The sequence below is a fragment of the Taudactylus pleione genome, unplaced genomic scaffold (genome assembly GCF_031769625.1).
Source record: "Taudactylus pleione unplaced genomic scaffold, aTauple2 ptg000422l, whole genome shotgun sequence".
In the NCBI taxonomy this organism is placed as follows: Eukaryota; Metazoa; Chordata; class Amphibia; order Anura; family Myobatrachidae; genus Taudactylus; species Taudactylus pleione.
The window spans coordinates 401,119-545,297 of NW_028284824.1; the positions used below are offsets into that span (position 1 = coordinate 401,119).

At 45.7% G+C, this 144,179-nt stretch overlaps 2 protein-coding genes across 4 annotated transcripts; one reads left to right on the top strand and one right to left on the bottom strand.

Moving 5' to 3' along the window:
* Window positions 1-6,636: 6,636 nt before the first annotated feature.
* Window positions 6,637-64,210, bottom strand: G3BP1 (G3BP stress granule assembly factor 1). 3 transcript variants are annotated; one of them, XM_088447176.1, is made up of 12 exons: window positions 64,072-64,210; window positions 19,921-20,034; window positions 18,291-18,372; window positions 18,047-18,220; window positions 17,711-17,801; window positions 17,192-17,285; window positions 16,781-16,994; window positions 16,583-16,684; window positions 8,963-9,095; window positions 8,348-8,473; window positions 8,102-8,211; window positions 6,637-7,782 (listed from the first exon to the last, which is right to left on the bottom strand). In XM_088447176.1, the coding sequence occupies exons 1-12, from the start codon at window positions 64,149-64,151 to the stop codon at window positions 7,573-7,575; spliced, it is 1,530 nt and encodes a 509-aa protein (XP_088303302.1). In that variant the 5' UTR covers window positions 64,152-64,210; the 3' UTR covers window positions 6,637-7,572. The 3 variants fall into 3 exon arrangements, with proteins under 3 accessions (XP_088303302.1, XP_088303304.1, XP_088303305.1); XM_088447178.1 differs by having other exon boundaries at window positions 6,642-7,782; window positions 8,978-9,095; window positions 64,072-64,208; XM_088447179.1 differs by lacking the exon at window positions 64,072-64,210 and adding an exon at window positions 27,100-27,205 and having other exon boundaries at window positions 6,642-7,782.
* Window positions 64,211-64,246: 36 nt separating this feature from the next.
* On the top strand, window positions 64,247-97,691 carry ATOX1 (antioxidant 1 copper chaperone). The gene is made up of 4 exons (XM_088447180.1): window positions 64,247-64,376; window positions 85,680-85,755; window positions 93,610-93,765; window positions 97,403-97,691. The coding sequence occupies exons 1-3, from the start codon at window positions 64,371-64,373 to the stop codon at window positions 93,735-93,737; spliced, it is 210 nt and encodes a 69-aa protein (XP_088303306.1). The 5' UTR covers window positions 64,247-64,370; the 3' UTR covers window positions 93,738-93,765; window positions 97,403-97,691.
* Window positions 97,692-144,179: the final 46,488 nt, after the last annotated feature.

The window sequence follows — 144,179 nt, forward strand, 5'->3', positions numbered from 1 at the left end:
AAACAAGGAATCAGACTTCCTAACCGAAGCCGTCCGGTCTACATAAATTCTAAGCGCCCGGACCACATCTAAGGAAGTCTCACCAGCTGAAAGATCAGGGGACTGAAAAGCTGGCACAACAAGTTCCTGATTAATATGGAACTTCGAGACCACTTTGGGCAAAAACTCAGGACGAGTGCGGAGCACCACTCTGTCCTGGTGAAAAATCAGGAAAGAAGGGCGACAGGAAAGCGCCCCCAATTCAGACATCCTCCTGGCCGAAGCAATTGCCAGGAGAAAAACCGTCTTAAATGTCAGCCACTTAAGCTCCACCGCCTCAAGAGGCTCAAACGGAGGACCCTGCAGGACCCGTAGCACCACCGCCAAGTCCCAAGGAGCCACAGGAGGCACAAAGGGAGGCTGGATCCTGAGAACACCCTGGAAAAAGGTGTGAACGTCTGGTAGTATTGCAATCCACCGTTGAAACCACACGGACAAGGCGGACACATGAACCTTCAGAGATGCAAGGCGTAAGCCGAGATCCAATCCTGACTGAAGAAATTCCAAGATCCTAGAAACTCGGAACACCTGAGGATCATAATGTCTGGACTCACACCACTGAAAGTAAGTGTGCCACACTCTGTGATAAATCCGTGCTGAAGCAGGCTTGCGTGCCCGGAGCATGGTACCAATAACCGAACTGGAGAAGCCCCGAGACCTCAAGACGGCTGTCTCAAGAGCCACGCCGTCAAAGACAGCCGACCCAGATCCGGGTAAAGGCAGGGCCCCTGAGACAACAGGTCCCGACGCTGAGGAAGAAGGTACGGAGCGTCGATGGAGAGGCTCCTGAGATCGGAGTACCAAGGACGTCTGGGCCACGCCGGAGCTACCAGCACGAGCATGCCGCCGTCCTGCTTGAATTTCCGCAGAACCCGAGGAAGCAGGGATATCGGAGGAAACAGATACGCCAGGTGAAACGTCCATTTCACCGACAGCGCGTCCACCAGACTTGAACCTGCGTCTCTTGTCCTTGACCCGTAAACGGGCAACTTGTGATTGTGACGGGAGGCCATCAAGTCCAGCTCCGGCAGTCCCCACCTGTCCACGAGTAGCTGAAACACCTCTGGGTGAAGCGACCATTCCCCGGGATGCACGTCGTGACGGCTGAGGAAGTCCGCCTCCCAATTGAGGACTCCGGGGATGCAGACCGCCGAGATCGCTGCCTGACAGCCCAAGTCAGGATACGAGACACCTCCGACATCGCTGCCTGACAGCGAGTTCCACCTTGGTGATTGATATACGCCGCCGTGGTGGCGTTGTCGGACTGCACCTGTACCGCCCTTCCGTGAAGAGCGGGGCCGGACGACTGCAGGGCCCTGTATACTGCCCGCAGTTCCAGGATGTTGATGGGGAGAAGTGCTTCTTCCGCTGACCAACGACCCTGAAGCGACAAAGAGCCGGTCACTGCCCCCCAACCCCGGAGACTGGCATCCGTCGTGAGCAGGACCCAGTCCGGGATCCAAAATTGGCGCCCCTCGACCAGATGAGCTGTCTGAAGCCACCAAGCCAAAGATAGCCGAACGTCCGGAGACAACACCAGCACCTGAGAGCGGATCCGGTGAGGTAACCCGTTCCATTCTGATAGAATCAGCCCCTGCAGGGGCCGGGAATGGAACTGGGCAAATTCCACCATGTCGAATGTCGACACCATGGACCCCAGAACTCTCATAGCCGAATGGACCGACAGGCGGCAACGGCTCAGGCAACTGCGTATCCGCAGCTGTAGGGAGGCGACCTTCTCCAGAGTCAGGAAGATCCTTTGCTGACGCGAATCCAGCAGGGCTCCCAAATGAACCATCCGCTGTGATGGAATCAGGGAGGACTTTTTCCAATTTATCAACCACCCGTGTGCTTGCAGGCAAGCGATCGTCAGGTGGAGATGTTGAAGCAGTACCTCCGGAGAGCTGTACATTCTGGTTCCGAAGATGTGCGGCCATGACCGCCATAATCTTCGTGAACACCCTCGGTGCCGTGGAGAGACCAAAGGGTAGCGCCCGGAACTGATAGTGGTGTTGAAGGATAGCGAACCTCAGATACCGCTGGTGTGAAGATGCTATCGGAACATGGAGGTAGGCGTCCTGGATGTCCAGGGACACCATGTAATCCCCCGGTTCCATCGCCAGAATAATGGAACGTAACGTTTCCATCCTGAACTTGGGAACCCTGAGGAATTTGTTCAGAGACTTCAAGTTGAGGATAGGGCGATGAGAACCATTGGGTTTCTGCACCAGAAACAGACGAATAATACCCCGTCCCTCGTTGTGATAGAGGAACGGGAACAATGACCCCTGCTTTCAGCAAGGACTCTATAGCCTCCTGAACCTGTAACGCCTTGGTCTTGTCCTGAGTAGGACTTGTGCAGAAAAACTGGTGGGGTGGTCTGTGCCGAAAAGACAGGGCGTACCCCTGGGAGACCACTTCTCGAACCCAGGCATCCGTGGTGGTATTGTGCCAGCACTGGGCAAATAGAAGTCGGCCTCCCACTCTGAGGTCCCCCAGAGGGAGGCCCGTCCCATCAGGCCGCAGGTTTATCTTCCTGCTTGGAAGAAGGGCGCCGAGCACTCCAGGCTTGCTTCTTGGGTTTAGAGGCCGTCTTACTCGCAGACTGTCTCGGGAAGGACTGACCTTTCGCCTTACCCTGAACCCGAAAGGAACGAAAAGCCGAACTCCGAACCTTAGCAGGCAGTGCCGCCGAAGGGAGGAAGGCCGACTTGGATTTAGCCAGGATGTCCACTATTTTGTCCAAGTCCGGACCAAATAGTAATTCCCCATTGAAAGGTAAGGCCTCCAGACCTTTCTTTGAATCAGAGTCCGCTCTCCAGGACCGCAACCATAAGGATCGGCGGGCAGACACCGCTGCAGCAGATACCCCCGAGGTCAGCAGACTAGCATCTAAAGAAGCTTCTCCAATGTAAGAAGCAGCGTCCCTCATTTGTCCCAACAACGCCCGCTGGACATCCGGAGCGTCGTCCGGGAAGGTATCTTCCAATGCATTGGCCCACCCCTCAATGGCCTTGGCCACCCAGGAGATGGCCATGGACGGTCGGGCCACCGCCCCGGAGAGGGAGTAAATAGACTTTAAGCAAGTCTCAACTTTCCTGTCCGTGGGATCCTTCAGCGAGGATATCGACGGTAATGGTAAGGTGGCGCCCCGAGTTAAACGGGTGACATGGGAATCCACCGCCGGTGGAGTTTCCCATTTTTTACAATGTGCCTCAGGGAAGGGGTAATTAGAAGCCAACCGCTTCTGAGGAAGGAATCTCTTACTGGGCGCCTGCCAAGCTACCGCCATATGATCCGTCAACTGATCCGACATGGGAAACACCGCAGAAGCCACCTTAGTTTTTTTGAAACTAGGAAACTTCGACTTAGGAACCGGTGCCTCATCCTCTATAAGAAGAATAGCTCGCACCGCCCTAACTAGTGCTCGCACATTAATGGACGACTTGGTATCCATTTCCTGGACCGAGGCGTCCGAGTCAGTGTCATCAGGGACCTCCCCATCATCTGAGGAACCCTCTGAGTCCGATACCTGAGCAGCCCGTGTCATGAGTGGGCATTTTGAAATCCTAGAAGGCATGTCAGTCTGCAACATTGACTGAAAAGCCGAGGAAGCGGCCGCCAAATTTTGCACGGAGTTGGAGAGCACATCCACCCAGGGTGGAGGAGTCACCATAGGGGCCTGAAAAGGTACCACAGGCTGCTGCGGCACAGGGGAAGCCTGTATATACATAGGCAACCCCGCATAGGGACCCACCGACTGAGACCCAGGAGGACTCCGCAATAACTGCGGGACACCCGGGGAATGGGGGATGGTCGGCTGGGACAACGACCTAGTAGGGAGAGCAGTCGGGACCGACAGACGGTCCGCAATAGACACCAGCACTTGAGAAAACATCGCCCACGGTGGTTCCTGCGCCAGAGAAGGTCTGGATGGGCCAGGAGCCACCTGGCATCGACTACACAGGCCATCCTGTGACAAATCCTCCCTATCTACTCCTGCAGAACAGCGTCCGCAGGAGGCCAAGGCCAACACCGGAGCCACTGAGCGCTCAACCTCCTCGTCTGACATGACAGAATATATTATATATCTGGCACCAGGGTAGAAGTAAAACGCACTCACCGGTGTGCTGAACAACAGCCCACAATATAGCACTGTGTAGCACACAACTGTATGTGACGGACCTCACAAATACGTGATCTATATAAGTGAGGTCAGTAGAAACGCCCCTCCCCCACACACCTGTAGGGCTTGTAGGAGAAGTAAAGGGATAGGTATAAGCTGACAGTAAGTAGAAAATAAGCACAGACAGGCAGCACTAGCAAAAGTCACATACCATGCAGGAAGATATACTCACTGCACCTTTACACTACAATCAACCTGCCCAGATTCAGTGTCTGGGAGGGCTATAGTGCTGTGTACGCTGTCCTTAATCAGGGGAGAGGTACACAGGGGGACCGGTCCGCGTGCTCCCTGAATATCTGCGCTGCCACTGTGAGAAAATGGCTGCTGGAGACCTCAGAGGAGGAGTGGCCGTGTAACTGCAGCTCAGCGACGCCAGACTCCGTGCTGAAAGGCGCGCTGAGCTGAGGGGAGGAGCCGCTGACAGGGAAGGCTTCCTCCCCTGGCTAGCATATTAACCCCAGGGCTTGCCGGCATCCCGCTTGCCATATATCCCTGGTGGTCTAGTGGTCCCACGGGTTATTCCTCCTCAGAGGGGGAGCCCGCCGCCACCGCTAGCTAGGACAGGGGGCAAAGGACTGCATCTGCAGGCAAAACCCGCGAGCCGCCGCTAATCGGGGACTCGCGGCATTACCTTGTCCCCGGCGACTCCGGCAGCAGTCCAGGGAGGGACCCAGAGTCCGGCTAGTACGGACTCTGGCCTCCCGCCGCGATCCCCAGTGCAGTGCTGGCGTCGCGGCGCCAGCGGGGAAGGAGAGCGGCAGCGTGGGCGTCTGCATAGACAGCCCGTCGCTGCCACACTAGAGCCTCTGTTTTAAAATAAAAATCTAACAGGCTCTTTTTTTTTTTTTTTTTAAATAAAAATAGAAATCTTTTGGGGCCCTGCGCAGGTGACCCGACTCCAGCCGGGCACCAACTCAAACTGAGGTGCTGTGGCCGGGGTATAGAGGAGGACAGACCCAAGTGCATCCTGGGAGCAGCTAAAGCTTTAACTGCGTGGTGCCCATGGATCCAGATCCAGCTATACCCCAAGGTCAACCCTGTGGACCCCCTATGGACCCTGAAGTAGAAATGAGTCTTAATTCAGAAACTTAGGACTGCCACAGCAATCCCATTACAAAGATGCGTCTTGATCTTGCCGCACCAAACGAACAACTGTAGTCCAATGGCTAGGGTATATATGGAGGAGGATCCCAAAGCATCCTGGGAGCTGAAGCGTTAACAGTTTGGTGACTGGTTTCCAACCATAATATCCCCATGGTATCCTTGTGGATACCTATGGACCCTGAAGAAGAAACGTGTACATATATAAAAAAAAAAAAAAAAAAAACATTAAACATATGCTATCGTGAGCTGTTGAACAATGTGTCAAGTAGTCATTATGGAAAATGCAACCCTTTCAGGAGGTTTTGCACTTTAATGGTATTAAACAGAAAATAAAACAAATAAGTATGCTTTCTGCAGACAAGCACACATTCTTTAAAGCTAAACAGGTTTAACATGTATATTTAGCATCAGCGACATCATTCCTTCTGTGCAGCACATCACATGGGACAACGCCGCACGATTGAGAGTACACACTGAGCGATACGGACAATATATCGTTCTGATCTGCGCCAGAAGTCATATCATCCAATATCGCCTGATGTGTTCCCGGCACTAGTCTTTTTGGGAAACTTGTAACATGAGTTTACCTCGTGCCCCGTCTGAGGTATGTTAAACTATATCAAGATATGGCCAAACTACCACCTGAAGAGGGCACACTGGTCGTTAAATGCTCCCATCAATTTAACTGCAAACACATATCCTTAGTGTTAAATGCTGGCGCTTACAGGTCTGCTCATCTGCATTGACATTGCTTTTGAGGTAATTTTGGACGGGCTCCCCCATATAAGCATATACTCCCAATTCCTTATGAGACAGCCAGGGTAGCTTTCAAGGATCTAATACAGCAAAAGTGGTTGTACAATCATATGTTCACTAAAATACATAAAAAAAAAAAAAAAAAGAAAAAAGTCAGACCAAGTTTCAACACCTTAGGATTAGGTTCCGCTTGCAGTTATTGAAGTACTTTAGCCATTCGAATGTTAAATCTCTTACCTTTTATCAGAACCATGGTTACCTGATATCCAAGAGCCTTACCCAGAAGTTTGGTAGGCTTCTTATGTACAGAGATCACTGACCAACCAGTCAGAGAGCCAGACCACTTGTACTTTGAGTGGAGTACAATATTAAAACATGGATTTGTATGGACCCCTCTATAAATCGCTATCAAGTTAACCAATACCGGGAAGTGTTTTAAAAAGATGTTTGAAACCATACACTTCTTAAATATACCTTCAGTTCAGCATATCTAGTACTCACTCGCATAACAGGTCTATGCAAAACAAAGCAGCAAGAAAGTTAGGATTCTGAAGACAGACCTCAAATTTTTATGAGTTTTATTTTTAATAACTTGCCGAAATTGGAATGAGAGATAAATAGAAGGCACAACAATTTTGCTCTCTTTCTTTTTTTTTTTTTTTTAAGTTGTTTTTGTTTTTTACAAATACAAACTAAAAACCACAAGGAAAAAAATCCCTATCAAAATAAAAAAAAAAAAAAAAAAAAAAAAAGTCACAAATGTTTTAAAGTCAAGTAGCTAGACATTTAAAACCTATCCCAAAATCCAAAATTTGAGTGGTAAAACAGTTTTCATAATTTTTTCAATTCCGTGATGGAGCTGTATAAAAAGTGTTAGTATAGAAATTCCAATGAACAACTTTCATTATTCTGCAGTAAAACAGCACGGATGGAGATTGTAAGCAGCTGCACTAAGCCACTTCCTTCTTCATCACTACTCACAGCGTCAATGGATATATACTATCAAGACGCGAATACTGTGCCAATGACTAGCCTTTCTTACACAGAGGGCTTTGCGTAAAGTGTCGGAATAATAGTCTGTCAGTCAATAACCAATAGCCTACACCAGCATTCCCAAGCACACTGGTGGACTTCCTTAGATTCAGGAAATGTTCCATTGCTTCCGACTCCTGAAAGCAGGGTTTGTTTTTAATATTTAAATCACCCCCACTAAAAGATCTTGTCCAACAAATGCTGGATTCTGGGAAGAGGATTGAGAGGAGAAAAAAAAAAAAAGAAAAAAAAAAAATGCCCGGGTAAAATTGCAACACAAAAGGTTGGGATGGGACAGGTGAAGTGTAGCAGTCTGTCGCATTGGGACAATATGAAAAACATCCAAGACCCAAGTTTCAGAAGGCTGCAGGACAAATGGGGCTACACCCCATGTGATGTTAGAAGCCACTCCAAAAAAAAAAAACAAAAACCATAAAACCAAGAAGGAAGACAAATCACTGGCGTGGACCTTGAACACCCCTTCCAGCCCCAAAACCAGGCTTCTGTGACATTGCGCCGCGTGGTGGTCCTCTCAGACCTCCTCCAAGACCTCCACGTGGACCTCCGGGGCCACGGGTTCTGTCACCTCGACGGTCACCCTCTCTGGCAGCACGTGTTTTCTTTTCTTCCACATTTAGACGTACCTCTCCACGGAACATGATAGGCTGCAAAAAGAAATAGCTCTTTAGCAGATAGAAAAAAAAAAAAACACCCCAAACCGCCCCAAGTGGAGAACATCAACCAAAATCAGGTTTAGGCTGTATATGCTGCCTCATTTGTATCTTTTATCCTTCAAATACTCAAATATAGTATATCTGGTAAATTAATGTGAATGGATAAGGGAAACAAAAAATAAATCCATATATCCACCTTGAGACTGAATAAAAGTCTCAATTTCAAATAAGGTTAGTAGCCTTCATGTACAGCTGAAAAAAATGGTTAGGATAACATTCAGAGTGGATATTCTCCACAATGTAGACTTACCCGACTACCCAAGATTTTTTGAACTGGCTCAGCATCATCAAATACCACAAAGCCAAAGTTGGGAAGCTTTCCACCGCTGTTTATACGAAGCTCAACGACAGTGCCATAAGCTGGAATATGACAAGCCAAAGTTGTGAATCTCTTATCCATAGAAATATATTAAAAGGACAACTTAACCGCATGCTAGGAGCATGCACTATTTCTACTAAATATCATAATTTATAATGTACTCAAGGGCACACTTACCCTGGAAGAATTCCTTGAGCTCACTCTTGTCAACATCATGTGGCAGATTGCCCACAAAAAGTTGGTGGCTATCCGGATACCTGTTGATCCGTCGTGTTTCCAACTCTCCTGGTTCACCCTCTCGCACTAACAAGACAAAAGTTATTATAAGTGAGTATTTAGTCCACAATGTTCTTTACCAAGAATATTTAGCGATTTGTATTTAGTTTCTTTCCAGGGAGCATACAATCTATATTTCACTCCACACTGGATAATTTTGTCAGAAGTAAATTAAGCTACCGGTATCTGAAGAGTGGGCGATTACTGGATCACATGCAAACTCCAGGGCTACAGCTAAATCAATCCTAGCACTATAAGTTAGTAATGCTAATTACGGTGCCATTGAGCACAAAGAAGTACTGTGCATGGTTTCGAACACAAGTTGTTGTATTGGGCAGAAGAATAACTGCAGGAGATGCAACCAGCCATAAGCACATATGAACTAAGGGATAATATGGTTAGAATACTGTACAATAGCCTTGGACCTTGTAGGTTGAGCAATTAGTGGGTACTACAGATATGGCTATTACAATGGGTGCAAAAGGACTATCACACAGCAATGCATGCAGCTCATACATTTTATATCCTCACCAGGTCTGGGCCCTCCTCGTGGTGGAGCTGCTGTAGGCCTCTGTTCTCGGATTCGTTGATCTCTCTGTGGCGGTCTCTGTGCTGATGTTAGGTTTTCAGATTTAGTGTCTGGTCGAGGCTAAAATAAAAAGCGTTCACAGCTTGTTAATAAGTCATTGTGATCATTTTATATGAAAAGGTGCATCTTGCAGTAATAGGCTGCATATGTAACAGCTTTTATCACAGGCAAACTAATGCCAATGGCTGTACTGGTTCACTGTAAAAAAAGGCCAGCACAGTACAAGTCAATTTCAAGACATCTTTCAGTAGTAAAAGCAGACAGCAGTTTCTAGGCACAACGCAGATAGTTACAGGAGGAAAACTACACTCGTTTTTACTTACACATCTATGGGGTGTCTGCAAAAAACCAAAAGATTAGTTATCTGCCCAGAAAAAATATGAGATATGGTAAGAACTTACCTTTGTTATCTCTATTTCTACGAAGTCCATAGGGTTCCACAGGATACCTTGGGGGTATAGGTGTGACGTCAGTCATCGGGCACCATAGAGTTAAGCTTTCAGCCTCCCAGGATGCACTAGGGTCCCCCTCCTATACCCCGCCCCAAGGCATCTCAGTTTTGTACCAAGCCATAGGCAGGAGGAGAAGGAAGAGAGAAAAAAGATCTGGATACACACAAGAATCACATTCTCACCAGAGGGAGACGGAAAAACCGGGTGACCAGAGCAAAGCCCATCTGCAGCACAGGTGCGACAGGGCGGGAGTCCTGTGGAACCCTATGGACTTCGTAGAAATAGAGAGAACAAAGGTAAGTTCTTACCATATCTCATATTTTCTACTTCAGGGTCCATAGGGTATCCACAGGATACCTTGGGGATGTCCCAAAGCAGTATCCTTTAAGGGTGGGGACGCTCCTGTGCTGAAAGGAGAATCCACCGCCCGAAGGAAGCATCCTGAGAGGCGAAGGTGTCAAACCTGTAATACCTCACGAAGGTATGGACAGAGGACCATGTAGCAGCCTTGCAGATCTGGACTGCAGAGGCACCACGTCGAGCTGCCCACGAAGGACCCACAGACCTAGTGGAATGAGCCTTCACAGAAGGAGGAACCGGCAGGCCTTCATGAAGATAAGCTTCAGAAATAGCTATACGGATCCAGGCTGCCAAAGTTTGCTTTGAAGCAGGCCAACCCTTTTTACGGAAGCCATAAAGGACAAACAAGGCGTCCGACTTCCTAAACGAAGAAGTGCGGTCAACAAAAGTCCTCAAGGCCCGCACAACATCCAAAGTGGCCTCACCCACTGAAAGGCCAGGTGAGTTAAAAGCCGGAACAACTATTTCCTCGTTAACATGAAACTGGGAAACAACTTTGGGAAGAAATTCAGGACAAGTGCGTAACACTGCCCTGTTCCCATGAAAAATCAAGAAAGGGGGTCTACAAGAAAGAGTCCCAAATCAGAAACACGTCTGGCCGAAGCTATGGCCAGAAGGAAAACCGGCTTAGCTGTTAGCCATTTAAGATCCACTGAGCCCAGTGGTTCAAACGGCGGTCCTTGGAGAGCCCTCAGGACCACAGTCAAGTCCCAAGGTGAAACAGGTGGAACAAAAGGCGGCTGAATTCGCAGAACGCCCTGCATAAAGGTGGGCACATCAGGGATTGTAGCAATCCTACGGTGAAACCAGACAGACAGACAAGGCCGAAACCTGTACCTTCAAAGAAGCAAGGCGAAGCCCATGGTCTAGTCCCGCTTGTAGGAAGGCAAGTATCCTATACAGACGAAACTCCCGCGGTGCATAACCTCTCGGTCGACACCACTGGAAGAACGTATGCCACGCGCGAAGGTATATCCTCGCGGAAGACTGTTTCCAAGCTCTTAACATGGTACGCACTACAGAGCTGGAAAACCCCCTGGACCTTAACATGGCTGTCTCAACAGCCACGCCGTCAAAGACAGCAGAGTCAGGTCCGGGTGAAGACAAGGACCCTGCGACAGAAGGTCCGGTCGTAGCGGCAACGGCAGAGGACTGTCCATGGACAGACCCTGAAGGTCTGAGAACCAGTGCCGTCTGGGCCACGCGGGAGCTATCAACAGGAGCGTCCCTCCTTCCGGTTTGAATTTCCGGATTACCCGTGGAAGAAGGGAAACCGGAGGAAACAGGTAAGCGAACCGGAACGTCCACCGGACGGACAGAGCATCCACCAGAGACGCCTTTTCGTCTCTTGTGCGAGACCCGTACACCGGCAACTTGTTGTTGTGCTGGGACGCCATGATGTTGATCTCTGGAAGACCCCACTTGTCCACCAGAAGTTGAAAAACGTCCGGGTGCAGGGACCATTCCCCCGGATGAACGTCCTGGCGACTGAGAAAGTCCGCCTCCCAATTTAGCACTCCCGAGATGAAGACAGCTGATATAGCCGGAAGATTGCGCTCCGCCCATACCAGGATCCGAGACACCTCTACGAGAGCCGCCCGACTTCATGTTCCTCCTTGCCGGTTTATGTAGGCCACGGTGGTAGCGCTGTCCGACTGGACCTGCACTGGGTGACCTTGGAGAACTCGACGTGCCTGCTGGAGAGCGTTGAACACCGCTCGGAGTTCCAAGATGTTTATGGGAAGCTCTGCTTCTGTCGGAGTCCACCTGCCCTGGAACAAGTGTGGACCCGAAACTGCTGCCCAGCCCCGAAGACTGGCGTCCGTTGTGAACAGGACCCAATTCGGTACCCAGAACGGACGTCCCCCTGTTGAGATGGGTCGTCTGCAACCACCAGGTAAGGGACAGGCGAACCTCCGGGGTGAGCGCTATCGTCTTGGATTTTAGAGACTGAGGCAGCCCGTTCCACTTGGACAGGATCAGGCGCTGCAGAGGTCTGGAGTGAAACTGGGCATATTCCACCATGTCGAACACCGACACCATGGAGCCCAGTAACCTCATCGCGGAGTGTAGAGACACCAGGCGGCTGTGCAGACAACTGCGCACCCCCGACTGTAAAGCAGACATCTTTTCCCCCGTCACAAAGATCCTTTGCTGTCCCGAGTCCAATAAGGCTCCGAGGTGCAGAATCCGCTGAGACGGGATTAGAGTGGACTTCTACAAGTTTATTAACCAGCCGTGCCGTTGCAGTAGCGCAATGGTCAGGTCCAAGTGGCGCAGAAGGAGCTCCGGAGATCCTGCCACTAAGAGAAGGTCGTCCAAGTACGGCAACATGCGGACTCCCTGCAGCCGCAGGGAAGCCGCCATGACCGCCATCACCTTGGTGAAAACACGTGGTGCTGTCGCCAGGCCAAAAGGTAACGCCCGAAACTGAAAGTGGTCGCTGCGGATTGCAAACCTGAGGAACTGCTGATGGCGCAAAAGAATAGGGCGCAAAAGAATAGGGACATGCAGGTAGTCCCCAGGTTCCAGCGCCAGAATGATGGACCGTAGGGTCTCCATCTGAAACTTCGGCACCCGCAAATTCTTGTTGAGAGCCCTGAGGTTGAGAATCGGACGATACGACGCATTGGGTTTCTGCACCAAAAAAAGATTTGAATAGAAACCCTGGCCCCTCTGGGAGAATGGAACAGGCACTATAACTCCAGCCTGGAGCATAGTGTGCAAGACCTTCCGCAGCTCCGTGGCCTTGTTCCGGTCTGATGGTAGACCCGTGGTGAAAAATTGAGCCGGGGGTCTGTGCCGGAAGGAGAGGGCATACCCGTGGGAGACCACCTCGAGAACCCAAGTGTCTGTCGTGGTGACCGACCAACACCGGGCGAACTGCAGCAGGCGGCCTCTCACTTTGGGATCCCCCAAAGGGAGGCCCGGACCGCCAGGCCGCAGGCTTGTCATCAGGCTTAGGGGCCGGATGTCTGGTACTCCAGGTCTGTTTCCGGGGCTTGGCCGATTTCTTGGGGCCAGCCTGTCGGGGAAAAGACTGTGGTTTGGGCCTGCCCTGGGCCCTATAAGACCGAAAGGACGATGGTCCTGAACCAGAAGGGACAGCGGCCGACGGGAGACATGCCGATTTGGCTGCCGCCAGTGTGGCTACAATCTTGTCCAGATCTGGACAGAAGAGAACTTCTCCGTTAAAGGGCAACGCCTCCAACCCCTTTTTGGAATCAGCGTCCGCCTTCCAAGATTGCAACCACAAGGTGCGACGAGCAGCCACCGCTGAAGAAATTCGAGACGCCAGGGTACTAATGTCTAAGGCCGCCTCGTTGATATAAGTGGCCGAATCACGGACATTACCAATCAACCACGCCTGCTCAGCCGGAATCGAAGGACGCCTCCAACGAATCCGCCCAGTGCTCCATAGCTCTGGCAACCCAGCAAATGGCCATAGCCGGCCGCGCTGCCCCCCCCGCGCAAGGGAATAAGCGGACTTAAGGCAGATCTCCACCTTGCGGTCCGTAGCATCCTTAAGGGAGGACATGGATGGCATTGGTAATGTGGCACTACGGACAAGACGTGTCACATGAGAATCCACCTGTGGAGGGGATTCCCACTTAACAAAATAATTATCCGCGAACGGATAAGCCACTGCCAGGCGCCTCTGCGGCTGGTATCGCTTGCCAGGCTGTTTCCACGCCTCCTCTAAATGGTCCACCAACTGACCCGAAAGAGGAAAGACTGTGGAGTCACCCTTCACATCCTTAAAAAATGCATACTTGGATTTAGCCGCTGGGGGAACTTCATCCTCAATCACCAAGGCTGTGCGGACTGCCCGAATAAGTCCAGGAATATACACTTGGACTTAGCGTCCGTTTCCTTAGTACGGAGAGGTTCCTGATCGTAAGGATCCAGAATCTCCCCATCATCAGACGTCCCTTTGTCATCCTCATAAGGAGCCGACAGAGACGCCACCGGCCGTTTATGTGGCCGCATCACAGACTCCCCTTGCAACACATCCGACAAGTGCTGTACAGAACTAGTCAGGGAGTTAACCCACGCCGGCTCCTGAGAAACCGGGAGAGGGGAAATAGGGAGACTGCGGGGTACCACCAATTGTCTTGGGAAACCCTGCATGGGTGACGACACCACTGATTGACAAACCCATCTGCGTAAACGCGGGCTGCGGAGCCAACTGGCCCACTAAGGTTGTAAGCGCCTGAGCGAAACAAGCCCAGAGCGGCTCCTGTACCGGTGCTGTAACCGTAATAGGCCGCGCCAACAACAAACACTGCCGGCAGAGGCCCTCCGCGCTACCCTCCCCCTCCGCTAAAGGTACTTTACACGTAGTACACTGCAGCCGGAGAGGAAAGTCACTTTCAGACATGATGGTAGAAAGTATGTGACCCCTCTCACCAATTTTTTTAAAAAGGCGAGAGACCACCCTCTGCAGCACCGCACGGGTTTTAGCAGAAAGGGACAGTAATAAGGCTGACAGTCAGAAATGGAAAGTACAGGCAGCAGCGCTAGCACAGTCACATACAATGCAAAGAAACTCAATTCCTGCACTAATCAGCGCTGATAAATCAACTACACAGACACAGAGTCTGGTAGGACACAGCGCTGCATACACAGACCTGACCACAGCGGAGGAGAGGTATGCGGGGGGACCCAGACCACGATGCCTCCATCCAGACTTCCAGCAGCGTTCACCATGCGTTCTTGAAGATGGCCACCGAGGAGCAGAGAGGAGGCTGGCCTGGGGGAGGAGCGCTGCCACAGGGCCAGTCGGCGTGTTGCAGAGAGGACTGTGTGCAGCGGGGGAGGCGCCGGCTGAGAGACAGGGAAGGCGCGCTCCCCTGGCATGCATTTAACCCCCGGGACGTCGCAGCGCTACCGCTCTGCTGCGGTCCGCTGTCCCAAGGGGGTAGTGGAAGCGCAGGTTATATAACTGGCTCCACGCTGCAGCCAGTCCCCAGGGAGCCCCCTGCCTGGGGACTCTGGACCATGTAACAGCGGGGACCCACCGCGGGACCCCGCTGCTTACCTTGCTGTCCCCCTTGATTCCGGCCATGGACCTGAACATCTGGGGTCACCGCTAGCTGTGACCCCAGATGCTCACCAGCATCCCCGGATCGGTACAGGCGTTCTGGTACCGGCGGGGGTGTAGGGAAGACAGCATGGACGTCAGGACTGGCTGTCCATGCTGTACTTCCAGATGTGCAGCCACAGCTGCATGAAGAAAACTTATGGGGCTCTTCTTGGCCCCCACTCCAACAGGTGCACCGGACTCCGGCCGGGCACCAAACTAAACTGAGATGCCTTGGCTCGGGGGTGGGGTATAGGAGGGGGACCCTAGTGCATCCTGGGAGGCTGAAAGCTTAACTCTATGGTGCCCGATGACTGACGTCACACCTATACCCCCAAGGTATCCTGTGGATACCCTATGGACCCTGAAGTAGAAAAAACTGGCATTATAGTGGCATGCAAGGTTTCCGATGGAATCTCATGGCCAATTGGATCTATCCCATATTTTAGAAACAGAGATAATTTGGATACAACAACTCACGAAACAAACATGACCCTGGTTAAAGTGGTGAACTCCAAGAACACATTTATTGCTAGACTGCTCCGGTTCCTTATATCTGCAAGAGAAGTTGTCACTGACTAAAAGGGGCAATTTTTTGAGCATACTTGGCAAGTGCTTCAGAGACCAACACAGCTTAGCTTGGTAGTGCATCAAAAGGGAAAGTAGTCTAAAAGATAAGTCAGCAAGAAATATTGGGTAGAGGGAGGGCGACAAAAAAAAAAAAAAAAAAAAAACACACACACATATATAGGGGGGCTACAATGTGTGCAGACAGTACATTCCACCCTAGTATTCTACTGATGAAACTACACTATTATCCCAAACCTCACTCTTAGCCACACTTCCTCCTTTAGTCTAAGCAAGTCTGAAGCAGGGCCTTCTCTAGTTTATGTTTTCATGTCTGCATGTATATGGTCTATTTTGCATATCCCTGAGGAGCGCTGCATCCCTGCACAAAATACTCAGCACACCTAACCATGAATGTTTGAAAGTGCAGCAGTGCAAAGGGCAGACACAGGTTCACTCCGCTGTGGAAGGAAGGCATTATGGAACATATAGATGTGTGCATGTGTGGTACCAAAATAATGAACGTTACAGCCCAGAGCTCCTGTTTCCAACAGTGAAAAATTCTGTTGGTCTTGTAATGCAAAAATGCGTTTTTTTTTTTGTTTGTTTTTTGTCATTTGTATACCATGTTACAGAATTATTTTCCCAACAGAAAGGAAGGATGCCATCCAGGCGCTTGATAATCCTGCCATCTACAGATTATGATTGTTTATATGGAAGGCTCAATAGTGCTCCACAGACCCAAGTAGTGGAGTATAGATTCACTTTATAAACCATGGGATCTCGTTCCCAAAGAACATTTATGAGATATCCGGAACTTTGCTGGAGACCACATTAGCCAGCCTCTACTTTCCAAGTCCCTCCTGCACAAAACCAAACATTGGACCCAATGTTACAGCAAATACAAGCCTGGTTATGAGAGTTTATATTGGCATTGCAATCTGTTACATACTTTTCAAACATCATAACTGATTACCATTACAAAATATCTCCACTTTTAAATTATGAAAGCCTAAACATGTCATTTTACAATGTAGTTACCCCGTAAAAATAGAAAAAAAAATAGAAAAAAAGAAGATTCTTACTTGTGACGGCTGAACTTTGACAACATGAGGTGGGATTCCGGACACAGGTACAGCTCCACTGGGTGGAAGGTTTTTGCTCGTTACAGATGCCCATGAGAACGTCTAAGAAGAGCAGAAATAGAAGGATTTTAAATCTAGACTTCCTACAACTCATGTCACAGCAGCACCACCTTCTGTGGTGAATCACCAAACATTTACCCTAGAATCCTCCTGTACTACTGGTGCTGGGTCTGCAGGAAGGGGAGATGGGCTCTTTTCCACCACCTCTTCCTCTTCAGGGGCCAGTTCCTCAGACACTGGTTCACACTTTTCTTCAACCACCTCCGGCTCTGGATCCTGCTCTGGTTCAGGCTCCGGCTCGGGTTCAGGTTCTGTAATCTGCTCCTCCAGTACTTCATCCAAGTCATTATTACTGAAAATCAAAAATCAAGTTTTGAGATCATCCCATCCAAGACAGAAGGACAATCTCACATCTAATTAAAAGGTGAGCAACAGGGACATTATACATTATAGCGTCAGGGAAACTCACAACTGGAAGCCTGGAATTTTCTAAAGAAGAAATATTGAGAAATAGATTCCTGATACAAAGAAATTAAAAATATTAAATACCTGCCAGATTGATCATAGTAGGTGCCGTCATCTGTGGCAACTACTTCTGGAGTTTGCTGTCTCTCCTCTGGCTCATCTACTTCCTCATCAGATTCTAAAACAGAAATCATACGACAAATACAATTTAGCTCAATGCACCTTACCACTCAAACCTAAGATTTTTTTTTTTCCCCATCTTTCAATGGGAGTAAAATAGATATATACTGTAAATATACAGTAATGTGAACACTTTAGATTTATTATATGACCAAAAAATAAAGTAATATGATGACACCATTTGCACCACTGAATTGCGTTGTGCTCCTGCCCCATGCTTTACAATGCTGTGAACTGTGATAACAGTCCCACCCCAAGCCTTTCCAAGACACCCCATTCACTTGGGAAGCCTACTCTCTCAGTAGTCTGGGAGAACTCCATGAAACTTGGTAGAGTAGTTCAAGTTAATTCAAGTAAAATTACCCTTCCAGGTGGATATTTTTGAAAATTGTTAAAGGTGCAACTAGAAAATGGCTTACAAACCTTCGGGAGGCTCTGTGTCAGAGTCACCAAAAACCTCATCTTGGTAACGGAATATGTCGTTATGGACATAAAACTTGTTCGCCACAGACCCCTTAAAAAAAAAAAAAAGAAGAGGAACAGAAAGGTAAAAAAGACATTGCACACATCAAAATGTAAATTGTAATTTAGGTCTATAATGTAATCATTTCACCAGACAGGCAATGGGAACATTATTTCAATAATATTGTAGATGGTCTAGACTTTCCCACAATAAACAGCTCTGTAAGCAAACACAATTGCACAGAAGTTATGGTGTGTAGTTATATTGCTTTTGACTCGCGTAGGAAACAGACTTACCTCTGGTGCCAACACAAAGGTCTGCATAAAGCGCCGCATTGGCTGCCTGTTGTTAGATAGCTCCCCCATAACTTGTACCACAACCCCATCATTTAGAGTGGCATGGGCATCAACATGGCGGATCTTTGTACGGCAATCCTTGAAATTCAAGGACATTACTTTCTTATGGATGTCCTGTAGAAACACATTAGCTTTCAGTACAGGAAACAGAATAGCTCCAAAATACTAATAGTATAGAACTTACAGTTTGCCCGTATACAGCATCCGCAGGTTTCCCATTAGTGTCCAAACCACCATGAACATAGGATGAACTTTTGCCATAGAACCTAGAAGAAAGTTTGTAAGGTCAGTTGTTTATACTTGCAAAGACCACTAGACAATTCTATTCACATATGTAAGCAAAGTTTCAGCAGCTTTAAACTCAAGATTCTAAGGAAGGATTGCAAGTATACAGAATACTTTCCTACAGACAGAAGCTTAATTGAGAGACACCCTGCAAGTCTGACAAAGATAGTTTTCTATATAAAATATCCATTTGTAAAAGTATGCTGGAATGTTGGATGTCAATTTAGATATAGGAGGACTTGAAGTAGTGGGGGGGGGGGGGAATTACATTTTTGCCCGCTACTGATTGAGCCGGGCGCCCAACAATTCAATTGTTGCTCTGTTCGGGAGCGTACAGCCACAAGAGCACACATTTCTGCTCACAGCCCACTTGACAGGACTTTAGACGGGTTTAGCATTTATACGTGTCTAAACCCCATCTATTTGGTCGCGACATGCATAGGCGTAGAAAAACAATTGAATATAAAAACATGGCTCCACCACTTCCTCTTCCAACCTTCCCTCCCTCATATTGGGCAACTTCAATATTCCTATTGACCCGTCTACCTCACATCTTTTAGTCTCTCAAAGGACCTGCTTGCCACTTCGCCCACTGTTGCGGCCATTCCATTAATTTGATATTTATTTACCATTGCATACACTCCAGCATGACCCATTGCAGGAAGGGACCAAGGGCTGTAATTCAGAGGCGGCCGTACGGTCTACGACCGCCTCGATGTTTGTCAAGTGCGCATGCGCACGAGGGAGCCGGCTCCTTCGTGCGCATGCGTGAGACCCGCTACGACAGACAGCGCTGGTCGTAGCGGGTCTCTTTCCAAAGGGGGCGAGCTGTCGATGTTGATTGACAGCTCGCCCAGTTTGGAAGGCGGGCCGGGGGGGTGGCAGCCCAAACGGAGGCGTTCCCATGGGAACGCCTGCCGTTTGGGGGAGGCACCACTGACATCGCTAGTGATGTCAGTGGAGAGCTTCCGGCTCTGACAGAGCCAGAAGCTCTCTGGGGCTTACAACAAGTAAGACCCTACCCTAGGGTCTCGTCGTAAGCCCCGATGGTCTCTGACCATCGCGACCATCACCCGAGCGGTCGTTAGAGCTGTGGGTGTTAACCCACAGCCTAACGACCGCAACAGAGGCGGGCGGGAGGGTGCAAGCAGCCGCCCAGTTTCTGAGCGACCACTTGCATCCTCCGACCGCCTCTGAATGAGGCCCCAAGTGCTCTGTTCTTGAACTTCCCTCCCTTGAAATAGTAATTGATCAGAAAAGTGTTTCAACACAGGCAATGGCAATCAAACTAAGAGGGAAGTTCAAGAACAGAGCATTAAGTCAGCAGACTCTTATAAAGAGACAGGAAAGATGTGACTATTCGCATCTGTACTTTAACTGAAGTGGCAACAAGTTCCTGGGCTTCCCACAGACATGTTACTAACAAATAACTAACTTACTACTTTTTTTGTTTGGTATTTTCATGTAGGTTTATGGATCGCCAAGTCAAACTGGCACTGAAGCTTCACCCACCACACAAGAACTCATACCTATGCAGAAAATCTGGCGCCTGGTTAAGGAGTGTATAATACTGCCTCACGAACTCCCGCCCGACAAGCAGGGGACTTGGCTTCTCCATCACCATTTCTTTGGTCAACTGAAATCTAAAAAACAAAAAGTAAATAAAGCATTTATCTACAAAGACTGAAGAGTAGGCAAATTAAAGGAAGTACAGGAAATGCATGTCATGTTCAACAACGCCCAAAACACTCAATTGCGCCACAAAAAACCATTAAGGGCCATATTCAATTTGAGGTGAAAAGCAGTTATCAGTGATAATTTATCGCTGATGACATCATTTTCGCCTATTGTCTTTTTCCCCATATTCAATTACACTGACTTTGGAAGCACATCCTAAAGTACAGAAATAGATTCCAGAGGGGTTCGGAAGTATGCGACAGGTGTTTTCTTCACTGCAGGTAGTAGCAGCAGGTGCATTTTTGAAGAATTTAAAAAAATCCTTTAGGGACTTAAAAATATGCTTGCACCCATTTTCATGTACCCCAAATGTGATTGCTAAAAAAAATTGCTAAATGCACTTCTGCATCACCTTCTTCAAAGCCACATTTATGCACCTGCGGCGGCTATTTAAAAACTCGACCTCCCTTCTGCATGCATGGGTACGCACATGTCTGGACATTTTTAGGGGGGTCCCAAGACTATTTCCCCAAAATTCCCTTTTTTTCACCGATCCAAGTTTCGCCAGGTCCCGTTTTCGTGTCCTTTTAAATTGAATACAGGGAATATCGGGCACGCGCATGAAACTTTTCCGCCTGGAAAACAGGCGAAGGAGGTGAAAAGTCCAGCAGGCTACAGTCTGGACTTTTTGCCTCAAATTGAATATGGGCCTGTCTTACCAATGACTTGTTGGCATGTTCAGGACTACAGCTAGACACCTTTAAATGCACGATCAATAGTCCACGATTAACCCAAACTTATTGCTGTATAAACCTTCCACAGCCTTCTGGTGGTTGCATCCAATGTACACAAAATAACTTTAATTGTAAGAGCTATTTTAAAGGCCTTAAGCTGCATACACACGTAAAGATTTTCTGTCCAACCATCCAACTAGTTGATTGGTTGGAATGAAAATCTGATAAGGTATGAAAGCAAATGACAATCAGCAATTTGCTCCCCAACGCCAGAAAATGGACAAAAACTGTTTGAACAAATTGTTTAGATCAAACATTTAACAAACTTGTCCAACGACCATTTTCATCTGTTTTCTGGCATTCAGGAGCAAATTGCTGATCATCATTTACTCCCATACGTTACCAGATTTTCATTCCAACCAATCAACTAGTTGGATGGTTGGACAGAAAGTCTTTACATGTGTATGCAGCTTTACGATGCATCCAATTCTTATGGTGCATACACACGGTCAGATTTTTCCTTCAGATATGAACGATAACGATTTAAAAATCGTTCAGTCGTTCATATCTGAAGGAAAATCGTTCATATCTGACATGCCTGAACGATGGACGATCAACGATGCGCGTTCCCGATGGTCAGATAACGATTTCTGACATCTGATGTGTTTGCAGTCAGACTTGGACGATTCCATTCATTTTAATGCAGGCAAAAATCGTTCAATCGTTCAAATCGTTTAATCGTTCATCTGACAAATCTGACAAGTCTGACAAATCTGACCGTGTGTATGCTCCATTAAGCAAACAACCACTCTGTTGGTGCTCAGAAACTTCTGGCACTTTCCCTCTTCTTGAGGCCTTCTAGCAATTAACATCACACTGCCAGCAGACATCATGGAACCCAACGGATTTTGAGGGATGCTGGACCCTATGGGGCGATTCAATTCAGTGCAATGCTGAATAGCCCCGGCAAGCAGTTCCCGCATCTATTCAATTCACCACATTGTTAGCCAGACTAAAGGCGGGTGCGAGAAGAAATCTCACTAAACCGAAGGTCGCAATGCTTTTTTTCAGCTTAACACAGCACTATCATAGTTGGCACTTTGGGCGGAATTCAATTGTTTTCGCGGCCCGCATCTCCCGTCTAAAGTGACAGGAGATCACGGGCCGCTATGCAATTGTTCTAGATTTTCGTGCTGATCTCGCCCAAAGTGGACGGGTTTAGCCGCGTAAAGCAGCTAAACCCGACCAAAGTGCTGTGCACGATCGCGAAAAGTGATGTTTGGGCGCCCAAACATGTCACTTTTCGCACATTTCAGCTCTCATCTCCCAGGGGCTGCGAGCTGAAATGTAGCGCTGGCAGCTGATCGTGCCCGACAGGAGCAAGAATTGAATAGCTCCGTCGAGCGCGATAGGGGCTGGAATCAATTGAATTCCGCCCTTTATGTCGAAAAATGCAGGTTAGCGCACCTAAACACTCGGCTTAAGGTGCGGTAACCGGCATCGCCCGATTAAGTGCCGGGAGCGGGGGAATATATGAATAGCTCCGGAAAACTCCTTCCCGGCACTATTCAGGTTACGTTCAATTCAATTGCCACCTTTGTATTAAATACTGGGCGGAATTCAATTGTTTTCGCGGCCCGCATTTCCTGTCTAAAGTGACAGGAGATCACGGGCAGCTATGCAATTGTTCTAGATTTTCGTGCTGATCGCTCCCAAAGTGGTCAGGTTTAGCCGTGTGAAGCAGCTAAACCCTACCAAAGTGCTGGGCGCGATCGCGAAAAGTGATGTTTGGGCTCCCAAATATGTCACTTTTCGCACATTTCAGCTCTCATCCCCCAGTGGCTGTAAGCGGAAATGTAGCACTGGCAGCTAATCATGCCCAACAGGAGCACGAATTGGATAGCTCTGTCGGGCGCGATGGGGGCAGAAATCAATTGAATTCCGCCCAATATGTGATAATGTATAACATGTATTTGAATCTGACTAGCAATAATTCCATAAAGACAAACTGGTGGAGGCCTTAAGAGCCCAAAGGGCTGGTAACTGGAGCCTTTACTCAGTTTATCGGAGACACACAAACACCTTCGTACCTTTGTAAACATCACAACAGGCCTATTCGTTTTGGATCAATTGGTAATTAATTAGCCCAAGCGCAAACTTTATGTAAATGAATAGATTGAACACTGAGCATTCGATTTGGCATGAAGGACACGATATGCAGTTTCAGAACACATTGCATTCATCGGCACTACCATAAATGGCCATGTGTGCAGATGGGTATCGCCGCAATGCCAGTCGGGACATCAGAGTTCAGTTACCCCCCAAAGACTGTTACTGCTGACCATCTTCAGTGGAAAAGGATAGCAAGGTACACCGGGCAAAGACTTCATCTCTTGTATTAAACACATCTTCAATCTCACTAAGCAGTACTGCACTTTTAGAAATGATACACAATGCTATGAAGTATTGCTATATTATCATTCATGCCAGTTAGAATCAATTCTACATTTATACGAAGCTGGTTATCATGTAGCTCAACTTACTTTTATTTTAAACTTAAGCCTAAACTGGTTCAGTAGCAGCCTGCAGACAGAACTGGATGATGGCTTTGCTACAGAAAATGGTCTTACTGATCTGTAGATAACCATCCCTTGATCACTGTTACATAGAAGAATCCAATAAATCGTACATCCTCCAGTAGCCAACCGTGAACATAATATTCTCGTGAAGCAGTTTCAGCAGTGATTTACTCAAGATTATCCAGCCAAAAAATGTCACTTGAAAGCTGCTATCAACTTGGGCATTCACATCTACAACTGATGAAACCAGCCATACCCCTCCCTACATATCATAAATCGCTTAGCCAAAGTATACCTTGCACTGCAGTACTAAATCTCTAGATTTTGGAAGGCAGGACATACAATACAATCTGTTACAAGGATGCACCTGCTGCTACTCTAGCATTTGCCATATGTTCCAATATGGAGAGCTGGCACATCTCTATCGGAAAGAGAGTCTACAGTAAAAAAAAAAAAAATTGTTTTGCGTTACCAATTGCAAACCTGTCATTTGGCAAATATTGAGTCTACAATGAAAAAAAGTTGCTTGAGGATACAGCTCTTATACACTCACAGTTGCCACAAACAGTGTTACTAAGCAACAGTTAACATTTTCAGAACCAGTGATTGAGACAATTGAAATTCCGATGCTAGAAACAAAACATTATTGCAAGGTTTAGAAAATGTAAATGGCCAATTCAAATTGATCAAGTGTTTTCAACGGATGAGATAGATAGATATATAGCCATTCAATCACTGAAGTATATTTTACATGTTACAAGTTTTGCAATCAGGACAAATTGCCACACTTGCAAGGTTACCCAGACTAAGAAGACGGTATATGTGCAATTTGTATAGATTTTTATTTCTAGCAAGACACAAATAGCATATACTAGACAAATATACAATATTATTTGTAAAGAATTTTATATTTGGGGTGTAAAAAATTTCAAAATCCTCAACAAAAAAAACCTTGATTTAGATTAGATTACCATCATGTTTAAGTTTGTCAGACCTTTACCAGCTTTCTATTAACCCAATAGGGTATACAACCCTTACCTGCTATGAGGCTACTGCAAACTTGGTGTAGCAAGCCATAGCGAGATCCCAATCTACAGCTGCACCATATCTATATGCATAATTTTATACAGCCCTGAAGACACCTCATTTGCAACACAGTGGAGGCCATTGTCCCTATAATACATTTTATTTATATATAGCGCTTTTCTCCTAAAGGACTCAAAGTACTTTACATTTACCGTACAAAATATGCTTTAACAAGGGACATTAGTGAAATGCTTGGGTGAATAGGTGAGTCTTGAGTTTATTTTTTAAGGATTCTAGAGTGGAGGCCTCTCGAACTGTGCGGGGATGCGAGTTCCAAAAGGTTGGAGCCACAAAACTGAAAGCTCGACCCCCCCCCCAGACGAATTCCGTGAGATTCTAGGTACTGTTAATAGTCCTTAGTCAACGGATCGCAGAACAGATGTCCAACTATGGCCAGGCCCCAGAAATCCTAAGGAGCCTCAAGTTAGGATAGGGCAACTCAATTGTTTTGGGCCCGTGTAGCTACTGCTATTCAACTGTTTGCAAGACCAGACCCTCGCTGTCGCAACAGCCAAATTCTCACGCCCAAAATGCAGGGGATTAACCGCGTAAAGTGGCTACTCGTGTTATAAGTGCCAGTTAAGGAGCCAATAGCTCTACTTTGGGCAAATTTCTGCTCGACTCGCAATAGGGCAAGAGTAGAAGTCCACGATAGTTGATGGTTTCCAAAAACTACTGATTAGCTCACGGCACTTTTAGACAGGAACGAGAAACTATTGAATATGCCCTAGTGTGTATAAAAGTAAACTGCTAAAACCAAGGTTTATAACTGTAAAATAAGCCATTGCATAATTTTACAAATAAACCCCCTAATTCCTTTATAACAGCAACATGAACCTCATCCTATTCTATTCCTTTAAAAGTGACTGGCATTCAGTGTGAAGCACGCTACATCTGAAAGGATATCCACAGCAGGATCTGCTATTTATGGCAACATGAAATAACTTGTACTCACATTTCTTAAAGCTGCTATGTTACTCACAGCAAGCCACGAGAAACAAGCTGCAAAGGTAAAGCTAAGAAAGCCAAAAGCACTTCAATTGACAGTTTAGTTAGACACACTGGGTGCGAGGATTAAACAAACTTCTTGGGTGAGAAACATATTATTTATGCAGTCACATTATGCAGGTCAAACATATCCATCCTGCTAACTCAATCTTCAAGCTCCTATCACGGAGAGCATGTATTTACTACATGCAATGTCTCTAAATAAACACAAAAAAAAAATAATATGGTTTGAGTTAATATCCTAGGACAATGCAGAAGCATCTGACAATATATTTCAGTTGTCACATGAAAGCATTATATCCAGCCGCTGAGCTGTGGTAACCATACCCAGAACACAGGTCAGAGACATGGGCTGTTGAAGAACCACAAGACTCGGTCCAGACAATCTGATTCTTTTGAATGCATTGCTTCCATTAATTTACTGAGAAACTTTACCTCTCCCCCGACACACACAGAGCAGATCTCACTAGTTCTTGTTGCACTGCTGAGCACCTAGAGACGCACATTTGTTACACTGGACTGCCAGTGGACCAAATTGTTGAAATACAGACCTATAGGGAGTCTGAGGCTGGTCATTAGAGTTGGGTGCCACAAAGGAGTCAAGGCCACATCCTGCCCCTTGATGAGCAGCCCTGTCCAGGTAAGGCTCCTGGTACACAGTGTTCTAGCTACAGCAGTGGCAATGCCAGGGACCAGTCACCCTATCCCCTATACAGAATCCCATACCCTATATAACCCCAGAGGCTGCTCATCCTGCCCTGCCTATAAGAGCCCATACCCTTCATAACCCAAGGAACAGGTCACCCTGTCCTCTCTATATAAGCCCATATGCTATATAATTCTAGAAAAAAGTCACCCAATCCTCTCAATATGAGCCCATAACCTATATCAGTAATTCTTACACTCTGTCCTCACGGTACCTTAACAGCCTAGATTTACAAAATATCCATACTTAAGCAGAGATGTTTTCATTAGTACCTTAGTCAGGTTGATTATACCATATGTGCACTAACTTGGCTATCTTTAAAGCCTGGCCTGTTGAGAACCACTGCCCTATATAATTGCAGGGATAGGCCACCCACTCCTCTCTGTAGAGGTATACACACACTATATAACACTGGGTACTGGTCACCCTGTCCTGTATAGGAGCCCATGCCCAAAATAACGCTGGGGACCGGTCACCCTGTCCTCAGTATAAGCCCATACCTTCTATAATTATGGGGTCCAGTCACCCTGTTCTATCTATAGGAGCCCATACCCAATATAAAGCCGGGGATCGCTCACCCTGTCTACTCTATAGTATAGAAACTCTATATTACCCCAGGGACTGGTCACTCTGTCCACTCTATAACATAATGTACCATAGCCTATACAACAATGGGGGGCTGGTAAGACTGTCCTCTCTATAGGGGCACATAACCTATATAGCGCCGCCGGCAGTGATCATTAACCCCCAGCACTACGCGATTCCAGCTAGCCGTGTGCTAAAGAGGTCCGTGTAGGCCGCAGGGCGCACCAAGGTGATGGTGGCCCGCGCCACAGCGCCGCGACTATAGGACTCACGTCCCCACGAAATAACGCTTCCGAGTACCGGTTTCCTGCGGTAGTCGAGGCCTCTCCTTACCTGCTGGGGGTCCGGCTTGGGGCGGGCACTACGCTCTGGAGCAGCCTTGGTTTACCTCACACAAGCAACGGCGTGCTCAGCTGCCGGGTACATATAGTAAGAGCGCAGCCTAACCCACTGGGTCACTTTAGCCAATGGCAAAGCTCGGCTCATGATCCTCGGAAACCGATTGGCTTTAGAGCGTCAGATGGGCGAGTCCCATCAAGTGATCGATGACTTAAAGGGCCAATAAGGATTGTTGAGGTTCTCTTTGGGCAAACGTCTACGAGACGGAGAGCCTATAGAGATTCAGTACACTTCTCGGTGGGCGGGATTAGCAACGAGCGCTGCGACTCCGGAGAGCGCTCGGCTGTGGTTGGCGGGGCGTTCTCCACACCAAGCTAGTGTGGTTGTGGGGAAATGCAGGCCCCTGTTAAATTGTGCGGGAAACCCTGGGCCGCCATAAAGAAGGGCGGAAAACGGGCGCCCTGGCCAATCGGAGAGCAGAAACAGGGATGACTGACAGTAGCAATGTTTGTTTCTTAAAGATAAACTGTCCCATTCAGTCAGCTCATACAGCACAGATTTACCCCCTCAGTATTATTATTAACAGTCACCTACTGCTGCGAAGTATGGGAGGATAATATGCACATTTTACTATAGCCACCTACGGCAGTAATATATTCGGGTCATGAACTGAGCCCTGCTCATCCTGGCATAATACTTCATTAATAATGACTGATACCGGCAGGGAAAACCATGCAACAAAGAAAAGGCCATCTCTGGCCACCTGACATGTTTTACAAATGCTGCTGATATGTGCTGGAATCATGCAGCTGTAAAACCATTGCTTATTTTATTCAACAATATCCTCTTTACAAATGGAAATGTATTGGGATAAGAACTATTTTATTATCATTGTCTGCATTGGAAGGAGACATGGCAACACCATAGATCACTATGGGACCGCCAATTTGCCATCCCTACTCCAGCCATGTAAGTGCATTGGCCAGGGAATAACTAACCAAGGAGATGGCTTTCCTGTCCATCCTATCCTCCATGGCATTGGTTTACTGCTCAAGTGGCATATTTATTAGGACATTTGTGCATCCGAGCATGCGCAGTAGCTCTGCCAGGTAAGAACCCAGCAGGTTATTCCTTATTGCCGTGACAGGCATCGATAAGAAATTATGATTATTGGGGCAGAATTGCGGATTTTAAAAAAATATATATATGCCCCCAAGAGTTTACCTGCTTACACAGACCTCACATAACCCACTGACCCAGGGATGACCTGGAGCTGTAATTCAGCCACTTCCCACAGGGACAGGTCACGTGGACTGGCCTCACATCACACTCCCATCTCTCTGCATGCTGGCCGACCAGAGCTGCTCAGCCAGATATTCAGGTGGTCAGACCGGCCCAACAGGCTATCTGCCCTTTTGGCATTTGCCGGAGTGCCTGATGGCCATTACGGTCCTGCACTGACCCTAGGCCAACATTACTTTGTGACCGAATCATATAGCTCACAGGTTCTCAAACTCATTCCTCCGGACCCCAAACAGCAGGGCCGTCACTATTGTGGTGCCATGGTACAGGGCACCGCAGGGCAGGGGGCGCTGTAATGGCCTGTCAATTTTCTGTTTATTATCATTCCCACTTGCAGCTTCCTCTTTTATCCACAGCACCCCCTGGCCTCCCCTATCTCTTCCCTGGCCCTTCTTCAGGGTCCACAGGGTTGACCTTGTTGTATAGCTGGATCTGGATCCACGGGCACCACGCAGTTAAAAGCTTTAGCTCCCAGGATGTACTGGGTCCATCCTCTATACCCTGCCCCCGAGCTATAGGCACCTCAGTTTAAGGTGGTGCCCGGCCGGAGTAGGGTCACCGTTGCGCAGGGAGGGCTGATTAGCAGCCCCTAAGCTACTTAAAAAAACTAAAACTCATAACATTTTAATTTACTTTAAGCTCTTCAGAGCCGCAGCGTCAGACTGTCCATTGGACGTCTAAACTGTCGCTCCGTCACCCCGCCGGCGCCGCCAGTACAGATCTGGGGATCACGACAGGACCCTAGAGTCTGTGCTAACCGGACTCTGCGGGCTCCGAGGACTGCTTGATGGATCGAGACGGGGACAGGTAAGGTCGCTGGTCACCGCTTGCGGTGATCCGCATATGTATGCAGTCTGTTGCCTCCGGTCTCTGGGGACAGACCGGAGGTGCTGGCAGTGGCGGCTCCAGCTCCTGGCCCTCAGACTGTTACTTCCTATAGGGGTTACAGCTCTATATGCAGTCTCCTCCAGTGTCTCAACAGTCTGTTATTCCCTTCCAGGGACTTCCACAAGCTGGTCAGCCACCTTGGGTGGATGTGTTCTCTAGTTCAGTCCAGAGTTTAGCGGCCTCATCTTCGGCCTTTCAGACCACGCTACAGAGTGAAGAGCCTCAGAAGACGTCTAAACGCCAGGTTAGGTCATCCCAGTCTACGCAACTGTCAGATACAGACACATCATCAGATGATGGGGTAATGCCTGAGGGATCTGATTCGGATTCCCGTCCGAGAGGTGGAACCTAAATCTTCTATTAATGTGCCAGCATTGGTAAGGGTGGTTCGATCCATTATTGACATAAGGACCGGGACATCATCCTCTAAGTCCAAATACCAGAATTTCAAACAGGCAAAAGTGACTTCAGCAGTTTTTCCTATCTCTGACCAGCTGACAGCACATGTCGGAGGCCTGGCAATCACCTAGTAAGAGGTTTCAGCCGCAAAAACGTTTAGCTTCTAGTTATCAGTTTCCTGCAAGTCATTGCAAAAAGTGTGGAATCTCCGCCTGCAGTAGATTCTCACGTTACTCGCTTAATCAAGAATGCTACACTGCCTATGCCTTCCATTTCATCCCTAAAAGATTCCACGGACAGGAAGGTGGAGACTTGCTTGAAATCAATCTATTCTCTCTCAGGGGATGTGGCCCGCCCATCTCCTGGGTGGCTAGGGCCATTGAGAGCAGGGCTGGAGGATACTTTCCCTGAGGAGGCTCAAAGAGCTTTAGTGGGACAGAGGAGAGATGTTGCCGCCTATATTGGTGAAGCGGCTTTGAATGCCAGTCTACTGATCTCCAGAGTCTCGGCCGCAGCGGTGTCTGCTCGCCGCTCTTTGTGGTTACGCTCCTGGAGGGCAGATGCTGATTACAAAAAGGGCCTGGAGGCCTTGCCCTACAACGGGGAGATATTGTTTGCCCAGACCTGGACAAAATTGTAAACACCCTGTCAAAGTCAGCTTTTCTGCCATCCTCAGCTGCACCTTCAACGGCACTGCCCTTTGGCCTCTCCACGGCTCCAAGGATATTCACCAAAATTATGGCCTTCATGGCTGCCCATCTGAGGAGCCAAGGTATACAGCTTCTGCCGTATCTCGATGACCTCCTATTGCTGGCGGGCTCTCCAGAAGTACTTCAACATCTACACCTGACGATTGCTTGTCTGCAAGCGCACGGGTGGCTGATAAATTGGAAAAAGTCCTCCCTAATTCCCTCACAGAGGATGGTTCATTTGGGAGTCCTTCTGGATTCTCATCAGCAGAGGATCTTTCTAACCCCAGAAAAGATCTCCTCCCTACAACTGCGGGTGCGTAGTTGCCTGAACAATTGCCGGGTCACTCGGCAATGTGGGTTCCAGGGTCCATGGTGGCCTCATTAGACATGGTGGAATATGCCCAGTTCCATTCCAGGCCCCTGCAGGGGCTGATTCTTTTTAAATAGAATGGGTTACAACACCGGATCAGGACTCAGATTCTGGTGTTAAGTCTCCGGAAGTGCACCTGTTTCTGTCTTGGTTGCTTCAGACATCTCATCTCACCAGGGGTCGACCCTTTTGGATCCCCGACTGGGTTCTTCTGACAATAGATGCCAGTCTACGGGGTTGGGGTGCAGTGACAGGTCCACTTTCACTTAAGGGCCGTTGGACAGCAGAAGAAGCAATTCTCCAGATCAACATTCTGGAACTTCAGGCTGTGTAAAGGGCCTTTCAGTTGTCAAGTCACGTTCTCCAAGGAAAAGCCGTGCAGGTTCAGTCTGGCAATGCCACCACCGTGGCGTACATTAACCATCAAGGGGGCACTCACAGTCGAGCAGCGATCACAGAAGTGTCACGCATCCGGTCTTGAGCAGAGTGCCACCTTCCAGCCATCTTGGCAGTGTTCATTCGAGGAGTCCTCAATTGGGAGACGGACTTCCTCAGCCATCACAACATGCATCCTGGGGAATGGTCTCTTCACCAAGAGGTGTTTCAACTCCATGTGGACAAATGGGGCCTGCCGGAGGTGGACCTCATGGCCTCCCGTCACAATCACAAGTTGCCAGTGTACGTGTCCAGAACAAGAGATGAGGAAGCAAGCTTGGTGGATGCTCTGTCGGTGAGGTGGACATTCCAGTTTGCGTATCTAATCCCTCCGATATTCCTGCTTAGAGTTCTTTGGAAATTCAAGCAGAACACTATTGGCACTATTCTGCTGGTGGCTCCAACTTGGCCCAGACGTCTTTGGTACTCAGATCTCCGGAGTCTCTCCATCGACACTCCGTTCCTGCTGCGTCTACGTCCGGACCTGTTGTCTCAGGGTCCCTGCCTTTACCTGGGTCGTCTGTCTTTGACGGCGTGGCTCTTGAGACATCCATCTTAAGGTCCAAGGGCTTCTCTAGCTCGGTCATCAGTACGATGCTGCAGGCACGCAAGCATGCTTCAGCCACAATCTACCACAGAGTGTGGCATACCTATTTTCAGTGGTGTGGCACGAGAAATTACGACCCTCAAGTGTTTCGGGTTTCTAGGATTTTGGTGTTCCTTCAGTCTGGTTTGTACCTCGGCCTACGCCTGGCCTCCTTAAAAGTCCATGTTTCTACACTGTGCGTGGTTCCAGCGAAGGATAGCTCCGCTACCGGATATCCACAACTTTTTCCAATGTGCTCTCAGGATTCAGCCTCCCTTTGTTCCCCCAGTGGCTCCTTGGGATTTGGCAGTGGTTTTTCGGGTCCTCCATTTGAACCACTAGAGTCGGTGGAACTCAAGGTTGACTACTAAGACTCTTTTTCTCCTGACGATTGCTTCGGCCAGGAGGGCATCAGAATTGGGGACGCTCCTGTCCTCCCTTTCTGATATTTCACCAGGACAGGGCAGTGCTTCGCACTCGTCCAGGTTTTCTACCTTAAGTGGTTTCTAGTTTCCACATTAATCAAAAGATTGTTGAACCGGCCTTTCGGTCACCAGACCTCTCGGCTGGTGAGGCCTCCTTGGACGTGGTCCGTGCTCTCAAAATTTATGTGGACTGGACCAGTTCCCTTCGGAAATCAGATCCTTATTCGTACTCTATGGATTTCACAAGAGTGGCCGGTTACTAAACAAACTTTAGCTAGATGGCTTCGTTTGGGTATTTCTGAGGCTCATACACCGGCGGGCCTGCCTGTTCTAGCCTCTGTTAAGGCTCATTCTACTCGGTCTGTGGGCAGCTCGCCGTGGCGCCTCGGCTGTTCAGCTGTGTTAGGCGGCCACGTGGTCTTCCATCCAGACCTTTCTGAGGTTCTATGCTTTTGATACCTTCGCCTCTCAGGATGCTTCCTTTGGGCACTGGAGTCTCCTCTCAGTGCAGGAACATCCCGCCCTTAATTGGACTGCTTTGGGACATCCCCAAGGTGAACCCTGTGGACCCTCTATGGACCCTGAAGAAGAAAATTAGATATGGTAAGAACTTACCCTTGTTATCTCTCTTTCTTTGAAGTCCATAGGGTCCACAGGGCACCCACCCTGACGCACCTGGCTTCATAGTGGCTGTGTTACTGGTCATTGGCTTTCTGTCTCCTTTTCTGTGAGTATGGTTCTGGTGTCTTCCCTCTCTCTGTTGTTCCTCCTCCGGCCTTTGCTACTTACCAACTGAGGTGCCTGTGGCTCGTGGGCGGGGTATAGAGGAGGATGGACCCAGTGCATCCTTGGAGCTAAAGCTTTTAACTGCGTGGTGCCTGTGGATCCAGATCCAGCTATACCCCCAAGGTCAATCCGGTGGACCCTATGAACTTCGAAGAAAGAGAGATAAGGGTAAGTTCTTACCATCTCTCTAATTTTTCGGGTGCGCATATTTCCCTATTTCAAAAATGCTGTGACACTGGGCACCAAAAAGTCTAGTTACGGCTCTGCCAAACAGTGCATGCATTCCAGGTCTCCTCACAGATTCACAAGGGATATATTTATCTCCACCTGTAGATCTTTTAAAATGAGTCAGTGAGTAATGAATACACCTGTGCTCCTGCTAGGTGACGTGAAAAATGTGACCTGTGACAGAGTTTGAGAACCACCGATATAGCTTAACAAGAACTGTTCAGATCTGGTTGGACTGATTTGTAATATGCAGCCCTTAGCCTCATGCAAATGCCTCTTTCCTTATAGATTGTAAGCTTACAAGCAGGTCTCCTTTGCGTCTCTGTCTGTTATTACCCAGGGGGAGATTTATCAAAGGTTGTAGAGAGATAAAGTACTAACCCAATCAGCTTCTGTCGCTTTACAGGCTGAGCTGATTGGTTGGTACTTTTTTCTCTCCACTTTATCTTTCCAAGCTTTGATAAATCTCCCCCCAGTCTTGTTTTATTACTGTTTTGTTTATTACTGTTTTGTTCAATGGAATATTCTGGTGCTATATAAATAAAGGTTAATTAATAATAATAATAATAAACAAGAGAGTCTACCAAATAATCTAACCAGTATGCCATGATTAAAAAAAACAAAGTCCAGCAAAGACTATTAACCTAATGACCATTTCACCATCACTAATTCTATGCATAGTCCGGACTATCCCATCCCCTATCCATACCTTCCAACAGTCTACACTTTAGAATTGGGATCACTGCGTGCCGAAGGTACACGCATCCAAAAAGGGCAGTGGTCTTGTGGCACGCCACCCATTACCTTCATCACTCTAGGGACGAGCCCAACACTCCAGGAGAGGCTGGGCTGCCTCCAGGCTCTCTCCACACAGCATCAATTCAACGGGTGAGAGTGATCTCCCCCTCTCCTCCTCCCCCCCCACTGCGGTCCACGGGTGTGACAGTAGGACAGTCACTGAATAGCAGGACTGATTTGGGAGGCATAGTATGTTCATTATGGTATAGGGAGAAAGAGAACTAATTTGGTGTAATTTTGAAAAGTTCCATTGGCTGAACCGGATGCTGTGCTTACACCACTGCACTTGTGGCATCAGCACAGTGGAAAAGTACATACACCAGGATTGTGGGACCTATGTATAAACCAACCAAAAGAATAATAATAACAACAACGATAATAAGATGCACCCCAAAATATTATCCACAGGGAAATAATAAGATCACATCCCTGGCATTTTGAGTGAATCTTCCTAATATTAGTATCCCAAGGCAAGGAAATAATGTGCAGCAGTCTCCATTTGTGTCTAGTGAAGGGGTCAGCATTAATTAACCAAAGCTTCGGCTATTATTGTCACCCTTCCCATTCTGTATGATATTTGAGGTCTTGCATTAGTAAACTGATCAAGAAGACAGATTGAACTCCTGCCGTAGAACATGTTTTTTTTGTTTTCTTTTAAATGTTCTGCAGACTATTAAACTAATTAGCTTTTCACTAACACAAATTCTGTACACACACAATCAATGTTCTCATTGCTCATCATGTGCACTTGCAAAAATGTTGCGTCTGTCCAACATTTTTCAAAAATGTATCGCTATAGTGAGCTGCACCTCACTTGTCAGAATCCAAAAAGTGGTGTTTGGAGCAAAAATATATGTGACGTGTCCCAATCATGTTTCAAACTGATAACAATTTAGCCCATGTTTCAAACTGATAACAGTTTAGCCCTGCATGGATGTTTAGAATAGAACCCAATTAAAACATGTGCAACACTGCTCTGTACAAAATATAAGTTGCACATACTTTCATTTTATATGCTTGAAAGAAGACCCACATTGTTGACATTTTTTTTTCTTTTACCAATATTACCAATAATAAATCCAAAAGGATGTTATGTAAAACTCACGGTAACTGTAGCTCGGGATGGTGAAATGATAGAGGACAGCAAAGCGGTAATGACTGATGACGCCATGGGACACTATTCATTATTTATGAGATACGGTCTGTTCTAACAAGTTTGAGATCAGTAACATGAATATTATTATCCAAACCCAGTGACGTCAGGCAGAAGATGAAGCTGCAGGACCAGGTTTAAACAAGGCCTGCATTAGATCACTGCCTCATAATGAAATGGGTAACGCAGAAAGAAACCAGAGGCATTAGATACAGTCCCTAGCAGAATGTATCAAACCAATGACAAGCGATAATATGGAACTAAAGGTAACAAACTTTCCTTTGGGCCTGTTAAGTCCACATAAAGGCAAAAAAAATCAAAAACAAAAACAAAAATTCTCAGACAATATACAACAGTCTGCATTATATAAAAAAAAAAATAGTGCGCTATAAAAGAATTCCCATGTAAGATAAAAGGAGGCTCTGCACATAAATGATACAGAATTACATTGGCTAGAAGTCTGTGTAAAAGTAATTTCTCGTTTATCTTTGCAGTCATTGTGCTTTGTAGTGTTGTGTGCCCATGCTGGGTTTGGGTGACCTCATGCATTGATCACAAACCTTTAAATTCACAACCCTGAAATAGGAGCCGTACTTCAGAGATTAACCCAAGACATCTAAAAGTATATAATTACATCCGACACGGTAGACAACAGGGTTACATGTTACATTAGTGCTCTAAACTACTGAAAGGCTTTGACTACATATCCTAGTGGATATACCCATTTTGGACACCCTTTTCTATGGTCATCCAGCAGAATGTATCTACAGCAATAAAAGAGTTTTACAATGTATCGCATAACATGGATATTCAGATCTTCCTACCCTGTCTTCACTGCAAGAAACATTTACACCTGTCAGATAGAACCATTGTCAGACCTGTAGGAGGTCATTTATATCTGTGGTTGGTATGGGACACTAACATTGTACAACTACCAAATTATTTAATTTAAAGCCTTAGAGCAGGGGTATTCAACATGCGGCCCTCCTGCTGTTGTGGAACTACACATCCCAGCATGTCCTGCCACAGTTTTGCTAATAGGGCATGCTAAAACTGTGGCAGGGCATTCTGGGATTTGTAGTTCCACAACAGTTGGAGGACCGCATGTTGAATACCCCTATTTTAGAGCCACTGTTACAATGAGTTTGAAAACTGGAAAATGCAGTAAATGGTGAATGTTCTAGAATACTAAATACCAAGTAAAATTAATGTTTAAAATCCATATAAAGCGTGGACAAAATGTTAAATTTTTTTAACAAAGCATCCAAATAGTTTGCTCATTGTCTTCCCTACAACGGAGTCCAGTGTACTGAAAGAGCACTCCCATATAGCTCCATTGTATTTTACCAACCGTTAACACTTCTGAGCACTGCAGGTAAAGAGAACATTGACATTAAGCCAATTGAATGCTGCCCAAATTGTATCTGCATGTATACCTTACCACTGACTTATATTTGTTGTTGGAATAACAACAGAGCATGCTTATTAGACTTAGGGCCTGATTTAGAAATGTACGCAAACCAAACCAGATAGTTTGCATACATCTCTGATGGTTACTGATCTGCATTTGTGTAGGAACTGTACTGCACATGAGCAAATCTTAAACTGCGAGATCGCTTACAATGCCCCCTAAGCCACAGCATGATTCACATACTGTGACTGTTTGGGTGTGGCAACGGGAACCATTTTTCCAAAATGAGGCCCCCCGGCCCGAAGACTGCGCCTGGTCCTGGAGGCCCATCTGGCCCGAAAACTGCGCCCCGTCCCGGCATGAACAACCCGCGCCCCCCCCCCGGGTTGAAGGTACTTGTAAAGATGGGTAGCGCGGCTGGTGGGGGATGGTGCTGTAGCGGGTGGGGGTTGGTGCGGCCGCGGGAAATACTCCCGGACACAGACTGCATCAGTTCATGCTCATAGCAAGTCCCTGGAACAGTAGTAGCGGAGGTGCTGTCACGCCGCCGCATGCCACTGAGCACCATGGTCTTGCTCGGCGGTGTAACAGCACCTCCGCTCCTACTGTTCCATGGACCTGCTAGGAGCATGAACATCATGCTCCGACGGCTGGTATGTAGGGGAGAGCCTGGGGTGCTGGGGCCGTGCGCACTTCTCATACCTGGATTCACCGCTCCTGCCGCCTCCTCTGAAAAAAGAGCGACGGGGGGTAGTTGTTATTGAAGCAGGGTGTAGTGGAGCGGGGGGGGTAATAATTGATACAGGGTGTAGTGGAGGGGGAGGTAATAATTGATGTAGGGAGTAGTGGAGGGGGGTGGTTATTGATGCAGGGAGTAGTGGAGGGGGGTGGTTAGTGATGCTGGGAGTTGTGGAGGGGGGTGGTTAGTGATGCAGGGAGTAGTGGAGGGGGGTGGTTAGTGATGCTGGGAGTAGTGGAGGGGGGTGGTTAGTGATGCTGGGAGTAGTGGAGGGGGGTGGTTATTGATGCTGGGAGTAGTGGAGGGGGGTGGTTATTGATGCTGGGAGTAGTGGAGGGGGGTGGTTATTGATGCTGGGAGTAGTGGAGGGGGGTGGTTATTGATGCTGGGAGTAGTGGAGGGGGGTGGTTATTGATGCTGGGAGTAGTGGAGGGGGGTGGTTATTGATGCTGGGAGTAGTGGAGAGGGGTGGTTAGTGATGCTGGGAGTAGTGGAGAGGGGTGGTTAGTGATGCTGGGAGTAGTTTAGGGGGGTGGTTAGTGATGCTGGGAGTAGTGGAGGGGGGTGGTTATTGATGCTGGGAGTAGTGGAGGGGGGTGGTTAGTGATGCTGGGAGTAGTTGAGAAGGGGGAGGTGTTACTGGTGCTTGCAGTAGTTGGGGAAGTCCCAGGAGTTGTCCCCATTGATGTGCAGCCTCTGCTTCCCATAGCTGGGCTCTTTATATATCGGGCCTACATTATAAGCCTGCTGATGGTGAAATTATTATTACTAATGGCGCTAACTGCAGGGGCCAATATCTGGAATGCATCGCATTCCGGATATTGGTAAATCTGGCAGCATCGCAATCCCCATAGAAACCTATGGGGGATGCGGCTGCCATCGGGAATGGAGGGCCTGCTTCAGTCCCTCCTTAATACATCCGGGGGAAACTTAATATTTGAGGTAAACCTCCAAAAACTGGTGTTTTCGGGGATTTTACCTCAAATATTCAATGATAAATAGCCAACTAAAGTTTTAGCGGCCCAACACTGGCAGCTCTAATGTTGATTACCAGCACCTGAGTCTATTATGGAAAAATGTCTCATTGTGCACTAAAGATTAACAAAATGTTGTACTTACTATTCTATAGCTAAATAATGCTTTACATAACGGTTTAGCATTCATTATTTTTTTTTCTGTTTGTTATTGGATTTTTACAAAACTTTCATTCCGATGGGACCCAGAAACGGTCAGGTAGGACCCCAATTTAGTAAAGTGAGGGGTCTCAGGGACCCACAATTTTTTTGGCTCACCATGATCACTGAATAGTATTCTATACACGGTACATTGACGATCTCTTATGCGTGCCATACACGGTGCGATAAAGCAGCCGATCCAACAGATTGGTACGATTTGGCTGCTATATCACACCGTGTATGGGCCTGATGTCGGACCCAGTGCACACCCCTGGGGTCGTACATCGCACCCCCTGATCTTACTGCAGGATCAGGGGATGAGATCTGCGATCCCATGCAGCGCTAGGCGGGTAGGGGAGGTGGGACTCAGCCACCAGATCGCACCGTGTGTGGGGACTGCCCGATCTGTCGGACGTCTGATCCCCCGTCGCGTCGCACGGTGCCACTCTGTCTGCCACGCTTTACGGTTTTGGAAGGGCCCAAGTGATGATCTTGTTGCTATTATCGATAAACACAATGGTAGTGGGAGTCCAGTTAAATTGACGTACACCTTTAGTGACAAACATGTACATTATCTGGATGTCAATATTTGCATGAACTATTCTAAAGAGACTGATAGAAATAAATTACATCATCAAAGTTGTCATCCCAAACTTCTGATCGCAGGCCTTCCATATTCACAATTGCTTAGAATTAAGCATATTACATCCGGTCCTGTAAAAGCAGTAATCCAAATGAATGAAATGATCTGTAAATTTATGGATCATAAATCTCTGTATGCCACTAAAATGAAAGTTATGGGATTAGAATAGATGAATGGTTACATCCCAAACCAATCAAATCAATGTCTAAATTCATACCCTGGGTCAATAAGTATACTGAAGTCAGTAGCCATATTAATAATGTCTATAAAAAACATTGGCCTATTATCCAGACAGATGTGGATTTGAAGTTGTCTGATACAAAGATTATGTCTTGCTATACTACAGGCCGCAACCTTAGAGACATACTTGTTAAATCTGATATAATGAAAAATGGTCATAAGGCTGCTGATAAAAAACCTGGGTTGTATAAGGTGTACTTGCATGACATGCAGATATAGGCTTCCTGTTAATAGTTTCCATCATCCGCTCTCCAGAAAAAAAAAAAAAAGCTTATTAGACCTACATTAACCTGCAATACTAATTTTGTGATATAGCAAATGATATGCCCTTGCAGAAAACGTGTTTTGTATTGAATAGTAATGCGTTTTTAAATTTCCTGCTTAAACACACTGATAAGCCTCTCAAATCTCATCATAGTGAATGAGCATACTATGTCTCCATGTAAACTCAGCGTCACTACACTTTAGGTTCTACAAGAACTTTTAATTGAAAGAATAAGGTTGATGAACAATTTCCATTATATAGTGTATAGGTGCCTGCACACTAGGCAATATTTTACACGATTTGCCCAATTTCAGCGCATCGGAACGACAAATTGTGTAAAATATGTCCAAATCGTGAATGTCCACTCACGATCACAATGCCGATGCGCGTACCCATTGGTCGTACATCGCATCTTCAGATCTTACCTGCTGCAAGCAAGATCTGCCAATCTTGGACATGATGAACAATAGATGGTTTGTCACATTGGACACTTTTTAACACCAAATCGTGTCCAGGGCTCCCGGGGAGCTGCTGGGGAGAGTTCAAGGGAAATCGGACACGACATCGCATCGTGAGCACATCGCATATGTGTAGGCACTTTTAGACTTACTGAATTAATATAAATAACTCTACTGATAAAACACAAATTGCAGTCAAAGCTATTGGTTCCACAGACACAACCAACCACACTCTGCTTGGGGCCTTGAACCACATCACTCATGTACAGTACAGTGGTATTCATTCCTCTACACATTATTAGGGAAGTGCAGACTGAACACAACTACTACCGAACGCCTTGCTAGGATGGCCTGGCACTTTATGCCTCTATTTATCATGGGAATTAGGACAACAGTCTCCAAAGAGGTATGTCAGCCTTGTATTACAATCTCTCAGCGGTGATGTTTGTCAATGACTGTACTTCATCTACTTTCCAATTCAGCGACGGTACTACAGTACAGTAGGTGGTGCTTCTTATTGGCTTCAGAGATACACCTCAGATCTTAAATATGATCTTGGCCTCTAGAGAGGAAAAAAGCCTGGAAACCTCAGGGCCGATGACATACTAGTAACCATCTCACAATCTCACATTCATTATACTACCCCATCTACTTCAGGAGATTCAGTCATGTCATGAAATATCTGTTGTGTTGTTTGGTTCACAGTATTGAGCTGTGGGCCTGATTCAGCTTGGTTTGCAAGGCTGGGATCGCACGCACCCGCTTGCTGCGAAAATATGCTAATGAATGCAATCGCACGGCAACTGCAGCACTATACCAAGACGCCCATCACTGTATAAAGCCGCCCACTTCCCATGACATGTACATTACAAGTCAGCAAAAACATCGGTAACATCGAACCCATAAGCACAGTTGTGGATGACCATGATCTGCCGCACAAACTGCTAAACTTTCTGTCACCAACTAAATCTCTGGCTACGTATACAATCTTAATTATGCACACCCCTGTAACGGCGTTCAAACGCACAGGCACGCCTGCGTTTGCCCGACCGCCCCCCCCCAAACAGTCACTTCCTATCAATTACTGTGTCATGAGACTGCGTGCTTACTGCAATTGATTCCCGATCACAGCGATCAGTTTGCGCAATGAGATGCATGCATAGAATGCAAACATCGTTCGGCTGCGTGCACTCCCAGCCTTTTGAACCAACCTGAATCAGGCCCTGTGTCCACAATCAGCACAGCGCAATGATCTATTAATATGGGGAAATATTGAGTTTCAGAACAAATACTTAAATAAATCTGAAATTCTAAACCTTAATATTCTGCTACAGGCTCAATAAAAAAAAAAAAAAAAAAAAAATCCTATTTGAAATTTTTTACTATGAAATGTATTTCCACCAAAACCTCCACCCACCAATACTCTGTTATTAATACAGACACGGTGAGAACATGCAAATTCCTCTCTAGTAGGGCCACGTACATTACAATACCAAGGAGGATTTCTCCTTACCAGCATGTTTTGAAAATTGGCGGCTTTGACCGATGGCTTTAAAGCGGCAATAGAGTTTAAAGAATAAATTTCTATTGCCGTCTTAAATACATCTGTCAAAGACGACGATGAGCATTAGCTTTGGAAACACTGGTTCTACTCCCGAACCTGTGATGAAAGAACACTTAAGGTGGGTACACACACCTGACACATATCTGCAGATGATTATCGTTCATACACACTTAACGGCCATCATCTGCTTGTGCCCTCGGGTGCCGGTGGGCGGTTCGGGGGCGTGTCCCGCCCCCTTCTCCCGGCTGCCGCTGTGTGTGTACGGGTAGACACACCTGCCCATGGACAGATATGTCTGCAGACATATCTGTCCATCGGCTGTGCAGCACAGCCAATGCAATATGTCAGTGAACGCCGACGTTCACCGACATATCGCAGGTACACACTGGCCGATGGGCAGCAGATACATTGGCCGATCAATTGATCGGCCAATGTATCTGTCAGTGTGTACCCAGCTTTAGAAAGCATTGTACACTGGAATCAGTGAAGCTCTTTGCTATCAGATCTAATAATTAACTAATCATTTACTGAACTAGTATAGCCATTTCAAGAACTACAGTACAGTAAGATAGTAATGTAGGCCTTGTACTGCAATACGTCAAACATCTTTATCTTTTGTTACAGTTCAATTATTAAATGCTCATTTAGCTATAAGAAACAGCAGCATATAATTATATAGCATTCTGTTACTGCTTACATGTGTTTTTAGTTTTCTAGCAAATGTGTATCTTTCAGTGTCCTCTACCCTACTATGCCTGGGTTGACAAAACTCCTACTGTTTCCACTTCCCCTTCTCAAAGCTTCATCTCTCCAACAGATTCCCATTGATTCACTCATCCAGGTAAGCTACAAAGCTTTGTATTAATAGACATTCTTATTCTGCTATTTATAGGAGGGCTTCAGCCAAGCTGCCAAGCTGTAAATCAGTATGAAATGGTCCAGGGGAAGTGTAGGAGGTGACAGAAAAAATTCCCTTTCCCTAAATTAAAAATAGTCACTATGGAAGTATTTAAGCACTTGCCAAGATGATATTATTATTAACCCAACGGCCACTCCATTCAGTCTGCCTGCTTCAATAAATAGCTGATCACTGCCAAAAGGTCTGTGGACTTCTGCTTACAAAAATCATGGAGAGCAAAGGGATTATTGACTGATGAGAGGAGAAGACTGTTTACCTGAAAACAACAGTTCTAAATGTCACTCACCAGACATACACCTAAACATTATTGGCTAGATTTATTAAATGTAATTTTTGACTGAAATAACAACAGGCAGACCGGCCCTGACCAAGTTGACGCCCTAGGCATGACTCTGGCTGGTCCCCCCCCTCAGTTTGGGATTTTTTGCACGTATTGCATATAACACACACTGACCCAGAGTCTGGAAGTATGGGGGAGGTTTTTTTAGGATTGCAGGTGCTTGCTGAAGGTGCGTTTTTGACACTTTTTAATGCTTGACTTTAGCAACTTTAAAATATGCTTGCACCCATTTTGATGTACCCCAAATTTCCCCCCAAAAAATTTGCTAAATGCTATTCTTCACCACTGTCCCAAAGACGCTAAATAGCGCCTATTGAGGCCTTTCAAAGACGCCATATACCTTCAGCAGGGCTAATGGAGGGTAAATATAGTGAACCCCCATGTCAGAGCATCTTTTGGGGGTGTTAGGCTGATTTCCCCAAAAACGACAGGACTTTTCGCAAAATTAGATTTCACCGCGCGATAAGTTTCCGCCGGCAAAACCTCCGATAACAGTGAAAAGTCCGACAGCGGACTTTCCGGCTCTAATTGTCTATTACCTAGTTTTGTTCTATTAATGTTTCCAATTCTGAAGCGCAGCAAAATATGTTGCGCTATTTAAGAAACTGTTCGTAAAATAAACTCTCCGCACAGCACCCCTCTCCCTCAACACAGCACAGAACCCTAAGCTCTCCACTAACAGCACACTGCTAGAACTAAATACAAAAAAGAGACAGGTTATAGGGTACATTCTCTGTTCACAGCACAGTGCCCCTCACCCCTCTCCCAACAGTATAGCACCCCTCATCCAGAACAGTACAGCACCCCTCATCCAGAACAGTACAGCACCCCTCACACAGCACAAATCACAGCACCCCTCACCCAGCACAGTCAGCACCCCTCACCCATCAGTCACAGTACAGCTGACTTAGTTAAGACTCGTCACAGGGCTAGTCAGTACAGGCAGCTGTGGCTGCCCCTGCTTTTCCTGGCTCCTTGGTGTGTGGAGTGAAGCCTGATGGAGGTAGAACAGTGACGTGTTTCTCATGAGCTCTGCAAATATCCATGGGAGGAGCTGCTGCGGCTGGGCATGGGATGCGGTCAATATCCTGACCGCGGAGAGTCCGGTGGTCAGAATCCCAGCGCCGGCATGCGAAACACCGGAATTCCGAAGGTAAGTAGTGGGGTTAGGTTAGCGTTCGCGTTAGTCACTGGGGGGGGGGGGATTTAGGGTGCGGGGAGGGGGTGGTCAGGGTCAGACACTGGCTGGGGGGGGGGGGGGGGGAGGGGGGAGTTCGAGTTCAGGTACCGGGGAGGGAGGTTTAGGGTAGAGAGAGGGGGAGGGTTAGGCTACCGACTGGCATGCAGAGCCGCAACTATACATTTTGGTACCCTGCGCGAGAAAGGGCATCGGTGCCCCCGCACACACACACACACACACACACTCCCATGACACACGCTCTCCCAGATGCAGCACTCAACCAGTCAATAAATGTAAATTATCCTTACTGTGCCAAGGATAAGGTACTAATGTAACAGGAGACTAAATAAACAATAATATCTTCTCGTTTGCCATCATCTTATTAAAATGAAGACACAAGATGATCCTGTGTCTTCATTTAAATAAAATGATGGCAAACAAGGATATATTATTGTTAGGTGGTCACCTGCTTATACCTGGATCAGTAATGATCATTTTATTATTATTAACATATAACATTGTAATCTGCCCCCCACTCCTCCTATATGCAGTGACTGCCTGTCGCTCATGTATGGTCGTCTCATAGCTCCTCACTGCTCTTTCCACTGTGGCACCAAGCACCGAGTGCAGGAGACATAGGGGAGGCAGAGCTGTAATTGATAGAGATAGGCAGGGACCAGGTTGGCACCGCTGCAGTGAAGGTGCCGGGCCGGACGCACCACTACTGATATACACAGCAGCAGGCGCCAGGCAAAATAGAGCTTGCAGTGGGCAGCCAGTTCCGCCCCAGGGCATCCTGCGCTCTGTGCGGTGGCATCGGCCGCACCACCCTAGTTACAGCCCTGCTGACAGGTGTCGGTATCCTAACCCTGTCAGCATCCCGTAGGCATGCGTAGCAGCGCTCCCGCGGCCATTTTACTTGTAGAACAGAAAGAGCTTCTGCGCATGTGCAGAAGCGGATTCTGACAACTGCCCAGTCGGAGCTGAGCTCTGATCGCGGTAGCAGCCGCTGAGTCCTGCTGCCCAAATTCGCCGCTGGCCCTAGGCATTCCCGATGCCCCTAGGCATTTGCCTATAATACCTAAGGCTAGGGCTGGCTCTGGCCTCAGGAATCAATGCTAAATCAAGCTTGTTTAACATGGATTCGTGTTGCCATTTTAAAACTATCAGCCTTGTAAAGCCAACATTTATAGTGTTCATTCTAGCACCATGCATATAATTCAGTGAGGAGGGCATATTTTAAATTTGAAGGGCAACATTTTAGACGTGATGTATCACTACAGCTACTGTAGCGATAAGTCACGTTTAAAATGTTGCCCTTAAAAATTAAAATACGCCTTCTTCACAGATTACGTGCAGGGTGCTAGAATGAACACTAATTTAGTAAATCTACTATGACTTTTAGGAACCATCATCAATTTGATTAAACTCTATACAGACAACGGCTAAACTTACAAGTTATGACCTGACCCCATGATCATAATACAGTGCTACTACACTGCAACACTACACCTACCAGTGGCGTTTTAAGAGTGAAGAGGCCCCGTGTGCAGGGTCTCAGCTGGCCCCTCCTCTCTAGCAGAGCGGTAGATGTTGTCTTATTGCCAAAATCCTCTGCGCATGCGCAGGTCTCCGGAAATTTGAAGCCTGTACCACGTTCTCGGAAACATCTCTATTGCGCATATGCTAAACAACCGGAAACTGTCCGTCGCGCCATTTTCACAGTGATTTCTGTTGTTCTGCAGTGCCAGCTGCCGTGGAACTCCAGAGAGGCAAGTATAATTATGGGGATGTAGTCAAGATCTTGACAGTCAGAATGGCAATGGTCACATCATCAACAGTGGCACCCTGATGGTCACAATCGCTACAGATTCAGTTTGGTAACAAAGAGAATCATCTAATTAAGAAAGTGTTGATAGTAGGGAGCACACAGTGATGATCCAATAAAATACAATAGAAAAACACAAAAGTAACAATGAATTGTATTCCCAAAATAAAAAAATCTCTTAATCTCTCAATAAATCTGCATACTGTAAATCATCAATTCTGCAGAATATAAACACACCAAGGACGTTTGCACACTGTCAATATATATCAAATCGATATTCCAAAAGAATTGGAAAAACTACAGATCAACCTGTGACCATAATATCCCACTTATGCACATCAAACCTGATTAAATCACCATCAAAAAATCCTTGACTAGGGAAAAAAAAAAAAATCAGTCCTTTAAACACAATCCAGTATAAATCTGATAAGAAAAGATATCCCAGGTGGGATGAATTCTCACTTAACCGAAGAATTCTTTTTCCAAAAACAGCTCCAAAATTGTCGGTTTCTTTTATGATTCAATTATGTAAAGAACATAAGTTTAAAATTATCCATCACTATTTTATTTGAAAAAAATATAGATTTTTTTAAAACCCAGTATTCCATAAAAATAGCAATTTTTATGTTATACTGTAGTGATGGCCATTGACAGCTGTACCATTGATGGTTCAACCATCGTTAGAAGCCATCAATTGTTTAGCGATTGATCAAGATCTGTGTAGACCACAACTGCCGATGTTTCCTAAACATCGATTGAGGCTTGCCATCAATGGTGCAACATTGATGGCCACCAGCAATGGCAAACCACTTGTTTTCAATCAATTGATGTTTGCAAACCATCGATGGTCGGTTGCCATCCCTAATCAGATTGATACTGGGCTGCAGGCTTAAATGCTTTGATCAAATCATGACACAATCCCCTTTGTTTTATTTGCTGCACACACATAAATTTGTAGAATATTATTGTTAGCGCCGATAGCAAAAGTTTTTCTGTTTTGTATACATTTATGGCATTAATATTGCCATGCTGCTGGTACCATGTATGATATGGGTAAAACCGAGCGCGGGCATATTTCTTTTCTATTTTGTTTCAAAATTTAGCCTTGTGCTATCATGGCAGTTTTCAATTAAGGCTATAAAATGCCTAGTTTGGTGTGGCTAATAGCCAGCCCCTGTATAGATGTGTCCCTCTGTATCTAGGAGGTGAGTACATTTAACTGCAATGTTATGATGTGCTGGGCATATACAGTCAGGTGCATAAATATTGGGACATTGACAGAATTTTCATATTTTGGCCTCTATTCACCACCACAATGGCTTTGAAATGAAACAAACAAGATGTGCTTTAACTGCAGACTTTCAGATTTAATTTGAGGGTAATTACATCCAAATCAGGTGAACGGTGTAGGAATTACAACGGTTTCTATATGTGCCTCCCACTTTTTAAGGGGCCAAAAGTAATGGGACTATCAACTCAAAAGCTATTTCATGGACAGGTGTGGGCTATTCCCTCGTTATTTCATTATCAATTAAGCAGGTAAAAGGTCTGGAGTTGATTCTAGTTGTGACATTTGCATTTGGAATCAGTTGCTGTCGGCTCTCAATATGAGATCCAAAGAACTGTCACTATCAGTGAAGCAAGCCATCATTAGGCTGAAAAATCAAAACAAACCCATCAGAGAGATAGCAAAAACATTAGGTGTGGCCAAATCAACTGCTTGGAACATTCTTAAAAAGAAAGAATGCACCGGAGAGCTCAGCAACACCAAAAGACCCGGAAGACCACGGAAAACAACTGTGGTGGATGACAGAAGAATTATTTCCCTGGTGAAGAAAAACCCCTTCACAACAGTTGGCCAAATCAAGAACACTCTCCAGGAGGTAGGTGTATATGTGTCAAAGTCAACAATCAATAGAAGACTTCACAAGAGATAATACAGAGGGTTCACCACAAGATGTAACCATTGGTGAGCCACAAAAACAGGAAGACCAGATTAGAGTTTGCCAAACAACATCTAAAAAAGCCATTACAGTTCTGGAACAACATCCTATGGACAGATGAAACAAAGATCAACTACTACCAGAGTGATGGGAAGAGAAGAGAAGGAAAGGAACTGCTCATGATCCAAAACATACCACCTCATCAGTGAAGCATGGTGGTGGTAGTGTCATGGCATGGGCATGTATGGCTGCCAATGGAACTGGTTCGCTTGTATTTATTGATGATGTGACTGCTGACAAAAGCAGCAGAATGAATTCTGAGGTGTTTCGGGCAATATTATATGCTCATATTCAGCCAAATGCTTCAGAATTCATTGGACAGTGCTTCACAGTGCAGATGGACAATGACCCGAAGCATACTGCAAAAGCAATCAAAGAGTTTTTTTAAGGCTAAAAAGTGGAATGTTATGCAATGGCCAAGTCAATCCACTGACCTGAATCCGATTGAGCATGCATTTCACTTGATGAAGACAAAACTGAAGGGAAAATGCCCCAAGAACAAGCAGGAACTGAAGACATTTGCAGTAGAGGCCTGGCAGAGCATCACCAGGGATGAAACCCAGCGTCTGGTGATGTCTATGCGTTCCAGACTTCAGGCTGTAATTGCGGCTGCAAAGGATTTGCAACAAAGTATTAAAAAGTGAAAGTTAGATTTAGGATTGTTTAGTTTGTCCCATTACGTTTGGCCCCTTAAAAAGTGGATGGCACATATAGAAACCGTTGTAATTCCTACACCGTTCACCTGATTTCGATGTAATTACCCTCAAATTAAATGTGAAAGTCTGCAGTTAAAGCACATCTTGTTTGTTTCATTTCAAAGCCATTGTGGTGGTGAATAGAGGCCAAAATATGAAAATTCTGTCAATGTCCCAATATTTATGCATCTGACTGTATGCTAGTGTTAGGGACCTGCAGAAAAATGGGGTCCCTTGATGCTGGGCTGCAGGCTTAAATGCTTTGATCAAATCATGACAAAATCCCCTTTGTTTTATTTGCTGCACACATAAATATGTAGTATATTATTGTTAGCACTGATAGCAAAAGTTTTTCTGTTACATATATGAATATATATTAGTATATCGAACACACACACTAATTATATATATATATACACACATATATCTGCTCCTGCTTACACATACATGTGTGTGTAATATATATATATATTACACACACACGAGTGTGTAAGCAGGAGAAGAGATAAAAATATATATATATATATATATATATATATATATATATATATATATATATATATATATATATATATATATATATATATATATTAGGGATGTGCAGGCTCGGATAGGTTCGAGTTTGCACGTGGAGTTCGGATTTTTCCCTCCAAAAAAACGGAACTCAGAACGAGGCAAAACGTCATCTTACATGGACGAACATCATCATTCCTGGACAAAAGACCAGGAATGATGATGTTCGTCCATGTAAGATGACGTTTTGCCTCGTTCTGAGTTCCGTTTTTTTGGAGGGAAAAATCCGAACTCCACGTGCAAACTCGAACCTATCCGAGCCTGCACATCCCTAATATATATATATATACATACATACACATACATACACACATACACACCCTCTTTACACACATCGCAGCCGGAGAAACAGGACACAATTTTGGGGTTCTCGTACAAGCTGGTCGGAGCCAGTCTTTATTGTGCCAGGTACATTAATAAAACAAAACAAACAAAATCCTAACCCATCTGGGTTCTAACTAGCCAGTAAGTTCCCTCACTATCAGAACACTAAACAAAATCCCCGTCCACAGTACCTTCTGGTTTACAGCAGAAAGAGTGTCTCAGAGCAAGGTAACCTGCGGCCTGCTCTCCCAGGTATGAGACACACAGCTACAACTGAACACAGCTTAAAATCAGCCAGTTCCAGGTGTAACCCCTAATGAGCCTGCTACCAGGCTGAAAGGCCCAAAACCTGGAGTGGTCTGTGGATGGAGCCCTCCCTCTCCTCACATCCACACCCCCAGGACCCAAACCGGTTTTTCCAAAAGCCGATACTCTGGTCTGTTTACAAAACAGACTTCTCCTGGGGTTTTTTAGAACACATTGGCCAAAAACCTAGGACAAACGTACCTGCCATTGACCACTTTACCAGTGCTTCTATCACAAAATATTATTATATATATATATACACACACACACACACACACACACACACACACATATATATATATATATTACTTTATACAGTATATTTTGCCCGATCACTGTGGCCAGCAGTGATCGGGGACTTGGGGAGGCAGAGCTGAGGCCGGGAAGGAGTGGGAGGGGCTGCCGAGGTACATAGCAGCAGCTGCGGCTACCAGAGCCGCTGCTGCTGACTACACAGTGATCTTACTGATCACTGTGTTCCAGAGCCGCTGCGGGAGGATGTCCTGCTAGTGGCATGGATACATAGCAGCGGCGGTGGCTACAAGAGCCACTGCTGCTCGTACACAGTGATCTCACTGATCACTGTTATCCGGAGCTGCAGCGGGAGGGTGTCCCGCTAGTGGCTCGCTTACATAGCAGCAGCGGCGGCTACCAGAGCTGCTAGTGGCCCGCTTACATAGCAGCAGCGGCGGCTCCTCGACCACTGCTGGCCACAGTAGCAGCGGCTACATGAGCCGTGGCTGCTGTTTCTAGAGGGGTGCCGCCAGATTTTATTGTATTTATTTAACAATGGATATAACCATATATTATATACACACACACACACATACATATACAGTCAGGTGCATAAATATTGGGACATTGACAGAATTTTCATATTTTGGCCTCTATTCACCACCACAATGGCTTTGAAATGAAACAAACAAGATGTGCTTTAACTGCAGACTTTCAGATTTAATTTAAGGGTAATTACATCCAAATCAGGTGAACGGTGTAGGAATTACAACGGTTTCTATATGCCAAAAGTAATGGGACAAACTAAACAATCCTAAATCTAACTTTCACTTTTTAATACTTTGTTGCAAATCCTTTGCAGGCAATTACAGCCTGAAGTCTGGAACGCATAGACATCACCAGACGCTGGGTTTCATCGCTGGAGATGCTCTGCAAGGCCTCTACTGCAAATGTCTTCAGTTCCTGCTTGTTCTTGGGGCATTTTCCCTTCAGTTTTGTCTTCATCAAGTGAAATGCATGCTCAATCGGATTCAGGTCAGTGGATTGACTTGGCCATTGCATAACATTCCACTTTTTAGCCTTAAAAAAACTCTTTGATTGCTTTTGCAGTATGCTTCGGGTCATTGTCCATCTGCACTGTGAAGCGCCGTCCAATGAGTTCTGAAGCATTTGACTGAATATGAGCATATAATATTGCCCGAAACACTTCAGAATTTATTCTGCTGCTTTTGTCAGCAGTCACATCATCAATAAATACAAGGGAACCAGTTCCATTGGCAGCCGTACATGCCCAAGCCATGACACTACCACCACCATGCTTCACTGATGAGGTAGTATGTTTTGGATCATGAGCAGCTCCTTTCCTTCTCCATACTCTTCTCTTCCCATCACTCTGGTACAAGTTGATCTTTGTCTCATCTGTCCATAGGATGTTGTTCCAGAACTGTAATGGCTTTTTTAGATGTTGTTTGGCAAACTCTAATCTGGTTTTCCTGTTTTTGTGGCTCACCAATGGTTTACATCTTGTGGTGAACCCTCTATATTCACTCTTGTGAAGTCTTCTCTTGATTGTTGGCTTTGACACATATACACCTACGTCCTGGAGAGTGTTCTTGATTTGACCAACTGTTGTGAAGGGGTTTTTCTTCACCAGGGAAATAATTCTTCTGTCATCCACAACAGTTGTTTTCCGTGGTCTTCCGAGTCTTTTGGTGCTGCTGAGCTCTTCGATGCGTTCTTTCTTTTTAAGAATGTTCCAAACAGTTGATTTGGCCACACCTAATGTTTTTGCTATCTCTCTGATGGGTTTGTTTTGATTTTTCAGCCTAATGATGGCTTGCTTCACTGATGGTGACAGCTCTTTGGATCTCATATTGAGAGTCGACAGCAACTAATTCCAAATGCAAATGTCACGCCTAGAATCAACTCCAGACCTTTTACCTGCTTAACTGATAATGAAATAACGAGGGAATAGCCCACACCTGTCCATGAAATAGCTTTTGAGTTGATAGTCCCATTACTTTTGGCCCCTTAAAAAGTGGGAGGCACATATAGAAACCGTTGTAATTCCTACACCGTTCACCTGATTTGGATGTAATTACCCTCAAATTAAATCTGAAAGTCTACAGTTAAAGCACATCTTGTTTGTTTCATTTCAAAGCCATTGTGGTGGTGAATAGAGGCCAAAATATGAAAATTCTGTCAATGTCCCAATATTTATGCACCTGACTGTATATACATACATACATACACTGGTGTGTTTTTTCTATTATGATATGGAGACCAGTCTTTTCGTACTAATCACCATACTAATATCCTTGATCTGAAGTAATTTATTCCGAGATTTTGCAACTTATCTCCTACTAACACTCTGACCCTAACATCAGATTTATCCTGGATTGTGTTTAAAAGGACTGTTTTTTCTAGTCTTTTTTTATAGATAGAGCCCTAAATCACCATAAAAAAATCCTCTATTTATAATCATTATTTTTACTAAAATAAAGTGAAAAAGGGTGGTTTTCACACCCTTTTCACATTATTTTAGTTTCACCTAAAGTCACTAAAGGGCAATTGTAGTAGAATTTGTAAAATTCTACTCCAACCCCTATTTATCACTTATTTTTAGTAAGCAGATCGCATTTCCCATAATTGTAATGGGAAATGTGATCTGGCCAAAATTACTAAAAATTGTGAAAAAAAAACACGGGGGGAAGCCCTGTGATAATAACGCCACATGGAAGTGGCGTTATTCTGAGTCTCCCCCAGTTACCGGACTCCTGCTCCGCTCCAACAGGCAGAGCCCGGAGCCGGTCCTAGTGATCAGCTGTGTGGTCTAAACAGACCACATGCTGATACACTGCAAAAAATAAATAGGTAAATTATTACATTTTTTTTTTACTATTTATTTGAGTCCAGGGACCGGAGATCGGGGCTCGGGTGATCTCCTCCCTCTGTTCAGCTGATCTCCCATCCTGCACTGGGACCCGGTCATCAGGTGACCGGGTCCCAGTGCATGATGGTATGTCAGCTGACTGGAGCCATGGAGGACATCACCGGAGCCCTATCACCGGAGGTAAGTGCAATTAAGTGAGAGGGTGGGGGGGGGGGTCACGCAGGGGGTGGGTTGTTAGTGGCAGGGGCGGGTCTTAGCGGTGGCCGGTCTGCGCATGCGGGGGCACTAGTCATGTCATTTTTTTGTGGAAATCCCGTGATAGGTGTGCGGAGGGGATTCGCAGGGACAGAGCTTTATCGCAAGCTCTGTCCCTGCAAGGGATTTTTAGTAAATCCCTGTGATATTGGCTGAATTCGCAATGCGAATTCAGTCGGTAATATCACACTACAATCTGCATTCTAAATGCGGATTGTAGTAAATAGTGCCCTTAATCAGGTTGATGTGCATAAGTGGGATATTATGGTGACAGGTTGATATGTATTGACATTGTGCAAAAGTCCTTGGTGTGTTTTATTCTGCATAATTGATTATTTACAGTATGCAGATTTATTGAGCGATTATGAGATTTTCTTAACTCACGCAGCAGCATGTGCTAGACTGCTGCGAGATAAGAGGGAGCGGCACCAGACCCAGGCCCCTCTAGCAAGCCCGGGTAATTAGTACCCGCTCCCCTCTCTCAGCTCCCCTGTCTGTGTCATTATGTGTAAGGGCCACTACTACTGTGGGCAATGTATAAGTGGCACTACTTCTGTGGGCAATGTGTAAGTGGCACTACTCCTGTGGGCAATGTGTATAAGGGCCACTACTGTATGTCGTAATATAAGGGACACTACTATGTGGTGTAATGTGAATCAGGGGCACTATGGACCCGATTCACTATGGAAAGCAACTGCGAATGCAATAGTGATTATGCACGCAGTTCAACTGCGATAGTATGCTAATTCATTGCAATCGCAATGCCACTACTGCACTACATAAGGACGCCCACTTTACCTTACACACATCTAATGTTTAGCAAGACTGCAAAACCATTGGTACCATCGCAGCCTCACGTACACTTGCACAAGCCCTGACCATTGCTAACTTCCACGCACGCTATCAGGCCTCAGGCTGCGTAGGGTATCGCAGTGGCTAATTTATGCATGCTCCTACAATGGCGTTCAAATGCACTGGCACGCCAGCGTTCGGCCGACCACCCCCCCCGTCACCACCCATAAATGGCACTTCCTGTCAATCACTCTGCGATGGGTCTGCGTAGCCGCTGCAATCACAATCCCCATCGCAGTGGCCGCTTTGCACAATTGGCCCTATGTGCAGAGTAATGTGAATAAGATTGTGCTAGTGTGTGGAGTCATTTGAATTGAGAGTACTATTGTGTGGCCATGCCCCTTCCTTGTGAGACCACACCCATTTTTTGTGGCACCCACTGTCCCTTCATAAAAGCTGGGAGGGCGCAAATTTATAGTTTGCAGGGGGTCGCCGAACACCCTAGCACCGGCCCTGATAATGTTCTATCTGAAATGCATTGGATCCTTATGCAGGAACCACACATACAGTATGCATACCGTACCATGAAACATACTTTAAATTGGAAGAAAATACCTGCCATTGGATATACAGTCCCTAGTGACAACTTGAATTCCTGGTAGTGTCATTGATCGCAGCAGGAAGATATAGCAGCGATGGAGGGGGTACCCCATATATGTGCACCCCTGCATCGCATCCATGGGTAACTGAATCGACCTCTTTGGCGGAAAATCCTTTCAACAAGATGAACACTGTGTACTGTTAAGGAATGGCACATTGTGGCCATCCACGTAGACGTGTGAAGGCAAACCTGCCATGTCGGGGATACGGTATGTGGCTGATATGTGGGGAACTGAGCACTACGGCAATGCTTAGAAATTAAATTACAGAAAATGTGCTAACTATATACAAATGGAGACATGTGAAACTGCTTTTTAATGGGTTTACATTTGATTCTGAATGGTTATTTTTAGTACTGTGCATACCTAAGAAATAGCTATAAAGATGTTCTTTTTGGGTAGATTCCAATGTCCCATAATTATATTTCAGCATTAATTGTAATGACTGTTCAACAAAAACACTTAACAGTGGCCACAATCACTAAAGACTGACTACTTATTTAGCTTTTGGTCAGGCCAAAAAGATATTGACATAGTAATTGCAACACTGTTGCAGCATCAATTCTATTTACATCATTGTATTTGACAGGTGTACTTTATACTGAATTGATTCAATGCAAAAGCACAGTTTATACTGCTTGCTTTATACATTAGTACAATTGCAGTGTGATTGAATGTTCGCTCTTTATTACTATTCCGGCAGCTCACCACTTTATGCTTTTTGGTTTTACTCTTGCCAAGTTAGACATCCAGGGCCTGATTAGAGAAGTACGCTAATGGTATTGTAGCTGCGCCTGTGTACGCAGCTGCTATGCAAATATATGCAAATGTCGCAGCCGCTGGGAGATGTATGGAGACACCCACCTGCAGCAAATCCGAGGATCTGCGTAAAAAGACACAACATCGATCGCAGATCATTCAATTGTTGCAGTCCTGAGTAAGTCTATGGTCCTGCAGAATACCCGCGGGAACGGAGAGACCGGAACCATGTTTCCTGCGTAGGGGATCGTAGACGCAGACAGCAACACGCCCTGAAAATGGTCGTGACTACAGTAAAGTACTTTAATGCATACGCAGTTTACCTATAATTGCTCAACTGTGAAAACATCGGTATAACGTACTTCTCTGAACCAGGCCCACTGACCTCAACACTGAGCTCCATTTACAGGCCCACTGACCTCAACACTGAGCTCCATTTACCTTGCACAAGAGCGTTTTAGTACTTCCTTGTTTCTTTTCTCCATTATCCTCAATAGCCCGGACACCTCTATAAGGAAGCAGCTTACTTTTCTACACAAAATAAAAACCACCACCAAGGGCCTTATTCAGATCGGTTCGCAAGGCTGCAATCGCACATGCCCGCTCGCTGCGAAAATATGCTAATGAATGCAATCGCACGGCAACCGCAGCACTATACCAAGACGCCCATCACTATATAAAGCCACCCACTTCCCATGATATGCATCCACAAGTCAGCGAAACATCGGTAACATCAAAAACATACGGACCGTTGTGAATGACCATGATCTGCCGCACAAACTGCTAAACTTCCTGTCACCAACTAGATCTCTGGCTACGTCTACAATCGCAGGGGCTTAATTAAGCATGCCCCTGTAACGGCGGCAAACGCACAGGCACGACTGTGTTCACCCGACCACCCCCTCTCGCCACCCCCAAACGGTCACTTCCCATCAATCACTGTGTAATGGGACGATATGCTTACGGAGGTCGATTCCCGATTGCACCGGTCGGTTGGCACACTGCGATGCCTACGCAGAATGCAACCATCGGTCCGCCACATGCGAACGCAGCCTTGTGAACCAACCTGAATCAGGCCTCAACTGTGCAGGTTCTCCCATGTCCTGCACTATACTTTTGCGCTTAGATGCAAATTGCTTCCTACTGTGAATAAGGACCAAAATGTTGAAAAGATTTATCATTGAATAATTTAGACTTTGTTAATCATAGGAAGTTATCACTAGCAAAACATTCTCATGCAGCATTCAAGGTCAGTGGCAATCATCATTACCGTATTGTCTGTAAAAGGTACTTATCTACATAGATTACTAATAATGGGCCAACATGTATGATATAAAGCCCAGTCATTTAATCTATACTGAATTTGATTACAATGTAATTTTTCCCATTTTGAATACCCGCTCTTAATAGCTGATTAAGAGGCAAGTTTACCGTTAAATATTTGCAGCTTATTTCCCGAAACGTTGGCCCCCGCAGCTAACGCCATCTGAAGATGATGTTAGCCTATGGGCTACACTTCGCATAACTACCCGGCAGAAGGTTCTCTGGAGACCGTCCCTGGCAATGGCGGCCACACATGTGCAGTCAGCGGGACTACGCATACGCAGTTGCCCCAGCAGGACTCCGGGCACATCGCAGGGACGGGCACCTGTGGCTGCCGGATAATACATTCCAGTGCTATGCTCGCATCTTGCAATGCGAGCATAGCATGCAATGGGTGGTAATATCACTCCTAGATCGCATTTCAAATGCGATCATTAATAAATGGGCCCCTATATATAAAGCCCAGATAAAAAGTTTAAATAGTAAGAAAAATCAATGTTTTCATCATAGATGGAAAAACTCCTTAACTTCAGGGCCTGAAGCTGCGTCGGACGTATCCGCAGCCGCGCAATCCTACTTACTTCCTTGTGCTAATGCAGGAATGCTAATGTGCACTGAAATTCCATGCATCTGCATGTAGCAAGGGCACCATGCAGTTAAAGCTCCTGTGATGAGAGGAGAATCCATTGCCCAAAGAAGTCATCTTGAGAGGCAAAGGAATACAATGCATAGAACCTTAGAAAAGGAGTGGACAGAAGACCACGTGGCCACCTTGCAAGGCATAACAGCCAATGCGCCACAGCGAGCTACCCATGAGGGGCCCACAGCGAAGATGCATCAACAGAAAGGCCTTTCTATGTGTAGGACCCTGAGATAGACATACGAAGCCATCTAGCCAATGTCTGTTTAGCGGCCGGCCCTCCTTTCCTGTGAAATTCATACACTACAAATAAGGAGTCTGATTTCCTAAAGAAACTTTAACAGACCAGGAAAATTCGGAGAGGCCGGACCACAGTCAATGAGGCCACCCCCGCCGAGTGGACTGGAGACTGAAATGTAGGTACAATAAGTTCCTGAACAATATGGAACTTAAAAAACCCTTTAGGAAGAAACACTGGGTGACTCACAACCCTGTCTTGGTGAAATATCCAGAAGAGGGAGCCAGATGAGAACACTCGAAATCTCCTGGCAGATGTAAACACCATAAGACAGAGAGTCTAAGCCATAAACCACATAAGGGCCATTTAAACTAGTGGTTCAAATGGAAACCACAGGACGACACGAAGAACCACTGCCAAATCCCAAGGAGCCCGTAGGGTGGGATAAAGAGAGGTAGAATTTAGAAAACACCTGGAAGGAGGGTAGCGTTCCCGCTAGGCTGTTTTAGCAGGGTGCGGCACCCTGCCCTCCAGAAGGAGGGCAAAAAGCACCCTGCCCTCCAGAAGGAGGGCAAAAAGCACCCTGCCCTCACAGGCTGCGGGTGCAGTCTTCACCCGCGGGACGCAGTGTCCCGCGGGTGGAGAAATGTGCGGTGACCCGGTCACCGCCGGAGAATAGACGCCGGGCGCATGCGCCCGGCATCTGTTCTCCCTGTCTGCAGCGCTTGGGGGCTGCCCGGCATGTCCGTAAGTGCCGGGCATGCCCCCAAGTATGATGAAAAAGGGGACGCGTCTTATAGACACGCCCCCTTTTATGGCCACGCCCCCTTTTCACCCGTGCGCACAAAGTTGCCCTCTCTAGCTTCGGCACCCTGCCTGCCGCCGGAGCTAAAGTGAACACTAGGAGGGTATGTATACCCGAGAGTGGAGCAATTCCACATGCGAACCAGACTGACAGTGCAGAGACCCGCACTTACAGGAAGGCCAGGCGGAGGGCGAGGCCCAAGCCAGCCGGAAGGAATGCTAGAACTTCTGGAAGTCCTAAACAGCTGAGGATCGTAACTGCAGGTACGATACCATAAGAATTAGGTATGCCACATTCTGGGTAGAGCCCAGCAAAAGCTGGCCTACATGCTCTAAACATCCCACTGAAGGCAGAGCTAGCGAAGCCTTAGGACCACAGTAGGGACGCAGTCAAAGACAAATGATCCAGGTCCAGGGAAAGGCAGAGACCCGTAGACAACAGGTCCGGATATTGAAGCAGCAGGAACGGAGTGTCGATGGGGAGACTCCGAAAATCTAATTACCAGTGACATCTGGGGCACTGTGGAACCACCAGCAGGAAAGTACCTCCGTCTTGATTGAAACTTCTGAAGACCTCGAGAAAGAAGGGAGACCGGAGGAAACAGGTACACAAAGTGGAAAGTCCCCTTTCCGGACAATGCGTCACTGAATGTTGTTTCAGTACCTCTAGTTCTGGACCCTAACACCGGCAGTGTGCGAAAGAGTCAGAAGGCCATGAGGACCACCTCTGGGAGGCCCCCTCTGGTCACTAGGAGTTGAAACCTCTCTTTTAGGAGGAGACCAGTCCCCTGGGATGCACGTCGTGACAGTTGAGGGAGTCCACTTACCAATGAGAAGTCCTGGAATGAACACTGCAGAGAAGGCCAGGAGTAGAACCGTGGACTATGTCAGAATGTGTGACATTCCTGTCACTGCTGCCCAACTACGAGTGTCTACTAGATGTAACCCTCCATTGTGACGTTATCGGACTTAACCTTTACAGGTTTACCGTGAAGTATGTGTTCGGCCAGAACAAGGGCCTAAGACAGCTTAACATTCCAATAAATTCATTGGCAGGGCAGAATCGCTAGACGTCCAACTGCCCCGAAAGGAGTGCGGACCGGTAACTGCGCCCCAGAGACTGGCGTCCGTTGTAAGGATTACCCTAGATGAGATGGCATAGCCACCCAGACAGAGACAGACACAACTCCAGAGAGAGCATCATCGTCTGAACCGTGATCCGATGGAGAAACCCGTTCCAAACGGAGAGGATTAGTTTGTGCAAAGGCCTGGTATGGAACTGAGCATATTCCACCCTTCTGAAGATAGACATCCTGGATTCCAGAACCCGCATTACATAATGTAATTGCGGAGACATCCGCGCACTCATAGATGAAGAGTGGAGATTTCGTCTGACGTCAGAAGGATTCTCCAATTCTGAGAATCAAGCAGCGCTCCTAGATGAATCACACCCTGTGAGGGATTCAGAGAGGACTTTTTCCCAGTTGATTAACCAATTGTGCTTGTGTGGAAAGTAATGGTCAACTTGAAATGGCTTCAAAGTACTTTGGTGATCCTGCTAAGAGCAGGAGACCATTCAGATACTGGAGCAATCGGATACACTGAACAGGTGGGCTGTCATAAAATCCATAAATATGGTAAACCCCGGTGGGGCTGTGGACAGTCCAAAGGGCAGAGCCCGAAAATTGTAAGTTAGCTCAGCAAACCTGAGCTAACGCTGAAGAGAGGACTCTACAGGTACCCGTAGGTACGTGTCCTAAATATGCAGTGATACCATAAAGGTTCCAAATCTCGGATGATGGAGCGTAGGGGTTTCCTCCTGAGCCCAGGCACCTTTAGGAACTGGTTCAGGGATTTGAGACAGAGGATAGGCCAATGAGGACCATTCAGTCACTGCACCAGAAAGAAAGTAGAATAACCAGTCCCTCGCTGAGATAGTGGAGCTGGCATAAAGAGCTCTGCTTCCCGCAAGGACTGTATAGCTTTCTGGATTTGTAAGGCACCCTGTTCGGGTCCGAAGAAGGGCCTGTGTAACAAAACATGTGAGGAGGCCGTCCGAGCAATGAGAGGTCGTACCCGTGAGAGACTACTACTCCTACCAAAGCATCCGTGGTGACTTGACACCAGCACTGGGCGAACTAAAAAGAGTCGGTATCTCACTATGGAATCCCCCAGATGAAGGCCTGTCCCATCAGGCTGAAGGTTTATCCTTAGGTTAAGAAGCAGGGCATCTGGATGTAGAGGTCTGGTCGGTACCAGGTATGGTGGCCCTTGTGGAAGCCGGCAGCCTAGGTAAAAAACATGCCTTTAGGCTGACTCTGAGGACAAAAATACTGAACAGATTTAGTCCGAGGCCTTGTATAGCTGAAGGCGGAAATTTTGCCGTTAGTGATACTGCCAATGTTACTACAATCTTGTCAAGGTCAGGACCAAACAAGATCTTCCCAATATATGGTATCAACAGCTCTGCTTTCCAAAAGCGCAGCCATAGGGTATGGCGGAGGATACAGTTGCAGCCGAAACCTTGAAGGTTAGGAGACTGGCATCCAACGTAATTACTCCCACATATGAAAACTGCATATTTTATGTAAGCGACAAAAGACATTTGATCCCTAGAAGTGTTGGAGGGAAAAAGCTTTACAAATGCATCAGCCCAGTATATAATAGCATTAGCCAACCAGGCCATAGCCATGGTAGGATGGGCAACAGCCCCTGAAAGAGAGTACATTGATTTCAGGCCAAGGTACCACCTACGGATCCGTAGAAACCATCCGGCCAGGAATGGGAGACGTAGTAACGCTCATAATCAAACGAGTAACATGAAAATCCACCTCAGGAGGTGATTTCCATTACTTGTGATGACCCTCAGGGAATGGGAAACATGAGGCCAAACGATTTCGTGATACCTCTTATCTGGCGATAGCCAGACTCCCGCCATGAGATCCACCCGCTGATTAGAGACGGGGAACACAGCCGAAGACACGTTAATGCTTAAACTGAGTGTGTTTGATTTAAGTGCAGGTTCGACATTCTTTCTAATTAGGATGGACCTGACTGGCAGCACCAAAGCAGGGAGAACAACAATACATGAATTAGGCTCCCCCTCGTGTGAAAGGGAAAGAGCCCGATACATCATCCAGTTAACCATATATTAGACGGCAGAGGAAACTGGGAAGTAACCACAGGGCGTTTCTTACGCCATTACGTAGAAACGACATCCACCCAGAGCGGTAATCCCTGCAAGGGGAATGACAGACAGTTGTGGTACCAGAGGGAATTTCATGTACTGTGAAAAACCCCGGTAGGGAGCAATAGTCTGTGTCACAGGAGTAAACCGTAATAAACTGCGAGATACCCTGAAGCGAAAAAGGCAGTATGTTGAAGTAACCCCAAGGGAGTTACAACAATGGTGGCCGCCTGGCGATCTGCAATGGAGGCCAGGATCCTGAGAAACAAACCGTCCAAGGAGGTCGTGTAAGGGGCCCGGCACCAGATGGCGCCGCATACATAACCCTTTCTGAGTGAAATCCTCCGCACTACTACCTGCAGCCCAGGACTTGCAGGATAGCAAAAATGGGTGCAGTATCGTGCTCTCTCTCCTGGTCAGACCTTTCTGACTAACCATCTTCACGCAAATATTAAGCAGCACTATACTGGTCCTGACTGACGCTAAGATTAGCTGCAGGGACCCATTGTCAGCGTATGCAACACACAGAACCACCCTAAGTACACCTGTATTAGGGCAGATTGTAAAGAAAAGGGATAGATATACACTGACAGGTGAGAGAAAAAGCACAGTCAGCACTAGCATAAGTCACATACAATGCAGAAATATATAAACATTACATATAATATACTGCAAATGACACTACAATCAACTGCCCAGATTCAGTGTCTGAAGGCTATAGCGCTGTGTACACATACCCAAATGGTGAGGTACGCAGGGGGACTGGACCAACTGCTGTCCTAGGAGTTCTTTTGCACCATAGCAGTAAAATGGCCGCCTGGAGACCTCAGAAGAAGCGTGGCCTGCGGAGGAAGCAGCTCAGCGACGCCAGACTATACTACTGAAAGGCGCACTGAGCTGAGGGGAGGAGCCGCTACAACAGGGAAGGCTGCCTCCCCTTGCCGGCTATTAACTCTCGGGACGCCGGCTCCCTTCGCCGATCTTGAAGTCCATGGTGGTCTAGTGGACACGCGGGGTATGGGGGAGGCCCGCCGCTACTGCCAGCGCCTCAGTTCTGTCCCCAGAGACCGGAGGCATCGGACTGCATTGTAAATGCGCGGATCACCGCAACCTTACCTGCTCCCCGTCGATCCGGCAGCAGTCCTGGGCGCCCGCAGAGTCCGGCTAGTACAGACTCTGGGGTCCCGCCGAGATCCCCAGATCTGTACTGGCGTCTAAGCGCCGGCGGGGTGACGGAGCGGCAGCTTGGTCGTCCTATGGACAGTCCGACGCTGCCGCTCTGAAGAGTCAAAAGTCAATTAGAAAACCTTTAAAACAAAATAAAGCTATGGGGCTGCTAATCAGCCCCCCTGCGATAACGGTGACCCGACTCAGGCCAGGCACCAACTTAAAACTGAGGTGCCTCTGGCTTGGGGGCGGGGTTATAGGGAGAGCGGACCCAGCGCATCCTAGGAGCTAAAAGCTTTAACTGTGTGGTGCCCGAATTTGGTTCCCACCCTATACCTCAAAGTCAACCCTGTGGACCCCCTATGGACTCTGAAGAAGAAAGAAGAGTTCCGTGCGCTAGCATGGTCACCGCCTACTGACGCCTATTTCAGACAGATCAATCCGTATGCACTAGTGAACTCCGTCCACGTGTCTATACCTGGTCCGGCGAATGCGCAGAGGCGATTCTTTCATTGGCGCATGCACAGTATGCTGAAATCTGCAAGATCCTTGTACACTGCAACTTGCCTGCGGCTCAGAATCAGGTCCCCAGTTACTTTCCTGTTTAGGGTGTGGGTTACTCACTGGTGTTTAGGGAAAAGTGGTTCTAGAGTATTAGAAAAAGTTGTTAACAGGGGCTTGCAAAGGTCACTTTTAGATCCAAAAACGCCTTGCCACCAGTAAACAATAAAACTTTCAGCCTTTGTTAAGCTGGCCACACATCTAAAGATTATCTGTCCAACCAGCCAGTTGATTGGTTGGAATGAAAATCTGGTAAGGAATACAATCAGCAATTTGCTCCCAAACGCTGGATAATGGACCAAAACTGTTGTTTGAACAAATAGTTTAGATCAAACTTTTAACAAACTTGTCTGACGACCATTTTCATCTGTTTTCTGGCATTTAGGAGCAAATTGCTGATAATCAGTTACTCCCATACTTTACCAGATTTTCATTCCAACCAATCAACAAGTTGGCTGGTTGGATGTAAGTTGGTCTTGTGTGTGGCCAGCTTTAATGTATTTATCCCATACAGAAATACAGCAACAATGCCAAGAGTTTTGCTTTAAACTCTGCAAGTTCCAACAAGTTGGTAAACAGGAAGAAGACAACAGCCAGGACTGAACTTATCACTGAGTTACAGATCACGCAGGGCCCTGCCACTTACATAGCAGCTACTTGCATACACCAAGTATCTAGCAACCTTTATTCCACCTAGTCTAGGACGAGAGAGGAGCAGTGTGTACATACTTTGTGTTGGGGTCTCCCATGATGATAACTGTGTTCTCCTCACTTTGACCATGCAAACCAGAAGATGGCAGCAGCATCATGTCCTATGTGTTTTCCAGGAGAGAGAAAGAGAGCACTTCTCCCCAGCAGCGCTGGACTACAGCGGTATGCTCCTCCTATGTATCATAAGACAGGAAGCAGGGCTGGGCCTGTGCACTGTTTCCCTTCCAGCAGCAGCAGCAGCAGCAGCAGAGAGAGCGCTGAGCTGTCATACCATATACATCCTGTGATCACCGCTGACTGCGTATTTGCTGCTGAACATGCCGGTAAGTGAGTCTCTATACTGGGCGCCTGTAGGCTGTCCCGATTCTTACCCAGATATCAGGCTGTCTGTTTTTAGTAGTACAGAACTGAATGAGGCTGTGTAGTACTACAGGATCAGTCTTTTTACATATATTGTTTGTGCATTATGTTCAACAGCCCTCATACTGCAGAAATTCGAATAAATGATTGTAGATGTTTACATTTCGAACACTTATATTCCTGTTTCTTGTCTGTTGTTGTTGTTAATAATAATAATATCTGTCCCCAGTCTATACTTCTGCTTGTTGGGATGTTTGGTATATAAATATTATTATTAAATATTATTATTAGTATTATTATTATTAAATAATTGCAACACTGTGAACTGTGTGGGCACTGGATAATATAAATCTGTCCACAGTTTTGAAATAATGTACAACTGGAAAATACCTGCAGGTGTATTCTTAAAAAAAAAAAAACACATCTGTATGTGCACTCCCCCCCCCCCCCCCCCCCCCCCTTACATTTGGATCCTTAGGTTTGTATTATACCATGTCTGACTTGACATATGACAAGCTTTAGTGTTCGTGACACAATTGCCACTTTAAGAAAAATGGGGGTGAAATCTGGGCGCTACACTGATTCCAATAGATGGGAAGAGATATATAGGCAAATAGTATTGGGAGCAGAAATCAGAGTTATTGCAAAGCTGCCAGACTGTACAGGACAGTTACACGTCACTGTAAGTAGTACAATGGAGGAGAAAGACGTACAACTACACTGCGTCATCTTTTTCCTCCACAATTGCTACCTCTTATTTATATCGCACGGTGGCTGTGCTGATAAGTATCACTTCTTTTCAGTAAAGTTTTGTACATTTTGTGCACCAAGGCACATTAAAATTAGGGATGTGCAGGCTCGGATAGGTTCGAATTTGCACGCCGAGTTCAGATCTTTCCCTCCAAAAAACGGCACTCAGAAAGAGGCAAAACGTCATCTTGCATGGACAAAAGTCCAGGAATGATGATGTTGTCCATGTAAGATGACGTTTTGCCTCTTTCTGAGTCCCGTTTTTTGGAGGGAAAGATCCGAACTCGGCATTCAAATTCGAACCTATCCGAGCCTGCACATCCCTAATTAAAATGCTAATTCCTAAACACCCTGCTTTATAGGTATGGGTGCTATCGAGCACCTTACTTCCATATACATTTGCAATACAATTTTATAAATGCCCCTCATAATCTATGATTGTAATAGCTTGCATGAAGAGTTTATTAACAATCCACAAAAAACCTTGGATGTTATGAACGTCGATAACTTAGCCCAAGTTATTGCAGCAGGAAGAGAAGTGTAACAGGTGACACTTATGTGGTCAGTTCAATAGTGCGTGATGTTGGGTCATGAATGGTGATATGCTGATGTACACATTACTGTATATTACGGTTGCCCAAGATCATAGATTTTCCTGCAAACCTCTATGGGGCAAAATATGAAATTGTTGGTGGTTGCAGTGTGCCTCTCTCTTAGTGTCATCAAGCTGGAAAGGATTCAGGTTAGCAGTATATATATATATATATATATATATATATATGCCTACTTCTGTGGTGATGTGCAGGTCTCAGAAGCTGATATACTCTCTGAGCAGCCCGGGCAAGCTTCCAGGAATTTGGGAGTCTCCTGATTATTCGGAGAGAGTAGGCATGTATATGCAGGTTGTATCCTTCAAGGATATATGCACATTCCAACAGCTGGGGGTCGAGCCTTCAGTTTTGGGGCTCCAACCTTATGGAACTCACTTCCCCGCACAGTTCGAGAGGCCTCCACTCTAGAATCCTTCAAAAATAGACTCAAGACTTACCTCTTCACCCAAGCATTTCACTATTGTCCCTTGTTTAAGCTTGTTTTGAGTTTTGTACTGTAAAGGCAAATGTAAAGCACTTTGAGTCCTTTAGGAGAAAAGCACTATATAAATAAAATGTATTATTATTATTATTATTATTATTATTATTAATAATAAATAAAATGGAGTAAAGTGTAATTGTGGTAAGAAGCTGTGCTAACCATCTTTCTCTTTCATCCACTAGGGGACACTGGAGTTGCTTACGCTGGGGTATAGAGGCGTGGATAGCTGTAGCTTGCACATTAAATAATGAAGTGTGAAGCTCCTCCCCCTATATTCCCCACCAGCATAGTTGCCAGTTCGCTTATAACAAGCGGAATTGGGCTTGTTATTTTTGCTTGTTGCTTGTTTTTTTAAGGTTGCTAGTTTTTGAGCTTGTTTTTGTTGTGTGCATTGCCAAGGTACCCCTGGAGGTAAGTAAATGTGTGTGTGTGAGGAAGGGAGGGGGGAAGGTTGTGTCTTGGGAATAGAGGGCAGTAGTCAGTGGACAGGGTGAAGTTGGAGGGGGCAAGCATGAAGGAGAGGTAAACTAGATGATAGAAATGAGGCAGGTACATGGGGGTGAGTTTAAATTACTGAGTTAAAAATAGGGGGTAATGGAATTAGACAGGTGACAGGAATGAAGGAGATAAAGAAGAGGGGTGAGAGAAATGCAGAGAAAAAGAGTCGGGTAAAGGTGGGTACACACTAGAGGATTTGTCGCCTGATCCTGCTGATTGAGCTGACATATTGGCCAGTGTGTAACCACTATGCATGACCCTGCACACTCCTGCGGGTTGTCCATCGGGGTTGTTCCATCTGCCTGCATGTAGGGCCGATGGAATGACCCAGATGCCTATGACGGCATAGTGGATGGAGCCGGTGCCCGACATATCAGACGTTTGGTCACCACATGGTGCTGTATGTATTGAACACCCGATATATATTGCGTGGTCGGGTGTTGCATCGCTGGACACACACATCGGCAATTGTGTACCCAGCTGAAGACTGACAAGGGAATGAGGTATGAAAAGAGGGAGGAGGTAGAAATATGGAGGCTGGTGTAGAGGGAGAAAAGCAATATAGGCAGATAAGGCTGTGCATACACTACAATATTTAGGTTACAGAAGAGGGGGAATAAGGGAAGTTAGTCAGGTAGAGAGTGAGGACAAAGAAACACTTCATTTCAGAGTTGGCAACACTGCCCACCAGCCCTCAGTTTAGAAAATGTGCCCTAGGAGCTGGTCACTACAGGCTGTGCTCCAGCAATACATTTTATTTTTTATTTTAATAGGTTAATTTTTTTACTACATCTTTTACACTTATTAGGTACCCTTCGCCACCTCTTAAAGGTGGGGTCCGGGTAACTGGCGCCCTGTTCTTAGTAGAGCAGGTAGGAGTGCACAGTGCTTATCCTAAAAGCAACTGACACCTCCTTCTCGCCACAGCACTTTCTACACAGTGACAAGGTCACAAGAAGAAGAAGAAGTGCTGGGCTGAACGAGAGAAGAAACCTCTGAGGGAGTGCAGTGAGTATACTCAGCTGCGCATCCCCCGTCTTCGTCTCCCACCGTGCTTCCCGATGCTGGCTTAGAGCAGCGCTACTCTCTATGGGTCTTCCCTCTCACCACTAGTTAGAACATCGCGGGCTGTAGAGGGACTGACAGGTGCTGCAGCCGGTGTGACACAGGCTCCCCGCTAGCAGCGGCAAGCGGGAGAGGCAGTCAGAGGGGGCAGTTAATATATGGGCAGCGTTAAGCAGCCATATTGCATGGATCAGAAGGAGGAAGGGGGTGGAGTCTAATGAACAGGCTCTCTCTCTATATGCGGCAAGCGGTTGTTACAACAACGTGGCTGCTGTTTTTAAATACACCACATGCATCTCTCCTCATTACAGGAGAGTGTAGAAGCCACACAGTGTGGGCAGAATGATTGATTCTCCTGGCATACATCCCTTCTACAGGATCATTTCCAAAAGGGGCTGTGACTGGGGTGTACAAAGTGCAGGGAATCTGAATTATTGGGAGGGAGTGGTGTGAGCCTCCGCCTCTGTTTCCCACTGGCCATTTGTCTCTGTATTCTGTCCCTGTTTAAGCATAGAATTTGATTCTGTGTGAGTGGCTGTGTATGTATTCCAATGACAGGACTAAGGGCCTGATTCAGACTTGGGAATAGAGGTCGATGTTTTGGTCCTGCGCACGCGTAGCGGCCGCACTGTGTGTGCACAAGCCCCAGAGCGAGAGAGAAACTCTCTTGCTCCGGAACTCACTATAAGAGGGGCGGCTGTCGATGGTGATCGACAGCTCGGCCCGTTTTGTAGGCGGGGTGGCTACACAAACGAAGGCGTTCCTTACGGAACTCTTGCCATTTTGTGGGTGGCTGCACTGACATCAGCAGTGATGTCAGTGGGGAGATTCCTGCTCGATCAGAGCAGGAAGCTCCCTGGGGCTTGCAGCTGCCGAGACCCAACCTTAGGGTCTCGTCGCAAGCACCGATGGTCGCGATGGTCTTGAATATCGCGACCATCACCCTGGTCGGTCGCTAAGCTGTGGGTGGATTCCCACAGCTTAGCTAGCGACCAGGAGGCCACACTAAAAAAAAGAAGCGACCGCCCTCATTCAGAGAGATCGATCGCTTCTTGCGACCGACTCTGAATGAGGGCCAGAGTGAGATATCTCTCTCAACTGATCAAAGCAAGCTGCTTTCCGCGCGGTTTACGAATAGATATCGAGGTTTCTCCTCCACATCTGCTCTTCTCTACGAGTCTGCCGGTGTCCACGGACAAGGCCAGGGTTCTGCAGGAAGCAATTCAGTCTCTGGAAACTAGCACTGCCTATTCTTGCAGTTACGTTGCAGGCAGACCCCCATTAAACCTAAGGTCTTCTAACCAGTATCTGAAGCTGTATCGTTTCACTATGGAGTCGCTTCAGTCTGTCATTGCGAGCATGAAACCGGTAGAGTTCCTCATTTCTCTGTATATAAACGATGCACATCTCCATGTTCCAAATTGGGAACCGCATCAGGCTTTACTGCATTTTGCGATTTTGCAAACTAAATATCTGTTTTGGGCGTTGCCATTTGGGTTATCCTCGGCTCCCGGTGTCTGTCATGAATTATGTCTGTCATAACGACCAGTTAATCAAGGCTCCACCGGAATCTCTTCTCTTGGACCATGCCTCACTGACATAATCAATTAAGAAAAAAAAAAAATCCAATCTGAGTCCATCCCAGAGATTCCAGTTCTGGGGATAATCCTAGAGATGCCATTACAGAGGATTTTCCTTCCGGAAGACAAGGCCCGGGATATCTGGTTGCTCTTTCAGCTAGTCCTCAGACCAAAGAGGGTGTCCTTTCTTCTTGGTCTTCGTCTCTTGGGGAAGATGGTAGCTGCTTTCAAGGCACTACAATTCGGACGATTCCACTCCAGAGTTTTCCAACTGGCCCTGCTAACACAGGGGTCAGGGTCTCACCTGCATCTAAATCAACTGATCCATTGGGCCCCGGCAACCATCTCCTCTGGGAGATACAAGGCAACAACCTCTTGGTGGGTCGAAGATTCAGAGTGTGGGATTGGATAATAGTGACGACGCCAGCCTCTGAGTAGGGGGCACTGTTGTCCTCGTCTATCACTTTCAGGGAAGGTGCTCCCTACAGAAAAGACGGTGACCCATAAATGTGTTGGAACATGCAGTATTAATCCCGGTAGTGGGCACTGGGAAGCAGATTACTTAAATCGCCAGGATAACCATCCCAGGGAATGGAAGCTTAACCCACACGTTCTTCACGCACTGGGGTCGTCAGGCGGACCTCATGGCGTCTCGATTAAACATCAGCGACCAAGATATGTGTCAAGAACTCTGGATCCGCTGGCAGAGGCTGTCAACCCCCTAGCAGTTCCATGGACCTACAACATGGTTTACCTGTTTCCTCCAATTCCACTAATTCCTCATCTACTAAAACGAATAAAACACGAGTCGGCCTTAGTCATTCTCGTGGCACCGAAGTGGCCTCAGAGGAGTTGGTTCTTCGGTCCTTCTTGGCAGTCGATCCGGACCACTTCCTCTTCATCCGGAACCTTCTGCAGCAGGGTCCTTTAGTCCACCTTAACTTAGAGAAACTGCGTGTAACGGGGTGGTTCTTGAATCCGATATCTTTAGACAAAAGGGCATCCCAGACTCTGTTATTCCCACCATGCTTTGCGCCAGGAAACATGTTTCAGCTGCACATTATCATCGCATCGGGCGCTCTTCTATCATTGGGTGTTACAGTCTGGGCCTTCCGTCAAGGAAGTTTCGTTATCTCGTTTTACTTCTCTCCAAACGGGATTAGATTCTGGTCTTCGCCTAGGATCATTAAGAGAGCAGATTTCTGTTCTATTTTCTTTCAACGCAGGATTGGCCCTCCTACCAGCAACGCAGACATTATTCAGGGGGTGTTGCGGGTGCAGCCACCTTTTGTACCACCTATGGCTCTCTGAGACTTCTACTTGGTACTTTTGTTTCTTCAGTTTTCCTTGTGAGAACCTCTTTAGAGGTTGATATTAACTATTTGTCTTGGAAGACTGTCCTCCTCTGGGCTTTGGCTACGGCTCGTAGGGGTTCGGAAGGTGGGGCTCTGTCTTCTAAGCCTTGTGTTTCATGATGATAGGGCGGAGCTCAGGACGCAAGTTACTTTCCTTCCTACGGTTATGTTTGCTTTCCACATAGATCAGCCTATTGTGGTACCTTCTTTGGTAGGGTGTTTCTTGTACCCTGCATGGGATTCGAGCTCTCCGCCTCTATGTTGCTTGGAGGGCATCCTTACACTAGTCTGTGTGGTTTTATTTATTTTTTTGTCCTCTATGAGGCTGTACGGAAGATTTGGCCAGCGTCCAGACAGGGTTGGCATGTTGGTTTAGACTGATCATCTCAACTATGATTGTCAGTCTCCTATGTCCTTGTCTGTTCATTCCTCACGTTGTGTGGGTACGTCAAGGACGGCTTGTAGGGGTGCCTCGACTTTACTATTGTGCCGTGCGACCACTTGGTCATTGGTGCTCACTTCTGTGAATTATAGATTTGATACATTTGCGGGTTCAGCATCATGCTTTGCCCGCCTTGTTCTGCAGGTTCCTCAGAGCGCTCCCGCCCAAGGGGAAAACTTTGGGACGTCCCCAGCATAAGCAACTCCAGTGTCTCCTAGTGGATGAAAGAGAAAATGGGATTTTGGTACTTACCGGTAAATCCTTTTCTCTGATTCCACAGGGGACACTGGACGCAAACCTCAGCGCTCTTTGCCTGCCTGTTCAGTTTGATCCATATGTTGTATGGTTTTGTTGTTGTGTGATATTTTCTGGTTGGGAATAAAGGGGGAGGAGCTTCACACTTATTTAAATTGCCAGCTCCAGCTATCCATGCCTCTATACCTCAGCGTAAGCAACTCCAGTGTCCCCTGTGGAATCCGAGAAAAGGATTTACCGGTAAGTACCAAAAATCCCATTATTTAAGTTTTGCAAACCACACGCAGTTGTCATAGTAAAGAAAAAAACTGCAGTGGACAATACGTCTGCTTTTTAGCCAAAGAATCCACAAAAGCAAGATGTTTTAACATACTGTAGGCAATGTGCAATTAAAATATGTTGAACTTTACTATTTCTAGTACCTTAACCACTTAAATAACAATTAAGTGCTTACGGTAATTGTTCTGGGCATGAAGTAAATAGCACTAAATCGGAGGCTTTGGCATTTAACCTCTCTCCCCCAATACAGATGCTTCTAGAGATCAGTTTTGAACACACCTAGTGAGCTAAATCCATTAAATATTTAGGGATTACCATTACTAAAATGTACGAGCACCTATATCAGGCTAATTATACCCCTTTACTTCAATCTATCAAAATGGATGTATCCAGATGGGCTCCACTGTGCATTTCGTGGACAGGTCGTGTTAACACAGTTAAGATGAATATTCTTCCCAGGTTATTATACCTATTCCAAACAATCCCAATTGTGGTACCGTCCTCTTATCTACGCGAGGTACAATCAGTTTGTGGCTTCTTTGTGTGGTCTGGTAAAAAAAAAAAAAAAAAAAACGAGACATCGTAGAGCCTGCTTGGCCAAGTCAGTGATTAATGGTTGTCTGGGGCTTCCCATTTTTGATAGATATTTTGCTGCAACACAATTGAGTCATATCACATCATGGCATTCAGAGGAGGGGAGTAGGAAATGGGTATTACTCGAAAATGATTTGGTGGGCACCCACTTGGCGAGTTTCCTTCCATGGCTGCCCCCTAATAAGAGACCAGCCTCGGTTCGAGAAGTTCCCTGCATAAGAGCAGTCCTGCAAGTATGGGACAAATTAAATAAACACTTAAAAGTGGCGCCATACCCATCCTCACTGGCCCCTTTATGGCGTCATCCTCCTTTACCACTGGGGTGCATGCACTCTTATATGCATCCTTGGATATCATCCGGGATAACTAGATTCCTGCATATTCAGGGTGATTTTCCCCCCAAAACTTTGCAGATTTGTGCAACAAATATGGTCTGTCCTATAACCTTCAATTTGCATATTTGTAGTTTTATTCGCTCACTCAGTAAACCCCACAAATTACGACAACCTACTGCATTTGAGCGTAGATGCATTTAAAACCCTGGTTGCAAGGGATCCATATCAATTTTGTACTCGTTGTTAACCCTCTCATCCCCTGAATTTAGGGAACCCTTTGAGCAGACCTGGGAACAAGACCTGGGGATTAGTTTGGAGGACGCTGATTGGGCAGACATCAGGCAGTGGGTGGCTAAGACCTCCATTAATACCAATGTTAAAGAAAATTCCTTCAAAGTTTACTCTCGCTGGTACATGGTTTCTGCAAAACTGCATCAAATTTTCCCAGGGTCTTCAGATCTATGTTGGAGGCAATGCTGCCAAATTGGTTCCCATTTGCATGTGTGGTGGGACTGGCCCCTGGGATGAAATCAAATCTTTAGTGTCCAGGGTGCTCGGTGTTTCCCCCCCTAAAGACCCTCTAAATATGCTTCTCTGTAAACCCGCTAGCTCCCTCTCTAAACTTTAAAACAAACTATGTGGCCATATTTATAATGCGGCCAAACTGTTGATTGCTACAAACTGGAAGCAAATGGAGGCTTCGGCAATGACCGTGTTATTGAATAAAATATGGTATTTATCCTCCATGGAATATATCAATGCGCTCCTCCATGATACTGTGATAAAGTTCCATGCACAGACGGTTAGCATTACTACCTCACAGCACTGAGGTTGGTGGTTCGATTCCCACTACGGCCCTAACTGTGTGGAGTTTGTATATTCTCCCCGTGCTTGCGTGTTTTCTCCAGTTTCCTCCCACACTCCAAAAATATACTGGTAGGTTATTTGGCACCCAACAAAAATAACCCTAGTGTGTATGTGTGTGAGCATGCAGTAGGGAATCTAGAGTGTAAGCTCCACTCGGGCAGGGACTGATGTGAATGGCCAAATATTCTCTGTAAAGCGCTGCAGAATATGTGTGCGCTATATAAATAACTGGTAATAAATAAAAAAATGCAACCTGGGACCCTACAATCCATAGACAGTTGCCCGATATGGAATGAAACTTTTTTTTTTTTTTCTCCCCTTTTCTTTAAAAACTATAAATTAATAGTTGTGTATTCGCAGTGATGTCTGTTATATTTTGGATATAATATTTGGTTTGTAATTACGCATACATAATAGGTGTGAGTTAACGATTCCGGCAGTGATGTCGTCGGTCACAGACTGCTATATCGTTGGCTGGGGAGTCAGAAGAAATACGTTTTGCACATGAATACAGTGGATCTCTTCTTTAAAAGCCGCGGGATTGCATGGTCGCATGAGATGTGACCGTGTTGGCAAAAGCCCAACTAGCTGCAATTGCATACCATGTGACTATGCCAGTTAAGTGTTTAAATGACCTACTAACACTTTCGCTTTCATGCAATTCACCTCAGAAATAGCTTCTGTAGTGCTATTGCAGTGGTTCCCAAACTGTGTGCCATGGCACCCTGGGGTGCCTCGGGACATTTGCAGGGGTGCCTCAGGTTGGTGGTCCAGCAGCAAATTATTTATGGTCAATGTAATGTAAATATGTGGACAAACAGAAGCGCAAAGCTGTCCAGCACAACTTACTTCACTTTACAACTTTACTAAAAAAAAAATAATTTCTAAATAACAAATTTTTAGGCTTAGGGGTACCGTGAAAACAATGCTGATACTCTAGGGTGCTGTGATTCCAAAAAGTTTGGGAACCACTGTGCTATTGTACTACACACAGTGCTTGATGGTGGATGTAGCTTTCTACCAAAGTAAGCCACAGAGAGCTGCGATGTCAGAGCAGGCTGCTCTCCACCCAGCAGAAGTTTATTTTCTGTATAGCCAGAATACTGGGATCCACACAAACTCCTACAAAAGGTTATTTATGGGATGTCAATAATAGGAAAAAAACTAATTTACTGAACAAAGATTAACTTTATGGCATATGCTATTCAAATATGGAATTACTCTTTAAATATTTACAATCGTTTCTTCAGTAACCTTTCTTTGTAGTGTCCTGATGTACCATATATGCTGTTTTCCTATATCTATAGTTTTAAAGAAAATAATAAATATGAATGGAGTAGAAAATGTTATTTCTTTGGTGGAACTATAGAATTTTGTCCTGATTTCCCGCACCTCAGCCCTAGCGATATGTGGCTTGTAGTCTTAAGAAAAGTCTCATAATAGCAGAGAAACAGCAATAAACTGTGTATATCATTTATCTGAATGGCGGCTCTGCCCATAAGCTGCTGCATCCATCCCAACCAGTTCGCACATTTTTCCGATTGATTTCCTTTGTAAAGGGGCCTATCTATTAGCAGATAAATTTGAACGATTAATGATTTATCGTTCAATTTATCTGCTAATGGATAGGCTCTGAACGATGAAAATGCGCACTCCTGCGGCCGACAAATTTTGCCTCTTGTCTCTCCAACATGTTGATCAATTATCGCTGACAGATATAAGAGATATCGGTCGCGGGAAACGACGAACAATATTTTGAATGAAAATGAATAGAAACATTAAAAAATAATCCACTCCCTGAATGATGTCATGCAATATCGTTCATCGTTCGTCGTTGTACATGTACATGACAGATATCTGTCACCGCAGCCCCAGGAATTTTGAAGGGATAATCTTTTGTCTTTCATCTTTTGAAAAAGATCTGCTAATGGATAGGCCCCTTAACACATTAGGGAGCGTGGGTGATACCATGAAAAAAGGATAGTGAAAATATATTATTATATATTTGGTGCATTTGTCATAGATCAGAGCCGCGGAACATGACTGTCAGAACCATGAGTAGCATGTGGCACACAGCCGCATCAAACACCGGTCAGGATTGACACAATAAAACTGACTGGGAATTAAGTAAACTAAATCAAAAGAAAGCAACAAGTATAAAGACTTGTTAGAAGTCAGAAAAGAACAAGGCTTGAACCAGGTAGACGCCTGCTGACACATGCACATGTGGAGCAACAAGATAACTCCATTTCTGGCAGCCATATTAGACAGAATACGTCCAGTCTGTGGTCAGGCCCAATGGTTTGATCGCATGGGGGCCTGTCACTGGAATGGGTATGAAATACCGCCGGCCGCATCAGCGGCAGCCCGACAGGAGCAGAGTGCGACGCAGCGGAAGCCCGACAGCGCTGGAAATCCCGATCGTGGATAGGTAAGTATCCACTAACCTAAGCCCCCTAACCCTAACCCTCCTTAGGTGTGCCTAACCCTAACATCCCCCCCCAAGTGCCTAACCCTAATCCCCCCTCTAAGTGCCTAACCACCCCCTTCCCCGCTACCTAAACCTAAGTCCCTCGGGGGGTGCCTAACCCTAAGTCCCCCCCGGGGGTGCCTAACCCTCCCTCCCCCTAGCCTAACCCTCCCAGGGGGGTGCCTAACCCTAAGTCCCCCCCCCCCCCGGGAGCCCTAAACCTAACCCTCCCCCCCGCGGCTGTCCGCTCACGGCGCCCGGCATCACTACGATCGTGATGCCGGCCGCCGGTCTCCCGGCGTCGGGGAAATGCGGGCGTCTACATCTAGACGCCCGCCATTTCACCCATGCCGGGATAAGACAGTCAGGAAGCCGGCTGCCGGTATATAGGCAGTCGGCTTCCCGATTGCTTCCCCTGTCACTGTGATCAGAACATGACTGCCAGTGGTGGTTATCTGCTGATAGCAATTCATTTACTTTCTCAACGTTGGCCTGCTCAGCCTGCATCATGGTTTTTTTTGTGACTATACTCCCTGAGATGTTAGACCTTTTGTGACAATATCATTTCATATGCGTCCAGCATTAGGCCACTCTATTCTTTTAACTCTCCATCCATCTGTTAAAATTTCAACTCAAGAGCACTACTTTCAACATTCCAGAACACTGCTTGCATTCATTTCACTGTTGGTCAGTAGTGAAATTCTAAATTAAATTAAATATATGCACATATTAAAAGAACAAGACGAGACTAAATAGTTCCAATCCTCTGTGGAAGGGAGGTGTGTAGTGTTTGGTTTTCCTGATTGAACAGGAACACAACCAACATCCTTCTCTGCCATAGGAGCAACCGGAACAGCTCCAACCCTTCTACTCTAGCACATTTCTACCCTTCCTGCTTTTTATTTATGTTCCTGTATAACTACAACTAGTAAGTTAAGTCTAAAACACTATAATTGTATGTAGCATGCAATGCCAACATTGATTGTGGGAGTGTGTGTGTTTATATATGTATGTATGTGTATGTGTATACATATATATATATATATCTGATATGATTCTCTAGAGGGAAAGATATGGAACAATATCTTACAATATCCTCTAATTATGTTTTGCAGTAATCGCTTAATGCTACAGTTTGTTTCTGCAAAATAGTTATTTTGTTAAAGTTGAGTTTCTATTTCTGTTAGTAGTTGAAATATGTGTCTAGATTAAAAATTGCAGAAAGGTGAAGCATTCTGTTTGATAGATGCTGTCCTTGGCTGTAGATGTAACATGTACTATTCATTGCTAAATTATAACACTACAATGCTTCAAATATTATTAAATAAACTGCTGAGCACCTCTATTTGTGATTACAGAGCTAAACTCTACTCAGGCAACAATGGTAAATACTGGTAACATTGGGTCTTATTCAGCAAGGAATGCCGTTTTTAATACGCACGCAATTGGCTGAGTGCTGCTCATGCATCGCAGTGCGTGAACTAGCCATTGCGACCGTGATCGCAGTGAATACGCAGACCCATCGCAGAGTGATTGACAGTGCCATTTGTGAGTGATAACGGGGGGGGGGGTTGCAGTCGAATGCAGGTGTGCCAGTGCGTTTGAACGCCGTTGCATGGGTGTGCATAAATTAGCCACTGAGATGCCCTACGCAGCCTGAGGCCTGATAGCGTGCGTGGAAGTTAGCAATTTCTGAGTGCGGTCTGGGCTTGTGCACGTGTGAGTGAGGCTGTGATTGTACCGATGGTTTCACAGTCTTGCTAAACTTTACAGATGTGTGTAAGATAAAGTGGGCGTCCTTGTGTAGTACAGCAGCGGCATTGTAATCACAGTGAATTAGCATACTATTGTAGTTGAACTGCGTGCGTAATTGCTATTGCATTCGCAGTTGCGTTACGCAGTAAATTAGGCTCATTGTCATAATGATTTGTGTTGTAGCGGAGATGATGGCTGCTGGTACAGTGATGGTAGCAGAGGTGCTGGCTGCTGGTACAGTGATGGTAGCAGAGGTGCTGGCTGCTGGTACAGTGATGGTAGCAGAGGTGCTGGCTGCTGGTACAGTGATGGTAGCAGAGGTGCTGGCTACTGGTACAGTGATGGTAGCAGAGGTGCTGGCTGCTGGTACAGTGATGGTAGCAGAGGTGCTGGCTGCTGGTACAGTGATGGTAGCAGAGGTGCTGGCCGCTGGTACAATGATGGAAGCAGAGGTATTAGCTACTGGTACAGTGATGGTAGCAGAGGTGCTGGTTGCTGGTACAGTGATGGTAGCAGAGGTGCTAGCTGCTGGTACAGTGATGGTAGCAGAGGTACTAGCTACTGGTACAGTGATGGTAGCAGAGGTACTGGCTGCTGGTACAGTGATGGTACTGGCTGCTGGTACAGTGATGGTAGCAGAGGTGCTGGCTGCTGGTACAGTGATGGTAGCAGAGGTGCTGGCTGCTGGTACAGTGATGGTAGCAGAGGTGCTGGCTGCTGGTACAGTGATGGTAGCAGAGGTGCTGGCTGCTGGTACAATGATGGAAGCAGAGGTATTAGCTACTGGTACAGTGATGGTAACAGAAGTGCTGGTTGCTGGTACAGTGATGGAAGCAGAGGTATTAACTACTGGTACAGTGATGGTAGCAGAGGTGCTGGCTGCTGGTACAGTGATGGTAGCAGAAGTGCTGGGTGCTGGTACAGTGATGGTAGCAGAGGTGCTGGCTGCTGGTACAGTGATGGTAGCAGAGGTGCTGGCTGCTGGTACAGTGATGGTAGCAGAGGTGCTGGCTGCTGGTACAGTGATGGTAGCAGAGGTGCTGGCTGCTGGTACAGTGATGGTAGCAGAGGTGCTGGCTGCTGGTACAGTGATGGTAGCAGAGGTGCTGGCTGCTGGTACAGTGATGGTAGCAGAGGTGCTGGCTGCTGGTACAGTGATGGTAGCAGAGGTGCTGGCTGCTGGTACAGTGATGGTAGCAGAAGTGCTGGCTGCTGGTACAGTGATGGTAGCAGAGGTGCTGGCTGCTGGTACAGTGATGGTAGCAGAGGTGCTGGCTGCTGGTACAGTGATGGTAGCAGAGGTGCTGGCTGCTGGTACAGTGATGGTAGCAGAGGTGCTGGTTGCTGGTACAGTGATGGTAGCAGAGGTGCTGGCTGCTGGTACAGTGATGGTAGCAGAAGTGCTGGCTGCTGGTACAGTGATGGTAGCAGAGGTGCTGGTTGCTGGTACAGTGATGGTAGCAGAGGTGCTGGGTGCTGGTACAGTGATGGTAGCAGAGGTGCTGGTTGCTGGTACAGTGATGTTAGCAGTGGTACCAGCAGCTGGTACAATGATGACAGCGGAGGTAATGGTTGCTGGTACAGTGATGGTAGCAGAGGTGCTTGTTGCTGGTACAGTGATGGTAGCAGAAGTGCTGGGTGCTGGTACAGTGATGTTAGCAGTGGTACCAGCAGCTGGTACAATGATGACAGCGGAGGTAATGGTTGCTGGTACAGTGATGGTAGTGGAAGTACTGGCTGCTGGTACAGTGATGGCAGTGGAGGTGCTGGCTGCTGGTACTGTGATTGTTGTGCAGGTGCAAGTGCTGTGTGTGTTGGGTAATAGTGTACAGATGCAGACAGTGTTGTATAGTGATGGAGGGGGGGAAGGAAGAGGGGAATGGGAATGGGATCCAATTGTTCTTGTATATGCAGGTATTACACAGGGTATAGCTACTGGTGCTGTGTTCCGTGCTGCCTTATGTAGTCTGACCGTTTATATTATGCCCTCTATGTTCTCCGGGCAGTGTGATAGCGTGACCAGCTAACTCTTCTTTAAACACCAATGCGTGCCTTACACGCGCCGTCTGGTGTATGTCCTCCCGTGTTATCTAATGGGAGTGTGATCATCAGCACAACAAAGAGAACGGTCCACTTGGACCCACCGGTACTTACCCTACCTCGCCAGGCGGGCTGTAGTCATATGTTGTACCAGGGTCTGTGGTGGCTTCCGGCTTGTGCTCGGTGTGCGGCAGGTGATGGCTGCTTGTGTTTGCGATGCCTCCGTGTTCCTGTTTCAAGGAGGATGTCCTGGGGGCTTGCTGGTAGTATTGAAGTATCAGGTTCAGCATTCTGAAACAATGGGCCTGATTCAGATCCGGTCGCTATTTGCGGTCGTTCGTTCAACAAAAAGGGGTGGCTATTCAAATGAACCGTTTGCTCTTTGCGGTCTGTTGACGCCTCTATGTCTGAACGAGCGGACAAAACTTGCGGTTGTAATTTTCAAAAAGACGGCCTCTGGCCGTTCGCACCATACGTCATGTCCGCTATTTATTAGATTAATCGAGTACATCGAACAGCGTATGAACTGCCACAAATTTGCGAGCAGTTCTGGCTCTAAAATAACCCAGTGACGTGGTCAATGACGCTCCAGTATTAATTATGCACACCCTTAAAACGCCCGTTTTGACCTTTAAGCACGCCTGCGTTCTGATTTCCACTCCCCGTTTTCAAGCACCTTCCCCTGTTACCACCCACATACGCCTCCTCCTGTCACTAATATTAGCAGGCATTCGCTATTTAGCGTACAAACGATTTTCGGCCGCACTGACTGGTTCGCGCATGCGTATTATGATCCGTACGCATGCGCAGTTGGGCAAACATCGCTCGGAGCAAACGAGCGGCCGCTTACGAGCGGCTCTGAATCAGGCCCTATGTGTATTAGAGACCCAACGCGTTTCATCCGGATGTGGCCTTTTTCAAGGGATGTCATTGAAGCAGCAGAACATCTATGTACTAGTTTTGTCATGTCTAAGATTCTAGATTAATAAATAAATATACCCATTGATTTTACCAATACAGTGTCCTTAGTTATTCAGTATCCGCCACATACACAGGATAGTCATAAAGACAAGGTTGAGCACTGGTTATCCCCACATAAAGTTATATTCTGTCATTGAGGTTGGTGACCTCATATGCCTTTATAGCTGCTCCCGATACAAGAGTGCTACATTTTGAGCGCATGAGCACACACAACCAGCCAACCTGTAGGTGCAAGTGCTGGCTGTTGGTACAGTGTTGGTTATGGCAGTGATGGCAGCTGGTACAGTGTTGGTTACGGCAGTGATGGCAGCTGGTACAGTGCTAGTAAAAGATGGAGGTGCTGGTTGCTGGCACAGTGACAGCAGCAGAGGTTCCAGCTAATGGTACAGTGTTGCTGACTGCTGGTACAGTGTTGGCAGTTGTGGTGCTGCCTGCTAGTACAGTGTTAGCAGTTGTGCTGGTTGTTGATCTGGTCTGGATGATGATAATGATGTTGGTATCTGACTGGCTTTTGATGCTGTTTTCTGCTGTCACAATCTCTACACTAGAGATGGGGAACCTCCTGCCCGGGGGCCAAATAAGGCTCTCTGAATCATTTGGAATGGCCCTCTGAGCTTTTTCTGCTAGCCTCATCTGGCTAGCTGGCTGCCTAGAATGGCACCCTGCAGCCAAAATCTATGCAGCAGTGCCACCTGGAGTGCCCTTAGGATGCTTCAGACGGTCACACCGCTGCCCTTACAGCTAGCCAGGGGAGCATCCTTAGGATGCTCCTGGCATTGCTGTAATCACGGCAATTGTGGCCTCACCCCCATGTGACGTCACACTAAGGGGGCAAGGCCTACACCGGGCCCGCAAATAATGTTATATATCAAAATGGCCCTAGGCAGAGAAAAGGTTCCCCACCCCTGCACTAGATGGTGCCGTTGGCTTCTGGTATTGTGTGGGTGATGGTGATGCTACTGTTACAGTCTGGGTTGTTTTGGCTGCTGGAGCAGCCTAGATGAGGTTGCTGCTGGCACAGAATGACAGTGTCTGTTACAGTGTTTGGGACAGTTTCTGGCACTGCAATTTATGCAGCGTATTTAGGTAACATTTTGTTGCTAGAAGGAAATCCCTGGACTTCAGACCCTCAAACAAAATGCACAATGCAAATGCATTCATATTATTCATCTGCTAGATAATGGAGAACAAACATACACCATTCCCATATGAATGCCAGACCCCTTGCTCTTAATATGTTTATGCTTATTAGTCTGAGCTATGAAAAAAATATTTCAATTGTTTACAAAAATTAAAACCATCTAAAAATGTATTTTGTTGTTGGTACAAAATATTCTGACTTTTAAATTGTATTTCTGTTTAAACAATCTCTGTTAAACATAAAGTTGTACAAATTCTTCTTCATCAGTCTCTGCCCAATGGAGAAAACCACAGTACCTGTGACCGCAGCGCTGTGAGGCCTGAATGAAAGTCTCTTTGCAACAGTACCACCCATAAGCTACCTAAAGTGGGCCTGTCTCCTACACATGGCAGAGCCAATACTTGTGCAGGCTGTTGGTTCTCGTGGGGGTATATTTACTCAAGGTCGATTTTTAATTGATTTCAAATCAATCAACATCGATGTTGTGTTTCTGGGGATTAATCACACATTTACTAACAGACTATTTTAGTGTTAGTAAATGTGTGCTTTAGACCCAGAAACACAACATCGATGTTGAACGATTTTCATTGATTTTAAATCGATCAAAAACAACCTTTAGTAACTATGGGCCTGATTCAGACCCACTCGCAAGCGGCTGTCCGCTCGCAAGTGGGTCGATGTTGTGCACTGTGCATGCGCACGACGGCGGGAGCTCCGTCGTGCGCATGCGCCAGACGCGACGAGCGAAGGAGAGTCCTTCGCTCGTTGTGTCTGATCAAAGGGGGCGTGCTGTCGATGTTAATTGACAGCACGCCCCCTTTGGTGGGCGTGCCGGGGGCGTGCCTCCCTGACGGGGGCGTTCCCAAGGGAACGCCTACCGTCAGAAGCCGGCCCACTGACATCACTAGTGATGTCAGTGGGAGTGATTTTGGCTCTGATAGAGCCAAAATCACTCCGGGCCTTGCGGTTGAGAACCTCAACCGCAGGCTCCGGCTCGCAGTTTCGATGGTCGCGATGGTCACGACCATCGCGGCCATCAAACTGCACGCTCGTATAGGCTGTGGGTGGTGACCCACAGCTATACGACGCTCCAGAATTATGGAGGGCGGCCCTCATTCAGAGCGTGCGCTCTGCTCAGAGCGTACGGCTCTGAATGAGGGCCTATATCCATTGAAGTTAATTACATCAAGTGAGACATGAGGCACAAAGAGGGAATTCAATTAGAGGCAAAAAGCCATATTCGCCTGTTTTTTTTGTGAAAAATTGGCCAAATTCAATTCCAGGACAATTTCGCCTAAGTGGAAACAATTCTCCAAAAATGATTCTCCAATCAATAGCTGGTGAAAGAAATGCAAAATCTATATTTTGGGGTGCAAACGTGGGGAAACAACTCAGACCCCTTGGAACAGCCCCCCAAAGGACAAATCTGCAAAAAAACAGAAACAAAAACCTAAGAACACCCCAAAAAAGACATGTAATTTTTGGGTTACAATTTAAACAGTGGGGGGATAAACATAAAAGCAGCGAAATAGACTTCTTGGGGGTCCCCAAGGATGGGTCAGGTGTTTTTGGGATTGCAGGTGCATGCAGCAGGTGGATTTTTCAAGTTTTTTAAAAGTTCACTTTAGAGACATAAAAACATGCTGGCACCCATTTTCAAGTACCCCAAATTTGACAGGACTACTTATTTTCACCAAAAAATACAGCTTTATGCCATTCTTCACCACTTTTACAAAGACGCTAATAGCAAGCAATTTACATAACTTAAGTGCCCAAAATAGTCTTATTAGGGCTATTAGTACACATCTATATTGATTCCCAATGTTAATATATCTTTTTCTGGGGTACAGACTGATTTCCCCAATTCTTTCAGTACTCTTCACCTGTTCCGCATTCGCCTATTTCCGTTTTCGCCTGTTTTGCAATTGAATTAGGCGAAAAGCGGGGATGAGCACGGAATAAATTCGCCTCTGAAACAGGCGAATGAAGCGAACAGTCGGACAGGCGAAAACTTTGCCTCTAATTGAATATGGCTCAAAGTGTGAAGTCATAAGTCTTAAATTGACGCGCTTATTATTGGCTTTTCCCGCAAAATGGCTGACGTTTGTAGGGGAAGGTTACGTTTTAGTATTTACTAGTCTTTTAGAAATAAATGTTTGGTGTCCAAACCAAAAATGTCAATCCTATTAGATAGCATACGTTACTGACAGAACACGTTGTTGGTGCAATTGGCTAACATTGGTGTAAGATTGGAGGGATTATGGGATGAAAGATTTGTGCTGGAACAGCAAGACCACCTTTTATCATGCTGCTCATAGTAAAGAGGAGAAGACTGTTCAGCCTAGACCTGCTCTTATGCTCATATAAGGACCTTATACACTTAATTAGCCACATATTTGAGTGTATATGGAAAAAAAGGACAACCAATCTTGATTAAAACTGATCAGCAGTGATGAGCCAGAACCTACAGAGGGCAGTGCAACTGGTGACGTTGCCCTGGCGGTAATGGGCAACACGGGGCAGCACGGAGCTTGTCACATCCCGAGGAGAGGTGCCAGAGAGATGGGGTAGCACCAGAACCACAGACAACCAGAGGGAAATGTACAAGTTCCCATGAAAACTGGCGGGGGCAGAGGGAGGTAAGTAGTTGCACTAGGCAACCCTATGAGGGAAGGAGTTTGTACAAGTGCCATGGAGAGAGAGGGTATGGGGTTCTACCCAGCCTGCCTAGAGCACTAACATGACCATAAATTATCAGTGATCCGGCCACTCTGAGGTCACCAGAAGTGGCCACATCAGTCTTTGTATGGACTCTTTTGGGCAGCTGGCTCTTCATCAACTAGATCTGAACCCTTTTATTTTTTTGTCAATCGATGCATATGTAGGACTTGCTAGTAGTTTGTATGCTTACCTGCATCAAGCTCTCATTACCATCTTCATTTCGAACACAGGTCCGTATTCAATTAGCGTTGACAATATCGTCAGCGATATTATCGCCCGATTTTTCGTTGATATTATCGGACCTGCAATAATTTATCACACTTTTTTAGTGAAAAATGGGCGAAAAGTTTTCTCCATCACAGACATGGAGAAAAGAAATCCAAAATCCCTATTTTTGCCTAAAAATGTGAGGATTTTTTTCACAACCCTTTGGCCACCCCCCAGCCTAATGATACTTTACCCAAATATGTTTCTGTAAGATGCGTACTTTGGCGAAAAACAACCGCTTGAATTTTTGGCGGGCCGTAAGGATGCGACAAGTGTTTTAAAAATCACACGTGGCTGGCGCAGGTGATGTTTACAGTTATTCAGTCCTGCTCACGTGCAAGAATAAAACTCAGGCCTGTGCATAACAATCACCTGGAGACCTCTGAGGTGGGGCGCAAGGTTGGATTGCGTTATGTTTTTAGTTCAAACTGCAGAAAGCATAGCATTTTGCAGTTTGATAAATGAATCCCACTTCACAGTCTTCATAGCCGGCTATGGGTCTACAACAAAATGCTAAATCAGGGATTTCCTGCAATTTACCTCTTGTTAAATAAGGTGAAACCGCGATGACTCCTATTTTCAACAAAATGTAAAATAGGGGTTATCGCTGCTTGCTATATAGAATCCACTGCATACATATAGAAATGTTTAGCTTTATTTGGAGATCCTTTAGCATGAAAACAACCCCAAAATATCTGAGTTTGCTTGGTATGTTTAAAGTATTAAGGTATTTGGCACATGTGCAATATTTGCTTTTATTGGACTGTTTTTTATTTCAGAAAGAGGAATTTTTCGTGGACATGACCTGTGAAGGCTGTTCGAATGCTGTGACCCGTGTCCTCTCTCGTCTGGACAGTAAGCATTTTGTATAGGTGTGTGTGTGGCGTTGGAAAGGTAGATGTTACACCCAAACTCATTGCTGTGATTAATAGTTGAACATATTGTCCTGTCAACTCGCTGTGCAAGGAAGTCCCGTTCAGGACATCCCAGTGATAATGGGACTTATGCAGGGAGGAAGCAGGAAAGGTGCAAGTTCTCCTGTACAAACCATGTTACAAAGCAATATAATTTGTTTTTGTTTTATTCATGAATTGAAAATAGTGGCTGCTTTTGCATATAGCACACACATGAGCAGCTTTGTTTTTGCTAACTCTACTTCAGCCACATTGTATGCTTATGGAAATCTAAACCATTTTTTTGCCATTCACTTCCAAAGATTACAATTAGTGGTTCATCTGTATGCCCATTACATGGGAGGCTGTGTGCTGTGCTACCCATTGCATGGGAGGCTGTGTGCTGTGCTAGCCATTGCAGGGGAGGCTGCAGGCTGGGCTGCACAGTGCAGGGGAGGCTGCAGGCTGGGCTGCACAGTGCAGGGGACCCTGCGGGTTGGGCTGCACAGTGCAGGGGACCCTGCGGGTTGGGCTGCACAGTGCAAGGGACCCTGCGGGTTGGGCTGCACAGTGCAGGGGACCCTGCGGGTTGGGCTGCACAGTGCAGGGGAGGCTGCGGGCTGGGCTGCACAGTGCAGGGGAGGCTGCGGGCTGGGCTGCACAGTGCAGGGGAGGCTGCGGGCTGGGCTGCACAGTGCAGGGGAGGCTGCTGGGTAGGCAGTGTTATGCATGGAAGTATATTTTGTATCCCAATTGGTAAACCTTGTTGAATAAATGTATGAATTGATGAGCCACATGTAATGAGCAAAATTTATTTTACAGTTTTATATTTCACCTCATGTTATTCTTACTACATTTAAAATATTAATCTTCCCTTTTAACTCCATCACTTAAAAAAAAAAAAGTCTCAATGCAACAATATGCTAATGATTGCAATCGCTATGCCATCGCAACCTAATATAAGGACGCCCACTTAACCATACACACATCTGTAATACATAGAAAGTCTGCCACAAAATCGGGAACATCGAGTACAATCGGAGCCTCACACACACTTGCACAAGCTCTGACCTTACTGAGGAATTGCTAACTTCATAGCACGCAGTGAAAGCCCGAGCTACGTATGGCATCGCAGTGGCTAATTTATGCATGCCCCTGTAACGACGTTCAAGCGCAATGATATGCCTGCGTTTCTCCAACCGCCCCCCGTCACCACCCCCAAACACTCACTTCCTGTAGGTCACTCTGTGATAGTCTGTGTAGTCACTACGATCGCAGTCTCAATCGCAGTGGAGTCATCATGTAGTTGTTCCCCTTTTGCAGCTCTAACAGCTTTCACTTTTCTTGAAGTCCTGGCTCCCAATCTCTGTTCCAGTTTATCCCAAAGGTGCTCGATGGGGTTGAGGTCAGTGCTCTGGGCCTGATTCAGACCCTTTCGCTAGGCTGTGTTCGCACGTAGCCTGCCGATGATTGCAATGTGCGCATGCGTATAAGACTCAGTGCTCGTGCGCGAACTAGCCCATGCGATCGGGAAGCGTTTGCTCGCAGCGCATAGCCACCTCGCTAGAATGAGTGACAGGACGATCCGTTTGTGGGTGGTGACACGGGATGGTCGATGGAAACGGGGGTGTGGTGGTGCAAACGTAGGCGCATCTGAGCGTCTCAACGCCATTTCAAAGGCGTGCATAATTAAGACGCAGCGTCATAATACACGTCACATGGCTGAACACACTGAAGCACTCGCAGTGCTTGCGGTAGGGTATGGTCAGCCACAAGTGCTGCGTATGGGTCCGATGTTACCGATTGTTGCATACACTTCCTGGTGATGATGTGTATCACTAAGGGAAAGTGGGCGTATTATGACAGGCTGGTGGGCGACCGTGATCGCGTGCCAACACAGAGGCCAGTTTCACACTTGCCGGTGTTTTGCTGGGTGTGAAATATAGTTAAGCAGGGAAGCAGGTGGGTCCTTTCGCACGACCCGGGCACGGCACGGTTGCCGTGTTTCAGCCGGGAATATCCACTGGAAGGACTGCTGCTGTACCCGTGCCGTCCCTGCACGCCAGTGGTGTATAGGAAACAATGTTTCCTTACACACACACCGGCTGGCTTGTGCAACAGCTGCTGCTGCACATGTCCAGTAGATAAGTAAAAAAAAAAAAAAAAAAAACATTGAAAGCAGCTCAAAGTTACAGCTTGTGAAAGGCACTGAGGATCTCATCAGAGTCGGTTGCGAGCGCCAATGCGCTCGTAACCGACTTGATGGTTAGGCCTGCGCACGCGCAGCGGCCGCACTGCGTGTGCGCAAGCCCCGGAGCGACAGAGAAACTCTGTCGCTCCGGAGCTCACTAATAAAAAGGGTGGGTGTCAATGTTGATCGACAGCTGTCCCTGTTTGGTAGGCGGGCCGGGGGGGTGGTTTCCAAAACGGAGGCGTTCCTTTACGAACGCCTACCGTTTTGTGGGCGGCCGCACTGACATCATCAGTGATGTCAGTGGGGAGCTTCCTGCTCCATCAGACCAGAAAGCTCCCTGGGGCTTACGAGTGCCCAGACCCAACCTTAGGGTCTGGTCGTAAGCCCCGATGGTCGCGATGGTGATCACCATCGCGACCATCAACCTGGTCGGTCGTTAAGATGTGGGCGACCACTTGCATCTAACGACCGCCTCTGAATGAGTTCCTGAGTGCCTGGAAAAACACAGTCCGACTTCTGCCTGTTTCTTGGCCGGACAGCCAAAACTGGCAGGTGTGAAACTGGCCATAGTGGGCGTGCTGCCATGTGATCGCGGGATTTGCATACTTTGGCTGCATACAAACGCATCTAGCGAGCAGGTCTGAATCTGGCACTCTGTGCGGGCCACTCAAGTTCTTCGACACCAAACTCTTCAAACCATGTCTTTATAGTCCTTGCTTTTTGCACTGTGGAGTCATGTTGGAATAGAAAAGGGACTTCCCCAAACTGTTGTCACAAAGTTGGAAGCATAAATTGTCCAAAGTGTCTTGGTATGTTGAGGCATTAAGATTGCCCTTCACTGGAGATTAGGGGCCTAGCCCAAACCCTGAAAAACAGCCCTATACCATTATCCCTCCTCCACCAAACTTCACAGTTGGCACAATGCAGTCAGGCAGGTAACGTTCTCCCGGCATCCGCCAAACCCAGACTCACCCATCTGACTGCCAAACACAGAAGCGTGATTCGTCACTCCACAGAACGCATTTCCACAGTCCAGTGTCGGTGTGCTTTACACCACTCCATCCGACGCTTGGCATTGGACTTGGTGATGTGAGGTTGCATGCAGCTGCTCGCCCATGGAAACCCATTCCATTATGCACCCGCCGCACAGTTTTCGTGCTTACATTAATGCCAGTATGGAACTCTTATGCACCATGCGCATTAATGGAAGTTTGGAACTCTTATGCACCATGCGCCTTAGCAGTCGTTGACCCCGCTCTGTCATTTTACGTGGTCTTCTGCTTTGTGGCTGAGTTGCTGTTGTTCCTAAATGCTTCCAGTTTCTAATAATATCCCTTAGTTGATTGTGGAATATCCAGCAGGGATGAAATTTCACGAACTGTCTTATTGCAAAGGTGGCATCCTATCGCAGTACCACGCTTCCTATCGCAGTACCACGCTTCCTATCGCAGTACCACGCTTCCTATCGCAGTACCACGCTTCCTATCACAGTACCACGCTTGAAGTCACTGAGCTCTTTGAGTCACTGAGACCCATTATTTATCACAAATGTTTACAAATGAAGACTGCATGGCTGGGTTCTTGATTTTATACACCTGTGGCAACGGGTCTGATTGAAATACCTCAATTCAATAATTAACAGATGTGGCCAAATACTTTTGTCCATATAGTGTATGTTTAGTTTGGAAACACAAGTCAGATTTTGTTGTGCACACAACACAAGACTGTATATAGCACAGTTACATAGCCTAGGGTGGATTATTTGAAACACTCATCAATCATTGGTCATTGTATTTTTGTAGAACCGTGAAATTATGAGGTTTATTGTGTGCATTTAGCCTTCATTATTATAATGTGAATATATAGCCATCCGCTATCACAGTGAAGGTCCCTATTCGGGTATACTCTGCCTTACAGGGCTGGCATATACTCCACTATTATAGATGGTTCGATACACTGGTGTAATCCACTAATCATGAGAACCAAATAAGGTATAATAGTTGTACAATTGTCAGCATTGAACTTGTGCATTCTCTGAAGAGAAATTATGTTTAATCATCAATTACTGAATGGTTCACATATACCACTATTCATATCTACAGGTCTCCAATGCGGGTGTGCTTGTACATTCTAATTGCAAGTACCCTATTCCAATATTTTATAGTTACATTGTTATAATGAGATTGTTGGTTTAACTTTTTGAAAATACGACAATATACTGTATAGGAAAGCTGGGTACACACTATACAGTATGATGTGTGTACCCAACGACGGTATGATGAGCTGTAACGATACATCTCGCGCGCCATACACAGCACGATCCGTTGTACGACCGTGCGATCTGTCGTTCGTTACATCGACCCATCTGGCGTGCAGCATAGCAGGTGGGACAATGCGATGAAAGACCTTTGCAAATGACTTTGGTGGAAATTAATAAAACCTTCTAAAGTGTGGAAACGTTGCCCATAGCAACTACCTACAATTTTATAAGATGTACTTGATAAATGCTACCACTGTTTTTAAAAGGTTTGATACATTTTCCCCTAAGTCTTTAATAGCAATGCCGAGTGAATATAAATCCAAAGGCTGATTCAAATATTTGATGTACTGATAAACATGTAGCCGTAAGTCTTCATACTTACGTGTCCTTGCTCATCTAGCCTCAAAACGCCATGCAGCGCGATATGCCTGAGTGAGTGAGCCGGAATGCAGTCAGGTTATCCCTACACCCGACTAAAGAGAAGCGTCAAAATCCCGACGCCTATCATTAGCCCCACTACTAAATGCCGACACCCGGCTTACCGAACGAAGGTAAGCCGGGTGTCTTAGAATGTAGCCGCAGGGGGGGGAGGGTTAGCTTTAGGGATCCCCGGGGGGACTTGGGGTTAGGCACCCCCCTGGGATGGTAAGGGTTGGGAAAGGGGGGGTTAGGGTTAGGCACCACTAGGGGGGGTTAGGCACCCCCCCCTCGAGGGTTAGGGTAGGGTAAGGGGGGGTTAGGGTTCGGCACCACTAGGGGGGGTTAGGGTTAGGCACCCCCCCGGGAGGGTTAGGTTTAGGGTGCGGGGAGGAGGGTTAGGTTTAGGCTCTAATGGGGGGAGGTTAGGGTTAGACACTAGGGGGAGGTTAGGGTTAGGGTGCGGGGAGGAGGGTTAGGTTTAGGCTCTAATGGGGGGAGGTTAGGGTTAGGCACTAGGGGGAGGTTAGGGTTAGACACCACTAAGGGTTGGGAGAGGAGAGGGTTAGAGTACTTACTTGCTGCACTCGGGATTCCGACCCGTCTGGCTGCCGCTATCGCTAAACAGCCGCCGGCATTACATACAGATTCCAGTGAGCCGTCAGGTCCCATGCAGCTCTGCTAGTGTCGGGCATCTTTTTGTGCTGAAAATACGTCTAAGTCGCACTGCGAAGCGACCAGGAAGCACTAGAAGCTGCGGCCGCTGCATCGTAGCACTTTGCATACTGATTCTGAGACTCCGTTGCACACAGATATACAAGTGTCACATATCAAATTAGTCAGCACAGTCTCCTGCTGCTTCCTAGTCACATCGCATTGCGACTTCGATGCATTTTCGGCACAAAAAGATGCTCGCAGAGGCTCATGCGACCAGACGCGCCACAAGGTGCTGTTTGACGCGACTGAAGCAAAGATGAGTGTGGACACATCTGTATATCATTCATTCCATCACTATCTATTTCCCTATCTAATCTCTAGAATTTGCCCCCTCCTGAGGGAAGGGGGTGTGGCCTAGTAGTGGTAGGCGGGGCCATGCCCCCTTAGGGGAAAAACACTTTTTGCAGTGCCGTGCGCTGGGGAGGGGGCACTGTAAGCCCCTCAGCCCAACTCAAATTCAGGATGGGGCACGACCACTGTGATCGCTCCCCCCCCACAGGCAGATGAGGCTGCCGTTGCAGCGAACAGTCTCCCACTGCGGCCCAGCACACAGCAGCGTGTGCTGGACTGCTGACAGGTCAGAGGGAGGGGGAGGCGACATCGGACCCAGGTCCCCACTGAGCCCCTCCAACAAGCCCGGGCCCAGGTAATTAGTTTTCACTCCACTCTTTCTCGGGACCCCTGCCTGTACAATTGCCTCTCGCTAGTGTAAATACCTACCCAGTGTGTGTTCTGAAAAGAATTCCCGGTTTGCGCAAGACAAAAAATATGATGGGGCCTAATTAAAAGAATTGTATTACAATTTAATGGGATGACTTTTGATCCTTGAAATAGGACCTCTGCCTAAAATCACCAAATTGATTTAATCACACTTTTGCTGCCATATTGAAAATAGAATAACTGACCTTCAGTAGTAACACCATGGAGACCAGGGTTTGTTTCCATGGGAACTGAGGAATGTCAGTAGGCCAGTTATTCACATCCTATTTGTTAAGTGGCAGCAACAGTGTGTGTTTGAGTTATTGGCAGGTGATTTCTTACAGGAGCCCGATTTCAAATATCTAGATTTATACTGGAAATATGCATTATCCAATATAATGATTTTATTTAAGAAACATCATTGTGGAGTTTCCCATTCTTATCAGGAGAGAGATCCTTGTGGATATACTACACTGTGATGGGTGGGTTTAGGAGACTTGAAAGCCAGCCCTGTCTGATAATGATGGGGAACCCGGGGAGGGGGGGCTACAAAGCAGTGTGTTGCCCAAAGTTGTACGACCCCTATCGGAAGCTGAGAAAATTTGACTTAAGATGAAGGTGCAGTCCGCCTCAATGAACGTCTTCTTTAGAATGTTCTAACTCTGCTTTTGTCTCTGTTCTCTGAATAACCCTGGCATTTAACACAGTTTCTGAGCCATGGAACTGTTTTGTTCTCTGTAATTAATCAGCACAAACAACTTTGAGGTATAAATAAATATACAGCTGAACCAGATTCCCTGCAGGGCTCATTATACAGTTGTCTTTTTTATTTTATTTTATTTTTTGCCTACTGTAAAGTTAAGAGCCAACTTCTTACAAGTGTCCCTAGTATTTGTCTACATATTATTTCACTTGTCGTTTGTTTGTTTTTTCTTACTTTTGGCTGGTTTTAATGAATAAAAATGTTGCAACAGGTCCCATATGTATTCATTAAGAGTAGAGAAGTTATAAATGAGCTTTGGAAGCAGTCTGATCTCTCTCTCTCTCGTATTGCTTCTATTTCTTCACTGTGAGCATCTTTAGATGCTCAAATACCGTTTGGTGAGTCTTAAGACGGAACCTTCCGTCACACCGTCGTAACTTGCAACATCCCCATGCTACTTGCAGATTGTCCGTTGGAGTTTGGCTTCAATGGGAGCAATAATGTGTCTAAGATCACTCCAGTGATATGCCTTTGGAGCCTTCGGACAGCTAGCTCTATAGGTGGGATTGTTTTGATACATTTTATACAGACAAATTAATTTGAAAATTGAGTAAAAGTGTAGTTATCCTCCTAATTTCAGACTCCAACTTCTATCAAACGTATGGGAAAACCCTTTTATCTGTAACACCTCATGCGTTAAGCATTTTGGGTAAAAGTCCTGTATCTATACATAACTATATTACCATTCTGAGGAAAATAATTATCCATATGAAGACATCATTTAAAATAAGGAATAGTGTATTAACTCTTATCCTTACACTTTCAGATGTTCAGTATGAAATTGATTTGCCAAACAAGAAAGTGGTGATACAATCCGATAATTATTCCGTGGACCAGTTACTGGAGACCCTGAAGAAGACTGGGAAAGAAACCAAACACTTGTGTACTAAATAATCTGGGGAGGGTGAGGAACAGTTGAAAGGTAATTACTGTCTCCAATGAAACCATTATGCAGTAATTTAAAGAGGCCCTCTAATGCCATCGTGCCAGGCTGGTAGTTAACAAAGTCCTATTTTGTGATTACTTGTAAGAGATGGATTAATATAAATCTAGTACACATTAAATAGAATATTAGTGCTAGTTCCTGTTTTTTTTAATATACATAAGTATCTTAAAGAATTCAAGTGAAATCCATAAATACTGACACTGTTCACTTTCTGTTTAGTAACCCATAAGCCATCATACACACACAAGTTATACCTGTCACATTTAGGCCAATGTTGCTGGCCAATGAAATTGTCGTGTGAAGCACCAATGAATTGACTGCATTCTCATGGTTACAAAATGTCTGCCTCTGCAGTGTAAATTCAAATGGTGCACCTTAAACATAGCTATTGCTGGTTAACTAAACACGATCACAATTTATTGCACAGTAAGGGGTAAATTTACTAAAGGACGATTTGGCATTTTGTGCGATTTGCCGCCTAGCTCTCTCAGCCAATCAGTACTTCTTCATTGACTTCAATCGGAATGACTGGGAGTGACCTTGTCATTTCGCGTTAAGCACTGTACCAGGTACACTTACTGTGCACATCTGCCTGGGATTATTATTGCATTTTTTTATATTCCGAAGACCAGTGGACTTATACATGGACCCAAGAGGATCCGATCCAAGGGGTTGGTGAGTATGGATTTTTTTAAATTTATTATTTTAATTAAATAATACCTCCTTTGGTGTCCTCGTCTTGTCTTTACTTTAATATATTCTTCACAGTGGGACTACAGGTGCCAGTTGGCACTTATTTTCTGGGCATGCTGGCACTTGTTGTTCCACAAATATCTGCATTTCCAGGTCTGGCTTGCTGGAACCTGTAGTCCCACTGTAAAGAACAATATTATCTTTTTTTTTTTTTTACCATTAATCTCGCATCCACTGGTCAGGATTGCAGGGAATAACCCTGAGCTATGGTAGTTCCTCAAGAGAGGAGAGCCCAGTCTATTTCTACTGTACGAGGTATTCCAGCTCTGGGTTGACCAGTTTGGGGCTGGTTAATGTTCTGACCACACTATAGTATTATCACTTTAGCTGGTTCAGCCTGGTGCTGGTTAAAGGAAGATAGGGGGACCTCACACCGATAGGGGGGTATCACACCAATTTTTTTTCCCCATTAGAGGCTGAGAAGTCCAGGGCTGGTTATGGTTTTTTTTGGGGGGGAAGGGGGTGCCCACAATTTTTTTTTTTCTTTTAACCCTTTGTTTACTTTATAATCTAATGAAGCCTGCACAGATCGTACTGATCTGTAAAGTGCTTTTGTTCGGGGAAATTTGCACTTCTATTTGCCTTCGGTTTTGAACTGAAAGATCAAAACCGACAGCATTTAAAGCTGCTAGTACCGACTTGTATTGACGTTGGGTTCAATTAACTAAAACTCAGTAGATTGAAAATACTGGGTTTTTTAGAAATCGATATGATGTCTCTCAACTGATTTTAAAATCTGTCACAAATCAACTTTTAGTAAATTTACCCCTAAGAATCAACTACTTATTTTTCACATTTGCTGTGTTCGCTTAAATTTTTTTTACTGTGATGTTTACAAATAACCACCAGATGGCACTAATATTAGGCTTCATGACAGATGCATGTATGGCTATCCTCTTGTATTTGCTTCTGAAAGTTCTCGGTAATATTATCACTTTGGTCTTTGCCCTTTTTTCTATAATCTTATTGTATATCCTCTTTTACTACTATTCACAGATTTCGCAGTATGTTGCAATATCTGTTTTAAAACTTTATTTTTTTAGAAAATTAGAGGTCAATCCAAATAGCTGTAAGGTTGCGAGTTGCCGTTGCCACGGCATTAAAATGCTCATCTCTCACCCCTCGCGGCCCACTGTCTGCCCGAATTCTCTCTATTTTGTCCCCAGCCCTGTGGGGCGATGAGCACTTTTGTGTGAGTTCGGGCTGCCATACAGTGCGGCTGTTGCCACAATGACTCTCACACCCGTGAGTATATCGTGGCTAATTGGATTGACCCCTAAAATTAGAAAAACCAATAGGATACTAGCGTAGCTGACAATCTCAGATAGCATCCTAAGGACCATATTCAATACGGGGAGAAAAGTACGTTATCGGTGATAATTTATTGCCGATGAGGTAATTTTCGCCTATTTCCAATATCCCCGTATTCAAATACATTGACTTTTGAAAAGTCAATGTTAAAAAAACGGGGATAATTTTTTGCCAGTCTTTTGCTGGCGAAAAATAGTGCAGAATTGGGGTTTAGGGGTGTAGGCTTAAAAAAAAAATAGTCTGCACCCTTGGGAATGCCCCCTTAAAACTATCTGTTTCAAAAAAAGTGAAAAAATAAAAATATAGGGACACCCCCAAAAAATTAGTTCAATTTTGGGGTTAAAAATAAAATACGGGGAACAGATTTTAAACTACGGAAATACATTCAGGGGGGGGGGTTCCCAAGTATGCGGCAGGTGTTTTAAAGAATGCGGGTTTTAAAGAATGCGGGTGGTAGCGGCAGGTGCATTTTTGAAGAATTTTCAAAATGCACCTCAGGGAGTTAAAAATAGGCTTGCACCCATTTTCATGTACCCCAAATTTGATGCACCTAGTTTTTTTTTGTAAAAAAAAAAAACCTAAGTGCTTTTCTTCACCCCTCCTTCACACCTGCCGCAGCTATTTAAAAAACATACTTACCTTCCGCATGCCAAAATGGGGGTACCCATAATGATCCCCCATGTCAGGACATTATTAGGGGAGTCCCTGGATGCTTTCCCGTAAATTCCTGAATACTTACCTTTACGCCGGGTCCCGTTTTCGCAGCTTTTAAATTGAATACGGGGATAAAGCGGGCACGCGCCCGATACTTTATCCCCGTCAAACCTACGCTATGGAGCGAAAAGTCCAGCACAGACTTTTCGCTCACATATTGCATAATCCTGTAAATGTAGACAATTGTTATGTGTGACAAACAACCACTGTGGATAAAGACAATCACAGGTTATGGGCTTGACTTCCTAATGTAATTTTCTGTTCTCAACATTTAATCACGATGCTCTGCACTGATTTCCTCTTCCAAATCATGCATGTTTGCATGGCATTGGAAAATGTGTAATGATAGAGCAAAGGTTCTGCACTGATGGAACGCTTGTTTGCTGTGTGACCCTAATTATACACTGTAGAGGTGATTAGTAGTTGTACACAAGTGCCTCTATGCTGTGTATATGTGCATCTAACATAAAATGTGTCAGCCAGTAATGAATACACCTGTGCACCAATAATGAGGTCTGTAAAACATGCAATGTTAGGGGTCCCTGAAGACTGGAGTTGCAAACACTGATTTATATGCTAGATTTAAGGTTGTGTTTTAAGATGTGTATAAAATATACAGATATGGAAATGTAATTGTGCAGATGCATATTTGCAAATACACAAACATGCATCTTATTCAACTTTAATCCCTTGTGTTTACAATTAGGCACAACAGCACATGAAAAATTGCTTGTATCTTATTTTATGTTTTGGTTTTTTTATGACTTCTGGTTTTGTACTAACATTTCTTTTACCAGTTTATATAAAATCTTAATATGTTGTTTTTGTCTTTCAGAACGGAGATGGATCTGCTTACCGGCGGACATACAGAATTTCTCTGAGGATTACATCTCCCATCTGTAGTGAGGAGATATTGGAAAATGATCCAGGGAACTCCTTTATCTCAATTAGTCGTCTCAAAACAGAAATCTAGATAATCTAATTATAACAGCGGGAGAGGGTCAGAAATATTGTATTTCATATTTGTAAGTGCCTCAGCTTTCATTTTTGATATTAGTCTCACAATTACTAAAATGTATGAAGATGGTCTAGCTTATGTACTAATAAATGCATCCAGGATTGTATATCTGTGTGTTTGTTACTATAGCAGTGTCATGTATAAATCAGGCCGCCTCTGTGTTGAAAGGCACATGCAAGTCAGGTTGGACAATTTGGTTGTTCAGGTCGTGTCTGGTTGGGTAGAATAGAACATCTGGTTTCCCCTGTGTGTGTGAGGCAGGGCAGTTGCTCTCACAAGGCTGGAAGACAATTTTTCCTCAGGAAGTGCAGTCACAGCAGTCACATGTGCGCCTTCCTGCAATCACAGGGCTTCATCTCAAAGAACAATATGGTGTTATGTACAGATCTAGGATAAAGTGCTTAGGTTTGCAGAGTTGTCACTGCTTGAGGAGGAGCAGACGTTTGCATTGGACTATGGGAAAAGTTGGGTAGAGAGAAGACTTTTCTTGCCAGTAATTGAGTATAGTGCACCTAGGTTAGCAAGGCAATGGAAAAGTAGTGCTGGGGACACACTGGCAGATATATTGGCCTATCAATTGATCGGCCAATATATTTTGTGTGCGTCGGCCTGTGTGTACCGGCGATATGTCTGTGAATGACGTTGTTCACAGACATATTGCGTCGGCTCTGCTGCACAGCCGATGCCCAGATTATCTGCAGATATATTGGGGCATCATGCTGTGTGTAAGGGCGGTCAGGTGACCGCCCGTACACCTGCAGCAGAGGCTGTGGGTGCGACACTTCCCCCTGCCAGCGGGACCCAGGGCCAGATGACTGTTGATCAGTGTGTATGAACAACCATCTTCATTAGTAATGCAATTCGCAGTAACTCGCCACTTCTTGCACAAAGAGATTTGCTCTTGAGATTTTTCTAATTTCACTTCTATCTCGTAGTGGATTTAAATCCCGCTGGGGTAATAGTTATAGTATTTATACATAAAATAGGCTTGTTTCTCCTGCACACAATATCTAATTAGCGCTGTAAATCAGAGGTTCCCTAACTTGGTCCTCCAGGCAGTCTAACCGTCTAAAAGAACATAGAGAACCAATGTAACACGGCATTCACAGTGTCTCAGAAATCCACCAATAACAGTCCACAGCGATAGCCACCTGTGCCATGCTTAGGCACAGGTGACTTGATTAGTACCTCACTCACTTTGATTATACGACTGTGCACAAGCATGGATACCCTTAAACCATGGACTGTTAGTGTGCTTTGAGAACCGAGTTTGGAAAACCCTGCCGTAAATGGTTGCTATAACTCACAATATTTCATAAAGCCATTGTACAAAAACAGTCCCCCCAAAAAAGCTGTAGGAACCAACTAAGGCCCTGATTCAGAGCTGGACGCTCTGACCAGAGCGCTCGCTCTGAATCAGGGCCCTCCTCCATTAAAATGGAGTGTCCTCCTGGACGCTCGTATAGCTGTGGGTCACCACCCACAGCATATACGAGCGTGCAAAAAGATGGTCGCGATGGTCTTGACCATCGCGGCCATCGGACTTGCGAGGGAAACCCTGCGGTCGGGTTTCCCAGCCGCAAGCCCAGGAGTGATTTTGGCTCTATCAGAGCCAAAATCACTCCCACTGACATCACTAGTGATGTCAGTGGGGCCGGCTTCAGACGGTAGGCGTTCCCATGGGAACGCCTCCGTCTGGCAGGCACGCCCACCAAAGGGGGCGTGCTGTCAATCAACATCGACAGCACGCCCCCTTTGGTAAGAGACCCCGAGTGATGGAAAGCCCGTCGCTCGCAGGGTCTCGCGCATGCGCTGGACGGAGCTCCCTCCATCGTGCGCATGCGCAATGGGGAACATCGACCCACTTGCGAGCGTACTGCCGCTCGCGAGTGGGTCTGAATGACCCCCCAAGTCTACATAGCCTATTATTAAGCAGTGACTTTTATTTTATTTTTTTTAAATCAGACTTGATATTCATCGGTAATATGAATAAATAACCAGCAGGTGGCGCCCACATATTACTTGTGTAAAAGTGAAAAAACTAAAAGCTATTTTTATAGCATAGGCTGTTTCTCCAGCTGTTGTAACACAGCATGGTGAGACCTATAGTTCCAGAACAGTCAGAGAGCCAGAGGCTTGTCCACGCCTACAGTATGGGTTGTACAAAGATCTATCTATTAAAAAATATATATTCTCTTACTTGAAAGATATCATCACTCCTCTGGGATTCATTTGATAAAAAGAATCTCGGTGCTTTGGGAATTGTTCACCATGTAATTCCAATACTACCTAATATGTAAGAATTTTTTTGTTTAAATCTTTGAGGTTCCAAGTCACTAAGTAGTTTTTATAAGCAATGTTTTTAGGGGAAAAAAACAGTTACCGTGAAGTAGATAATGTCCTAACACTCTCGCAAAAATCTCCACTGCTCTCCTAATTGACCATCATGTGCACAGAGCTGCTAGGAGATTTATTTATTTATAAAGTTACCCATATATTGCCAGCATCTTCCATTGCGCCCGAGCCCTCACACGGACTAATACAGTTACACACAAGTCTGTTGTGCAGATGGGTCTTGTGTGTTTTTAACACAGTGCTCATTCTATTGCTCAATGTACCCATCTCTAGCCGAATCAGTCATACGTAACGCAGTGTAAGGGACATAACAGGGTGACAATGAGCATTTGCACATAGGCTGAGTTGATTGGGGGGCATGTCGATGACACCTCGTTGAAATTGCTGGCTGTGCAGGGTTGTGCCTACGCAGAGAGTGGGTTACGCTGAGACAGTAGGAGCTAGTGGGACAGGAGTCGGTATGGGACTTTAACTGGTAGAACACGCAGAGTGAGTATCAGGTGGGGTAAGATAGACTAATGGAAGAGAGTGCTCAAAGACCTCTACCTTGCTCACGTGTGATAAGTGTAAAGACCCTTCAACTAGGCTATGAGTAGGCCATTATTTAGTTTAGGGAGGACAGTCTGAGTGGACTGTAGAGGGAGAACGCCCGATTGCAACAAATTGATGAATGAGTGAAAGTCTTGTACATACATGTGCTCTAACATCACAAGATATTTTAGCAAGAAAAACGGGAATTCTTATACAGCGCTACACCTGAAAGTGAGCAGCTAACAGTCAGATCTCAGTCCCCCCAAGGACTAATAAACTTTGAACTAAAAAATTGATTGAAAAACTGACACAAGCGGTACCTCTTTAACCAAAAAAGTTCATGATAGAAGATGATAAAGATGGTAGAATTACTTATGTAACTATGTCTGGTACATTTAAAACAATCATAGGGTGTACACTATTTATTGACATGGAACATATAAGTATAAAACACAATACATATGACACATAAAAACTTCAGCTTGGTAACTCTGATGTAAATAACTATGTCACCAAGAAATCACAGATGCATGACATATATAATACATATAAGTCCAATCCCGGTGTTTATAATATAAGGTGGCTGCTTTACCAGAATTATGCAGGTCATGGGCATAGGTGTAAAAAATTGCGGAGAGGTAGTCCGAGTCCCTCAAATCCACAGGTCCATTGATTCTCCACAATCCTGGTGCTGCAGTGGTTCTAACTCCCTCCTGCCAAAGCGTTTCGGTACTCCGTGTACCTTTATCAAGGCCTGGAGGTGTAGATGATTGGGCTCTCTTAAATACCCCTTTTGATGATGACTTCCGGTTCCGGTTATCGCGGACCGGAAGTGGTCGTCCGTTTCTAATTGCAGTCCCTCTAAAACATTCTGTATATCCTCCCAGCTTGAAAGCAGCATGTAGACATGTTCTTGTTTATTCCGAAGATTCCCTTTATTTATTTTCTATGAACGCTTGTTTATAGCGTCAAACCGGAAGTTCGAGTCGTCAAACCGGACCTGTCACTGTCAACAAGACAGCGAGGCTTGCCACGCACCTTGTTGACAGTGACAGGTCTGAGGGAAGCTGCGCATGCGCGGTGACTGCTAACAGAGCTGCTGTCCCAGCCTATTATGATGTGGAACTAATTTCATGCTCCATATTTCCTGGGACATGTTTTTCCGTAACCCTCGATGACGTCACTTCCGGTTTGACGACTCGAACTTCCGGTTTGACATTTCAGTGTAAGAGTGTCTACTATTTACATTAATTATTCACGTCACTTGATGTAAATACATACAACTAGGGAATTACAAAGATGAATATTGGCACATTGCTACAATATTAAGAATGAGGACCCCTCAAAAGGAAAAGAAAAATTATCAGCATTGTTCAAACTTTTAAAAAAATAAATAATAGCTCATCCAGCTATCAGAAACGTTTACTTGGAATCAGATTTGGAAACTCTTACATGTGAAAGTCATTGTTCATGTTTTATTAATTCTTTTTGCAGATTATGTTTCCCTTAGGGCTACATTTTATCTTATTTTATTTTTTTTTACATGAAAAACATCTGCTGTCTTTTGGACCTAACAGGATTTGACCAATAGCTTTCCATTGTGTTTCTTTTTCTGCTTTAAACCTTATCACCCTAGCAATAGCTCCATCAGTGAGATCATGACTAACTCACAGGGAAGAAAAAGCTAAATAATACCTACTGCGCTTTTAACACTCAAAACACCAAATCTGATATGGCAGATAATAAAGATATTAGGGCACGCTATATTAAAAAAATAAGAATATACAAATAATAACCACACTAATCAAATGCACATACGCATTGGACAAATCCATGCAAACTTCAGGCATAGAATATATCTACAATACTGTGCAAACATTTTAGGCAGGTATGGAAAAATTGCTGCAAAGTAAGGGGGACCTGCCATTTTCCTGCACCCCAGTTTCTATGTTTTTTCGCTCATAGTTGAGTCGCTTGGCCCTTGTTTCGACATAGAAGGTATGAATTTTTGGCTGCAATTCTTCAATGAAGACTACTTCTGGCCAGACTTCTCCGAACAGTAGATGGGTGGTCCTGGGTCCCACTAGCTTCTGCCAGTTCTGAGCTGATGGCACTGCTGGACATATACCGAATTTGAAGGGAAGTAAGCATGATGTGTCTTATATCTGATGCACTAAGTATTTTTGAAAGCAGCTTCAGTGTTTTTGAACCTTTTGTCAGCTGTTACTATGGTATACTGAAGTAAAATTACAAGCATTTCAAAAGGTTTTATTGACAATTACAGTAAGTTCATGCAAAGAGTCAATATTTGCAGTGTTGACCCTTCTTTTTCAAGACTTCTGCAATTCGCCCTGGCATGCTGTCAATCAATTTCTGGGCCACATACTGGCTGATGGCCGCCCATTCTTACCAAATCAATGCTTGGAGTTTCTCAGAATTTGTGGGTTTTTGTTTGTCCACACAAAATAGATATACACTGCGCTCAGCTCAAATAATGTAAGTTCAATGTGAAATTGAATAAATATCAAACCTCTGATTGAGTACAAATACATATAGAAATACAAATGAAATTCAAATGCAGATTCAATGTATGCAGTTGTTATGAGATGTCACTTACCTGACTATACACCACTCCCAGAAGAAGGCTTGTCAAAAGCTGAAACGCGTTGAAGAACATTCAGTACCGTTCATTACATTGGCTCCAGGAGACCTGCACTGTTTACTGCATCAACAGAAAAACTTTACAGGCGCGGCCACGTGACTGCACCCGGAAGACGCGACCAGAAGCAGACTCCAGGAAGACATGCGCCGGCGAGGAGAAGGAACGGTGAGCTGACTGATCCAAGGAGGTAAGTGACATCTCGTTCTGAAGGGGATGTGCGGCGTCTGGCTGGGCCAACCACAACCGCACACCCCCGCCGCAGGCTTTAGGTCTCCGCAGCGGTGTGGGGGCGCGTGTTCGTCTGGTCACTCGGGCGGACGGCCGTTGCTCCTTACCGGTGGTTGTACTCAGCCTTGAGAATCCACCTCCTGTCAGCAGGCACACCGCACTCCTACTCCGGGTAGATTCACCAGAGTAACAACTGCAATTGCACTATTACAACCTGACAGCCATTGAGACTAGCAGGATGCCGCGGTCTCATCTCCTGGTGCCAAATTGACTCTTAGGATTTGATCCTTATACCCTTTAAACTCACCCATGGTCATACAGTTTGACATATGTCTATCAACCACTAATTAGAATTGACTTTTATGTTTACCATCACCATATGGTAACACATGTGCATGCAGGATAACAACTGCATGCATTGAATCTGCATTTGAATTTCATTTGTATTTCTATATGTATTTGTACTCAGAGGTTTTTACTCAAGTAAAGTTTGATATTAATTCAATTTCACATTGAACTTACATTATTTGAGCTGAGCGCAGTGTATTTATGTTGATAGTCAGCTATCTTACACAGCATTGCTAATCCCAGGTGTCACCATCTATACTCAGTGCGCAGTTACTCTCTATCTCTTTTTGCTTGTCCACACGCTTCTTGAGGATTGACCACAAGTTCTTAATGGGATTAAGGTCTGGGGAGTTTCCTGGACATGGACCCAAAATTTTGATGTTTTGTTCGCCGAGCCACTTAGTTATCACTTTTGCCTTATGGCAAGGTGCTCCATCATGCTGGAAAAGACATTGTTCATCACTGTACTGTTCTTGGATGGTTTGGAGAAGTTGCTCTTGGAGGATGTTTTGGTACCATTCTTTATTCATGGCTGTGGTCTTAGACAAAATTGTGAGTGATCCCACTCCCTTGGCTAAGAAGCAACCCGACACATGAATGGTCTCAGGATGCTTTACTGTTGGCATGACACAGGACTGATGGTAGCGCTCCCCTTTCCTTCTCTGGTCAAGCGTTTTTCCAGATGCCCCAAATAATCTGAAAGGGGATTCATCAGAAAAAATAACTTTACCCCAGTCCTCAGCAGTCCAATCCCTGTACCTTTTGCAGAATATCATTCTGTACCTGATGTTTATCCCGGAGAGAAGTGGCTTCTTTACTGCCCTTCTTGACACCAGGCCATCCTGCAAAAGTCTTCGTCCTGTGTCATGTCAACAGTAAAGCATCCTGAGACCATTCATGTGTGGGGTTGCTTCTCAGCCAAGGGAATGGGATCACTAACAATTTTGCCTAAGAACACAGCCATGAATAAAGAATGGTACCAAAACATCCTCCAAGAGCAACTTCTCCCAACCACCCAAGACCAGTTTGGTGATGAACAATGCCTTTTCCAGCATGATGGAGCACCTTGCCATAAGGCAAAAGTGATAACTAAATGGCTCGGGGAACAAAACATCGAAGTTTTGGGTCCATGGCCAGGAAACTCACCAGACCTTAATCCCATTGAGAACTTGTGGTCAATCCTCAAGAGGCGGGTGGACAAACAAAAGCCACAAATTCTGACAAACTCTGAGCATTGATTAGGTAAGAATGGGCGGTCATATGTGGTTCAGAAGTTGATTGACAGCATGCCAGGGTGAATTGCAGAAGTCTTGAAAAAGAAGGGTCAATACTGCAAATATTGACTCTTTGCATGAACTTAATGTAATTGTCAATAAAAGCCTTTGACACTTATGAAATGCTTGTAATTTTACTTCAGTATACCATAGTAACATCTGAAAAAAAGGTCTAAAAACACTGAAGCAGCAAACTTTGTGAAAACCAATACTTGTGTCATTCTCAAAACTTTTGGCCATGGCTGTACTGTATGTAAAACAATTTTTTTCTAGGTCCCATTCTCCTAAAAAAAAATAAAAAAAATATTTTGATGCCCTGCATCACCTTAGCAGAGCACAGTGAGCCAGGGGGGACTGATCATCAGTCCCCCTGCAGCATCTGATCTCTGCACATGCAGAGATCAGCATGCCAGTGCTCAGAGGGGAGCTCACACTTTTAATATCGGTGAATGCAACCCCAGAGCGCCATTCGCAAGGAATTCTGGGGCACAATTCCGGCAGTGATGTCGCAGTCACAGACCACCGCATCACTTCCGGGGGGTCTGGGGAGACTCGTGTAGAACAGATCTCCTCTGCTAAAGCCGGGGGACAGAGTGGGCTGGCGTGGTTACATGTGATGCGATCTTGCAAGATGAACCATTTCTGGCTCTGGTCACATTACATATGACCATGCCAGTTAAGTGGATAAACAGCAGGTACTGTCAACGGTTTAATGTCTCTAATTTGTTGGCATTTTCATTAGGACCATCAATTTTTCCTCCTATTTTCTCAAACCAGCCCAGGCAGAAAAATAAATAGTTGTGCCGATGTTTGAAAGTCGGCTTTTTGGGTTCCCGTCAGTTTTGCCTTTGGTACATGGCAGGTTTTCAATACTGATGGAAAATCGCCCAAAAGCCAAAACCGATCTTTTGTAAATTTGGCCCGAAGTCTCGCACAAAACCCTTTCCTCACCGTATCAAAGTCCACTATGCCCATATTTCCAACAATGGAGTCCCACTTATACACATGATGAAGCTTGAATACCCAGGCACAATATCTGAGGTTCTAAAGACGCCTCTTGGTTATAAACTTCTACAGTGTTTTGGGGAGAAATCATGGTTGTAGGTAAATTGGAATTTGCTGTTAAATATGGCCTAATACTAGCAGGTGAAGTCCTGCAAAAGTAGTGCCAGCAGTCAGCACTTACAGTCTCTGTGGTTCTGGTGACTTAGTGACCCCAAAATATGCCAAGTACTAGAGGGCATGGTACACAGTGTACCTAGAGAACCCACCTGGTGACATGTAAGAACAGTGATCAGATTTACATTATAACACACGGGTATTCTTTTTTTTTTTATAAATTCTTTATTTTCAGAGAAAAACATCTTGTTATATCAAGTAATAGTGATACGAAATCTATACGTTTTCCTTATTTTCTCAACATTAATACATGTAAACCTTGCAGATGAAAATTCTAAACAATAAAACAAACCTTAAATATCAGCAAGGAAAAGAAAAGAGTTGTATCCACACAGTTAAATCTTCTGCAGACAACCGTATGGACAGCAAAAACCACATTTTCTCAAATAAAACACCGAGATAACAAATTAGACCAGAAGAATTAAAGAAAGGGAAAAAGAGAGAGAGAAATTTTTGGAAAGAGGGGGAAGGGGGGGCAAGGCAGACGACCCATGCTAAGCATACAACTTCCGACACCAGGCATCGGTAAAATCAGTAAATAAATGAGCTAGGTTCGTGGGATAAGGGCTGCGTACGAAGCAGTTGATTTAAATTCAATCCAATTGCACCACAGAGTCGTAAACTCTGAATGTTTTTCAGGGGCTGAATAGAGGATATCATCCATGGTCATGTAGAAGTCGAGACGTTGACACCATTCCCATAACGAAGGGGGAACCTGAGAGTGCCAGCGAACTGGCAGCACTGCCCTTGCAGCATTGTTGATATGTTTAAGTAATGATTTTTTATATACAGAGACAGAGAAAGACGTATGGGATAGTAACCAAAAATCAGGTCCCGTTGGAACAGTAAATCCTAACATCTCAGAAGCCAAGGCTATTATCTTACACCAGAAGGGAGAAATTAATGGACAGTCCCACCAAATATGTATCATTATTCCTGTTTCCTGAAGACATCTCCAACAGAGAGGGGACACCGATGGGAAGCATCTATGTAAGAAGACAGGACAGCGATACCATCTTGTCAACACTTTGTATTGTGTCTCCCGAACCTTCAGACTATCTGAGCACACCTTGGTGATTTGAAAGACCTTGTCCCAGTTAATTTGAATACCCTTACTTGAGAAATCCCTATCCCAGGCCTCAACAAAAAGAGGATCAGTAGAAAACATGTTGTGTAACAAGATCTTGTAAATACCTGAGATAATATGTGTGGGAGGAGTACGATGATAGCACATAGATTCAAAGGGCGTCAATTCTCTGGTAAATACTGAAGGGCTCCCAAGAGATGAAGCGAAGTATCGTACCTGAATGTAGGCCCAAGAGCATTCCTCAGTAAGGGAAGTATTAGCACATAGGATTGGAAATGACATAAATTTACCATCTGCCAGCAGATGACTCATTCGAACAATCCCAGCCCTCGACCATCTAGAAATGAAAGGTCCTAAAGTCCCAGGGGGAAAAAGGGGATTATGTAGGATAGGGGTAAGTGGCGATATCACAGAAGATATCTCAGGTTTAGTACGCAGTCGTTTCCATGTCTCTAACGTAGGGCCCACTGTTGGATGTGGGGAGCGAGCGATTTTAGAGCACCACGGCAGTGTGCGCAAATGAAGTCTGGATGAATCCGCCTCTAAATCAACCCACTGCTTACCCGAGCTACCCCGGGTCCAATCCAAGACTCTACTAAGCACTATGGCTTGATAATAAGTGGATAACATGGGCAATTGCTGCCCACCTCGACATCCTGGTCTAAATAACACATCATGCTTAAATCTGGGTTTTCTGCCCCCCCAAACAAAATTTCGTATTAGATTATGTGTTTCAGTCAAAATGCCTGGCGGGAGACCTATTGGAGTCGTCTGTAAGAGATATAAGAGACGTGGGAGGATGTTCATCTTAACAATATTTAGACGACCAAACCAAGAGAACTTTTTTAAGAGCCACTCGTCTAATTCCTTACGGATGGAACTTAATAAAGGTGTATGATTAAGAGTAAACAAATCCTGTAGACGGCTAGGTATGAGTATCCCTAAGTACTTAATATAGGAAGTCTGGAATTTAAATGGGAAAGAAGCTCCAAGGGCAGATATAGTCTCAGCTGAAGCGGTGACATTTAATGCCATAGATTTACTGTAATTAATTTTAAAGTTTGAGAGACTGCCAAAACGTTGGAATTCTTTCATTAAATTGGGAAGAGAGGTGACTGGGTTAGTGACAATCGCTAATAGATCATCCGCAAAGAGGGCAAGGCGATACTCCCGCGAACCCACCATGAGACCTGTTATGTTTGGATTAACCCTGATAGCTCTCGCCAGTGCCTCCATGCATAGAATAAAAACCAGTGGAGAGAGAGGGCAGCCCTGCCGAGTACCATTGGCTATATGCACTGGATCTGATAAAATCCCGTTTACACGAATCTGGGCTGAAGGGGCTCTATATAAGGCCAAAATTTTTGATAAAAAATTTATGCCCAGGCCTAACCACTTTAGTATTGATGTCATGAAACTCCAGTCCACCCGATCAAAAGCTTTTTCAGCATCGGTGGAGAGGAGTATCATGGGAACATCAGAGGCCACTGCATGGTGTATCAAATCAATGACTTTGGTGGTGTTGTCTTTAGCCTCTCTACCTGGAACAAAGCCCACCTCGTCAGAGTGGATGATAGTCGGGAGAAATGGCTTGAGACGATTGGCTATAAGTTTGGCGTATAGCTTTATATCCACATTAAGTAGAGAAATCGGGCGATAGCTCGCTGGTAGGGATGGATCCTTGCCCTCCTTGGGTATTACTGTGATGTGTGCCCCAAGCGACTGATTGGAAAAAGGACTATGCTCTGATACAGCATTACATGCCCGTAATAACAATGGCAAGAGGGTATCTTGATATGTTTTAAAGTAGGACACTGTAAACCCAACAGGGCCGGGACTTTTCCCAGACGGGGAGGTTTTGATAGCTACGGATAGTTCTGTTTCTGTAAATGGGAATTCGAGAGACTGTGTCACCGCTTCAGGGAGAGTAGGGAAATCAATTTCCTCTAAATAATTCTGGATTTCTAATTCCCGGTCCGCCAGATCCAAGCTCGAACGGGTCGGACCTAAATTATAAAGCCCAGAATAAAAGCTCTGAAACACCGCAGCAATAGCTTTATCTGTGTGGCAGAGATTACCCTTATGGTCTCTGATACTCTGAAGGTAAGTCAAAGATCTCTGGGCTCTAAGTGCCCTAGCCAACATTTTACCTGGTTTGTTCCCCCAACGGTAATGTTTATGACTGCATCTCCGAAATCCTCTCCGGGCACCCTCATTTAAGAGATTATTAAGATCAGATCTAGCCTTTTGAAGTTCAACCAAAACATCAGAGGTCATATTACGTTTATGGGTAAGTTCTAATAACTGAATTCTAGACAATAAAGCATCTCTACATTCAGTTTTCTTTTTTTTGAGATAAGACCCTAGTTGAATACATTTACCCCTAATGACGCATTTATGGGCCTCCCATATTGTAATAGGAGACACATCATCAGTGATGTTGTGAGAAATGTAGTCTTCCAGGGCCTCCCCAATTTGAGCTTTACAGTAGGGATCCCTAAGGAATTGCTCATTAAGCTTCCAGTGCCACTGGCGCGGGGGAGGGTCACATAGATATAATGTCAGAAATATCGGGGCATGGTCAGAGCTAGTAATCTGCCCAATAGTAGCTTCCGCCAAGAGATCTAAATGGGGGTGATCAATGCAAAAGTAATCGATGCGGGAATAAGACCTATGTGGAGAAGAGTAGAAGGTGTAATCCCTCTCTGCTGGATGTAGTAGTCTCCATGTATCTACTAGTTGGAAATCGTGTAAGATCAGCCTAAACTTCCTAGTCTCTTTAATGGAGGTGCGTGGAATCTCAGAGGAAGTATCAAGAGAAGGTTCCAAAGCCCAGTTAAAGTCGCCACCAATTACTCTGATCCCTTCCAATTGATCCTCTATTAATTCCAACGATTTACGCAAAAAAGCAGATTGACCCTGATTAGGTACATATAGATTGACAAGGGAAAATTTTTGGTCACCTATGGTAACTTTAACCAATAGTCCTCTACAGTTCCCAATAGGGACAGCTGAAACATTGGTAAGCTTCAGGTGTTTAGCAAACAAAATAGCTACACCCCTAGCCTTGGCTTCAGAGAAATTATTAAAGTAACCCACCGGAAAGTATCGAGATCTAAGAGACGGGCGTTACCCTCTTTAAAGTGCGTCTCCTGAAGAAAAGCTATGTCTACCGTATCCAAATGCAATGTATGTAGAAGACTGGACCTTTTTTCAGGTATATTAAGTCCCTTTACATTATTAGAAAAAATAAGTAGTTTAGCCATAGTCAATATTTGAAAAAAGGAAAAGATACCAGTGTCGTTGGATGCCGTGGTCGTTTACCTGAATGTGTGTGGTGTCCGCCTGCAGGTAGAGAGGGAAGGGAGGGGTACGGGATGAGAAAAGAAAAAGAAAAAAAGAGAGATGAAAGAAAAGAAGAAGGATAGACATGGAACAAACCATATCTAACAACATACATATTAACCTCATATTGTAAATTAGAGATGAAGATAATAAAATAACATGACTCTGTAGAAAAGGCCATGGAAACCCCTAGCGGGTCCATGGACAATATATATATATACAACGGAGTTAGGAGGAATGGGAGGGACATAGTGAACATGACAACCAAACAGGTCCACATAAAATTGGGACCCATCTAACAAAATATTACATAAACAATGATGGCCTAAGTCAGCAAGATATTTTTGAGAATACGCAAACAACAACAATCAAAAGAGCTCCTATCCCAAAACAGAGTAGATATGCGAAATTTAGCAGAGCATAAATATCAATGAATAGCCATCCTCAGCAGGGTATAGTATCTACTTGCAACCAGGATAAGGTAGAAAAAAAAAGCATAGAATTAGCAAATATGCCATTTATAACACTGCTAGTCTAAAAAGGATACTCAAAACAGCATTAGAGACAATAATCAAGTAATATCCTCGCCCTCAGCCGCAGAGTTTCCTCCGGGTCTACGTCTGGAATTCCGGGTACGTTGCCAAGTCTCTTTGCGAGGCGGTTGGGGAACGTGCATATCTAAAGGGACTAGCCAATTAGGTACCGAGACAGCAGACAGATTGAGAGAGGAGCAAAACTGAGGCACCTCGTCGGGTTCCCTTAGTATATGAAGCCTCCCCTCATGCATAATTTGAATGCTCAGGGGAAATCCCCAACGAAATTTAATGTCTCGTCTGTGAAGTTCCTCTGTGAGCGGCCGGAGCAGGCGTCTCTGTTGGAGTGTGTTCCAGGATAGGTCCTGAAAAATCTGCACAGGGCACCCATTGAATTCAATTTCCTTTACTTGTCTAGCTTTTCTCAAAATCTCCTCTTTCACTGTATAATAATGTAATCTGCAGATAATGTCTCTGGGCTTTTCAGAAGGCATACCTTTAGGGCGCAAAGCTCTATGTGCTCGGTCAAATTGGATTCTGGCGTCTGGGTCAGCATGAAGAAGGTCATTAAATATTTTAGTGAGGGCATCTTCAATACCAGACTGATTGATATCTTCAGTAATCCCACGTACCCGCAGGTTATGTCGTCGGCCCCTGTTGTCGACATCATCCAGACGTCTTTGCATTTCTATCAATACACGGGAGTGACGTGAAAGTAAACCATGAATATCCCCAAGTTGAGTGTCAACAGTCTCCCTGTGTTCCTCCAGCGAGACTACCCTCTCCGCCACTTGGTTAAGATCCGACCGAATAGAGGCGACATGCGTCTGGACTGTTTCCTGGATCCTCTTTTCCAGTGATTGTAAATCTTGCTGAATGTCCTGTCTAGTCGGTAAGGACTTTAAATGTTGCAATATCTCACCTATATCTGAGGAACTGGCAGGAATGGATGATGTTAAATGTGGCGAGCGAGACTCCGGGGTAGAGCCGCCATCCGAACTCCCAGAAGCCATATGTGGAGAAATAGGTCCCGAGGAAACACCAGCGGCAGACGTAGAAACACCAAAAAGGGTATTAAATGCAGTATTAGATGAAGACTTAGCTGGAGTGACTACGGGTCGTTTGGTTGTGCCCCGTTTACCCATGAAGAAACATATTAGAAGAGATATACAGAGAAAGCAATATATAGACTTCTAGGCATAGCGTAGGTTGGGTGTCATAATTCACATTCCCCTCACCATTATGTAGCTATTTCATGGCAGCTGCTGTTGGGACATGGATTACTTCTTCCAGCATCCACAAGGTATGGGACAGCCACCCATCCAATTTCAGAAGCTGTGCCAGTGGGGAGACAAAGGCCAGAGCCAGCAGCAGACCTAGCAGGGTATCCACAGAGGCAGCTATGCAGGAATGGATGAGCAGAGCAAAATGGGAAGACAATGCGCTGTATAGATTTAGCCCGTCACCACTGAATCATCAGCACAGTCACATAAAGATGTAGTGGGTCTCAAAATGGCGCCTCCCGCGATTCGCGGCTCCGCTCGGCGCCGCTTACCAGGTCTTCCAGGGGATATTAAGGCTGCCCCCTATGTCCCCAGACAGGCAGTAGAGAGCTAAGACTCGGGGGGGTCCTGTCGCGATGTCCGGCAGCAGCCGCGATAGCGCCGAGCACCGGCGCGGCTACAGCCCAGAACTCAAGGCCGCGGCTCCCGTACACTCCGCAGGCCGCGATGCGGCCACAGCCCCCGTCACACTCCCACGACCCGGGAAAGAGGCCAACAGGATCACACTGTAGGTAGCAACTTAGGGCAGAGCAGATGGGGGATCAAAGGCTGTGGTAGCCGGGCCCAGATGAAGTCCAGCCGGGAGCTGATCCAAAGCACGTCCACCTCCCTTGGCAAGCAAGCCACGCCCCCCACACACGGGTATTCTTAATATTAATACCAACCTAAAACAGGGCACATATAGTTCATGTATTATGTTCTGAGAAGAGTGGATCCCAGGTAGGCTTAGCTTTATTTTCAAACAGACTGTCACTGCTTTGAGAACATTAATTAATATGCTCTTTCCTCAAATTCAAAATGACTTTTAATTATAAGAACCAATGGCTCAATGGAGAAGGCAAGCAAAACCCTGGGACAGAGTAAGTATGCTGCAAAGCAATTGCTTTCTGCAGTTGCAGCATGATGCAGTGGGCCTGATGCACAGTTGAACGTAGAAGAGCCTGCAGCAGTGTGTGCTGGTGATCGGCCGTCTGCGACTTTAAGGAAATGCCGCTACAAAGCACTTCCCTTGTATACATCCGTGCAGCAGAATGTACAAGGACTGAGACGCTCACTGTCAGCACCGGTACACGCAGTGATACTAAATGGTATGTCCTTAGGCACCACCATCGGTCGCACCATCGAAACCAGCATCAGCCCAATGAAAAGTGCAGTTTCTCCTTCCAAGTATGGCCTCCTATGTGAGCGGTCGAGCATCTGTGTACACAATCACTTTCGTCAACGCGCCAAGAAGACGGACCATCTCCGTGCGTGCACTAATACACCTCCCTCTTACCGCCCAGGCAAGTGCCCACTACATTTTCAATACACTTCTCCCTGCGTCCGCCAGAAATGACGTATGGACACAATTAGGACACGTGCGCGGTGCAATAGACGCATATGCAGTAGCAAAAAATTGCGCCACTATGTCCGACTCAGCAGTGCCTCCACCTCTGAATCAGGCCCATGATGAGGAACAGACTGATACCTGTGTATGGATAATAAGTGCAGCAACATGATGACAGCAGACTTGCCTAATCTCCAGGAGACGTAGAAGCGGGTGTAGTAGGTAATACCGCCAGCCACATGGCCGGCAGTTCAAATCCCGACGGCGGTTGCCCGGCAAGGGTGAAAATCCCGATCGTCCTAAGGTGTATCGCTAACCTAATTCTACTCCCTAACCCTAACCTCCCCCCCAAGTGCCTAACCCTAATCCCCCCTCTAAGTGTCTAAACCTATCCCCCCCCCTTCCCCGCCGCCTAAAGTCTCCCGGGGGGGGTGCCCTACCCTAACCTCCCCTCGGGGGTGCCTAACCCTGCCTTCCCCTAGCCTAAACCTAACCCTCCTGGGGGGTGCCTAAACCTAAGTCCCCCCGGGAGCCCTAAAACCTAACCCTCCACCCGCGGCTGTCCGCGCCTGGCGCCCGGCTAACCTTCGTTCCGTATGCTGGGCATCGGTCTTCCGGCATATGGTTAATGACAGTCGTCGAGTTTTCGACGCCTGTCATTAGTACTACGCCGGGATTAGAGAGTCGGGAAGCCGGCAGTCGGCATTTAGACCGTCGGCTTGCTGACTACATCCTGTACAAATTTGTGGGCGGTGAAGTGAGCGGGGCAGTACCATGATGATGAGACTCGCAGTGATTTGTGTCATCATGGTCTCGCCCCCTGCAAAGTAATTCTGCAAATCATGGTATTACACCGCATGTGCCACAATGACTCACAGCTCAATGATCCCCTCACCTGCTCCTACAGAGGACCTGATCTCCCAGAGGTCATCTTAAAGTAAGCAGGTACAGATTGCAGACCTGAGGTGGGACATTATTAGGACCATAGGTCTACACACAGGAGAGGAAGTACAAACTATCAATTCATTAATAACAATATCATAGAATTAGGTACAGAGTGCCTCATTTCCAGTCAGATTCTTGTACCGTGGTCTGTCTGGGGTGGGGTTTCTATAAGGGGAAAATGGAACATAAGATGTTCATATCGGTATCTGACTAATGTTACTTTCTCAAAGATTAAACTCTTTTTGTTTTGATGATTATTTTCATTCTCAAAAAATTAACACTTGAAGGTTATTCACACTCATGCTCCATTTCCTTCCAACCCTTCCCTCTGCTGCAGAAACCTCACCCCTGGATGTGGCTCAGTACAAGGACCCAACTAGAAACAAAGGGCTTGATTTAGATCCGCATGCAAAAGCCATCGCAGCTGCGATTTCTCACGGAAGGTAATTGTGAAAATATGCTAATGACCCACTCGCTACCCAGGACTAAGATACGCCCACTGAAAGCATTTCACCTCCGACGCCTCTTACACACAAAAGCGGAAACATTGGACTCAGATCAGGCGGCCATCAGCCTTCTGAGTAAGTCTAAGCTGTCGCAGACACAGCAGGTCTCCAGAAACGCAGAGGGCTCCTACTGCGAACAAGTACGCAGTAACTAATTTATGCACGACAAGAAAACCGTGTTTAAACTGTTCAATCCTGCATTTTTCTAATCCCCCCCCCGACAGCTCCCCCAAACGCTGATTACCTGCCACTCACTTTGCAATTCCTCTTTGTATGCATGATCGCAGAACAATCGCTGTGCATACGCAATGCAACTTTAACGCATGCACAATGGCTAGCAATCGCTCAAACTGAGAAAATATCGCCATTTTCGGGCGGATCTGAATTCGGCCCAAAGACCGGAACTGTGTTGACCCACTGTTCTGCAGTAACACGTCCCAAAGCACCGATATACCAAGTGCAGATCATTTTAAAATGAACTACATTCCTTTTATTAAATTTTCTTATAATCTATTAGAAAAGCACAGCAAGAAAATCAAGAAAAGAATCCAACCCATAATAGAGAAAAGTATAATATCTTATTCCTAAATACAATACAGAGCAGTGATAGGAAACACATCAGGGTCCGCATGAGCGTCCCTCTAACTATCAAAAGTAATACATACAGTATAATAAAAGAAAGAGATTTATCTATAACAACATACAGTAACAGCAAGTATTTTAATCAGGTTTTACAAGCAAAAACAAGTAAATCTAACTGTAAAGCAGGAAGGAGCTGGGGGAGGGGGATGACGGTGAAGGCCGTCTGTTGCCCATCATTTCCCTAAAGCTTGAATTAGAAACATAAACTTAAATCTAAAGCTGCAATAAATAAACAAAACATTCCCAAGTAGTGAGAACAGCATTTTTATCTAGTGAAATACATCAGCAAGGTACCAAATAAAAACATATAGTACTAATGCTGCGTACACAAGGTACGTTGGTCACGATCAGATAACAATCAGATGATTGTTGTCTGTTTGTCCTGCATGTGTTGGATATTCATCCAACACATGCAGTAACCCCTTGACCACTATAATGACCCGCGAACTACTTTCGCGAGTCCCTATAGTAAGCAGGCAGACCTTGTCGATATCGACCAGGTCTGCCTGCTTGCACAGACGACGGTAGTTGGTCGATAACGACCACACGTGGCCATGCATCGACCATCATATGGTCGTTTGCAGGGGCCAGAAACTGTCAGATTTTAACGATAACAATAGGATTGTTATCGTTATCATTAAAATCTGACAGCTTATTGTACAGTGGGCCTAATTCAGACCCGCTCGCGAGCGCTGAGCGCTCACAAGCGGATCGATGCTGCCCAAGTGCGCATGCACGAGACCCGAATAATGACGGCCAGGGTTTCGTTATGTGTCTCGCATCAAAGAGGGCGTGCTGTCGATGGTGATTGACAGCACGCCCCCTTTGGTGAGCGTGCCGGGGGTGTGGCTGCCCAGATGGAGGCGTTCCCATGGGAAGTGATGTCAGTGGGAGTGCTTTTGGCTCTGATAGAGCCAAAAGCACTCCAGGGTTTGCGGCAGCGAGACCCTACCGCAAGGGTCTCGTCGCAAGCTCGATGGTCGCGATGGTCTTAACCATCTCGACCATCATTTTGGCCGCTCGCCATAGCTGTGGGTGGTCACCCACAGCTATGCGAGCGGCCAGGAGGCCGCTCCAAAAAGGAGCGGGGACAGCCCTGATTCAGAGCGAGCGCTCTGTCAGAGCGTCCTGCTCTGAATCAGGGCCTGTGTGTATGCAGCAAAAGTTGTAAAGTATTTTCAATTTAGAGAAACTAAGAATACATCATGGAAAGCTCTCCACCCTTCTGGACAATGACAGACTGACAGACATGTCACATAATCAGCCACTAGAAGGATGCTGGCAACCGCTGAAGACTATTTATAAACTGGTACAATGCAAACACCCAGCAATTCAGCAGCTGCTATGAACCTATTCCTGCCAAGTACTGGAAAACATCTTAAAAAACCTTAAGTAGGCTTTGGAGTAAAACATATTGGTACAAGCTAGTTTACTCTTTGGGGCCAATTCAATTCTACGGGTGGGATGTACTAAGATCAAAAATGCGGTAAAACCCCCATAAATGCCATTTTCTGAGGCTTTACCACATTTCTCATATGTACTAAACTCCGGAACGTGATACATTGAGTACCCAGAAACCCCCCCTGCCCGCCGATCAGTAGGTGTAGTAACAAGCACTCCGCCACCGGCGATGGGTAGTACACTCGTACTACCTGGCGGCGGTGTGTTTGTTTTAACAGCCACTCATGAGCTCCACCTTCAGGCCGGGAGGACAGAGGAACGGACAGCGGCAGGTGTGGGATTCAGGTAAGTGGTTTTTTTGTTTTGTTTTTTTTGTGTCTTTGTCCTATATATGTAAGGGGCTCTGCATAGGGGGGACTACTACTGGGGGCACTATATAAGGTGCTCTGCATAGGGGGGACTACTACTGGGGGCACTATATAAGGGGCTCTGCATAGGGGGGACTACTACTGGGGGCACTATATAAGGTGCTCTGCATAGGGGGGACTACTACTGGGGGCACTATATAAGGGGCACTGCATAGGGGGGACTACTACTGGGGGCACTATATTAGGGGCACTGCATAGGGGGGACTACTACTGGGGACACTGCATAGGTGGGACTACTACTGGGGGCACTGCATAGGATGACCACTACTGGGGGCACTGTTTAAGTGGCACTACTGGGGGCACTGTATAAGGGGCACTGCATTGGGGGACCACTACTCTAATATAAAGATTTGCAGCGCCGCGAAGCGTCGCTGCGCGCTGGGCCCCCTCAGCCCTGCTCAAAGCCAGGGGGTCGCGATCAGTGTGATCGCTCCCCCCACAGGCATAGGAGACTGCTGTGGCTGCTGCTCAGCAGCTACGAGCAGTCTCCACTGCTGCTCAGAACACGCTGTGTGCTGGGCTGCTGTGAAGGAGGGGGAGCGGCGCCGGACCCGGGCCCCCGCCGGGCCCCTCAGGAAGCCCGGGCCCCGGTAATCTGTACCCGCTCCCCCCCCTCTCGGCGCCCCTGATGATGACATTGGTTACATTTCTACACAAACAGGCATCTTCCGGACCATGTGATTTCCTACATGAATAGTGGATACCGACTGAAGACTCTGCCCAGGGAGGATCAATTTCTTTAGAGGCTTCCCATTGCAGAGAAACCACCATATACGTAAGGTGTATTTTCATTGAGTACACACAAAACTGGATTTTATTAGTGGAATTACTTAGTGGGTTGGAATATACCTAACCTACTATGGCCCTGATTCAGACCCACTCGCGAGCGGCTGTCCGCTCGCAAGTGGGTCGATGTTCTGCACTGAGCATGCGCACGACGGAGGGAGCTCCGTCGTGCGCATGCGCCAGACGCGACGAGCGAAGGAAAGTCCTTCGCTCGTTGTGTCTGATCAAATGGGGCGTGCTGTCGATGTTGATTGACAGCACGCTCCCTTTGGTGGGCGTGCCTCCCTGACGGGGGCGTTCCCACGGGAACGCCTCCCGTCAGAAGCCGGCCCACTGACATCACTAGTGATGTCAGTGGGAGTGATTTTGGCTCTGATAGAGCCAAAATCACCCCGGAGCTTGCGGTTGAAAACCTCAACCGCAGGCTCCGGCTCGCAGTTTCGATGGTCGCGATGGTCAAGACCATCGCGGCCATCAAACTGCACGCTCGTATAGGCTGTGGGTGGTGACCCACAGCTATACGAGCGTCCAGGATGACGCTCCATTTTTTAGGAGGGCGGCCCTCATTCAGAGCGTGCGCTCAGCTCAGATCTGCCGTGCAGTACGGCAGATCTGACAATCTAGACACAAATGCACTGTTAAAAACTCTGGCTGCAGGAGATCGGATGAAGATTGGACAGCATATCGTGTGCTGATCGTGTGCTGAGCTGCCGGGGAGAGATTCAAGGGAAATTGGACACATCGTCGGATCGTGAGTACATCGGTATGTGTGTGGGCACCTTTACTTTTCCTCCTTGCTACTTTCACAATTCTCACTCTCTAAAAAAACGGTGTCACTCATACCCCTCCTTATTCTATAGGGGGTGCTATACCTACATGAAACTTCTCCCTATAGACTGTGTACTTATTTTTTATAGAATAGTACTGTACATTATAGAAGTAGAAGATAATATAGTATAGGATTGTATAGCATTGTGTAATATTGTACAGTATAATATAGTATAGTGTAATAAAGCATATTATAGTATAGTGCATATAGCATATACTGTAACAGTGTACTATAGTATAGTATAACATAGTATAGTTATAATATAGTAATGAGTAGCACAGTGTAGTATAGTAGTAAAATATAGTACAGTTATAGTATAGTATAGTATAGTATAATATAATATACTGTAGTTTAGTATAGGTTAGGAGGATAGGAATTGTTTCAGGTCTCAATGGGAATAAAGAATGTCTGTTATTTAAACAGCTGCTGTACATGTAGGAGAATGTGTTATAAGGCATGTGAGCTTCATGTATATGCTGAAAGACCTACTAAAGTACTCTAAAAGAATGTTCGACTGTAGTACAGTATAGAATAGTATAGTATATTATAGTATAGTGTTACTGTCCCTTTAATTTAAAATTTGGTTCAAGTGTGTGGGAAGTTTGGGATAAGACATGACCTGATGCTTATTACTTCCTTGTGTTTGCACATTGCAGGTAGTGTAAACTGTGCAGGCAGCAACCCTAGAGTGTATTGGGACTAGCGTGACAGGAATCCGGCACTGCCAAATCCTGCGTTGTACAAGCACAAGGAGCGGATAATGTCAGGTCCCTGGGATTTATATACAGAAAGCATTAGTGTGCCACTACCCTCAGTGGTATGTTTGTATCAAACTGAATTTTTTAATTACTTATTTGTTTTTGTGGGAGATGTATCAAGCCTTGGAGAGAGATAATGGGCAGCACAGACGGTGTAATGGTTAGCATTACTGCCTCACAGCACTGAGGTCATAGGTTCAATTCCCACCACGGCACTAACTGTGCAGAGTTTGTATATTCTCCCTGTGCTTGCGTGGATTTCCTCCAGGTACTCCGGTTTCCTCCCACACTCCAAAAATATACTGGTAGGTTAATTGGCTCCCAAAAAAATTAACCCTAGTGTGTATGTGTGTGCGCATGTGATAGGGAATATAGGCCCTCATTCAGAGCCGTACGCTCTGAGCAGAGCGCACGCTCTGAATGAGGGCCGGGCTCCATTTTCATGGAGCGTCCTCCAGGACGCTCGTATAGCTGTGGGTCACCACCCACAGGCTATACGAGCGTGCTTTGTGATGGCCGCGATGGTCGAGACCATCGCGACCATCGAAATTGCGAGCCGGAGCCTGCGGTTGAGGTTTTCAACCGCAAGCTCCGGAGTGATTTTGGCTCTATCAGAGCCAAAATCACTCCCACTGACATCACTAGTGATGTCAGTGGGCCGGCTTCTGACGGGAGGCGTTCCCGTGGGAACGCCCCCGTCAGGGAGGCACGCCCCGGCACGCCCACCAAAAGGGGCGTGCTGTCAATGTTGATTGACAGCACGCCCCCTTTGATCGGACACAACGAGCGAAGGACTTTCCTTCGCTCGTCGCGTCTGGCACATGCGCACGACGGAGCTCCCTCCGTCGTGCGCATGCTCAGTGCATAACATCGACCCACTTGCGAGCGGACAGCCGCTTGCGAGTGGGTCTGAATCAGGCCCATAGATTGTTAGCTCCACTGGGGCGGGGACTGATGTGAATGGCCAACTTTCTCTGTAAAGCTCTGCGGAATATGTGTGCGCTATATAAATAACTGATAATAAATAATAAATAAATAAAGCCAAAGTAACCGATCAGCTTCTGTCATTTCAAAGACTGTGCTAGATAAATGACAGTAGCTGATTTGTTTCTTTCAACAACTTCTGCACTTTATCTCTCTCCAAGGATTGGAACATCTCCTCCTTTATGTATTAATATTAATAATTTTTTAAATGCTCTATTTGCTAAATACTACTTTACTCTCTGAATACATGAAGAACATTTTAATATTCCAAATGCAACAATGTAATTAAAAGCACAAGGAACCTGGTACAACTGTGGGACCTCACTACCAAGTATGATTGTGCCAATCCACAGAGCTCCAAGTTCACCTCTTTTTACTTTCTCATTTTAATTTGAGAGTTCTGATGTTCTAGCCAAACATCAGTATCTTTTAGAATTACCCATACATGTCTAGGCACGTAGCTTACTTTTTGCTACATAACACTGGCTAGAATTTGTGTATGCTGTTATCCTTTGGTTGGACATCTTGGCCCACTAGCTGCGGGGACAGGTAGGATTTTGTTTGGGTTGGTTCTGACTATGTAGAATGTGTTTGGTGAGGTGTCCAGAATAAAGTAATGGGAACTTGTTCTTGATTTCTGGCCATGCTTCTTTGTGGCGGTTAAATAAAAAATTACAATAGATTAAACAGTGAAGCATGCAACATGATTGTTATAAAGCTCATCAAGTGCTGCAAAAAAACAAAATAGTGTGACACAATAAGAAAGATGTAATGAAATAGAATTTAGCTAAAAGGAAAACTGATGTTTCTTCTTCAAATTCTAAAGGCAATAAATAGTAAACCTTCACACAGCATAAATTGTACAAAGTAGAAACAAAGAAGAACATGTTACTTTTATAATGCCCTCCGTGTAGAAAACATGATACCCTCAAACAAAAAAAATAAAGTGTATGTCCAATTATGTGTTATAAAGGGTATGGGTGGCCACTATTGTGATCTTTGCCCTGGAACTAGTTTGTGTCCCAGCATTAGGTTACCTTCACTCTCCCTCCCTGCCCTCCATTCTCCTGAACTCTCCACACACTGGTGAGAAACTGCTCAGCTCATGAGAAAAGTTGCCATGCTCATAAGTGTAGATCCTAGTCATTTTCAAATAGTATGGTAAGCAGAAGCAGCAACTCATCTCCACATGAGTCCTGCATCTTTCCCTCCCTCACCTATTTGTTCCCCCTTCCATAGGGCATTATAGCACATTTGAGGCTCTCTCACCCACCATTCACTGCTGACCAACAAATGGTGGAAAGCAGAAGCACACCTTATTACCTTCTCTATACTTATAGGAGTGCTTGTGATTCTGCACTTTTCTTGAGACAAACAGGAAACAGCAGAAGTCACAGCACAACTTTTATATTCAATCTATATATTCCATTAACCTTGGTATTGTACCTTTATACAAATGTTCACATTATTGTACTTACAATCAGGAGTATATGCAGGGCCAGATTAAGGTCCTTGGGGGCCCCTGGGCAACAAACATGTGGGGTCCCCTATAACTAAAAGTGTATATATATAGTATATATATAACACACACATGCACCGGGCTACCTGCCTGGTGTGTGTGTATGTATATATATATATACAGTATCTATTGGGCAGCACAGACGGTGTGGCCCTACCTGTGCGGAGTTTGTATATTCTCCATGTGCTTGCGTGGGTTTCCTCTGGGTGCTCCGGTTTCCTCCCACACTCCAAAAAATATACTGGTAGGTTAATTGGCTCCCAACACAAATTAACCCTAATGTGTGTGTGCTCATGTGATAGGGAATATAGAGTGTAAGCTCCACTGGGGCAGGGACTGATGTGACTGGCCAGATATTCTCTGTAAAGCGCTGCGGAATATGTGTGCGCTATATAAATAACTGGTAATAAAATAAAATAATAAAATAAATAAAACATACAGCAGCATTCCATACAAGAAATAATGAACCAGGCTCATACTTTCTTGCATGGAATGCCACCATATGCTGGTTTTGTGTATATGTATATGTGTGTGTGTATATATATATATATATATACATATACACATGTATACATACGGTATGTAGTCGGAATGCTGGCAGCCTAAATGCCAACCATTGGCAACCCGTCTAATCCTGGCAAGGGTCTAATGACATGCGTCGAAATCCTGATGCCTGTCATTTTACCTACGCCGGGAGCCCGACATCCCGATCGAAGGTAAGCCGGGTGTGGACAGCCACGCGGGGGGAGGGTTAGGTTAGGGGCTCCCAGGGAGGACTTAGGGTCAGGCACCCCCCGGGAGGGCTAGGCTAGGCGAAGGGGGGATTAGGGTTAGGCACCCCCCCCCGGAGATTTAGTTTAGGCTGCGGGGAAGGGGGGGTTAGGTTTAGGCACTTGTGGGTGAGGTTAGGGTTAAGCACCCCTAAGGGAGGGCTAAGGTTAGTTAGGTTAGTTAGCACTTACCTTAGCTGCTGTCAGGATCTTCACTGGTGCCGGTCTTTCGGTGTCGGGATTTGAACCGCTGGAATTGTACCAATCCCATACATACACACACATACATTACTGCTTACCTGGTTTCAGAGGCAGCAGCAGAAAAGGTGATTTAAAAGAGGGTGGAGCCAAATACTGCGGCTGTGTTAAAAGAAGAAAAAAAAGGATCATCTCTAGAGTATGTGGCCGGGGACAGTGTTTGGGGGGCCCCACGACAACCGCCACTGTAGCCCTGCCTATAATCCGGCCCTGAATATATGTGAGGTTGGGATATACTCTGCTATCATATTTGATACTACTTGCACTGTGGTGCGCCATTTTATGACGTGCTAAGTTACCACTGTATAGAGTTCTGCTCCTTGTTTGTGCTATTTTGCCACATATTGTTCCAAACGTGGCCTCCATCCTTGGGGTATTTAGGGCTGTGGAATAATTCACCTACACATTTTAATATTGTAATTTTTGTTATGTCATGTATCTGTTTATCAAGTGACAATTGTAAGGCCTATTTCTTAAATTTGAATACATGCCTAATAAATGTTATAATTTTATACATTTATATAATTTCTAAAAGTGCCAACCTTTATTCTGGGGAACATCACCAGACACCATTATACCTACTTACACGGTATACAACTCTTACCATACTGGCTTTATATTATGCTATCTACTTGTCACACACCATCCTGTGTGGGAATCTTGCTTGTTCATGCTACTTTTTTTAAATAGTCACTAGGCTTAAAGTCAGAATTTGGAAAGATGTGCATTTGAAAACACAACTCTAACTGTGTGGAGTTTGTATGTTCTCCCAATGCATGTGTGGGTTCATGTGGTAGTGAACATAGGGCCTGACTGATTACGGATCACTATTGCGATCGCAGCTGCGATTACGCACGCAGTCCCACTGCGAAAATATGCTAATAAATGCTATTGCAATGCGTCGCAGCCTAATATAAGGACGCCCACTTCACCTTACACACATCCATAATACTTTGCAAGTCTGCGAAACCATCGGTAACATCGAGTACAATCGCAGCCTCACGCATCCCTGCTCAAGGTCTGACTTTACTCAGAAATTGCTAACCTCATTGCACGCAGTGAAAGCCCAAGCTGTGTGTTGCATCGCTGTGGCTTATTTATGCATGCCCCTGTAATGGTGTTCAAATGCACTGGCACGCCTGTGTTTTACCGACCACCCCCAGTGGAGCCTTCACGCACATGCATTGCGATGCATGCGCAGTGCACAAAAATCATCTGTCTGCGTGCGGAATCGCAGTTGTGAATTGTAAAGAATCAGGCCCATAGATTGTAAGCTCCACTGGGGCAGGGGCTGATGTGAATTGCAAATGATCATTGTAAAGTTCTGCTGACTATATGTGCACTATATAAATTACTGGTAATAAATAAATAATATTGTATAAGGGATGACAGCAGCGCCATTTCAGTATCTTATAAGAAAGATTAGGCAATGTTCCCATAACTTGTGTTTTATACCATTTTAATGTCCATACTAAACCATGAGTAACCATGAGCACCTAAGCTGTGTTCTAAAATGTACAACTGTGTTTATTGCCAGCTCTGTTTACTTGCTCCCTGTCGGGTGTTTACTTGCCCCATGTCGGGTGTTCCCAAGCTACATTTTCTTCTTTTCAGAGGTGAAGACAGGAATTGTTTCAGGCCTTAATGGGAATTAAGAATGTCTGTTATTTATACAGCTGCTGTATCTGTAGCAGGATGTGCTATAAGGCTTGTGAACTTCAGCAAGTACTGTTCAAGTACTTCCTGGAAGACCTACTGTAGCAAACTCATTGAAACATATTCTATTTCTCCCCAAAATATTTACAGTGATCTGTTGATCTTTCCTAGATGAAACTAAAATTGCATACCTTGTGAAGCAGGGGGTGATGGAGGCACAAAGCCTGAGAGGGTGGGTATCACATCCCTATCTGAGAAGCACACCCGCAGGGCCTGCGCTGTGTCTGAATAAACAACACACTCTAGAAGAGGGTTATGCTGGCCATACACCTGCACGATTTCGGGCCGATTGCCCGATTTTCGACGAGTCATAAGATGGATCTTGTGAAAATCCTGTATTTTTTTAGTAAGATAAGATCCGATGTGCGCTCCTGCAGCTCCTATAATCGGATCTTATGATCAGATGTGCAGCCCTTATGTTCCATCGTATCGTGTGCAGATCGTGCCGTTTATTTTGTTCATGCGATCCATCGTGCAGCAATTCAAGTCATTACAATGACTGTTTCCCTAATGAGCACATGAGGCACAGGATCGATCATACGACAGATCCTGTGCTAAGAAAAACAACAAACATGCTGCCGGGACTGCCAGGGAGCTTCGGGGAATCGGATGCTGAATCGGAACGTATGCTGGTCGTGCAGGTGTATGGCCAGCTTTAAGTTTGATCATTTGTTGGAATTGAATAGGGGATAAGCCAGCATGACATAAAAATGTTTTGTAGGCCACATGCAACACTCTCCTTCCCATTCTGTAGCCCTCACGTAATGTGTTTATAAATTAGTACTCATTCTAAAAACTTCTCTGTCATCCTCTATAGGTGATTTTTTTTTTTATTATGTAGTAAAAAGTGGTATATTTACTAAAGTGAGAGTTTTTAGAAGTGGAGATGTTGCCCATAGCAACCAATCAGATTCTACTTAACATTTAACCAGCACCTTGTAGAAGATAACAGCTAGAATCTGATTGGTTGCTATGGGCAACATCTCCACTTCTAAAAACTCACTTTAGTAAATTTACCCCTTGTGTTAGCAATAGAGATGTGCGCGGACCACCCTCAAATGTTATAATTTTGTTTTTTTCAAAACCACCCTCAAGTGCTTTGGTTCAGATACAGTTTTGGTTGTGGATTTAATTAAAATTTATATAAACAACTAAAATCATGTAATTTGGATCTGTTATATGCAATCCAAAACAGATTCGTCTTTTAAATCCGAGTTCCGAATTTATAGCAGACCAGTGCTGGTACTCAAGTCCCAAAAGTGATCCGAGCTGGGGCTTCCAAAGTTCCAAAGCTCGGGTATGTTCAGTTTTCAGGAAAACCGCACCGCACATCTCTAGCCCTAATCCAAATGACTAATGGACTAATTAAAAATATAAATGTATTCTTTAAAACGGTCAGGAAATGAATTAAGAGGTTTGTTGACTAATTAAATAATCTAGCATTTCTTACAATGGAGCATGTGTGGCCACAATGACAATGAATGCAAACTTCAGTCTACATTTCCCCGGCTGCATCAATCTCCCAGTGTGGACTGAGTAGTTTCACATGTCATTGCTATTGAGATTATTGTTTGTGCCCCCAGCAGAGGCGTCGGGAGCTAATGAGAGTGAACTCTGGCCCTGTTTCAGAGCCGGACGCTCTGACAGAGCGCTCGCCTGAATCAGGGCCGGGCTATTTTTTTTTAGAACGGCCTCCTGGCCGCTCGAGTAACTGTGGGTGACCACCCACAGCTATAGCAAGCGGCCAGGAAGATGGTCGCGATGGTCAAGACCATCGGGCTTGCGACGAGACCCTTGTGGTAGGGTCTCATTGCCTCAAGCCCCAGAGAGATTTCAGCTCTAACAGAGCAAGTTTTAATGTATATGTCTGATGTATTACATCTTGTCTATGGGCCTGATTCAGAGTTTTGCGCAAAACAAATGGTTGCCAATCGGTGCATGCGCAGGATCTGTACTGCACATGTACCAATCAGTGTCTGCGAGATTGCTCGCATTGCCCCCTAAGCAGTAGAATGATTGACATGCTGCAACAGTTTGGGGGCTGGGAAGGGGCTGGTATGGTCAGCATCCCTGAAAATGGGTCGGCACAGTTTTCTGGGCATGCCGAGGCCAGTGTCTATGTCTTCCGACACAGCTTCACCATACTTGCCTGCTCTCCCGGGATGGGCGGGAGCCTCCTGAAAATCGGGTAGCGCTCCAGGCCCACCGGAAGATTGGGCAAGTCTCCCTATCAGCACATCATTGTGGCCCCGCCACGAATCGCATCATTGTGGCCCCACCCCCGGTTGCACAATACCTGTAATATCAGCATTGTGTAGCAGGGGTGTGGCCACAATGACGCGATCGCGCAGCCATGCCCCCCGTCCCGGCACAGTTTTCTGGGCATGCCGAGGTGAAAGAGGAAGAGGCAGCCAGATTGTCGGCAACCCTGAGCTTCACTGGCCCCAGCTGTGTGAAGACATGGCTGGGTAACCTATGAGAATATTAAAATGAACCTCTATATACCCCTGCCTGTACCTTCTAAAACCCTTCCTATAAACCTCTAAAGATGACGCTAATTTGCATACGCAGTCATACAGTAAATAAAGACTTAGACTTGGAATCTGTGGTTCCAAAGAACAAGTGTTATTCAAGTAAAAGTTCAGACAGTTACACGCAATTGATCCAGACACAATTTAGGCGCAAGGGAAATTATACAGACCCAAGTACAGTATACATACGCAGCGCTTCCGGACCCGAAGATAGGCATCAGCAAGAGACCTCTCGTCATTCAGCATTCAGCACAAAGACTAAGAACCCAGCGTTTGAGCACACATATTTATAACCCCCCAAAATAAACAGGACAATAGAGAAGTTTGTTGCTGATGTCATTGGTTCCCAGGGGAGAAGCATCTGTTACAGAGCATTTAACAGGCTGGTTCAAATAGACTCTCCCTGCCTCTAACAGCTGGGGATCTCTCCCTTCCCGCCCCCTGCAACATCTTAACAGTTGTTCATGAAATATACATTTTGTTGCTTGTAGACTCTACGATCCATAACTCGAGAATGCATGATGCGATCTCCCCACCGATAACACCAGAATACTGTAAAAAACCAAACACGACTTGTTTAGTATGTATAATACCTTATTTATCAAATATCTTTATTTCTCAGCATTTAAACTAACTGAACCAACTTAAATCATACACTTTAAAGCTTATTAAACCTTATGTGTGAATATGTAATGTGTGAGTATTCGGGGTTTGATATAAGGACGCTAGTTAACTTGGGGCCGATGCGTGCGCATAAAGCTAATAAACGGTATTCTCATTCGGGGTCTTAAGCATAATGTGTGTATGTGAAATGGTGAAAGATGCAATCGCATGATGCTAATAATTGTGCATTTGCTACCGGGCGTCATGTTAGCAGCTCAATTGTGCGTAATGTGCGGTGTTTATGCATGAGATTCCATCTATGATGGACTTAACATATTTATATATATATATATATATATATATACATACATACACACACATATCATTCCTCACTCACAGTTTCAGACTGCAATGCAAATGTGACTACCAGCTGTGAGACTAAACCATCCTGTCTAGGTATGAAACTAAAACCTGTTTGGATTCAGACAAATCCAATTGTGTAGATCAATGCCTGGGTTATATTACAATTGCCAACAGGGATTCCCAATTTGTATGTAGAACACTCACAGTTTCTGGTGCATTGTCTATTCCATTTAGATTATCAAAAACATTGCCATCTGTTCTTAGCTCGTGAGTTGTAACTTAAAGTGACGCTGGTCGCAAAATGGCGTCTTGCAGATTCTTGTTTCTAAAATGGAGTCTAGCTGCCATTCGCAAGATGGCGTCGCGCATGCTTCAATTTTAAACTGATCTTGTCTCAGCCAATTATCCAGCTTTGACACCTAGGACGGAATGCAGTAATACCTACCGCCGGACATCGCCATTGTACAGATCGCATATGCACTAACATATGCAATCTGTACAGCAAAGGACCGCTCTGCACAGTGGAATTCCGGGTTTATGACCCGGGAGTCCATCTGCGCATGCGCAGTGATGGGACGGCCGCGGGGTATGCTGGGAGGGATCCGATCGGATCCCTCATACCAGCGCGATGCGGTAGAAGCTCATAGGTTTCTATAGGGTGATGCCAGCAATAGCTGGCATTACCCTCCGCATCACAGCCAGGCAGCCAGCTGATTGCTACATACGGAAAATGCGGTAAACAGGGGTTTTACCGCATTTTCCGTTTGGTGCATCCCTCCCCTGATGTTCACTTCACACCAGTGATCCAATGGTTGTAACCTCAGACACAGCAGCAATTCACAGAAGCCGGCAGGAGGCGTTTATTTACACAAGACGCCTCCTGAGGCATTAGCATATTTTAGCATCACTGCTGCGTCCAAAGAAGCAGCGGCATCGCGAAAAGCGCACAACTCTGAATCAGGCCCTACTGTATGTTAGAAGAAATATATTAATATTAGGTGAGTATTACCAACCAATAAGTATATTTAAACAGAATTCCCTTTTACTATCTAATTCACAATAACTCAGTTTATTAAATTCCATACGTTTTCTAGCTGGTCCATATATTATGATCATTCCCTTCCAGGTTTGAGCACAGTAAGTTCTGGCAGCTACTAGATTATTCCAGTGCCGTGTAAACTTGTTAAAGAGCTAAATTAGTTCTCTAACATCCTTGTGCTGGCGTTGCTAGGAAGGTCTGCAGTGACTGGATGCTTTGGCTGCAGGGGTGATGTTACTTCAGCTTGTGGCTGGGAAAATGATGTCTGCTCAGCAACGTGTCACATCACTGACGGAGCCAGAAGCCATGCTGTACAGCGCAGATATTGTACAGCTGGCAGCCAGATCATAGCCTGCAGTATATTCATGTACAAGTGCTCACGGTATAGTGATTTCAGCACTAATTGCCTCCTGGGTGGAGCAGACCAACTGCTTTGTCTTAATATTCTCATAGATTCTGCCATGAACAAATAGAGGGGTAATGGGACCACCGGTGTGGAAGGGGTTATTAAATATAGTGGTAGTAGCGGGTATGGGATACAAAAGTATCAGTGTATTTTCATCAACAAGTAAGTCTTACTAACTGCTTTTGGGCTCATTTACATTTGCATGTAAGTCAGTTTTATGACACGCCTCTCAGATGTACAGTACACGCCCACTTTACCATCACGCTTATAGGTGCTGCTTTGACAATCTCCCTGAAATGTTTTTCAAAAGTAGACAAGTATGATATGGGGTCATTGAAAAAAGTGACTTCCATTCCCTTACCCATTTATATGCTTTTATTAGCATTAAAAAACACTAATAACACTTGTGGGCATATTTATCAATTATTGGTTTTCAGACCCAATAATTGTAATATCTTATCGCTGCTGTTCGCGGCAATAAGAAATTATATACCGGCCGAATGTACTAAAGGCACACGCAGGGTCAGGGACACCGAAAGGAATCCCTCCCTGCGATGTGTTTGGAGTGAAGTGACTGCATCAGCGGTCTCTTCACACCTCTTTCGGTTTCCCGTTCCTGAGGAACCCTCTCCCGGTGATTTTTGCAAAATGTAGCCCATAGGTCTGTCCAAGTCAAATGCCTATGCTGGCCATGCAAATGAATTTTGCTGGAGCTCTTGGACGGCAGCATTAGGCTGCCAGTGAGGTCGGATAAACCTCCTCATAGGAGTAGTGTTTTCACTGGGGCTCTAAGAAGTGCACTGTATTGATACATAATGTGGTTGCACCTGTATTTATCACTGTGATATGCAAAGTAGGGATGTGGAGGCTCGGATTAGTTCGGATTTTCCCGCCAAATGCAGATTTTTCCCGCCAAAAATCAGGTCTCAGAAAGAGGCAAAACGTCATCTTTCATGGACAGACATCATCTGTCATGGACTTTTGTCCAGGAATGATGATGTTTGTCCATGAAAGATGACGTTTTGCCTCTTTCTGAGACCCGATTTTTGGCAGGAGAAATCTGAATTTGGCTGGAAAATCCGAACTAATCCGAGCCTGTACATCCCTAATGCAAAGATACATAATGCTCCCACTGAACCACCAATGATAAATAGACCCCGTGTCTGTTAGGTCTTGTCTTTATCTACCTTTTACAATGCATAATTATATGCTAAAAACACAAAGATCTGTATCAGACGCTATTTTAGAATAGACACCAAACCCATACCCCACATTCACCTTATTGTTTAATCAGGGAAAAGTTTTGTCCACTAGTTTTAAAGAGGATTTTCATATTCCGACAAAATATAATTGACTTGAAAATATTCTTACTAAACAAATGTGTTTATAGTTCTGAATTCATTCTGTGTTCTTCACCAACACCTTTAAGTCATCCGGGTAGAGTTTCTTTTAGTTGCTATTAAATATAACAATGGTCCACTGTGATCTGTGCAACACCAAGAATTGTATCCACAGAGAGCTTATTTTATCTTGTCCACATGCAAGTAACATAAACAACTGGATGATATAAATGCACTTCTGAAGAAAAAAAGAGATAAGAATCAAGAAAGTGAAACAATGCAAATTTGTAGAAGTTGCTGGAAAGTATAGACAAGCCAGAAAATCTCAATTATCTGGAGGTGGAAAACTCCTTTACAACCAAGGCCTATGAACACTGGTAAAATATAACTAAAGAAACGGTTTTAATTCTTACAGAAAAATTATCTAAATACTACAATAATCTTTTCTGATAAATGTGGAGATTTAAAAACATTGGACAAAAACATTCAATACATTCCTTGTACATGAGTCACATACAGCCACGTATTACATTCGAAAACATTTTAACAGCAAATGTATGACCATAGCATTATGTATGATAAGATACAATGTAGACCAAACAGGTCTTGGATCGCTGAAGACTTGACATACTAGTACCCAGGGGGCAGGACAGATGAGATGGTGCCCCATAGTAGCTGTACTCTCTGCTTCTATGGTTGTCACGCGTTCATTTTGTGATAATGATGTTAGTGGATTTATTCAGCATTCTGTAGTTTTGTAGAAATGCTCTTTTATCCTGTCTTCCTTAAAAATACATATGATTCTGGGTCTGATTCAGAGATGGACAGAATTGCAGATTGTGCAGTTCCGTCCATCTAAAATGCTAATGCAGCAGGAGGTGTCTGAAACTGACACCCCCTTGCTGCATCTGCGACCCCAGCGCTGAGACGAGGTCACAGCCTGGTATCACTATCGCAACCTGGTTGCTTCTTCGGCCAGGTTGCGGAAGCTAAAGCCTACTGCAGCCTGACCAGGTCCTGGTCACTTGTGAGGCCAGGAAATCTGTGTCCACAGATGCAGACCCTCTGACCCCACTGCAGAGACTACTGGGATTTATTACCCAGTAGTGCACTGCAGTGCACTGTGCCCTTGTCCTCTCTGCATGTAGTTGCCAGCCGGCTCAGTCACAGCCTTGATGACTGCACTGCAGCCTACCATTTACAAACAGCAACGGGCAGTGTGGACCCCTATATTGCGGCGGGCCCCGATGCAGTGCACTACCGGTAGTTCCGTCCCTGCCCTGTGAAAATCCTTACATTTTGACACATTACACTCTGGAAAATAAATGTAATTAAATTAATCTTTTTCTAGCTTTATTTACACATTATAAACCTCTGCATGAAAGTGAAAATGACATTTATACAATCTAACTAATTAATATAACGTAATTAATAAAATACTTGGTTTGGATATGTGAACATATCCTTATCGTTTCGCCCCATCTTATGTGCAGCATATCAGATGGGAAGATACCACCACACAATTCATCACATTCAGACAGGGGCGTATTTAGAGAGGGGGGAGCCCATGTGCATTATCTGTCCAGTCCCCCTCCTCTCTCCCGGTGGCTATGACTGCAGCAGTAGACTCTGGGCACTAGTCTGTGCCCAGAGTCTACTGCAAGGCTGCCATTTTCCCGGCGATTTACCCACTGCGTATGCGCAAAACGCTGGGCTGCGGTTTCCATTTTCCAGGCGTTTTGTGCAGGGCTGCCACAGCTGACGCGGAGCTTCGGAGAAGTCAGTATTAGAGAATACGGGTGCATGGTGTGTGGTGTGGGCCCCCCAGCACCCATTTTAGATATGCCCCTGCATTTAGAGTCAGCAACAGAATTTTTGGGGCTCGGTACACTCATGTTTTTGTGGATCCCCATTCCTCGTCCGTTGGTACAGATCGCTCACCTTGAATCTTTTCTTACCTGTGTGGTGAGTTCTCTATAACAGAGAACCTCTGAAGAAATTGAGCCTCCCAGGGCAGACAGTGTTTTCAGTAGGTATTCACTATTAATCCAGGAAATCACATGGTCCGGTAGATGTCTGGTTGCATTGAAATGTCATCATCATACAATAGAGGTTCATCCAGATAATATATAATAACAGAAGTTTTGTGTCTCATCAGCCACACCATTCTCTCCAGCAGCATCATTCCCACTGCATTTCTCCAAGCTGCCTCAACCCTCGACTCTCTCTTGTAGCCTCCCTCATCCTCCTGTCTCCCCAGTTCTATCCCCCTGTGTAACTCCAGCAGCTTCATCCTCCTATGTGTCTCTCTAGCCACCTCATTCTCTGTGCATCTCTCCAGTCGAATCATTCCCCCTCTCTCTCCAGCAGCCTAATTTCTACCTGTGATTAACTCCAGCAGCTTGATTCTGTCCCCCTGGGTAACCTATGTGTTTAACCTGCAGCTTCATCCCTGCTATGACTATCCTGCAGCCTCACCCCCTCTGCGGCTATCCTGAAGCTTCATCCCCCTTTGTAGCTATCCTGAAGCCTCATCCTGCCTGTGGCTATCCTGCAGCCTCATCCATCCCTGTGGCTATCCTGCAGTCTCACCTTCCCCTGTGACTATCCTGGAGTCACATCCCTCCTGTGGTTATTCATGAGTCACATGTGGCTATTCAGGAGTCAGTCACCTATCCAGCAGCATCATCCTCATTGTGGCTATCCAGAAGCCTCATCGCCATTGTGGCTATCCAGAAACCTCATCCCCATTGTGGATATCCAGCAGCCGCATCCTATTGTGGCACTCCAGCAACCCTATCCCATTGTGGCGCTCCAGCAGACTCATTCCACTGCCCTGCATTTCTCCAGCAGGCCTCATCCCCTTCCATCATGTCACTGGTTCCAACTCCCCATGTCACTCTGCCCCCCCTGTCACTCCAGCTCCAGTCCCACCCATGTCACTCTAGCTCCAGTCCAAACATACCTTCTTGGGCTTCTTCCTGCTGCTCCTCTTCTTTTTGCTGCTCCTCTGCTGCCCTTCAGTGGATGTCACGTCACGCACGCTGATGGAAAAAAAAAACTTTATTGCGCTGCCGGTGACGAGGAGAAAAGTTTTCCTCTTCATGCCTGCGCACTGCTGATTACAGCAGCAGCACAGGCACTGTCAATATCTAATAAGCCCAGAGGGATGGACAGATTGTATCAGCGGGTCCACGGTGACTGGGGCCCGTTACACATGTCCCCGTTGTACCCCCTATCACTGTGCCTGCTTTAGAGTAACCATTATAACCTTACTTAACCTTTGACCTTCCAGATCACACAACAGGCTAATTGGCCACCATATCACATCAATTGTAGTTTTTCAGAATAAGTCTGGCTGTTCTACTACTTGTAGTGCATGATAATGCAAAGAATTAACCATGGTTGGACAGGTGCTTTCAAAAGCGGTTTTGATGGGTGCACCCATTAAGATTTCAAAGGCTTTTACAGTCTCGCTGAGTACCGTTCAAAGCAATATTAAGACATAGGGCCTGATTCAGAGCTGAACGCTCTGAATCAGTGCCCTCCTACCTGAAAATGGAGCGGCCTCCTGGCCGCTCGCATAGCTGTGGGTGACCACCCACAGCATATGCGAGCGGCCAAAAAGATGGTCTCGATGGTCTTTGACCATCACGTCCATCGGGCTTGCGACGAGACCCTGTGGTAGGGTCTCGCTGCCGCAAGCCCAGGAGTGATTTTGGCTCTAGTGATTTTGGAGAGCCCGTCGCTATCCGGGTCTCGCGCATGCGCACGATGGAGCTCCCTCCGTCGTGCGCATACGCAGTGGGGCAACATCGATCCGCTTGCGAGCGTCCTTTGCTCGCAAGCGGGTCTGAATGACCCCCATAGAGCGGATATGGTACCACCAAGCACCTTGCTTAGATCGGGCCATCACTAAAAAATGATTGACTGCATAATGTGCACTACTACTTGGGGCACTGCATAAGGGGCACTACTACAGGGGGCATTGCATAAGGGGCACTGCTACTTGGGACACTGCATAAGGGGCACTACTACAGCGGGCATTGCATGGGGGCACTACTACTAGGGGCATTGCATAAGGGGCACTACTACAGTGAGCATTGCATAAGGGGCACTACTACCGGGGGCAGGGGCATTTCTAGAGAGGAGGGCGCCCGTGTGTAGTCTCCGACATGAGCCCTGTCCGGCGGCCGTTATAGACTCTGGGCACTAGAGTGCGCCCACAGTCTATAGAGGATGCGCTGGTCACCGGGAAAATGGCCGTGGCGGCCATTTTCCCTGTACTGCGCATGCACGGCGGCCATTTTCCAGTTGTTTTTACAGCGTCGGACCCCCACACCAACATGGGACTCCAGAGAGGTAATTCTATGGGTGCAGGGTGTGCAGTGCGGGGCCCCCCTGGACCCAGGGGCCCGTGTTCCCCGCACGCCGTGCACCCATTAGAGATACGCCCCTGACTGGGGGCATATGGAATGCATATGGAATGGAAAGGAATGTTCCCAGAGTGACGAGAAACGGTGGTGTCATGTTGACACGCCCCCATTTTTCAGTGACCACGCCCCTTGTGGCATTGACCATGCCTTCTTTTTGGTGCGTGCCTTCGCACATACTTGGTCGGGGCTCTGTTTTTCATCTTGACCTAGGCTCCAAATACCCTAGTTACGCCACTGCCTATGGGTAACCTTTTGCATATTTTACCGGAGAGAGACCATGGGCTACTCTTTTGTATATTAGGGAGGAGCAGACAGAGATGAAAGAGAGAGACAGACTATTTCCTCCTAGCAGTGCTTGTAGCAAACGCCCCTCCTAGCACGGCTGTCACTCCCCCGACAGCTCTTCCCCCGACAATCCTGCCCCACCCTCCCCAAGCACCCACAAAAACCCACGGGGTACAGAGGGAAGACAAAGATCAGAGAGACGGGAGGAGGACAGATATGAGAGAGAGAGACGGGGGGGGCAGAGATCAGAGAGAGCTAAATGGGGAGGGGAGGCAGAGATGTGCGATACAGAGGAGGAGATACAGTGGGGGCAGAGATGAGATAGAGAGAAACTGTAGGGGGTGTGGACAGAGAAGCTATTAGTCAGATGGGGGAGGCAGGGGACAGAGATGGGAGAGGCGACAAAGATGGAAGAGATCAGATGGGGGAGTGGGGACACAGATGGGAGAGAGGCAGACAAGGGAGGGGGGACAGAGATGGAAGAGATCAGAAGATCAGATGGGGGAGGGGACAGAGATGGGAGAGAGGCAGACAAGGGAGGGGGGGACAAAGATGGAAGAGATCAGATGGGGGAGTGGGGACAGAGATGAAAAAGACAGAGAGGAGAAAAAGAGATGGTGGGGGACAGAGATGCACAAGAGGAGATGGTAGGGACAGAGAAGAAAGAGACAGACGGGAAGGGAACAAAGAGATGGTGGGGAAGACAGAAGAAAAAAAAAAACTTGCAACGCCGGGCATGATAGCTACTGACCCAGAGAATGATGGGTTAAACATACTATTTTTTATTTTGCATGTTTGTAAACCACAAGCTGGTATGCACCATAATATACCTGGAACACTACTGATTCCACCTTATGGAAGGCTAGCTGACTACTTATTTTTATCTTCTGGACTGGTCTACCTACCTATAAAAAGAATCTTCAGTATGAAAAGCATAAGTATTAAAGCAAGAGGTTGCGCTAAGGATAAAGACTTTCTTTAACTCCTTCACCAGTAAGAGAAATGGATGGTATAATTCTTGAGGCAGTCTTACAGTACTGTACTGTAATAAGTACATATCAAAGATGGGTGTTTACAATTTTATAATTTCTTTTGCAGTTAAATAAACAGCAATTTTGTGGCAAAGACGCCACGTACACCAGCAAGCATCCCATCGACCTGTCTGCCATTTGGTTCTGTTTAATGTAAGGAGGGGTGAGCTTCGGGCCAAGAATGGGAGGCTTTCCCCTCTGCCACGTCCTCAGTCCAATCAGCTCTGTACTATCTGTTGTCTAAGTATGCTTCAGCCCAGATGTTTTGTGTCTTGTAGTGACTTGTACTGTACGAGCAGCTGCTGCAATGATAGCTGTAATCAGGCTTGTACATGGAATAGACTGTAATAATCTATCTCAGAGAACGTTCCGATCCATGGCATCCGTAAATTATAATTTTCATATTGTTTAGAGCTTTCAATTGAGGACTAGAGAACTGCATCTGGCATATGCATTATATACAGAACAGTTGTATTGTTTTATTAGATTCCACAAGCAAGGCCCTGACCCTTTGTAGTATCACTTTGTGATGTACAGTATACAGGTGTGATTACAGTAACCAAGGTTTGCAGGTCAGCTTTGCTTAGAACCATATTTGCCTACTTTATCAATCTCCCCTCCCATGATGATGTGAACTGCATTGACTCAGATCATGAAGACCTGACCCACTCCTGTAGCGCCCTACTCTTCTGGGGATGTGGGAGAACTCCCAGGGATTTGGGAATCTCTTGGACATTCTGGAAGAGTAGGCAAATATGTTTAAAACTAGAATTAAACATATTAACCAATAACACCATTTAAACATTGTACAACCAAGGCTATTAATGGCACTCACTAGTATGAACAGTAATATACCCATCAGTAGTAATGTGGCAGTCATATGCACAGCCTTAGAATTAATGTGCTACAATATAACCATCAGTAGTATATGGCAGTGATATGCACAGTCTTAGTAGTAATGTGCTATAATATACACTACCGTTCAAAAGTTTGGGGTCACCCAGACAATTTCGTTTTTTACATGAAAACTGACTTTTATTTATCAAATGAGTTGCAAAATGAATAGAACATATAGGCCCTCATTCAGAGCCGTTCGCTATTTGCGTTCGTTCGTTCAAAAACAAGGGGTGGCTATTCAAATGATCCGTTCGCACATTGCAGTCTGTTCACACCTCTAAGTCTGAACGAGCGAGCAAAACATACGCTCGTTTATTTGTTAAAAACGCCCCCTGGCCGCTCGCACCATACGTCATGTCCGCTATTTATTAGATTAATCGAGTACATCGAACAGGATATGAACTGCTCGCTATTCTTGGGGTTGGTTTTTTCAACCGCTATTTTGCGAGCAGTTCTGAGTTAAAAAAAACCAAGTGACGTGGTCAATGACGCTGCTGTATTAATTATGCACACACATAAAACGCCCGTTTTGACCTTTAAGCACGCCTGCGTTCGGATCTCCACTCCCCATTTTCAAGCACCTTCCCCTGTTACCACCCACATACGCCTCATTCTGTCACTCAAAATAGCAGGCACTCGCTATATTGCGTACATACGATTTTCAGCCGCACTGACTGGTTCGCGCATGTGTACTAAAAACCGCACGCATTCGCAGATGTGCGAACATCGCTCGGAACGAGCGTACTGCCGCTAGCGAGTGGCTCTGAATGAGGGCCATAGTCAAGACTTTGGCAAGGTTAGAAATAATGATTTTTATTTGAAATAATAATTTTGTCCTTCAATCTTTGCTTTCGTCAAAGAATGCTCCTCTTGCAGCAATTACAGCATTGCAGACCTTTGGAATTCTAGCTGTTCATTTGTTGAGCTAATCTGAAGAAATTTCACCCCACGCTTCTTGAAGCACCTCCCACAAGTTGTATTGGCATGATGGGCACTTCTTGCTTACCATACGGGTCAAACTGCTCCCACAACAGCTCAATGGGGTTGAGATCTGGTGACTGCGCTGGTCACTCCATTATAGACAGATTACCAGCTGCCTACTTCTTCCTAAATAGTTCTTGCATAATTTGGAGATGTGCTTTGGGTCATTGTCCTGTTGGAGGAGGAAATTGGCTCCAATCAAGCGCTGTCCACAGGGTATGGCATGGCGTTGCAAAATGGAGTGATAGCCTTCCTTATTCAAAGTCCCTTTTACCTTGTACAAATCTCCCACTTTACCAGCACCAAAGCAGCCCCAGACCATCACCTTACCTCCACCATGCTTGACAGATGGTGTCAGGCACTCTTCCAGCATCTTTTCACTTGTTCTGCGTCTCACAAATGTTCTTCTGTGTGATCCAAACAACTCAAACTTCAATTCGTCTGTCCATAACACTTTTTTCCAATCTTCCTCTGTCCAAAGTCTGAGTTCTTTTGCCCATATTAATCTTTTCCTTTTATTGGCCAGTCTCAGATATGGCTTTTTCTTTGCCACTCTACCTAGAAGGCCAGCATCTCGGAGTCGCCTCTTCACTGTAGACGCTCACACTGGCGTTTTGCGGGTACCATTTAACAAAGCTGCCAGTTGAGGACTTGTGAGGCATCTATGTCTTAAACTAGAGACTCTAATGTACTTGTCTTCTTGCACAGTTGTGCATCGGGACTTCCCACTTCTCTTTCTACTCTGGTTAGAGCCTGTTTGTGCTGTTCTCTGAAGGGAGTAGTACACACTGTTGTAGGAAATGTTCAGTTTCTTGGCAATTTCTCACATGGAATAGCCTTCATTTCTAAGAACAAGAATAGACTGTCGAGTTTCACTTGAAAGTTCTCTTTTTCTGGCCATTTGGAGAGTATAATCGAACCCACGAATGTGATGCTCCAGATACTCAACTAGCTCAAAGGAAGGCCAGTTTTATAGCTTCTCTAACGAGCAAACCCATGTTCAGCTGTGCTAACATAATTGCACAAGGGTTTTCAAGGGTTTTCTAATCATCCATTAGTCTTCTAACATGCTTAGCAAACACAATGTACCATTAGCACACTGAAGTGATGGTTGCTGGAAATGGGCCTCTATACACCTATGTAGATATTCCTTTAAAAACCAGACTTTTGCAGCTAGTATAGTCATTTACCACATTAACAATGTATAGAGTGTATTTCTGATTAATTTAATATTATCTTCATTCTTTCAAACATAAGGAAATTTATAAGTGACCCCAAACTTTTGAACGGTAGTGTATCCATCAGTAGTAATATGCACAGCTTAAGTAATGTGCTATAATATACCCATCAGTAGTAATATGCACGGCCTTAGTAGTAATGTGCTATAATATACCCATCAGTAGTAATATGCACGGCCTTAGTAGTAATGTGCTAAGCCAGTGGTTCCCACCCAAACTGTGTGCCGTGGCACCCTGGGGTGCCTCAGAACACTTGCAGGGGCACCTCAGGTTGGTGGTCCAGCACCAAATCAAATTATTAATGGTCAATGTAATGTAAATATGTGGACAAACAGATGTGCAAAGACCTGTCCACCACCACATAACTGAACCTAAGGATGACAGGTAAGCACAATTTACTTAATAATTTTTTTCTGAATTTCACAATAACAAACTTTAGGGCACTGTGATTCAAAAAAGTTTGGGAACCACTGTGCTAATATATAATACACCCATCAGTGGAAATATAGCAGTAATATGCACAGCCTTAGTAGTAATGTGCTATAATATACCCATCAGTAGTAATATGCACGGCCTTAGTAATAATGTGCTATAATATACCCATCAGTAGTAATATGCACAGCCTTAGTAGTCATGTGCTATAAGTACCCATCAGTAGTAATATACACAGCCTTAGTAGTAATGTACTATAATATACCCATCAGCAGTAATATGCACAGCCTTAGTAGTAATGTTATATAATATACCCATCAGTAGTAATATGTATTGCCTTAGTAGTAATGTGCAATAATATACCCATCAGTAGTAATATGCACGGCCTTAGTAGTAATGTGCTATAATATACCCATCAGTAGTAATATGCATTGCCTTAGTAGTAATGTGCAATAATATACCCATCAGTAGTAATATGCACGGCCTTAGTAGTAATGTGCTATAATATACCCATCAGTAGTAATATGCACGGCCTTAGTAGTAATGTGCTATAATATACCCATCAGTAGTAATATGCACGGCCTTAGTAGTAATGTGCTATAATATACCCATCAGTAGTAATATGCACGGCCTTAGTAGTAATGTGCTATAATATACCCATCAGTAGTAATATGCACGGCCTTAGTAGTAATGTGCTATAATATACCCATCAGTAGTAATATGCACGGCCTTAGTAGTAATGTGCTATAATATACCCATCAGTAGTAATATGCATTGCCTTAGTAGTAATGTGCTATAATATACCCATCAGTAGTAATATGCACGGCCTTAGTAGTAATGTGCTATAATATACCCATCAGTAGTAATATGCACGGCCTTAGTAGTAATGTGCTATAATATACCCATCAGTAGTAATATGCACGGCCTTAGTAGTAATGTGCTATAATATACCCATCAGTAGTAATATGCACGGCCTTAGTAGTAATGTGCTATAATATACCCATCAGTAGTAATATGCACGGCCTTAGTAGTAATGTGCTATAATATACCCATCAGTAGTAATATGCACGGCCTTAGTAGTAATGTGCTATAATATACCCATCAGTAGTAATATGCACGCCTTAGTAGTAATGTGCTATAATATACCCATCAGTAGTAATATGCACGGCCTTAGTAGTCATGTGCTATAATATACCCATCAGTAGTAATATGCACGGCCTTAGTAGTCATGTGCTATAATATACCCATCAGTAGTAATATGCACGGCCTTAGTAGTCATGTGCTATAATATACCCATCAGTAGTAATATTGGGCCTGATTCAGCAAAGTTTGCAACTACGATTAGGCACACAATCGGCCGATTGTTGCATTCTGCACATGCGTATGCATCACATTGCTCGTACACAAACCAGACACCTGAGATCAGGACTGCGATCGCAGTGACTATGCAGACCCATCGCAGAGTGATTGACAGGAAGTGCTGTTTGTAGGTGCTTACGGGTGGGGGGGGGTGGTCGTCAAAATGCAGGCGTGCCAATGCATCCAAACGCTGTTGCAGGGGCGTGCATATATTATCCACTGCGATGTCATACGCAGCTCGAGTACTCAGTGCGTGCGATGAGGTTAGCAATTTCTGAGTAAGGACTGACCTTGTCCAAGTGTGCGTGAGGCTGCCATGGTATACGATGTTACCAATGGTTTTGCAGTCTTGCTAAACATTACAGATGTGTGTAAGGTAAGGTGGGCGTCCTTATGTAGTGCTGCGATGGCATAGCGACCGCAATGGATTAGCATATCATCACAGTCAGATTTCATGCGTAATCGCAGCCTCGATCGCAGTTGCGAATCGTAGTGAATCAGACCCATAGTAATAATATGCACAGCCTTAGTAATCATGTGCTATAATATACCAATCAGTAGTAATATGCACGCCTTAGTAGTAATGTGCTATAATATACCCATCAGTAGTAATATGCACAGCCTTAGTAGTCATGTGCTATAATATACTAGGGGCGTGCACCGGACACTTTTCGTGTTTTGGTTTTGGATCTGGATCTTTCTTCGTGTTTGGGATGTGGATTGGTTTTGCCAAAACCACCCTTCCGTGTTTTGGGTTCTGGGTTTTGTGTTTTGGATCTGTAGTTTTTTGGAAAAAAGCATAATAACAGCTAAAATCACAGAATTTGGGGGGGGGGGGGGTTGTTCTTACACTATTATTAACCTCAATAACATTAATTTCCACTCATTTACAGTATATTCTGAACACCTCACACCTCACAATATTGTTTTTGGTCAAAAAGGTTGCACCGAGGTAGCTGGATGACTATGCTAAGCAACACGATTGGGCGGAACAAACACATGGACCATCTAGGAGTGACATTGCAGTGGCAGACAGGATGGCAGTTTGAAAAACTAGGCCCCAAAGAGTACATACTGCAAAGAAAAAAAAGAGATGCAAGATGGAATTGTCCTTGGGCCCTCCCACCCACCCTTATATTGAATAAACATATGCACACTTTAACAAACCAATCATTTCAGCGCCAGGGTCTGCCACATGACTGTGGCTGAAATGATTGGTTCGTTTGGGCCCCCACAAAACAAGCTGGCAATTAATCTTTCCCTGCACAAGAGGCAAGATGTCATCCTCATCCTCCTCATCCACCGATTCCTCACCCTCTTCAGTGTTGTCCTCATCCTCGCAGAGTACTTTATTAATTCGTCCCCGCTGGAATCCACCTCCACAGGTCCCTCTGTACTTTCTGGAGGCTGGCCTTCCTGGAAGAATTTATACTTTATTTTGATGAACACCATCTACTCCACATTTTGTGGAAGCAACCTCCTACGCCTTTTGCTGACAAGGTTCCGGGCTGCACTAAAAACTCTTTCAGAGTACACACTGGAGGGGGGACAACTTAGGTAAAATAGAGCCAGTTTGTACAGGGGCCTCCAAACTGCCTCTTTTTCCTGCCAGTACAGGTACGGACTGTCTGACATGCCTACTTGGATGCTGTCACCGATGTAAACCTCCACCATTCTGTCAATGGTGACAGCATCATATGCAGTGACAGTAGACATTTCAGAAATTGTTGCCAGGTCCTTCAATCCAGACCAGATGTCCAAACTTGGTCCTGTCTGCCCTGCATCAGCACCAGCGGGTTGCTTAGGATACCTAAGTTGTTTCCTGGCAGCCCCAGTTGCGGGAGAAAATGAAGAAGGAGCTGTTGACATGTCACGTTCCGCTTCAGCTGACAGTGTTTTCACCAGCAGGTCTTTGCACCTCTGCAGGCTTGTGTCCGCCGGAAAGAGAGACGTAGGCTT

Excerpts from the sequence above, each read along its gene's own strand:
- G3BP1 (XM_088447176.1), bottom strand. The coding sequence starts at position 64,151 with ATGATGCTGCTGCCATCTTCTGGTTTGCATGGTCAAAGTGAGGAGAAC. Across the intron at positions 20,035-64,071 it reads ATGGGAGACCCCAACACAAA|ATTTCAGTTGACCAAAGAAA; the intron begins GTATGTACACAC and ends TTTGTTTTTTAG. Across the intron at positions 17,286-17,710 it reads TGACACAGAGCCTCCCGAAG|AATCTGATGAGGAAGTAGAT; the intron begins GTTTGTAAGCCA and ends TTTCTGTTTTAG.
- ATOX1 (XM_088447180.1), top strand. Across the intron at positions 85,756-93,609 it reads TGTCCTCTCTCGTCTGGACA|ATGTTCAGTATGAAATTGAT; the intron begins GTAAGCATTTTG and ends TTACACTTTCAG.